Source organism: Nomascus leucogenys, chromosome 3 (genome assembly GCF_006542625.1).
Source record: "Nomascus leucogenys isolate Asia chromosome 3, Asia_NLE_v1, whole genome shotgun sequence".
Taxonomy (NCBI): Eukaryota; Metazoa; Chordata; class Mammalia; order Primates; family Hylobatidae; genus Nomascus; species Nomascus leucogenys.
This window is the reverse complement of record NC_044383.1, coordinates 66,574,312-66,718,490: the sequence shown is the minus strand read 5'-3', so window position 1 is coordinate 66,718,490 and position 144,179 is coordinate 66,574,312. Positions and strand designations below refer to the sequence as shown.

General features: G+C 37.9%; 1 protein-coding gene across 2 annotated transcripts; it reads right to left on the bottom strand.

The window, feature by feature from the left end:
* Positions 1-51,706: 51,706 nt before the first annotated feature.
* Positions 51,707-97,179, bottom strand: LGSN (lengsin, lens protein with glutamine synthetase domain). Of its 2 annotated transcripts, XM_012502831.2 has the most exons (5): positions 97,116-97,173; positions 71,054-71,201; positions 61,685-61,851; positions 57,086-57,284; positions 51,707-56,664 (listed from the first exon to the last, which is right to left on the bottom strand). In XM_012502831.2, exons 1-5 carry the CDS (start codon positions 97,143-97,145, stop codon positions 56,567-56,569), a joined length of 642 nt encoding a protein of 213 aa, XP_012358285.1. In that variant the 5' UTR covers positions 97,146-97,173; the 3' UTR covers positions 51,707-56,566. The 2 variants fall into 2 exon arrangements, with proteins under 2 accessions (XP_012358285.1, XP_003276038.1); XM_003275990.3 differs by having other exon boundaries at positions 51,707-57,284; positions 97,116-97,179.
* Positions 97,180-144,179: the final 47,000 nt, after the last annotated feature.

Genomic DNA, 144,179 nt, shown 5'->3' with positions numbered 1-144,179 from the left:
TTTCTTATCTACCCAGGGAAAGTACAAAAAGAACAAAACCTACATATGCTATAGAACAAGTAATCTTATTCCAGGCTAAGTGTGAGTTAACAAGGTGAGGATAAAAGTATAATTTCATGGAGAAAACGGGCAATCCCGCCACCTGTGAATTGGTATTACTGAGCGTGGTCTCACCATGAGGTAGCTTTACAGTGATGGGCATGTGTTCTTGGAAACTGATTACATGAGTTTGAATCCCAACTTCAACATTTGTGCCTCAACTTCCTCATCCATAAAATAGCATAATACCAAACATGAGGTTGTTTAGAGGATAAAAGGATTCACAATATAAAAATACCTAGAATAGTACCCAGAACCGAATAAGCACTATATAATACTATTATTGACAAAAGAGTTCTGAAATACCTGCCATACATATATTCAAATAATTTCAAAAGAACATTTAAAAACACACATTAGTGTGTTTAAATGATCTGGTATTCTCAATTATGAGTGCTGCTGCCCACCCCCTTTCTCATTCCCATTGGTACAGAAAATAATAGAGCTCACCAAATATAAAGACAACTGTTTATAACTCAACATCTACCATGTGGGTGAGTATTTTTGGGGTTGTATGATTAGTTTCACTGAGTTGACTGGTAAAATATTTCACAGATCCAGCCTCTGCGTATCTGCTAAGAACTTCTGGCTGAGTACAGAGTCAAACACCAAAACATCACAGCATATCCTGGTGCAAAATTTCCTGTGCTACAGCTGCTCCCAGGCTGAATTTTTAATTTTTTAGTTTTTAGGAACTGAGAATCTGATTGTGCTGGATTTAATCCCTAGTCTGCCGCTTAATTTCTGTATGGCCTTTCACATGTTACTTAACCTCTCTTCTTATAGGATGTTGATAATGGTCCACCCTCAAACCGAAGTAAAACAAAACTGCCTTGTGAAGAACCTGTCCTTTGATGGAGTCTTTAAAAGTGAGTTCCTGTATTCACTATTCCTTTTGTCACCATCACCTCTGCTTATCTTCATTCATGTTCCCAAGTCCTTTCAGGATCCTCCATTCTCTCTCAATCTAAAGAAATCAGCTTAAACTATCTGAAAGCATATGGGGATTAAATAAAACACTGGAAAAACAGAAGGCAAGAATTATCAACTAATTCTTCCAGTTTCATTTCTCTAGTGCTTTCTCACAGATTCTAAAAGTTACGTACAGTTTTTTTTTTTTAACTTGCTAATTAACTGGCCTTCTTTGTTGTAGCTTGTGTCAACTAAACAGAAGGGGGAAATGAGAGATTCTTTATGCAGCCTAGAGAAGAGTTTACGGTCAAGTCCCTTTCCGAAGGGTACAATGTGGCAGGAAGGTATAGGGGAAATACTAAAATAATTTCAAAAGGATGAAAATTTAATATTGGACTATTATAAGTGTCAAGAAAAAAAGTAAATTACTTCCATAAGGCAAAAAAAAATTATTGGATGTTCTTTCAGTAGAATGCTGAAGGTTGTCTTAATTTTATAAGGATCTGCATCTTTCATTGTCTTTGACTAGGATATTCTATAGCTCCGTAGAGATGGAAGTTAACCTACAGAAAAGTAATGGTGACACAGATATTCTTTGTCACAGTAATGCAACTGGCTCCTGTTTATGGTAATGCAAATGAATTTGTTGAGTAGACACATAAATCTCCATAAGTTAAATTCTCATTTGAAGTGGTTATAACATCTTACTAACTTACTCATTAATTGATGAGTTAAATAAAATATTTTATATTTTTATGAGACACATAATTTTATCATTTTGAAAATTATCTTTTAGTATAGATACAAAATTAAGAGAGATGATGAAATGACTAAATCTGCTGCAGTGAGAGAAAAGGTTAAGAAAGACTTCATGGAGAAAGCTAGCATGAAGAAAGTTAAAGAAAATAATTGAAAATTTCCTAGCAGACAAGTAGAATAGAATTCTAGGTAGGGGAAATCCAAGATAAAGACTCATAAACGTAGAATAGCAGTTTTTTACTCAACACTAAGAAATGAAGTGAAAGATAGTTAAAATACAGTTCTGAGTGTCGGGAACTTTATAGATGAGTGACAAACAATTAAACAAGGCAAGTGTTATTCAGCATAATAAGCTAAAAAATGACAAAGGTGCTGTGACCACACAGACAAAGGGCATCAAATTTCTAAAGAGAAGCTTAGACATATTTTGCAGGACTTACTGTTTGTGATGAATCATGACAAATAAATAGAAATTACCTAGATGAAGAAGGAAAGATGGAATTTGAAGCAGAGGAAAAAACGTGGAAACATAAAATTCTGACTTTACAAATGCTAGTTCTTCACAAGTTTTCAACTAGAAGAAAAACATTAAAAAATAAATGCTATGCTACTTAATTTATGCCCATAACATCCTAGACATGAATCATGTGCAATCCATTTCTCAGAAGTATACCTCAGTGTGAAACAAATACCATGTACTTATTCCAAATGGTTTATTTACCTACACCCAGACCCAAGATTCAGTCAACTTAGTGTCTGCCTCAGCATCCGTAAATTTCCCTCTTTCTGTATTCACTTTCCTCTGCACTTCTTGCTTTCTGAATTATCCTGTCCCTCAGGACTTTCTTGACCTTTTCTTCTTCTCTGCACTTCTCCCAGTTTTCCAGTTCCTCACTGAAGGCATTTTGTGAGGTCCCTAGTGTATGTCTCTGAGGGAAGTTAGGGTCTTCAAATTGAGGTTTCTATGAGACAAACAAAACTTTTTGGCTATATCAATTGCCTCTCCTAGAGTAGTTCAGGATATTATTATGTTAATAAATTATCTGTCTTTAAAAATGCCTTTCTTTTCTGTTGGGAATAAAATCAAGAAGGAAAGATGGGGATAAAAAGAAAAGAATTTTATCTTCTTCCACCACACTCTCTAGTGATTCATGAAAACTATATTTATTCAGCCTGCAGTACTGTACTGTTATTTGCTCTATATTAGCGAATTCATGTGTGTGTGTGTGTGTGTGTGTGTGCGTGTGTGTGTTAAAATACTCTTTCTTTTATGGAATACTGGTTGTAGTTACTAGCAACATATTTTAATGCCTTTTTGGCAAAAGCGAAAGTCACCAGCCTCCATTTTTTAATTTTAAATGAGAGTCAGCACTCTCATTTTTGTTTAATTCCCATAGTGAAATCCATAACTTAAAGAACTAGACTAGATAATGTTCAGATCTTCCAACAAGATCAAATGGTCAAATCATTCAGAGCCAAGACTATGATCCAAACTATTAGACTTTTGGTCCAGTGTTCTTTCTATGATTACATGCTAGAGGAATTCACAGAATCTACAATACATCATCTACAACTGAAAAGTCAGTAATGCAAACCATGTCAGTTCTAGCTGTGAGAAATAATGGTTTAAGATAAATTTTGGTATTGTATTAATTGGTGTTAAAATTTTTAAGTCTAACATTTATGTTGAACATAACTTTTTATTCTCTAGACTGGAAAAACTAAATAATTTAGGTGATTATGTAATTTTACTTCAAGAACCCAAAGATAATATGTATGAATTATTCATTTGCATTGAATCCTAATAAAATAGAGTAGATTACTTGTCGGGAAACTTTTACCTTCATTTAAAAAAAAAAAGCTTTCAAAACCTGAGCCACATATTTTTAAATTTTATTATTATTATACTTTAAGTTCTAGGGTACATGTGCACAACGTGCAGGTTTGTTACATATGTATACATGTGCCATGTTGGTGTTCTGCACTCATTAACTCATCATTTAGCATTAGGTGTATCTCCTAATGCTATCCCTCCCCCTCCCCCCACCCCACATTTTATGAGAGCAAAAACATTATACTCACCCTTCACGGGTGAAATACTATATATTTGTAATGACTCACAGAGCTACACTCAAGCAATTTGAAATGACAAAAGTATGAAGAAACCAGTGCATTTAAATGAAAAATGAAGATAAATCCAAATGGCATGAATTGTATAATTTTAAAGAAAACTTACGAACATACATATGTTGATATGTTGAAAATGAATATTTGATTTGAATAATTGAAACATCATCTTGGTACACATGGACTGGTTTTTTTTTTTTTTTTGGTTTTGGGTTTTCATTTTAAGCATTGTAACCTCCCAACAGAAGATGGTTAAAAAGTGCTATACCAAGCTCTGTCTAACCAGGAATCCGAGAGCCTCTCTTAAGCACTGTGAACTCAATGAATAAATTAAATGATGCCTCTGTTTTACCTGGAATGAAGGTCATTTCTTGCTGTCTCATAATGCTACTCTTAAAATTTTCATTGGCGATTAAATTTCACTTAGCACACTAACAAAAAAATAAGATATAAAATGTTTTTCAGAAGATACTGTGAAGTGAAAAAAGTACAAAACAGCGTATGCTATCTACCTTTTAAGAAGGAAAGGAAAATATAAAAATACAAATATATGTGCCCATCTCTACAAAAAGAAAACACTGAAAGGATAAATCAGAAAACTATAATGTTGTTTCCTACAAGGGGCAGGTGGGAAGCGGGCAGAAGGGTTATAGTTGAGACACATTTTTGTAAATGCCTTTCAGAGCCTTAACTTTTAGAAACATATTAATCATCTGTATGTTAAAAAAAAATAACAAGAGTAAGAAATGGGTGAGGGGACTAAAACTGAAAGCAAATAAAATGAAACTAAAACAAATAAATGAATCCAAGTGTATTTCAAATGAATAAAATCTCAGAGAAAGGTGGGTTTGGGTCAAGGGACTCTAATGCAATTATCAATAAGGGGCGAGCAAGAGATTTATATGATCTTAAAATGTCTGTCTGCACGTTGCTTATTAGTTACAAAAGAAAGAACTACATAATTGAGAAATCACACAAGGCACTGAGTAGATAATCAGAATGAATATCACAAATGAACATCACAAATGGACACAGTTGTGGTGCCTTAGGAAGCATACAACCTCACTTTTGCTATATTTCAAAACGGAATGCATAATCTGAGTCTATTCATGAGGAAACATTAGTCAAACCTAAATTGTGAGATATTTTATTTTAAAATAGAGTGGATATTTATTTTAAAATAAAAAGAGTGGATGGAGAGACCTATACTCTTAAAAAATATCATTGTTATAAAAGTCAAAAGGCTGAGAAAAATACTTCTTTTTTATTATTATACTTCAAGTTCTGGGATACACGTGCAGAACGTGCAGGTTTGTTACATAGGTATACACGTGCCATGGTGGTTTTCTTCATCCATCAACCTGTCACCTACATTAAACATTTCCCCTAATGCTATCCCTCTCCTAGCCCCCCACCCCCGACAGGCCTCAGTGTGTAATGTTCCCCTCCCTCTGTCCATGTGTTCTCATTGTTCAACTCCCACTTACGAGTGAGAACATGCAATGTTTGGTTTTCTGTTCCTGTTTGGGTTTGCTGAAAATGATGGTTTCCAGCTTCATCCATGTCCCTGCAACGGACATGAACTCATCCTTTTTATGGCTGCGTAGTATTCCATAGTGTATATGTGTCACATTTTCTTTATCCAGTCTATCATTGATGGGCATTTGGGTTGGTTCCAAGTCTTTGCTATTGTGAATAGTGTTGGAATAAACATACGTGTGCATGTGTCTTTATAGTAGAATGATTTATAATTCTTTGGGTATATACCCAGTAATGGGATGGCTGGGTCAAATGTTATTTCTGGTTCTAGATCCTTGAGGATTTGCCACACTGTCTTCCACAATGGTTGAACCAATCTACACTCCCACCAACAGTATAAAAGCATTCCTATTTCTCCACATCCTCTCCAGCATCTATTGTTTCCTGACTTTTTAATGATCACCATTCTAACTGGCATGAGATGGTATCTCTTTGTGGTTTTGATTTGCATTTCTCTAATGACCAGTGATGATGAGCTTTTTTTCATGTTTGTTGGCCACATAAATGTCTTCTTTTGAGAAGTGTCTGTTTATATCCTTTGCCCACTTTTTGATGGAGTTGTTTCTCTTTTTCTTGTAAATTTGTTTAAGTTCCTTGGAGATTCTGAATATTAGCCCTCTGTCAGATAGATAGATTGCAAAAATTTTCTCCCATTCTGTAGATTGCCTGTTCACTCTGATAGTTTCTTTTGCTGCACAGAAGCTCTTTAGTTTAATTAAGTCCCATTTGTCAATTTTGGCTTTTGTTGCCATTGCTTTTGGTGTTTTAGTCATGAAGTCTTTGCCCATGCCTATGTCCTGAATGGTAATGCCTAGGTTTTCTTCTAGGGTTTATATGGTTTTAGGTCTTATGTTTAAGTCTTTAATCCATCTTGAGTTAATTTTTATATAAGGTGTAAGGAAGGGGTCCAGTTTCAGTTTTCTGCATATGGCTAGCCAGTTTTCCCAACACCATTTATTAAATAGGGAATCCTTTCCCCATTGCTGGTTTTTGTCAGGTTTGTCAAAGATCAAATAGCTGTAGATGTGTGGCATTATTTCTGAGGCCTCTGTTCTGTTCCATTAGTCTATATATAACTGTTTTGGTACCAGTATCATGTTGTTTTAGTTACTGTAGCCCTGTAGTAAGGTTTGAAGTCAGGTAGCGTGTTCTTTGTGCTTAGGATTGTCTTAGGATTGTCTTGGCTATAGGGGCTCTTTTTTGGTTCCATATAAAATTTAAAGTAGTTTTTTCTAATTCTGTGAAGAAAGTAAATGGTAGATTGATGGGGATAGCATTGAATCTATAAATTACTTTAGGCAATATGGCCATTTTCACGGTATTGATTTTTCCTATCCATGAGTATGGAATGTTTTCCCATTTGTTTGTGTCCTCTCTGATTTCCTTGAATAGTGGTTTATAGTTCTCCTTGAAGAGGTTCTTCACATCCCTTGTAAGTTGTGTTCCTAGGTATTTTATTCTCTTTGTAGCAATTATGAATGGGAGTTCACTCATGATTTGGCTCTCTGTTTGTCTATTATTGGTGTGTAGGAAGGCTTGTGATTTTTTGCACATTGATTTTCTATCCTGAGACTTTGCTAAAGTTGCTTATCAGCTTAAGGAGATTTTGGGCTGAGATGATGGGGTTTTCTAAATATACAATCATGTGATCTGCAAACAGAGACAATTTGACTTCCTCTCCTCCTACTTGAATATCTATTTCTTTCTCTTGCCTGATTGCCCTGGCCGGAACTTCCAATACTATGTTGAATAAGAGTAGTGAGAGATGGCATCCCTGTCTTGTGCTGGTTTTCAAAGGCAATGCTTCCAGCTTTTGCCCATTCAATATGATATTGGCTGTGGGTTTGTCATAAACAGCTCTTATTATTTTGAGATACGTTCCATCAATACCTAGTTTATCGACAGTTTTTAGCATGAGGGGGTGTTGAATTTTATTGAAGGCCATTTCTGCATCTATTGAGATAATCATGTGGTTTTTGTCATTGGTTCTGTTTATGTAACAGATTATGTTTATTGATTTCTGTATGTTGAACCAGCCTTGCACCCCAGGGATAAAGCCAACTCGATCATGGTGAATAAGCTTTTTTATGTGCTGCTGGATTCAGTTTGCCAGTATTTTATTGATGATTTTTGCATCAATGTTCATTAGGGATATTGGCCTGAAATTTTCTTTTTTTGTTGTGTCTCTGTCGGGTTTTGGTATCAGGATGATCTTGGCCTCTAAAATGGATTAGAGAGGAGTCCCTCTTTTTCTATTGTTTGGAATAGTTTCAGAAGTAATAGTACCAGCTCCTCTTTGTACCTCTGGTAGAATTTGGCTGTGAATCCTCCTGGTCCTGGGCTTTTTTGGTTGGTAGGCTATTAATTACTGCCTCAATTTCAGAACTTGTTATTGGTCTAGTAAGGGATTTGACTTTTTCCCGGTTTACTCTTGGGAGGGTGTATGTGTCCAGGAATTTATCCATTTCTTCTAGATTTTCTAGTTTATTTGCGTAAAGGTGTTTATCGTATTCTCTGATGGTAGTTTGTATTTCTGTGGGATCAGTGGTGATATGCCCTTTATCATTTTTTATTGTGTCTATTGGATTCTTCTCTCTTTTCTTCTTTATTAGTCTGGCTAGTGGTTTATCTATTTTGTTAACCTTTTCAAAAAACCAGCTCCTGGATTCGTTGATTTTTTTGAAGGGTTTTTTATGTCTCTATCTCCTTCAGTTCTGCTCTGATCTTAGTTATTTCTTATCTTCCGCTTGCTTTTGAGTTTGTTCTTGCTTCTCTAGTTCTTTTAACTGTGATGTTAGGGTGTCAGTTAGATCTTTCCCACTTTCTCCTGTGGACATTTAGTGCTATAAATTTCCCTCTGAACACTGCTTTAGCTGTTTCTCAGAGATTCTGGTACATTGTGTCTTTGTTCTTATTGGTTTCAAAGAACTTATTTATTTCTGCCTTAATTTTGTTATTTACCCAGTAGTCATTCAGGAGCAGGTTGTTCAGTTTCTATGTGGTTGTGTGATTTTGAGTGAGTTTCTTAATCCTGAGTTCTAATTTGATTGCACTGTGGTCTGAAAGACTGTTTCTTATGATTCTTGTTCTCTCGCATTTGCTGAGGAGTGTTTTACTTCCAATTATGTGGTCAATTTTAGAATAATTGCGATGTGGTGCTGAGAAGAACGTATATTCTGTTGATTTGGGATGGGGGGTTCTATAGGTGACTATTACGTCCACTTGGTCCAGAGCTGATTTCAAGTCCTGAATATCCTTGTTAATTTTCTTTCTCATTGATCTAATATTGACAGTGGGATGTTAAAGTTTCCCACTATTACTGTGTGGGAGTCAAGTCCCTTTGTAGGTCTCTAAATCTAGGTGCTCCTGCATTGGGTGCATATATATTTAGGATAGTTAGCTCTTCTTCTTGCATTGATCCCTTTGCCATTATGTAATGCCCTTTTTGTCTTTTTTGATCTTTGTTCGTTTAAAGTCTTTTTATCAGAGACTATGATTGCAACCCTTAATTTTTTTTTTTTTTTTTTTTTTTTTTTGCTTTCCATTTGTTTGGTAAATATTCCTCTATCCCTTTTCTTTGAGCCTATGTGTGTCTTTGCACTTTAGATGAGTCTCCTAATTACAGTACAACGATGGGTCTTGACTCTTTATCCAATTTGCCAGTCTGTGTCTTTTAATTGGGGCATTTAGCCCATTTACATTTAAGGTTAATATTGTTATGTGTGAATTTGATCCTGTCATTATGATGCTAGCTGGCTATTTTGCTCATTAGTTGATGCAGTTTCTTCACAGCGTTGATGGTCTTTACAATTTGATATGTTTTTGCAGTGGCTAGTACTGGCTTTTCCCTTCCATGCTTAGTGGTTCCTTCAGGAGCTCTTGAAAGGCAGGCCTGGTGGTGACAAAAATCTCTCAGCATTTGCTTATCTGTAGAGGATTTTATTTCTCCTCTGCTTTTGAAAAACCCTTTTTTTTTTTTTTTTTTTTTTTTTTTAGACAGAATCTCGCTCTTTTGCCCAGGCCAGAGTGCAGTGGTGCTATCTCGGCTCACTGCAAGCTCCGCCTCCCGGGTTCATGCCAATTTCCTGCCTCAGCCTCTCCCAGTAGCTGGGACTTCTTAAAGGAGACTAAAGAGGCGTGGCAACTAACTTCAATATCTGATCTAAGTTAAAATCTTGCAGGGGAAAAGCACTATAAATGGCACTATTGTGTCAGTTGACTAAATTAGAATATGAATAATAGATAAGAAAATATATTGTATCAATGTTAAATTTATTGAAGATAATAACTGTAATTTGGTTATGGAAAAGAATATCCTTATTTTAGGGAATAAAAATTAGAGTATCTAGGAGAAAAAGGTCATGATGTACAGAACTTATTCTGAACGGATCCAGAAAAAATCAAATGTATGCGTATATATTTATGGGGTGGGTATGTATACTTATACACACACAGGAACAGAGGCTATTTACAGGTCCAACAGCATGTACTCCCTGTCACTAAGACTGCTGTAATTAATGCCACTGATGAAGGTCTGGCAGGCCAGCATCAGACATCATTGCTTAGCCTTAGTATGCCATTATCATCAAGAACGCCAGTCAACCACTTGATGGCAGGCTGATGTCAAAGCAAAAATCGTCCTTGACAATGTTAAACAGGTAAGGAAGAGTTTATTCAAGGCAATCACAGCAGGGGAGAGAGAACAGAAAACAGTCTGAACTCAACTTCCCTAAAACAAAGGGCAGGAGGGTTTTTAAGTGCTGGGGTGAGCTAGTGGAAAAGTACTGGAGGATGTCAGGAACAATGTTGGTTAGTGAGGTGTGTGGAGCATATTGAGTCACTTCTGAATTTATAAATGTTTTCTCTGTGATTAGGCCATCTGTATTTGCTGACTGGTGCCCATCAAAGTTACGTTCTTATTTTTCCATAGAGGCTGGGAAATAGGTGCTATCATTTATGACTAGCTCTCAAAGGGATGGCACCCAGGTCTTTGAGGACATTCCAGGTTGCAAAACTAACAGAAATCTTTTTAAAAGATTTACATCTCAAAGGGGCAGAGAAATTACAATTACCAATTCTCTAAGGTAAAGGCTCTAAGAATAGAGTTCAAAAACCAAGAGTCAGGGAGAAGCCTGTCTCAAGTTTACTCAAGCAGAGGGGAATGTTAAGACCTTTTGGTCACTAATTACATTAGACTCCTTCCTTCCTGGAGGACCCAGGCTTTTATGTCCTTTATGAAAATTGTACATATTACAGATGTGGGTTTATCTTTATCAGCACTGCTAAGCAAAGACTTAGAGAATGCTAAATCCATTGGCATGGGAAACTGCACAAAATTGCCTCAGACCTAGAGACCCATTTAAAGCAAAGAAAGTATGAAAAAATGGCACAAGATTATGAGATCCACTTGTCTTAACATACACTCCATCATCCAGAAGCAGTCAGTGAAATAAAACAGTGCTAGAGTGTATAAAAGGCTTAGTTACAGCTCTAGATTAGGGACAGCACCCTGCAGGATTGGGCACCCCTGCTGGGTGGTGTTCAGCCTATTGTTAATGTATAAGGCAGTGTTCCCAAATGCTAAATTGCATCAGTCTATGAAACAATGGGCAGAAAAAGAATTGACTCCTCTAAATATAATTCCTAATGACACAGTTGAAGAAGTTGTATTTCTCAACCTTTTGCTCTTAGGCTTTGCCAGATTAGAGGCCTTGATACCTGTTGGGGTTTCACGGAAAAGTGGGAAGGTAAGGGAGAGTGTCTTCATCCATTTTTTGCTGCTATAACAGAATAACTGAGACTAGTAATGTACAATGAACATAAATTTATTGATCCATTTTTCTGGAAGCTGGGAAGCCCAAGACTGAGGGAATTCCTAGCATCTGGCTTTGGCCTTCTTGCTGTGTCATCCCATGGCAAAAGGCAAAAAAGCATACAAGAGAGACAGTAGGAAGGGGGACAAATTTATCTTTTTACCAGGAACCCACTCCCAGGATAAGGGCAATAATTCATTACCTAATCACTTCTTAAAAGTCCCACCTCCCAACACTGTTGCACTGGGGATTAAGTTTCTAACATATGAACTTTGGGGTGCACATTCAAATATAGCAGAAAGAGAATAAGACTGTGGATTGGAGATGGAGGGAGAGAAACACTTCTCCCAGTTTACTCAAAAATATTTCCACTTGAAGCTACATGCAACTACCTTTCAGTAACCCTGATTCCTCATGCCAGTAGAACATCAGGCAACAAAAAGAGCACTCCACTGGTAGGAGTGATTAGCTCTAATTTCTATGAGATACTATGTAGGCTACAAAATGATGGAGTCAGGAAGAAGTAAATTTCAAACACTGTAAATTCACTGAATCATTCCTTGGTGCATCCACGCAGAACAATAATGATGGACAAATGCTGGTTATAATCACTACCCAAAAAGGCCAAAGGAAGTAAGGGCTCAGAACTCTCAGGAATAAGAACCCACTAGCTCAAAGAAAACTTTGAATACCAGAACATCTGTTTGGCGCTTAAGTGCTGGCCAAAAATGAGGAAAATCTGGCATGGGGAGAGAGAAAGGAAATAATGAATAGCAGTTATAGCCTTGGGACCAGCTGAAGCAGACTTGTATTTAGCCCTTGCAGTGATAGCAGCTGGCCACCACCTTGAAAGGGACTCTATAGTAGGGACTTAAATAGGAGGCATGGCAGAAATACATGAAACAAAACTGGATTGTCTTCAACAACTCTGATAGTGTCACTTCAAATCCTCCGGCTCTACCTCTTACTCCAGCTCTGCATACAGTTCCATGCAGGCTTCAAATGGCTTCTTGCAGATGCAACTGTACAATACTTGCCTTTGACTTCTTGTCCTAAGGTTTCTCTTTCTGATATAAACCCAGGGTGCAGGAGAGTTTAGACCTGTGGGACCACCCTTGACCACTAAGAGACAAGAACTGATAATTAAATGCTTTCCTCTTTCATCCCTTGGGAGAACCGTTTTGTGACACCCTTCATTAGGCTTTTTCAAAAGGTCCCAGTGAGATCCAGTCCAGTTACCCACAATCATGGCCAACATGATAGTACGTCTTATATTGCCTTTCTCTCTTTCCTGTTTTACCTCCTAACTTTCTTATTCCTCCTTCTTTGTTGTTATTGACAACACTTTCCAAACAAGCTACCCATTGGGATACTTTTGCCTATAATTTTACTAAATCCTCAGTAACCTAGATAAATTGTTTAACTTCTATGAGCCTCATTTTCATCATATTTACTAGTGGCATACTTATTACATTACTTATAATCAAAAATATTTGAGGATTAACAGAAGGAATATATGTGAAGCACGTACTACAAGATCTGGTCCAAGCAGTCATTCAACAAATGGCAGTCATTATTATTACTGTCTCATTTCTCCCATAGAGTCCTTTAAATTATCTTTCCTTTAAATTACTTAGAGTCTACTATATGTGATAACAGACACAAAGTCAGAAACAAAAGTGTCCATTTGGTGTTTATTGCTAAGTTACTTTGCCCTGGGTCATTCTGACATGACTCAAAATAGTACAAATAGTACAAACTTATAGCTTTGGCAACCATTCCTCTAAACAGGTAATATTTAATTCCAATAACCATTTGAAGAAAGATGTGAATCAAGAAGGTTGTTGATAATTGATGGAGCAAAGTTCATGTAGTGGTGGCAGAAGATAGAATCCACAGTTGTACGAAGGAATTTGCCTTAGATGTGAAGAACATCTACTTCTCTCAGAGAGAAAAGAAAGAAAGAAGGAAAGACGGGAGATAAGAAGACAGTTTACTTTGTAGTTGGAAGTTGAGTGGATTTAGTTGCTATCAGTTTAAGAAGAAAGCAGGGTCATCTGTTGGGGCAGGGAGTGAGAATTTGGTAAAGGAATTTAGGACAGAAAGGCTTGGAAAACCTTAATGTTAGAAAAAGAGATGATTTGTGTGAAATGGAAAAATGGTCAAGGAAGGCTGACAGCTAAGCTGAGATGTGGGTGGTCTATGCAGATATTAAGTAACCTAGGATAAAGGCAGGATTATGAGGGTATAACAAATTGGATCTGAATGAAATCCTCCATGACGGAACACTGAAAACTGAAAGTTACAAATTTACCCCTTAAGAATTAAGGTTTGGGGTGGAGAGTTCTGTAGATGTCTATTAGGTCCACTTTGTGCAGAGCTGAGTTCAATTCCTGGATATCCTTGTTAACTTTCTGTCTCGTTGATCTGTCTAATGTTGACAGTGGGGTGTTAAAATCTCCCCAAATCAACAGAATATACATTTTTTTCAGCACCACACCACACCTATTCCAAAATTGACCACATAGGTGGAAATAAAGCTCTCCTCAGCAAATGTAAAAGAACAGAAATTATAACAAACTGTCTCTCAGACCACAGGACAATCAAACTAGAACTCAGGATTAAGAAATTCACTCAAAACCTCTCAACTACATGTAAACTGAACAACCTGCTCCTGAATGACTATTGGGTACATAATGAAATGAAGGCAGAAATAAAGATGTTCTTTGAAACCAACAAGAACGAAGACACAACATACCAGAATCTCTGGGACACATTCAAAGCAGTGTGTAGAGGGAAATTTATAGCACTAAATGCCCACAAGAGAAAGCAGAAAAGATCTAAAATTGACATCACAATTAAAAGAACTAGAAAAGCAAGAGCAAACACATTCAAAAGCTAGCAGAAGGCTAGAAATAACTAAAATCAGGGCAGAACTGAAGGAAATAGAGACACAAAAAACCTTCAAAAAATCAATGAATCTAGGAGCTGGGTTTTTGAAAAGATCAACAAAATTGATAGACCGCTAGCAAGACTAATAAAGAAGAAAAGAGAGAAGAATCAAATAGATGCAATAAAAAATGAAAAAGGGGATATCACCACCAATCCCACAGAAATACTATCTATCATCAGAGAATACTACAAACACCTCTATGCAAATAAACTAGAAAATCTAGAAGAAATGGACAAATTCCTCGACAAATACACCCTCCCAAGACTAAACCAGGAAGAAGTTGAATCTCTGAATACACCAATAACAGGCTCTGAAATTGTGGCAATAATCAATAGCTTACCAACCAAAAAGAGTCCAGGACCTGATGGATTCACAGCCGAATTCTACCAGAGGTACAAGGAGGAACTGGTACCATTCCTTCTGAAACTATTCCAATTGATAGAAAAAGAGGGAATCCTCCCTAACACATTTTATGAGGCCAGAATCATACTGATACCAAAGCCTGGCAGAGACATAACCAAAAAAGAGAATTTCAGACCAATATCCTTGATGAACATTGATGCAAAAATCCTCAGTAAAATACTGGCATGCCAAATCCAGCAGTATATCAAAAAGCTTATCCACCATGATCAAGTGGGCTTCATCCCTGGGATGCAAGGCTGGTTCAACATACACAAATCAATAAATGTAATCCAGCATATAAACAGAACCAAAGACAAAAACCACATGATTATCTCAATAGATGCAGAAAAGGCCTTTGACAAAATTCAATAGCCCTTCATGCTAAAAACTCTCAATAAATTAGGTATTGATGGGACGTATCTCAAAATAATAAGAACTATCTATGACAAACCCACAGCCAATATCATACTGAATGGGCAAAAACTGGAAGCATTCCCTTTGAAAACTGGCACAAGACAGGGATGCCCTCTCTCACCACTCCTATTCAACATAGTGCTGGAAGTTCTGGCCAGGGCAATCAGGCAGGAGAAGGAAATAAAGGGTATTCAACTAGGAAAAGAGGAAGTCAAATTGTCCCTGTTTGCAGATGACATGATCATATATCTAGAAAACCCCATCCTCTCAGCCCAAAATCTCCTTAAGTTGATTAGCAACTTCAGCAAAGTCTCAGGATACAAAATCAATGTACAAAAATCACAAGCATTCTTGTATACCAATCACAGACAAACAGAGAGCCAAATCATGAGTGAGCTACCATTCACAATTGCTTCAAAGAGAATAAAATACCCAGGAATCCAACTTACAAGGGATGTGAAGGACCTCTTCAAGGAGAACTACAAACCACTGCTCAATGAAATAAAAGAGGATACAAACAAATGGAAGAACATTCCATGCTCATGGGTTGGAAGAATCAATATCGTGAAAATGGCCATACTGCCCAAGGTAATTTATAGATTCAATGCCATCCCCATCAAGCTACCAATGACTTTCTTCACAGAATTGGAAAAAACTACTTTAAAGTTCATATGGAACCAAAAAAGAGCCCACATCGCCAAGTCAATCCTAAGCCAAAAGAACAAAGCTGGACGCATCACGCTACCTGACTTCAAACTATACTACAAGGCTACAGTAACCGAAACAGCATGGTACTGGTACCACAACAGAGACACAGATCAATGGAACAGAACAAAGCCCTCAGAAATAATGCCGCATATCTACAACTATCTGATCTTTGACAAACCTGACAAAAACAAGAAATGGGGAAAGGATTCCCTATTTAATAAATGGTGCTGGGAAAACTGGCTAGCCATATGTAGAAAGCTCAAACTGGATCCCTTCCTTACACCTTATACAAAAATTAATTCAAGATGGATTAAAGACTTAAATGTTAGACCTAAAACCATAAAAACCCTAGAAGAAAACCTAGGCAATACCATTCAGGACATAGGTGTGGGCAAGGACTTCATGTCTAAAACATCAAAAGCAATGGCAACAAAAGCCAAAATTGACAAATGGGATCTAATTAAACTAAAGAGCTTCTGCACAGCAAAAGAAACCACCATCAGAGTGAACAGGCAACCTACAAAATGGGAGAAAATTTTCACAACCTACTCATCTGACAAAGGGATAATACCAAGAATCTACAATGAACTCAAACAAATTTACAAGAGAAAAACAAACAACCCCATCAAAAAGTGGGCGAAGGACATGAACAGACACTTCTCAAAAGAAGACATTTATGCAGCTAAAAAACACAAGAAAAAATGCTCATCATCACTGGCCATCAGAGAAATGCAAATCAAAACCACAGTGAGATACCATCTCACACCAGTTAGAATCGCCATCATTAAAAAATCAGGAAACAACAGGTGCTGGAGAGGATGTGGAGAAATAGGAACACTTTTACACTGTTGGTGGGACTGTAAACTAGTTCAACCATTGTGGAAGTCAGTGTGGCGATTCCTCAGGGATCTAGAACTAGAAATACCATTAGACCCAGCCATCCCATTACTGGGTATATACCCAAAGGACTATAAATCATGCTGCTATAAAGACACATGCACACGTATGTTTATTGTGGCACTATTCACAATAGCAAAGAGTTGGAACCAACCCACAGGTTCAACAACGATAGACTGGATTAAGAAAATGTGGCACATATACATCATGGAATACTATGCAGCCATAAAAAATGATGAGTTCATGTCCTTTGTAGGGACATGGATGAAACTGGAAAACTTCATGCTCAGTAAACTATCACAAGGACAAAAAACCAAACACCGCATGTTCTCACTCATAGGTGGGAATTGAATAATGAGAACTCATGGACACAGGAAGGGGAACATCACACTCTGGGGACTGTTGTGGGTTGGGGGGAGGGGGGAGGGACAGCATTAGGAGATATACCTAATGCTAAATGACGAGTTAATGGGTGCAGCAAAACAACATGGCACATGGATACATATGTAACAAACCTGCACATTGTGCACATGTACCCTAAAACCTAAAGTATAATAATAAAAAAAAAAAAGAATTAAGGTTTGAATTTACTTTGATGCAGAATTCTTAAATCTGGGGAAACTATATCAGTGGGCTTCAAGGAACAAAGCTCTTTCACAGAACTCTATAAAATGTGATTTAGAGAAAAGTTTCAGCTCTACAGATTGTTTCCTTTAGAAAAATACGTGTGTTTTGCTATGAATTTAGACTGCCTTTTTTGGTACTACTACATATTCTTAAATATTCTGAATTCACTGTTGTTTGTGCAGGTTCTCATTAGAAATTAGGAACACACACCTTCAAAAGCCCCTTATCTGTAGGCCTGGTCTTTACCAGGAGTCAAGCTAGAGGAAAGATTTGGAAAGATAACTGAATTGAGCTTTCGGCAGCCAATGAAGACAAGACTGGTTAAAGGTGTTCATTAAGGCTGAGTGTAAAAAATCTAGAATTTTTACTATTTTGATCATTATTTCCTAGTAAAATTTAATTTTATAAAATTTTTGTCCTGGGAATTTAAAAGCAAGGCCACTCCATTATGGCTAAAGGTGAATTTTTTCCGGCATGAATAAGTGGACTTTGTAAGCCATTTTAGTAAGAATAATTTTGAAGAAGACTTGATTGAGTTTAGAAAGAAGGCTTGATTTCTACTTTTAGCCAAGATGGAATAGCAAAACTGGATTTATTCTTCATCCTTAACCAAAAAAAAACAGACAAAATATGTGAAACAATTATTTTCAAGACAATGGATATCAGGCAACAAAGGACAGAGACCCCTGAGAGAGAAAAGAGAGAGAAGGGAAATTATTTGAGCTCTATGATTGCCCCCAGGTTACTGCTTAGGGACTTTCTAAGATTCATCGAAGAAAGAATTCAAGTGGAGGCTGGTGGTATCTCTAAATTTAGTTGGTCTGGGAGTATTGAGAGGTTAAGGCAGCTAGTGTTTTTCGGAGAGATTACCAGAGAGGTCATAGCTGCACAGAGGAGTTCTAAATACCTCTTTAAAGGGCCCTCCTGTAGTCTTCAGCTGAGTATTAATCAGAATATGCATACGAGCAAAGAACTCAAGGCCAGGAAGAGAACCATGCTAAAAATGTAGAGAAACCAACACCCATAACTCATACATGGCACAGAATAGTTGTTCTCAAGAACCATAGTGGAAAACTTCATAAATCATGGGACATTGGCTAGGATTTTCTAAAGCAATTTGGCCTCCGTGGGAAAACTTTAGCTCTAAACAGTGCTCTGATCTGATCTAACAAATATTAAAAGAATACCCAAAAGATATAATCTCTTACCAAGTAACTTGATGAAATGGAAGAACACATCTCAAGAATATTTTCAGAAATATAAAAATATGCAATAACCTACAAGGTAAAATTCACAATACTAGGTATCCAATAACAAAATTACCAAGCATTCAAAGAAGCTGGAAAATAAACCCCAAAATCAGGAGACAAATACATAACTGAAATTGATCCAGAATTGACATAGATGATAGAAATAGTAAACAACATTAAACAATTATTATAACTGTGTTTCATATGTTCAAAAACCTGTTGGAGAGATTGGCCACGTCAAGAAGAGCCATGGAGATATAAGAGACTCAAACTTCTAGATATGGAAGCTACTATGTCTCATAAGAAAAATATACTAATAGTATATATATAAGCAAATTAGACATAACCAAAGAAAAGAACCAGTGAACTTAAAGACCTAAAAATAGACCTGTCCAAAGTGAAACACAGAAAGAAAGAAGACTGAAAGAAAAAAAGAACAGATCATCAGTGAACTGTCAGACAACTTTAAGTGGCTAAAATACATGTAATTGGAGTTGCTGAAAAGGATAGCGGAAGGAATATCGTTGAAAAAATATGGCCAATTTTTTTTAATTTCTAGAAATTCCACAGATCCAAGAATCTCACTGATCCCCAAGCACAAGAAACATAAATAAAACTACATTAAGGGACATAATAATAAAATTGCTTAAAATCACTGAAAGTAGAATTTCTTAAAAGCAGCCAGAGAAGGCCGGGAGCAGTGGCTTACGCCTGTAATCCTAGCACTTTGGGAGGCCAAGGTGGGCGGATCACGAGGTCAGGAGTTCAAGGCCTGCCTGACCAACATGGTGAAACCCCATCATTACCAAAAATACAAAAATTAGCCGGGCATGGTGGTGTGCACCTGTAATCCCAGCTACTCAGAAGGCTAAGGCGGGAGAATCGCTTGAACCCAGGAGGCAGAGGTTGCAGTGAGCCGAGATCGCACCACTGCACTTTAGCCTGGGTGACAGAGTGAGATTCTGTCTCAAAAAAAAAAAAAAAAAAAAAAAAAGTAGCCCGGGAAAGAAACATATATTATGTAGAGAGACCACAGATAAGCAGTCTTAGCATGTCGAACCGTACAAGCCAAAAAGATAATGGAGCAAGATCTTTAACATAATGAATGAAGGAAAAAATCTGAAAACAGAATTGTATTCCAGTAAAAAATATTTTTCAAGAATAAAGATGAGTTAAAGATTTTTTCCCAACATACCAAAGCAGAAAGAATTCATCACCAATAGAGAGGACTTTACTACCTGATTTTCAGATTTATTTTAAAGCTATAGTAATCAAGAAAGTTTGGTATTAGCGTAAAAATAGACAAATAGATCAAGTATATAGAACAGAGTCCAGAGATAGATTAGAACATATATGGGCAATTCATTTTCAATAGATCACAAGCAATTCAGTGGAATTGCACCATGGGAATGTAGCTAAGCAGGTCATCCATCTTTTACAAGACCCTCAGAATGCTTATGTAAGTTGTACCTATTTTCTGTGTATACTACCCTTTCAACACTCTTAAACCTTTAATAAAGTCTTATTTGAAAGTTGCAGGTTGGTCATATGTCGTACTGCAGGAAAAATTAGTAGGAATGTCTGGTGCTTGGGCCTAATTCGCCATTGTCAGAGTATCAGGTACCCCCTCAGATGTGTGTCAGCAGCTATCTTTAGCAGAGGACATCTGTGTCCAAAGGAGAGGCAATCTCTCTAGAGCTAACAGTAGCAGCGGCATCCTAGTAGGCTGTCAGGCAAGCTAGAATGATGGGTTTTTATTTCCATCATTATTTCCAGTGGGAGATTATTTCCAGTATGGAAGTGAGAAAGCCTAGGAAACTCACAGTAATAGACAGTGGGACAACATGACAGGATAATTTTTCCCATCAGGCTGGTGCAGCCCCTTGCCACTATAATTTAGTGTATTTAAAAAAATACACCATTGTTTTGCAGTCACAACATGAAAAGCAAAGAAACATGGGTAAGCAATAGAAAAGGAATATCAACAAGGTGCTAAATTCCTAAGTTCACGGGGGCATGCTGAGTTCAAAAGATGACAGTGACGATTCATAGAGATACACACAGATGGCATGAGACTTGAAGGAGCCATCACAAATCTCCTGCCATATTTTCACTAAGGCAAAGTGGAAACAATTAAATAAGCAGAACACTTCCTTGTCCTGTCCAACCTGAAACATGCAGGATGAGTAGCTTCCATTCAAAGGAGCCACAAAGAATTAGTCTCTTCAAGAAAATGCCACTTTCCAGTTAAAGCAAATAAATGACAGATAAAAGAATATATGTTTTTAGTGGAACTGGAATCACATAAGGTAGATTCTCTATTTATTTCAACAATGAAAAAAATATGTATTGATAATTACTGTGCCTGGCTTGGTGGGAATTGTTGGAAGAGAAAACAGAAGTAAGTAAATGGCCGATGGTAGCCAAAGAACCAGTATTCTGAGAATAAGAGTGACACTATGAATTAAAGAAATATATGGATATATTCCTTATATTTTGTGTGATGTTTGAGAATTGAGAGGAAATGGTAAAACTAATCCATTGGGTGGCTCCCTGAAGGTACAGGCTGTGGCAACTAGTACTGTCAGAGACCTAAGATTATGGGACAGAGATTACTAGCTCTCCACCCAGATCTATTTTCTCCTTCTTCTTCTTTATTTATTTTTTTTTTTTGACGGAATCTCGCTATGTCGACAGGCTGGAGAAAATTAAAGTTATTTGGTTTTCTTATATGATTCTTTTTCTTAACTAGATATTCTGCATCACTATTAAAAAAGCAAAAAGTCATAAATGAAATTCAAGTCCTGTGTTGAATGAGCACGTGAAGGAGTAAGAGGGAATGTGATATTAATCACCTGAAGGGGAACAGAGCTTTTGCTGCTAATGGGGGCATTTGCAAGACAGATTTTGGTGAAACTTAAAGATTCTATTAAAAGAATTTTTCTTCTATTCTTTTATAGACACCTAAAAAGCCTCCAAAAGTTGAGTTTGCCAAATTTAAGAACATTTCAAGCTCACTTTATATCGTTTTGGCAAAAGCTAATACAATAGGAATCCAGCACAGTTTACCTGGGGACACTGAAGTTCTTGAAGAGCCCATTTCACAACGTATATTTATATTCAGTTAAACTTCTATGGCTGAGTGATCCTATAAAACTGCATCTCTCACTCTCCTAAAAGGATTGACAGATTTAGTGAATAGAAAGATGCTCAGCTATATTTGCATTTCCTATAAACAAGGAATAATTTTTTGTATAATTATATTCCCAATATCTGGAAACCATGCTCACTAAGTATGGGCAATATTCTGGCAGGGAGTCTGGAAGGTTGTCATAAATTAATATTTTTCCCAATGCTTGATATGTCATGCTTGTACACACTTTATAGTTATCATGAAAGATGTGGCTGAGCACTGTGGCTCACGCCTGTAATCCCAACACTTTGGGAGGCTGAGATGGGTGGATTGCTTGAGCCCAGGAATCGGCACCAGCCTGGACAACATGGCAAAACCCCATCTCAACAAAAAAATTTAAAAAAAAAATAGCCCAGCATGATGATGCGCACCTGTAGTCCCAGCTATTCAAGACACTGAGGTAGGAGGATGACTTGAGAACAAGGGGCGGAGGTTGCAGTGAGCAGAGATTGTGACACTGCACTCCATCTTCGGCAACAAAAGCAGACCTAGTCTAAAAAAAAAAAAAAAAAAAAAAAAACCCACATCCCCAGTTCCAATACCACCTGGGATAGAGACAAATAGGCAGTTGAGTTTGTCCCTTACACACTACTTAAAGGGAAAGACTGACCCTGCTGATTCGTGTCTAATTCCTCAGGAAAAAGGGAATGCATGAAGTTACTTGGAGATGGATTGTCACGCAAAAGTTCTCTCTGTATCCTTAAAAGGACAAAGTACTCTATTTGGGGATCAGGATGTTAGAGTAATGCTCACAGTATATGTGGTAGAGGCAGAAAAAAATGTTTTTTTTTCCTTCCATAGTGAGGCACTGCAACAATAATAGCATGGTTCATCTTTGGTAAAAACTGCAAGTAACAGCAAACATTGTATTGCTCTTACAATGAGCTTGGCACTGTCCTAAACATCAGCAGCACACATTAACTTAGTGAATCTTCACAATCCTCAAATGGGGGAAGTAGATGAGGAAACTAGTCATGGGGGTAAATATTGATCCAACTCACACACTATTTAGTGGCAAGTTCAGGTTTAGGACCTATACTGTCAGGTTCCTAACTATTGCATCATGCTACCTCTCATACTGAAATTCATTTTGGAAGTCATCCAGTATGGACAGAAACATTTGGGGCCAGAGGTGCAGTAGATGGCAACTTGGAGTATTTAGCTTTTCACTGGAATATTCTAGGAATCCAGAAATACTTGTGATTAAGTTCAGGAAATCTGGCAATCCTAAATACTTGCTGTTACTTATGATGTTAAGTATTAGATATACTTTATGTATTTTTTTCTCATTTAACTTATTTTATATACATAGATTATTTTATTTTATTTTAAGTTCCAGGATACACATGCAGGACACCTGCAGATTTGTTACATAAGTAAACATGTGCCATGGTGGTTTGCTGCACCTATCAACCCATCACCCAGCAGTATTAGCTATTTATCCTGATGCTCTCCCTCTGCCTACATCCCCCTTCAGGCCCCAGTGTGTATTGTTCCCCTCCCTGTGTCCATATGTTCTCATTGATCAGCTCCCACTTACAAGTCAGAACATGCAGTGTTTGGTTTTCTGTTCTTGTCTTGTTACTGTATGCATATAATTCTCATGACCCATCAGAATTTATTATTCATCCCTTCTTTAAAAAATAAAACTAATATTAAGTGGTCACAAACTAAGTAAAAGAACTAACAGTGGAACCCCCCAGACTCATATCCCACTGCCTCTAGGAAATTGCTCTAGAAATATGTTATAATTACATTTACTTGCACTTTGCTTTTAGAAGGCTTGGTGGTCAGAATGAGCTGTGGCTTTTTGAGAATTTATACTCAATGACTACCATGCTGTGAATCCCTAGTTTCAGAGGTTTTCTTTAAATAATTGAAAAGTCCTTTCCTTCTCCAATTAAAACAGGTGTACAATTTGAAAATGGAACTATTTCCTCTATCTGTCTTATCTTATTTTAGCCATACCTGACATTTTATTGGCATGTATAAAGCAGTTTAATTTAATGAGATGAGCACAATTTGAAGATAATATACATGGGTTATCCTTATTCCTCTAAACAGCAAATGTACTCTTTAAGCTTCTGTCTTCGCAGACTGATTTCCCTAAATTATGTTTGAAAAAAAAATTTTAATTGAATTCCAATCCACATACATATGCATGTACATACACACATACACAAAATTACATATGCAAAACCTGGAAGCTCCTTCTGCTCCAACACTAAAAATGTTTTCTTATGAAATCTCAACTTAATAAAAAATCCTGTCTAAAATCTTATAATTAAAAGAGCTACATCAATGTAGAGGAAAGGAGCTGAAGACTAGAAATTTCAGTCTTGCATTAAAAAGTTATTTTTTTCTACAAGAATTCAACAATATTGGGAAAATTTTTTCCAAAAGTAATACATGAACATATTACCTTAAACATTTCAAACAATATAGATAAAAACAAAAAATAGGCCAGGTTCGGTGGCTCACGCCTGTAATCCCAGAACTTTGGAAGGCCGAGGCAGGAAGATAATGAGGTCAGGAGATCGAGACCATCCTGGCTAACACGGTGAAACCCCATCTCTACTAAAAATACAAAAAATCAGCCGGGCGTGGTGGCGGGCGCCTGTAGTCCCAGCTACTCGGGAGGCTGAGGCAGGAGAATGGCCTTGAACCCGGGAGGCAGAGCTTGCAGTGAGCTGAGGTTGCGCCACTGCACTCCAGCCTGGGTGACAGAGCGAGACTCTGTCTCAACAACAACAAAAAGCATAGTCCAAGCCCCCTTTTTTCCTTTCCCTCCGCTTCTTGTTGCTAGCTATAGCTCCATAAACCATCTGATGTGTATCCTTCTAGATATTTTCTGTGCATGTACATGCACATACACATTTTTCTTATGATACAACCCTTCCACTCCTATTTATAAAAGAGAAATTATATCAGCACACATCTATACAAAGAATTAACTACAAATTTTCATAGCTGTTTTATAAGTAATAGCCAAAAACTTTATATAACCTAAATGTCCGTTAGTACGTGAATAAATAAATTGTAGGCTATCCAGACTACAAAACACTCCCCAGCAATAACAAGGAATCCACTATTGGTATACACAGCAATCTGTTAAATATCAAAATAATTATGCTGAATGAAAGAAGGCAAATAAAAAGAGTGCACACTGTATGATTCCATTAATATAAAATCCTAGAAAGTGTAAATTAACCTATAGCAACAGAAAGCAGATCAGTGATTGCTTAAGGAGAGGTACACGATGAGGAAGAGCAGGAAGGGAGGGAAATGAGATGAAAAAGAAAAGTTCCTGGGTGATGAAATTGTTCAACTTGATTGTGGTAGTTTCATGGTTCTACTCATATATGAAAACATCAAATTGTACTTTCAAAAATGTGTAATTTATTGTATGTCAATTTCACGTACACACACATACACACTTCCATTATGTGGTGAACAAGAGATCCCATATCAATTGGAATTACAAATATTTGATGCTGTCCTATCAACAAGAACAAAAACAGGAAAAAGTAATTGTCTCTAGGAATTCGGACAGGGGTTGGGAAGACTTTATGCTTTATATTAGAATCTTCTGCTTCATTTGATTTTGTTGGAGGAGGCGCCATGTGGAGGTATGTATCTTACTTCAAAAGTCATTTCTGAAGATAGTGCTAAATGCCTACACATTTTACAGAAATGAAATTTAACAAAAATATTTATAGTAAAAGTTTACCAGGTGTGAGGTATCATAAATGACTTTTTTCATTTTTCTACTTTTTAAAATTTTCTTAGAAACCTTAACCATTTTTTAAAACTTATTTTTAAATACAATTTTCAACCTTCTTAGTGGTGGCATTCCTTTCAAATAAAACTTTACATGATTTTCAGTTTCTAAAATGTATAAAAGTTACCTACCTCAGGCTCTCATTATTTTTGCTTTTTGTCTCAGGTCTCAGTATCTTGCAGCCCATCCTCGATCTTGATGTCACAATGATGTTTCTAAATTTATCCCCCTATGTACAAATGTGCCATTTTTAGTACAGTAGTATCCAGCCTTATCAGACTCAATGATATATTTTGTAAATATCTCATAACTCCCCTTTACCATTCCAAATGAAATTAATATATAACATGTTTGTATATATGCCATATATTTGTATATGTTACATATATGGCATATACATGTGTGTATATATATTGCATATATTTCATGTGTATATATATGTATACATCATACACATATGAAATATATATACACATATATAAGTAAATATAATTATGTCACCTAATATTTTGGTGAAACTATTAAAATATTGGCATCCAAAACAATGAGCAAGTTAAAATGGAAAATTTTTTTTCCTAAATGTACTCAGAGTAGGAGAACAGAAGGTCAAGCATGGCTTCAGACACATAACTTCATAATTTTTCTTAGCCTTTCAAACTTTTTTTCTTTTATGCATTTAAAGACTAAAGCATAATTTTTGGGCTAAAAAGCCTAATGTCTTGGATTCTAGAAAAATAAAGAGATTGGGGCCAGGCACGGTGGCTCACGCCTGTAATCCCAGCACTATGGGAGGCCGAGGTGGGCAGATCACGAGGTCAGGAGATCGTGACCATCCTGGCTAACGCGGTGAAACCCCGTTTCTATTAAAACTACAAAAAAATTAGCTGGGCGTGGTGGCGGGCGCCTGTAGTCCCAGCTACTTGGGAGACTGAGGCAGGAGAATGGCGTGAACCTGGGAGGCGGAGCTTGCAGTGAGCCGACATCGCGCCACTGCACTCCAGCCTGGGCGAAAGAGCAAGACTCTGTCTCAAAAAATAATAATAATAATATAATAAAATAATAAAGAGATTACTGAGGCCTGGAGGCAGCTTTCATGATCTAGGTAGAATTTTAACAGAGCCTTGAGAAAGGAATAGGGTTAGGATTTGAATAACAGAAAAGGCTTGTGGCTAGGTTAACTTTTATTTCACTTTCTGAATTAAAACCCAGTAAACTACTAGAATGAGGATGAAATGAGATTATTTTAGTTTTGCTATTTGCAAATTAATAGCTAAACTAATACTAAAAAGCCTACACAATCAGGCTCAGTCCCATTTTTCCAAGCTAACTTTGAAGCTATCATTGAAATGATCCGCAAAAACCGTACTCTCCAAATAGACTGACTGATTTCTACAAATGCCTTGCACGTGTTTTGGAAAGAGGATTAAAAATCTCAATATCATTCCAATAGTGGCACAATATAAATATAGTTCTTATCTGCATTAAACTATCCATAGTATAAAGCAATGCAAAATCTGATTGTTTTTCTGAGAAATTTTTAGGAGACATTTCATGAAGAGAGTAACAGTAAGATTAATATGACAGAAATATAGTAATGTAGGTGAGAAAAGAGGGCAGTGACCCTTGATGCTCAAAGTTAATCAGTGTACTGTTAGTCCAATCAATTGTTACACAATTTTTAGCTAAGAGTTTTACTATCTTTATTCCATGCACCATGAACGCTTTCCTGCAGTAGATTTTATTTGCTCACAATTATTTGCTCTCTTGCCAATTTAGCCATGCCTAGTTTAGTTCCCCAGCCTACAGTTTTGGGGCTTGTCATGCAACATCCTTTGGCCAGTAAGATGTGAGTGGACATAATATTTAACATATCTGCACAGAAGCTTCCCATGCTATTGCAGTATTTGGCTTGGTCTTTCTTTCATGTATGCCTTCTGGCAGGAAAAAGAACTGTCTCCAATGGAAGCTATTCCTTCCTTCTGAGTCATAAAATGAAAATATTTTGGAAGATACACAAACCTGACCTACAACCGAGACCCTATTCCAGCTCAGTACAACCCATAGTTAGCCCAAGCCCACATGTAATGTGAATAATAACAAAAAAAGTATTGTTTTAAGCCACAGGAGTATTGAAATTATGTTACTGCAGCAGAAACTGACAGTTAAAATTACATTTTGTATTGTTTTTTGTATTTTCTTATTGAAAAAAAAGAGAATGACCAGATATTTCTAAACATAGTAACAACAAAATAGTTATTTTCACCTTTTTTAATACTGAAAAAATATTCAAGTAGCATTTGTTTACACTTAATATTAAAAAGATGAGTTGAAATTTGCAGTTTCTTTCTATTGCTTTTATATCATAGCATAATTTCTGTCTTGGTGTTGAATGTACGTATATATTATACATACATTATATATATATAAAACTATATATATGCACTAGCATGGAAGACTGTGGTGTGTTATATTAATTTGTGGGGTTCTAAATATTTATTAATTTTTTTCGTCATCTGCAAATATCTGATGCATGATCTCCTAAATGAATTTTTTATGCTTTTGGTTCATTATCCAGAAAATGTTAGTTTAGCTCCCCTGATTAAGTATGACCTATTGCTTAGCCAAGCAATTTAAAGTGAGAATAAGTCTCAAAACTGTGAAACACTGATTTTTATTAATAAATTTTTTATAAATGCAATCAAATGAATCTCAAAATACTAACTCATTTTAAAGATCCAACTATTGGGGAAAAGTCCCTTATTTCTTTTAATACAACATTCACACTATTGTAGCATTAAAGATACAAACCATGTTACTATGGTTTGAATGTGTCCCCAAAAGTTCATGTGTTGGAAACTTGTCCTCAATGCAGTGTTGTTGAGAGGTGGGGCCTAATAAGAGATGTTTGTCATGGAGGCAATGCCCTCAGGAATGAATTAATGCAATGAATTCATCTCAAAAATGAGTTTATTATCAAGGGAGTAGGTTCCTTATAAAATAATGAGTTCTGCCCTTTCTTACTCTCTCATCCTCTTTTGCCCTTCCACCATGAGATGATACAGCAGAAAGGTCATCACCAGCTGCCAGCCCCTCAGTGTTGGACTTCCCAGCCTCCAGAACAATAAGCCAATAAATTAACCACTCTCAGGTATTCTGTTATAGCTGCATAAACCTGACCAAGACACATGCCTTGGATATTTTAAAATACATGTAGAAAATATAATAAAATGATCATATAGACCTGCTTAATGAGCAAGTATTTTATCAGCTGTTATTTAAAGTTAAATAGTTCACTTGTCAAGAATAGCAAAATGTCTAAGATTATTCGCTACTCGAAAACCAGTAAGTTAGTATGCCAGTTTCATGGATGTTTATGTTAGAGATAAAGAACTTTATTGCCCTCAGCTCTTCTGAGCCCAAGCATACTTGCATCAGTGTTTATTGCCGCCAGGTCCAAGAGTGGGGATGCAATGGGCCCAGATTGATATCTGCATATATGTGAGTTGCAGTACAAAAGAGGAACCCTAAGTTCAGGAAATCCAAATATTTTATAATGTTCAGTAAGCATGCCTGCCCTTTGCTCTGAAGGGAGACACTATGCCTATCTTCCAAGCCTGCTTGCTAGACCAATATCCTTGAAAAGAGCATGTGAAACAAAGAACAATTAGTGCCTTTCAACACAAATTGTGCCAAATCATGAAAGACCCATAGAGCATTATCTCCCAACACACTTCCAAATAAATCCTAAGAGGTCTAAGTGAGCTCAAATTAATATTAAATAAATCAGTAAAACCAGTAATTTAAACTCCAGATTTAAAATTCATAAGAAAATACAAATGAATCTAAAATCTAAAATATCATATTTAGACATTATTTTAAAATTTAAAATAATATCATATTAAATACAATAATCTATATATAAAATATAAATATCTTGAGGGAGGAACTTTCTAAGATTAAAAATAATAAAGGAAATTTCAACAGAAAAGATTGATGGATTAAATTGCATAAAATTTGAATACCAAAATAGCAAAGCCCATTAAAATAGAAATAAAAGACATATAAGAGACTGGGAAAACATTTAATATTATTTAAACAATAATTACAATAGATACATGATTAGCATTCTTACTATGTAAGATGATTTTAAATGACAAAAAAAAAAATATCCTGCTCTCTCCTAACACTAATAATGAACAGATAAGTCACAAAAGTTCAAATAAACTATTAAAATAATTAATTTTCAAAAGAAATCAAAGAAACACAATGTTATTAACAAAATTTCAACAAAAATTCTCATGACATAATGTTAAATGAAAAAAGATGAAAAATGTAAAGTGTAATTTTTTTAAAAACAAACCTGAAATAATGTCAGAAAGAAGTACCCAACAATATTACTAGTGATTGTTAATATGGCTTCATATTATAGTAATATTACACTTTATTGTATTTATACTTTCAAAATTTTTTACACTGACCAAAAATTATTATTGAAAAGTTTTAAAAATTCAAGATAAATCAGGTTGAAATTTCTGCACTACCAGAACATACCACCATATGTTGAAATTTGAGAACCCCCAACACGCCTTCTAGCCCTGCCTAGTTTCTCTTACATTTCATGATACTTAAAATCTCCCTGACGGTGGCCCGGCACGGTGGCTTACGCCTGTAATCCCAGCACTTTGGGAGGCCGAGGAGGGGGGATCACGAGGTCAGGAGATCGAGACCATCCTGGCTAACACGGTGAAACCCGCCTCTACTACAAATACAAAAAATTAGCCCAGAGTTGTGGTGGGCGCCTGTAGTCCCAGCTACTCCAGAGGCTGAGGCAGGAGAATGGCGTGAACCCGGGAGGGGGAGCTTACAGTGAGGCGAGATCGCACCACTGCACTCCAGCCTGGGCGACAGAGCGAAATTCCGTCTCAAAAAAACTTATGAGACACTCTTTGGCTTTAGTTTTGCATCTATATGAATTACATAAAAATAAAACTGAATCCTATTTCTTGCTCTGCATTTTTGTACCAACAAATATATTGACTACATAAACCTGTTTGTTATCAACTTTTTAAAATGTGGATTTGTTTTCAAAGCATAGACATGCTTTATTTGTTTTCTATTGCAGCTGTTAATTACCACAAATTTGGCAGCTTAAAACAAAATTTATTACTTTAGAGGTCTGGGGATGGGAAGTCCAAAATCAGTCTCCTTGAGCCAAAATCAAGGTGTCCTCAGGTTCCAACAAAATCCTCCTGGAGGCTCTTAGCGAGAACCTGCTTTGCCTCTTACAGAGTCTGGAGGCTGCCACCATTCCTTGTTGTGGCCATATCACTCCAGCCTCTGCTCTTGTCACATTAGCTTCTTTAACTTTGATCCTCTTTGGCCTACCCTGGGACCTTCTTTCTGTTATCTACTTATCTAGCCTTCTTAAAAGGACATTTATAATTATGATACATTACATCCACCCAGATAATTCAGCATGCTCTCACTATCTCAAGATCCCTAACCAAATTACATTTCAAAGTCCCTTTTGTCATGTAAGGAACATAGTCACAGGTTCCAGGGATTAGGACATGGGCATCCTTGGGAGACCATTATTCTGTGTCTACCTCAATGTACAGCAGTGTATTAAAAAAATCACTTACTAGTATTTTAAATCTTTGAAACAAATTATGGAGATATAATAAGATGATAGCTATATTGAAAACTAAGAAAAATGAAATATTTTTACTATATCAAATACATCATCAATATGTTTGAATGGCACATAATAAATTTCAGAAAGTATTGTCATTTTATGGACAAAAGATCTGTCAATAAACTGCATGAAATGATTTTAAAGGTAAAGGAATTCAAACATTTGTTTTATGAGCATTTGCCAAATTTGTGAGAATTTTTTTCCTTCTGAGATAATTTGAAGACTAAATGTGTGTGGATGTAGCAATTTATTGAGCAAAGAATGTCATTTAATTAAATTGTAACTAGTATAGTTGTTGTGACTGTGCCCTCAGGACCCTTTGAAAGTAAGAAAAGGATGTCTTAAATTGTTTCTTCTGATTAGAAGTAAGGAAATTTCTGGACGAAAGTAGTGGCAAATCAGAAAAGAAGAAAATTAGGCACTCTGTACAAGTTCTAAAGTTCTGGTAGTGCCAAGCAGCATGAGTAACAGAGAGATCTGGATAAGGGTCTGAGGAAAAGGGAAAAGCAGTGCAACTAACTAAACCCCAAATAGGACAATAACTAGACTGAAATCAGTGAAATCAGCTCAGTCACTAGAGGGTGAAGGTCTCGCTCAATACTTCTACCAGGCATAAGTCAGAAAAATCCCTCTTAGTAGAAAAGTGGTATAATGTTTAAGAAAACTGAATTACTTTAAATTCTCCCAAAATTTGTCAGAAGTTTCCAGAGCACTTAAGAAGAAAAGATAGGACATTTCATACTTACTGACTTTTTTATAAGTCGGCATTTGTTCACTTTCTAAGATCTAACTCTTTGGAAGATAAAAATTCAAATACATTATTAATAATCTTCAGTCAACCTAGACAACTGGCAATAGGCCGATGGAAATTTCCTTGTTTGTTTTATTTTGTCAACCATTTTAGCATGCTGTAGATGCTATTGTGATCAAAGAAAATCATGAGTAATCATCAAAAATATGAATTTTAATTCATAAGCATTGCCAGAGGTATACTGGGTATCCACTGTGTTCCACACACTAAACATGAGTAAAATAAAAGGCAGGTCATATCATTTTTGCTCAGCCCCTGCAACGGTACCCAGTTTGGCCCAAAGGAAAACCAAAAATATTGACAAGACCCTACCAGGCCCTAAATGTCTACCACTGCTTACTCCCATCCTTACTTCTCTGACTGTAATCTCCCGCTCCTTTCTCTGCCCACTCACCCACCTGTAGCCTCCCCTGAAATCCTCCAGACAAATCCTTCTACCCAATGATATTGGCCTACCCAAGAAGCCTTTTCTCCTTGATACCTACTTAATTAACTCCCTCACCTCTTTCAAACATTGCTTAAATCACCTTCACAGCCTGCTCTGAATATTCAGTTCAATACTGTAGTATGGCTCCTGGGTCACACCCTGTGATTTCCATCCTCTCTCCCTGATCTTTTTCTTCTTTCCAAGGCACTTGTGGCCTTCTAACATTCTATGCAATTGATTGATTGGTTGGCTGATTGATTGACTGATTTTTAAATTGTTTCTTCCTAACTATACCACAAGTTCTATGATAGCAAGAGTTTTTTTATCTATTCTGTTTACTGACATACCCCAAAATATCACAGAACTCTGCCTAGGACAGAGCAGGCATTCATTAACTGCATGTTGAATAAATGAATACAAACTGAGGATAGAAATTTTTAAGCATACTCATTAATCCTTGCAATAAAACTATAAATTTGATATCATTACTGATTTATTTTTACAGTTGGTTAAACTAAAAACTTGGGAAGTTAAATGATTTACTCTTATCATAAAGTTAGTACATGACCAAGCTGACACTCAAGCTCAAAACTGTAAACATTTTCACATAACACACAGTGATATCGGTTTTATTTCTTTAATTAAATAATTATTTCTCAAGTGCTTATGCTATACAAAGCATCATATTGAAGGAATCGTAAAGGGGAATAAAATATGGTACTTGTTCTCAAGGAGCTCACTTACTGTCTGTTTGATAGGTTTTTAAAGGAGAACGCTCAATGAGTGAACTAGGATCGGTCTGGTCATGCAGCTAAACATGCAGAGTTTGTGTTTGTTTGTTGGTTTGTTTGTTTGTTTGTTTGTTTTTGAGACAGAGTTTCTCTCTTGTTGCCCAGGCTGGAGTGCAATGGCGCAATCTCGGCTCACTGCAACCTCCGCCTCACAGGTTCAAGTGATTCTCTTGTCTCAGCCTCCCGAGTAGCTGGGATTACAGGCATGTGCCACCACGCTCGGCTAACTTTGTATTTTTAGCAGACAGGAGGTTTCTCCATGTTGGTCAGGCTGGTCCTTTGCCCTGACCAACATATCTCAGCTCCTTCTGTGGTTTCTAGTTCTAAGTTTTTAGCATAAATAACACCTTATTTAATATCTTACATTTTATTTTCTGAGATAATGAAAGACTATCTGCATCCTGTTTTGTTTTAAAATATTCTACAGCTTGTAATTAGGGTATAGTTCGGTAGTTAGAAATGCTTTCATTGCCCTTATCCTATTTGTTCTGCAGGTTTCTCGTTTTCCTTAGATTTATAGACTGGACATGATGAAAATAAAAAATTAGCAGAATACTTCAGGCAAAGAATTCAGGCATTCACCAAAGCCTTACCGTACTAGATCTTAGCAGGATCTTGTACTAGAAACTTAGCAAGTGCAAATATATTAAGACAAGACATTAAACAATAAGTGCACTAGATGAAATACCTGAAGAGAAATACCAAAACTTTCCTCTGACTGCATCTCCCTCTGTGTCTCTTAATAATGGACCTATCAAAACCAAGATTAGAAATTTTCTATTTCAGCATATGGCAAGGGGGCTGAACTAATAAGACTTTGAAGAAGACATTGTAACATTGACATGGAAATTGTCTATGTTAGATGTGAGAAAATGTTCACTGATTTGAGTCTGACTTAGGATGTTACATCGATTATTCACAAGATCCTGGTTGAGTTTGTGATATTCACAAAATCTCCTCCCAATGTGCCAGCTAGACCAAAGAAAACACACACACACACACACACACTTTAAATGGAATGTGTGGCATGAAGGGACTAAAGGATAGAATGGTGACGAAAACATTGTAGCTGGCTTTAGAAGGACAGAAGATCTGGACAGATGATAGAGATGTGGATAAAGGGCAGTTCAGGTGAAAGGAATACCAAGAGCAAAAGCAGGTACAGAGGTGAGAAATGCCAGTTGAAAACAGGATTTTAAATAGTTGCATTTTGCTGGGCTATGGTGTCTTCAAGGAAAATGCACACTGAATTAAATGTGAAGGAATATAAATATTGTGCTGTAGGCAGCTGTGAGTCACGGTTGTTTTTGTTTAGGATGTGACAGCATCTGAACTATACTTCAAAAAGATTAATCTGTATATAAGAAGGATTAGTATCCATATTATTTGTGGATATATCAACAGTGAGAAAAAATATGTGTACAAGATGTCACTGCACAAACACAAGAAAACTTATAAGGAGGCATGCACTTATTTTGGCATCCAAGATCCAAAATAGGAAACACAGGACAAGACTTGGGCATTTGTTACCTAAGTTACTTCCCTATCAAAAATGACCAGGTGTACACTGCCCTGGGAGGCCTCAACTGTTACTAGGCTCTTAGATTACTCATTATTCTGACTGAAAAAATCTTTGGAGAGCACATACACTGTAAAGACCTAAATCCTCCAGCCTGGAAGAATCCGTCCGTTTGTTAATGATGTGAGTCCAATCTCAGAGCTATATTCTTTTGCACAAATAATGGAAGGCATATTAATCTCCCACCCAACAAATGCTACTTGGCTATTGTGAAAACTGCCTAGCATTCTTAGCATATCCTAACACATAATTGCTCTGGTCCATTCCACCCTGGTTGTCATTCAGAAATACTGTGAGAGTCATTAGAGAATGAACCACACATTGAAGCTAATTAGTCTACAATGCTACTAAAATACAAACTACTTTTAATAAGCTATTCGCCATCAACATTGCATTAGGCCATTCTTGCAGTGCTGTAAAATACACCTTCCTGGCCAACATGGTGAAACCCCGTCTGTATTAAAAATATAAAAATTAGCTGGGCGTGGTGACAGGCACCTGTGGTCCCAGCTACTCAGGAGGCTGAGGCAGGAGAATCGCTTGAACCCGGGAGGCAGAGGTTGCAGTGAACTGAGATCACGCCATTGCACTCCAGCCTGGGCGACAGAGCAAGACGCCGTCTCAAAAAAAAAAAAAAAAAAAAACCTAAGACTGGGTAATTTATAAAGACAAGAGTTTTAATTGGCTCCTGGTTCTTCAGGCTTTACAGGAAGCGTGGTGCTAACATCTGCTTGGCTTCTGGTGAAGCCTCAGGGAGCCTTCAATCACGGCAGAAGGGGAAGGTGGAGCAGGCACATCACATGGCAAAAACAGGAGCAGATGAGAGAGAGTGTGGGAGGAGGTGCCATACACTTTAAGCCACCAGATCTCATGTGAACTCAGAGAGCTCACTTACTGCCAAGTGGTTTATCACTCACACCATTCACGAGAGATCTGCCCCTATGATTCAAACACCTCCTGCCAGGCCCCACCTCCAATACTGGAGATTATAATTCAACATGAGATCTGGCAGGAACTTACATTGAAACTATATCAAACATTATAATGTTACACAACACTATAAATGACCTTTATTATTGAAGTCAACTTGGAGTCTTCTTTTCTCCTCTTATCTTTAAAACCAGTTAATTTCTTATGTTTGTTTTGCAGTGTGGCTTAAAGCTTGAAGCTCTCATACCACAACCTTAAGTTATTTTATGAAATTCACTGCTTCTGTTCTTTATCCCCCTGGAGTTACTCATCTAGAGAACATACGCCTGTGGTTCTCACATCCCTGTTACCACTGAGGCGTTGGTCGTCTTCTTTCCCTTATGAGTTCTTCTGCTGTGCATTCCTTTTATTTATTTATTTATTTTTTCTTCCAAGGCGGAGTTTCGCTCTCGTTGCCCAGGCTGGAGTGCAATGGCATGATATCGGCTCACCACAACCTTTGCCTCCCGGGTTCAAGCAATTCGCCTGCTTCAGCCTCCAGAGTAGCTGAGATTACAGGCATGTGCCACCACGCCCTGCTAATTTTTTGTATTTTTAGTAGAGACAGGGTTTCTCCATGTTGGTCAGGCTGGTCTCGAACTCCCGACCTCAGGTACTCTGCTCACCTCAGCCTCCCAAAGTGCTGGGATTACAGGATTGAGCCACTGCGCCCGGCCTCTTGTGTGCATTTCTAGGCCTGTGGTGGTAACTAATGATGCTTTAAAAAATAGGTCACTAGTGTATATTTTGTAAAAAGGGATAGTTGTAGTATGACTTGCAAGTCTTGGAGGTATTGTGTGTTGGGGGTCGTACTAAGAAAGAAGGAAATTCTGTTATACAGTCGTGTGCCATACAAAGGCAATTTTGGCAATGGTCCCATAAGATTATAATATCTTATTTTTATTGTACTTTTTTTTGTTTAGATACACAAATACTTACCAGCACATTAAAATTGGCAACAGTATTCAGTACGGTAACAAAGTGCATGGCTCTGCCACATAGCTATATTGGTATATACACCCAACCATATATTCACAAGATCCTGGTTGAATACTAACTATATTGGTATACACCCCCTAGGTGTGTAGTAGGCTATATGACCTAGGTTTATGTAAATACTTACACAATGATAAAATCACCTAACAAATAATTTCTCCAACTGTATTCCCACCATTAAGTGATACATGACTGCAGTAGCATACCTTCCTTGTTTTTTCTCTATCCCTCTCTTTCTTCTATCTGAAACTAGGCAATGAAGATAGTAGATGAGATTATTTTCTATTGACACATCAGGAGATATTTTAAGTCTTTTTGCTGTTTATAATCATAGAAATACAGCCAGTCTGCTGTTCACATGGACTGTTCGGAGACCTAAATATATTAAAATTGATGTATCATGTCAAATAGATAACATAGTTAATACATATCAGAGTCAAATTTCACTTATTTTCCCATAATTTGAGAAATTTATAGGTTTTGGAAAACAGTAAAATACAGTATAATTAAGCCAAAATTGATCTTTTGGGCTATTTTTGCATATCTAAGATGGAAAAATAATAATTCTGTGGATGATTATAATACTGGTGATAATTGCAAAGGTTTTTAGACAATTAGATAGAAGATGCTAATGATTTTTTAAAGAAAATATTTCAAAATAAAATTGCATTTTTGAGACCAACTACAATTTTAAAACAATGTAATAACATTAAAAACAATCTTGAAATTTTTGTTTTTCTTTATTGGATGACAATTAAGGTTTATGATTGTTCCAGGGTTGGTATGCTTCTGCCTAATTTTTCTTCTCTCCTCATAATCCTCTCTATATGTATTATCAGTCAATGTATAATACACATATACACATTTACACATATATATTTTTATAATATGTATATTATGAAAATAATGGCTGCCTCTTACTATCAGCCACATGAAGACTGTACTAGGAACCTTCCATATGTTATCTCACAACAACCCCAGAGAAGAGGTGGTGCTATATCCATTTCATAGCTAGAAACACAGATCTCTCAAGTTTACATATTGGTAACTGGCATCTCTTGGATGCAAATCCAGCTCTTTCTGCAACATTAGAAAGTTACTTGATTGATTTCTACATAAGTCAAAAGATAGGTTTATTACTAAATAGTACTGAATTTACACAAAAATTTTCTCTTCCTTTTTTATATTCCCCCTATTCTTCTTCACTCTTGGAAGGTATTTTCCAGCATAACTTCCACTTCCCTGCACACTCTCCTCCCCGTCATCAGCTATGAGTAGTACTAACAACTGCAGTTCCTATGAGTGCAACGGACCTAAACCAGTAGAAATTAATTTAGTAATTGGCAGAGCAGACAAATAATTCTGTTGCTCAATGTCTGGCTGCTAAAATATCATTGAAAAGGTATTTTCTTAAATGCAAATTTTGGGGGCACCTCCTTCAAGTAATTCTGTTTAGGTGAGCTGGGAAGAAGCCTAGGAAATCTCTGTGAAACCTTCTAAGCTGATTCTCATTCACAGGCAGGTTTGAGAACCACTGGCTAAATCAAAAGCAGAACTGATAGGCAATACTTCATTAAGGCCAAGCTTAAGAATGACTCGGCTGCATATTAGAATCACCTTTTGACCTCTTTGAAATCCTGATGTTCAGGCCCTGGCCCGGATCAATCACATCAGGATGTCTGCAGGTGGGATATTTTTAAAGTATTTTTAAAGCTCCCCAGGTAACTACAATATGCAGCGAACATCGAGAATCTCTAAGGGTGGAAATAAGCAGTCCGAGTTTTGTTATCAGAAGCGAATCTGTACAGGTCTGCAGCAACCCAAGTTCTTGCCTCCTCAGAAGAATGAATTTGACTGAGGCGCGTAAGGCAGAAGGAGAGACTGAGGCAAGTTTTAGAGAAGGAGTGAAAGTTGATTAAACGACTTTAAACCAGGAATAAAAGGAAGTAAGGTACACTCGGAAGAGGGCCAAGCAGGCGACTTGAGAGAGTAAGTGTACAGTTTAACCGTTGACTTACGGTTTTATGTATCAGCATGATCCCAGGGTCTTGTGTTCTTTATCCCCGATTCTTCCTTTGCAGTGGGCTGTCCGCATGCGCAGTGGCCTGCTAGCGCATGTGCAGTGTGTTTGCTGGAATTGTATACATGCTCACTTGAGGCGTTTTCTCCTTACTAGTCCAGTGTTCCTAAAGGAAGGTCATCCGCTATTTTGCCTCTTAGTGCACATGCTTGCGTGCACTCACCCAACTCCTGAGATCTTCTCAGGAAGCTGCTGATCACCAGTTTCAGGTGTTTCTGTCTGTTGGAAGACTGCCTTTCCCTGGTGCTGCTGCAACCAATTATTATTTTAGAGAGCCCGGGTAACAACTGCCTGACCATCACCTGATGGTTGCCTGACATTCTTTGGGGGTAGGGGGCTCTCTCCTGCCCTGCTCCTGTGTGACTAGCTACCTACCATTACAGTCTATTTTGGTTGTTTGTCCTGCAGTTCTCCTCTCTCTTTTCAGTGTTCCACTCTCTGGGCTAGAGTTGTAGAGTTGTCACCCTGAATGTGATGACATGTGAACATCCCACTCCATCTTGACTATAGCTCCAACAGGGAGCAGGGAACTGGGTTTGCAGCTTCTAGGTGGCTTGTCTTCTACTGGATCAAAATATTTAAGTGTTCAAAACTGAAATGTGAAAGAACAATGTATCTTAATTTCATTTATTTATCCAACAGTTATTTAAGCTGAATGTAAACATTACCTCTCACTCACTAAAAGAAATGTAGGTTATACTCTATTTCTAACTTGCTTACACATATCCACGCACAAACGCTGACACAAACACACACACAGAGAGAGTTATATAATCTCTATTGAAAATTTTTGCTTAAAAGTTTGTCGCTTTGTGTATTTCAGAACTGTGATGGGAAGAAAGGCAGGCAGAATTGTTAGGCACTCTAGGCTCCTTATAACTGCCTGTTTTGTCTGTGTAAGACTGGACACAGAGAAGATAAAATTAAAATCTCAAAGATTATTGACGTTTAGCAGTAAAGGTGCCAAAAACAGATACAACATTTGTTACACAGCATTTCTCTGCTACTCCAATTCCCAAAGGGCGTTGTTGGTAAAAGCTTTAAGTTGAGCGGGGGATAATTCAGATTCCTCAGAGAAAACAGGAAGCCAGGGTGAGCATCCAGGGTCAGGCAATCAAAGCTAATGAGGTGACAAAGGGCTGGGAGGCTATGAGTCATCGACACCTGCTGGCATGTTTTTTCGGGAACACGTTTGAATATACTTTTTATCTAAAATCTACCTCCACTCCTTTTTTCCCCTAATGTGTTTGAATCTGGTCCAGCATGCTCTTAAATCACCTCAAGGGTTGGGATGCTTTCCTCAGTGTCTGTCATAAGAACGTGAAATAAAATAGCAACACTCTGACTGGCGATTGGGAAGTAGAGAAAATTTTAAAATGGCATCCAGTTTATATCTAAGTCAATTTAAATCAGGGGATGGGATGGGCCCAAACTCCAGCAGGACAAGCTCAGAATGTTATGAGTCAATTGTAAATGAGTTTGAAAACAAGTTTAAAACCTAAAATACAATTTGATTCAAAATTCCTCTAGGGAAAAAAAAAGACTTTAAAACACAGCGAAATGTGGCCAGGCACGGTGGCTCACGGCTGTAATCCCAGCTCTTTGGGAGGCCGAGGCGGGTGGATCACGAGGTCAGGAGATCGAGACCACGGTGAAACCCCGTCTCTACCAAAAAATACAAAAAATTAGCAGGGGGTTGTGGCGGGCGCCTGTAGTCCCAGCTACTCGAGAGGCTGAGGCAGGAGAATGGCGTGAACCCAGGAGGCGGAGCTTGCAGTGAGCCGAGATCGCGCCACTGCACTCCAGCCTGGGCAACAGAGAAAGGCTGCATCTCAAATAAATAAATAAATAAATATAATAAATAAATATAATAAACTAAAATAAAACACAGCAAAATGCACATAAAAGGGCAAATTCAAGGGTAAAAATATTTTACAAGTTCCAGTAACCACACATACACACACAAAAAATCCTATTTAAATATGGGATAGTGGGAAGCTGACATTGTACAGCAACAACAACAACAACAACAACAACAGAAGTACCAGGCTGATCCTGATATTGTTTTAACTCTGTCAGTAACTACGAGCCCTGAGGAAGTCATATACAATTTTCAAAACCTTAGGTTCTTCATACTTAAAAGAAAGGTAAGGCATAATTAGTATCTTCCACATCTCCAAAACGTTTAGTTCTGTATGTACTTGGAAACTTCAAACTTTGGATTGTCTAAAAGATCTACGTATGTTTTATAAAGAAAATTGCTTTAAAATTGACTTTGGTACTTACAATTCCCTCCCCTTTAAAAAACTAAAACCACCTGAATTCACCCTACTTCAATTTAGTCTGTAGAAAATTAACAATGCTCTACTAAAATGCAGGCATTTTAATGGAGAAAACATTTCAAGGTAAAACATCTTTATAGAAATTGTTTCCCCTTGAGATTGTGCCACTGCACTCCAGCCTAGCGATGGACTGACTGTTTTAATTAAAGAAGACCATGGGGCCAGGTGCGATGGCTCATGCCTATAATCCCAGCACTTTGGGAGGATGAGGTGGGCAGATCACTTGAGATCAGGAGTTCAAAACCAGCATGGCCGTCATGGTGGAACCCCATCTCTACTAAAAATACAAAAATTAGCTGGGTGTGGTGGCAGGCATCTGCAATCTCAGCTACTTGGGAGGCTAAGGCAGGAGAATTGCTTGAACTCAGGAGGCGGAGGCTGCAGTGAGCCAAGATTGCACCACTGCACTCCAGCCTAGGCAACAGAGCGAGACTCCATCTCAAAAAAAAAAAAAAAAGAAGAAGAAAAAAGAAGACCATGAAGTCAAGTAACTATCCCTGGAAAGAAAGAATAGATTTTACTATTCATGGATGGGATTTTTCAATGTTTGACCAACATAACATCCTCTTCCCTCTTGCAAGTTTCTTTTTCTTGCTGAATCCTTTCCACCATCATCTTACCTCCAAACAACAGAAATATTTCTCTTAGTTTTCAGTTTCTTCATGAGTTTGTGGTTCAGAAAATTGTCTTGTCATTTCCAGAAGATTTTACTTCTTCCATCCAAGTGATTCCAACATTTGACATAATAGAGGTAACCACCTTTTTTCTTGAGAAACTCATTAGCTATTTTGAGGCAAGTTTTGCTAATAGGACTTCATTATTATCAGAAATGGTCTGCCTTTAGCTTTATTGTCTAATGTGATGGCAACCATCCAGTTTTAAAATGAATAAAGACTTAAGATTTACCATGCAATTCATAGAAGCTAAAAGGTGAAACCTACTGTGAATCTACATTGATTTAAAGTACAGAGAAGCTTACCGTGTAATTCTGTTGTAAAACGCTATTGATTTTCTGTACGATATAGAAGCTCATACTGTAGCTTTATTGTGAGACTCCTATTCACTGTGCAGTAGCATGAAACCAACTGAGTCACTTTATGGTGAAACTCTGATTTAATATGGATCCCAAGGGATTTATTATGTCTCTTTATGTTAACAAAACTTGAAATTTTGTTAATTCATTGTGAATTTCTCAGTAGAAGCCCTTCCATAGCGAAATTATTAATAACAAAGTTCATAGTATAAATATGCCCAAATCTGAGAGGGGAAATAACAATGTGGTCATCTTTAGTGTTAATTCACTTTAAGATTAGCTATGTTTTATAAATGCTTTGAGATTGCTAGTGACTATATTCATTTGCCCACATTTTATTTCCTATTAAGAAAAGTCTATTCATCATTATTTGAACTATAAAACTAAATAAGATAGCATAAAATAGATTATTATTTGAGGAGTGATATTTTAAGTCTTCAGAAAAAAAGTATATGGTGGGAGGATTGTCAAATTTGAAAATTATATAAAAGAAGCCATAAAGTGTATAAAATTTTATGCTGTTTATTGGTCTAAATACCGTAACTAATGTATAATATTTTTACTAAATTTATAGATATTTTTCATTGGGAGTTATTGCTTAAAAGATTATAAATCTGTTACTCATTAGAATAGGCTTACTTTTCTTGAAATTTAATAAAATAAGCTCTTTTCAGAAGAAACTCAGTGTCAAACTTTTTTTATATATGTTGGGGTTTTGTCCTTTTTATAAATTATTCAAATCTGTCTTTTTCTTAACTCTGCATATTTCTTCTCTAACTTGTAAATGTGTGCTTAGTAGTAAGAAAATGAGTGAATAACCCTGTATTTCAGTCCTGTTTATTCAAAAAATACATTGTGATTTAGTGTGCTAGAAAGATTCTTTTGAACTTTATAGACAGATACAAATCTGTAAGATATCTTCCAGAAAGTTTCATTTTTGAATGTCCCCTTTTTCTTAAATGTATATAGAATTTAACTGTGAAGAATGATGTTTGAGGGACTGCTTGAATCTGATATATCATTATATTTTCTGTCAGTCAAAAACTAAATACCTCGGCAGTCTATTAAAAGTAATGAAGTAAATTATTTTTAAAAAATCACACACACTCAAAAAAAAAGTGCTCCTTTATCCTATCCAAAGCAATGAGAATTATTGAGAATGGAAAGAAGGAAACAAGCCAAGAGGCCAAAACATATTGAGATTGAAAGCCTGAAACTGGTCCCACATTTGCTTCCTCCTCTCCCCGCAGCACGCACAGCATGTCTGCCCCCAAGGGAACTCCTTTTTTAAGCTGTAGGCCCCAACTAAAGAGGTCTCAAACCGTATGGGAGCGGTAAAGAGAAATACATGTCTTCTCTCTTGTCACAAAAGATTAAAAATTCTGAAGGTCATTTGCAAATACTTAATTCCTGCTTCCTTCTCCAACTGGAATAGTTAAAAAAACAAACAAAAAAAAAATTTTAAAAATATTTAAATGCTTAACAAATATCAGGTACTATTTTAGTAGTTCTGCATGCATTAACTGATTTAATCCTCACATTGACTTTTGAAGTTTTATTGTGACCCTCATTTTACCAATGCAGAAGCTGAGCACAAAAGGTTTAAAAAAAAAAAAAAAAAACTACCCAAAGACTCAAGAGATAGTAAGTGGTAGAGCTGAGCCTCCAACAAAATGACCCAAAGACTCAAGAGATGATAAGTGGTAGAGCTGAGCCTCCAACTCAGATAGTCTAATTCCAGAGACTACACCATGTAAGACTCCACATTCGACTTCCCCAATAAGCCTAGTGACTATACTTTTTCAGGTTGTACAGTTGGTTGTGTTTCTTTGTAGAGATTTAGATCTATTACAGATAAATACATTATTTCCTTCTATCCCATTACTCTCTCTCTCTCTGTACGTGTGTGTGTGTGTGTGTGTGTGTGTGAATCTGATGTGAATAATGCATTTCAGAATTCTTTACAGTACTGTGGGCAAATGCAATGTGTAAAATGTCCTTTCCTGTTGTAAGTACATATCCTGAAATAGCTGTTTCTGTCCTATGAAAAACTGCGCTTATTATTAATGAGAATAAAGAGGTGCTGCATAACTCCAACTAGTATCAAACAAAAACCATGTAATCTCTTGACATTGCAAGAATTTTCCCTCCTGGGAATATCAGATAGCTCAAAAAGGTTAAACATGCTGCCAAAATTATATTCTTAAAAATATCTGAAACCATATAAGACAGAAGCCATTCAATCAGAAACCATTCTCTATAGAATCTCTCTCCTTCCTAAAAGAAGTAAGTGATGAAGTGAAATGTGATCATTCACATGTCTAGAAGGTATTAACTGTCTTAGCTGCAATCTTGATTAACAGTTATCACATTGGACCTAATAGCACAGCGGATAACATACTTTTTTAAGCATGTAAAAGCCTTCCTCGGATATTAAGAAGATATTCTAGGTATGAGAACAGCTGTTTGGCTTCTGTAGCAGTTTAGAATAGCAAACGTTAGCTCCAAGGACACACGAAACTATAAGCATGGAAATGGCATCTTGAAAGCAGCAAAAACCTCTGTGGATTTTTTCCCCCCTCAGATTCAGGGCTTATGGAAACCTCCATGAACTATTGGACAGGTCTTGATCCCGCAGGACAGTGCTTCTCAAACTTAAGCATTCAGAGAATATGCCTAGAGCCCTTGTGAAAATACATATTTCTGAGCCTGTTAGTTTGCATTTCTAAAAAGCTCAGAGCTAATGCTTCTGCTGCTACAAGGACCCCAGTTTAAGTCACTTTGAACAGTGCTATTTCAGGGCATCCTGTAACCACTGTGAATCCTGGAACTGCCTCACTTTTTTCACTATTCTTTTCTTTTCTCTCATACCAGTGAGACAGAGAAACAGCTCTGGCAACCATAAGGTCGCTGTGCAGCATAGGGCTTCTCTAACTGGGAACGTGAGCATGAATATCCAGTATTTCTGAAATGGGGGATCCATTCTATCCCACCTTCTCCATGAGATTCAACTGAGGCAGGTGGCCTTGCCAATTGAATTCCCGGTTGTTGTTTCATTCTATGAAGAGAAGCCATGAGGATCTATAGTACACGTAGGGTCCAATTCAAATGCTCTTTGCAGATTTCAGTCAAAACATTTCTTTATTGTCCACTTGGCTTTAGGCTTCTGTTAATCTAACCCATAGCATAGTTTTCAGTTGAAGTGTTGAGTAGTTAAATCATACAATCACTCACTTAGTGTCACATCTTAAGAGGGATGTCCAAAGAAGCTTAATATAATACATTTGTTAAGCTTCTTAGCAACAGGATCTGACTTTGTATGTAGTATTTTTATGTAAAAAAAAAAAAAAAGGAAAACAATTGGTGCAACAGATTTGTTGTTGTAGGTAAAAAGGACATGCTCATTTAATAGATGGGGGAATTGTGGCTCTAAAAATTAGATTACTTTTTGAAGAACATGTGTCAAGAACATTGAGACAGACAGCAGGCCTGCTGTGTGCCACAGTATGTGGAACGAGGTAAAGCTGTAGCTGAAGCAAGCTGCCCAGTGGGCCTCCTAGGTCCATCATTGGATAAAGGGCACAGCTGAGGCTAGAGCACCTATAGTGCCAGAAAGAATTGAAGTAACACTGAGATGGCAGAAGAGAGGGAACTCGAGGATGCCCTCACCGTGTGAAGAGAAGAGACTGCATGTCTCACCAGCCCTCCTGGCCTGAAACAATAGGCGGCAGCAGATGACTAATCACCAGGTGTGACAAGGGACTTCTTCTAGAGGGAGGCCAGTGAAGACTCTAAAAATAGTAAAGAACCAATATGTAGATTTTTAGGCCAACAGAGTGAGGAAGAGGTGATAAATTAAACACCGATGTGTTGACTTTGAAATACCTGTGGGACATTTGAGTGGATGTACACTTTGAGAAACTAACTTGACAATCATTTGATTGTAAGTAAAAATTGAAGGTATAGGCTTTACTATCAGCATCATTGGGTTTTTATGCCATCCCACCAGGACTTCCTTTGCCTGACCCATCCGTGTTATAATAGAGAGAAAAGCCATGTCCACACAATGTGACATCTCCCTTCCAGGCCACAGTTCACTGGATGAGGAGGCAGTACTTTGCCCACATTAAACTAATGAATTTAGAGTTTGGACTACAAGAGACTAGCTTCAAAGAGGTTGCTTGTTCAACATAAAAGATGTAAATTTGGGAGGTTGTTTCAGCAGCCATTTGCCATCATGTAGAGAAAGAAACAGAGAAAGCCAGTCTATAGCAGGAGTGAAAGGATGATGCTGGCATGAGGAGAAACACAACAGAGGTAAGAACAGATAGAAAAGATGTCCTGGGTTATCTACAGTGCTTCAGTTTCAGGTTAGATTCATTCCTAACACCTAGACGCATTGAAGGTCTTAGGGTCCATGAGGCACTCTTCTATCTCAACCAAAAAAATTCCTTATTTTGTTTAATCAAGTTCAATTTGATTTCCATTACTTTAAACCAAGAGTCTTTGCCAGGCACAGTGGCTCATGCCTGTAATCCCAGCACTTTGGGAGGCTGAAGCGGGTGGATCACTTGAGGCCAGGAGTTCAAGACCAGACTGGCCAACATGGTGAAAGCCCATCTCTACTAAAAATACAAAAATTAGCCAGGCATGGTGGTGCGTGCCTGCCATCCCAGCTACTTGGTAGGCTGAGGCAGGAGATTCATTTGAACCTGGGAGGCAGAGATTGCAGTGAGCCAAGATTGTGTCAGCCTGGGTGACAGAATGAGACTGTCTCAAAAATAAGTAAACAAATATATAAATAAATAAATGTCTTAATCCGTGGAAAATAATAGTAATAATAACTAAGATGTTGTGGAGACAATTTTTAGAGGGAAGAAAGGACCAAGAATGGAAGGATCTTGAATAATATTCAACATTGAATTTCAGGCAGAAAAGAGGAATTCACAAGACATTGAAAAGCTGAGAAGTGGTCAGAGAAAGAACATCTAGAACCTTTAGTTCCTTTCAAGTCAAGAGAAAACCATTTTGACAAAGAGGTAGAGGTCAGCAATTTCAAATTCTGTTTACTAGTCATAAAACATGAATGAGAAATGTCCCCTGTATTTAACAAGTGGGAGGTTATGATTAACCTTGGTGAGAACAGTTGAAGTGGATTGGTGGAGGTAGAAACGAAAATATTTGGGGGCAGTGATGGGAAGCTATGAGGAGTAAATAGTAAGAGGAAGTAGAAAGAGCAAGGACATGTAACCTAACCAATAAATTTGATTTTAAAGACAAGGACAGAAGTGAGAAGGGTACTTGGGATTAATAGATTTTTTTCTGTGTGTATGTGTGTGTGTGTGTGTGTGTGTGTCTGCGCACGCGTGTGCATTATGCACCTTGGAACCATGTCAGTGTGTTTAAATTCTGATGGGAAAGAAACACCAGGAGAGGAACATACTGGAGATACAGTAGAGAGAGGGTACTGGTATGAGAAGGCCAGAGTGGTGGGATCCTGACAACAGTGAGAGGCACCCCTGGCACTGAAAGTTAAGAGAAGGAAGAAAGGTGCTAAGTCTGAGATAAGATGCCTGTTCTTTGTCAGGGAATTAAGGAAGTGTGGCCACGGGACACAGCACTATTAGAGTTAGTTGTATCTGCCCTTTCCTAGCCACATTTCTTTTCCTTCTTCAAGTGCTGGGGACATGGGACCTTATAACCCTTGCCATCCAGTGAGAAAGGTGGTTGGAGCCAAAGAAATCTGTGATCCAGCCCAAGACTTCACATTGCTTGATCAATGTCATCCTCCTCTATGCCGTTTTGTTCTCTCCTCGTCACATAAATTCTATCCTCCATCCATAGACATTTAGAAACATTTATTCTCTCACTTAAAAGCTCTCTGTGGGAGAAAAACATGTATTGTCCAGTTTTGTATCTTCCCCTTCGTAACTTACATACATATGGCTCTCAAAAGCAATTATTTCAAAAATTGAATAAAAATGCTACCTAGTGTCTAACTTAAACAAAAATTCATTGTCTATCTAACAATCCTTTTTCACTTCAAACACTAAAGTATCATAATTTCTGTTTACCTCATAAAAAGTGAATTGATATATATGTTTTCTAGTGATCACAGAAAGAAGACAAGCACTTTGTAGCATTTATTTAATTTGTAGATGTTGTAGAAGCTTTTATAATGTGATTCATTTTAATGAACTTCCAAATAAGTAACAAATTACTGGATTTTCTTTTTTTCATAGTTTATTAAAGATTTCTTCTTTAGTGCTTTTCAGACCTATTTATTTCAAATCCATTGTAGAGTCATCCAAAATTTAAGACATTTAGATTAATTTTAGGAATCACAGAATGCAGCTAATGTTTCTTTGGTTTCATATTTTTACATCTCTTGAATATACCCTTAAATATTGGTAATATCATATCCTGTCAACACTCCTTCCCCCCCCGATATTATTGAGCCTGTATTTAATATCTATTAACCTAAAAATATTCAAATGCAAGTCATGTGATTGGGAATGCCTTTCTGCTGTTAGTATTTCTAATACATTTTTTTTTCAATTTTCATTTATTCAAAGTAACTAGATTGAAAATCGTTACTTTTATGTTTAATATTCAGCTTTGCACTGAATTCTGAGCCACCAACGCTGTTTAATGGTACGTTGCTGCCCTCTAGCTTATGCTTGAAAAGTTTTCTATAATGTAACAATTTATCCACTAGTCTCTTGGATATGCCCAATATATTGATATTCATTTGTATTTAATGAATCCTATATTAGCGATTTTATAAACATTAAATTTTTATAGTTATTAATTTTAAAGTGTTGTTTTTCTTTCCAGGTAAAACTGATTTTATTAATCTTAGGAAACATCTTAAAAAGAAAAGACAAGAAAAACTTTATGTCATTGTGCAGCAGGTTCTCAGCCAATTTCTTTTTCCCTTAATTTACACATTTCCCCTCCATGTAGGTTGGCTATTTTCAAAAATCAATGTGTTTTCTTGTCTTTTATTTCTTAAGCAGCCAGAGAGAAGTATAAAATCTTTTATGCTCTCAATGAATGCTGAGTTCTTGTCAAAGAATATTTCTAAAAATGAAACAAAATAAATTGATTGGCACTATTTCAAATTCTAAGGATGGTCAGAAATTTCAGCCAGGTGTTTTTTGTGTTCAAACAAATTAGGAAACTACTGAAGGCTTGAATTACTATTATCTGACCAAAGTTCTGAAATAATGTTATGGCATCATACTTCTTTGTGATAAGATCTTCTGGCCTGGATAGAGTTATCAAGCATGTATCTACTACCTACTTCTGTTCATTTTAATGCCTAGAAGCCTTAAAACTAAAATGTAATATTCAGCATAATTTTCAGTGTTGTACTCAGCTGAGACTGTGTAGTGAAGGGCATTTTGGTGTAGCACAGAGACCATGAGACTGAGAGTAGAAACCTGGATTTGATTCCTAGTTCTTTCAACACAACTTTTTAGGGTCTTAAATCTCTTGTCTTTAAAAATAATAAGTCTACCTTTCTCATAAAATTGTAGACAGCATGAAATAAGGAAATGAATGAGAAAGTGCCCACATGATGTATGTTATGTACTAGGAGCTTAATAAACCTTTGTTTAATCCGTATCTAGTGTAAACATTCAATTGTTCCTAGTCTTCTGATTAAGGGTAATTCTCTGCCTTTCTTTCTTCTTCCTTATCAAAGTTTTCTTGCTCTTTGCGTGTCTTTTTATATACTGTTTTTCAGTCAGGCTTCTTTTTAAAAATTCTAGCTACTTTAAGAAAAAAAGAAATTTATTTCAAAAATATTAGATATTTAACAATCTCGGAGGGCCAGAAAATCAGGTTCAGAAGCTACGCTTGACTGTTCCAGAGACCTGACAGCCACTGGCACTGGCAATAACACCACCAATGCCCCCCCACAATGCCACCCCAGGATGGCACCCATGGATGCCTGTCACTACTGCCTCCCTCAAGCTCAGCAGAGTGCAGTCCATGAGTGTTTTATGACTGCATCTGATTGGCAGAGTCCTTGTACCATGGTGTGTCTGGAATTGGTGGGGTCTTGGTCTCACTGACTTCAAGAACGAAGCTGCGGACCCTCGCAGTGAGTGTTACACTTCTTAAAGGTGGCATGTCCAGAGTTTGTTCCTTCTGATGTTTGGATGTGTTCGGAGTTGCTTCCTTCTAGTGGGTTCATGGTCTCGCTGGCTCAGGAGTGAAGCTGCAGACCTTCGCGGTGAGTGTTACAGCTCTGAAGGCGGTGCCTCTGGAGTTGTTCATTCTTCTCCGTGGGCTTATGGTCTCGCTGGCTTCAGGAGTGAAGCTGCAGACCTTCGCGGTGAGTATTACAGCTCATAAAGGCAATGTGGACCCAAAGAGTGAGCAGCAGCAAGATTTATTGCAAAGAGCGAAAGAACAAAGCTTCCACAGTGTGGAAGGGGACCCGAGCGGGTTGCCACTGCTGGCTGGGGCAGCCTGCTTTTAGTCTCTTATCTGGCCCCACCCACGCTGAGCGGTCTGTTTTGACAGGGCGCTGATTGGTGCGTTTACAGTCCCTGAGCTAGACACAAAGGTTCTCCAGGTCCCCACCAGATTAGCTAGATACAGAGTGTCCACTGGTGCATTCACAAACCCTGAGCTAGACACAGGGTGCTGATTGGTGTGTTTACAAACCTTGAGCTAGATACAGAGTGCCGATTGGTGTATTTACAATCCCTGAGCTAGACACAAATGTTCTCCACGTCCCCACCAGACTCGGGAGCCCAGCTGTCATCACCCAGTGGATCCCGCACCGGGGCTGCAGGTGGAGCTACCTGCCAGTCCTGTGCCGCATGCCCACACTCTTCAGCCCTTGGGTGGTCGATGGGACTGGGCGCTCTGGAGCAGGGGGTGGCGCTGTCTGGGTGGTTCGGGCAGCACAGGAGCCCATGGAGAGGCGGGGGAGGCTCAGGCATGCCAGGCTGCAGGTCCCAAGCCCTGCCCTGCAGGAAGGCAGCTAAGGCCAGGTGAGAAATTGAGCACAGCAGATGCTGGCCCAGGTGCTAAGCCCCTCACTGCCCAGGCCGGTGGGGCCGGCTGGCCGCTCCGAGTGCGGGGTCCGCGGAGCCCACGCCCACCCAGAACTTGCGCTGGCCCGCGAGCACTGCACACAGCCCCGGTTCCCGCCCGCGCCTCTCCCTCCACACCTCCCGGCAAGCCGAGGGAGCCAGCTCTGGCCTTGGCCAGCCCAAAAAGGGGCTCCCACAGTGCAGCAGTGGGCTGAAGGGCTCCTCAAGTGCCGCCAAAGTGGGAGCCCAGGCAGAGGAGGCGCCGAGAGCGAGGGAGGGCTGTGAGGACTGCCAGCATGCTGTCACCTCTCAATGGCAGCAAGAGAAACTGGGAAGGTGAGGTTCTGACTTCTACTTTCTGAGACAAGAGCCCAAAGAAGAGGGATTCCAGAAATCTAAGAGAGCTATTGAAAGGTTCCACATGGCTAAAAAGGGTGACAACTTCACCTTGTTCTTTTTTGTTTTTGTTTTTAATGTTGTGCTTTTGATCCCCATCAAGCTAATCAAATGGTGTTTACTCAGGAGTTTCTAGAAGCAGAAAACCTGAAGAAGTTCTAATGACAGAAATTGTAGGATCAATAAAAAAACACAAGCTGTTGGTCTTCTCCACTGTCTGTATTCCTCCCTCTCTCTGGGTATGTGAATTTGTGTGTTTTATACTGGACAAGCATAGTATTGTACTATGCTAATAACATATGCATTGATTGATTGATTAAACATTAATTGAATTCCAGAACATATGCAAGGAACAAGAAGCATTAATGCAAATGTAAGTAAGACCTGTACCTTTTATTCTGAGAATTCACATCCTAATTAGCAATTCGGAAGTATCATGTAAACCCCTAATTATAGGCAGCATGAGAAGAGCTTTAACAAGGAAGGTACTGTGCACATAGGTAATGTTTAAAGACACAAATTCTTACCCCTGTAATAGAAAACCCAAGGTTAAAGGTATTGTCCATTCATACCTGTATCATAAACATATTGCTAAGCGTATTTTGTCAAACAGGTGACTGGAGATATGTCAATAGACTGTTCTGTTTTACTGAGAAGCTCAGACTTCACTGTATGCTTTCGATTTTTATTCAGATTAAAGTTTTTTGATCTTTCATTGCCTTCAAATAATCATTTCAAGCGCTGTTGTTGTGCACACACTGTAAAATGAAATTTTAGATTATGGAATGTCCTTGAAAATAGAAACTTGCTACTACAATACTAATGTTTTAGTTTCTAGTCTTAAAATATTATTGCTTTTAATTTACATTTCTTATGTATACTCATTTAATAACCAACTTTAAATTCAGTAATCACATTTTTCCCCTAAGCTTTGATTAGAACAATTATAGTAAATGAAAATAAGAAAGTAATTTTTGTAAAGCTATTTATAAAGCACCCTTTTTGAGCCATAAAGAAGCTTTCCAAATAGTTTTTTTCAGCATTAGGCCTACAAAAAAATTATTTATGTTCTGCTTAAGATACACAGATCCAAAACTCTTTCATTGTCTGCTCATCTTTGTTTTGGTCTCCCCTAGTATGATGGCTCCCAGCAGAAGGCTTAGCACACAAATGGTGCTCAATAAGTGCTGCTGAATGAATGTCTGACCCTCTTAACCCAGACCAAGAAGGTAGAAGCATCCGCAGAAAGTCCCTTCAACAATAGAAAGCCTATGAACAGATGAAAGAAACAGAAAAATAGATAACTGATTTTTACATGTACCTACCCCAATTTGTCTTTGGCCCTGAACTCTGCTGGGTAATGCCTCTTTTTGGGTTGCCTTAAAGAACAAGAATATACATCAGCACACACCTAACTGAAATCTTGGTGGAGAGTGCCACACCAACTTACGTTATCAACTGATTTGTAATCTATGGCTGAATATTTTCTTTGACTCACTACTGTACACTTAATACGGAAGATAATATTCCTAGTTATATAATTCCTTCACGTGGCATCCTGAGTACTGTGTTTCTAAGTTATGCTAATAATGTGAAAGGGGAAAAAAGGGCTTCAAACACTGTGATTATCAGACTTTTTACAGCATCTTTACTCATTATGGTAAAATGAAGTCAATGCATTAGACATGTTTCATTAAGGCCCATGGACTATAAAGGGATATGCCACTTTATAGGGATGGGTTAGAGCCAATACCATTTTTTGCATGTGTGGATCCCTTGGATTAACTCAGATTATCCTCTCTAGAAGTGGGAATATTGAGGAAGTGGTCTTTCATTGGTTCTTTTACCTTTATTCTTTCATCCCCAAATCCCTCAAATTCCCCACTCATATGCACACATACACACACACAAACACACATACAACACACACATGCAAAAGAGAAAATAAATTTCATTGCAACTAACAAAGAATCAAAATCATTGTGGCTTAAAGAAGATAGAAGTTTGGTTCTCTCTCAGGTAAATATCTGCACGTAGGCAAGTCAAACTGCTCTACAAAGCAGGGGTTCCACCTTATTACTGCACCCTGTGTAGCAAATCTCCCTTCCCAAGGACATTATCCTAGCCACATTATCTGTAGGCCAGTCAGCAGGAAGGGTGAAGGCAGCAAGAGAGAGAAAGGGCAGAGTACACAGCATCAGTCATTTTAAAAAATGTCCTAAAGTGTGGTAGGGCATGGTGGCTCACGCCTGTAATCCTAGCACTTTTGGAGGCCAAGGCAGGCTGATCACTTGAGTTCAGGAGTTCAAGACCAGACTGGCCAACATGGTGAAATCCCATCTCTACTAAAAGGCCAGGCATGGTAGCAGGTACCTGTGATCTCAGCTACTTGGGAAGCTGAGGCAGGAGAATTGCTTAAACCCGGGGGGCAGAGGTTGCAGTGAGCCAAGACCCCGCCATTGCACTTCAGCCTGGGTAACAAAGCGAGACTCCATCTCAGAAAAAAAAAAAAAGTACAAGAAAAGAAAAGAAAATGTCCTAAGAACTTACATACAACACTTCTACTTTCACCTCTTTTCACTGAACCTAATAACATGACCACATCCAACCTTAATTAAGGTTCAGAAATATCATCTCATTTTTCATTGCTTTCAATGAACATATTGAGGTTTTATTACTGAGAACAGAGGGGAAAATGAACAGAGGGGAATTTTCTAGCAGACAGCTGGAAAATTGGCATGAGAGTCTTCCTTATCCCTCCCATGATGTAATGTGTGGGATTTCATTCTGGAGGTTTCAGATTCCCTTCCTTCCCCCACCTACCTTACACTATCTTTCTCTCTACCCCATATGCATCCACGAATTTTATTCTTTTCTTTTTTTTTAAGACAGTGTCTCACTCTGTCACCCAAGCTGGAGTGCAATGGTGTGATCATGGCTCACTGCAGCCTCAAACTCCCAGGCTCAAGCGATCCTCCCTTCTCAGCCTCCCACGTAGCTGGGACTACAGGCACGTGCCACCATGCCAGGCATTTTTTTTTTTTTTTGTAGAAACAGGGGTCTCACTATGTGGTCTAGGCTGGACTCAAACTCCTGGCCTCAAGCAATCCTCCTGCCTTGGCCTCCCAAAGTGCTGGGAACTTTCTTCTTATGTATCCAAACACACTTCTCCTGCTCAAAGGAGAAAGGAAAGGAGTAATTAGTGAAGGATAAACTGACTTTCACTGTTTAAGCTACTGAGTACTATGAATTTTAATAAGAGAATCTGAGCCAACTTCTAATCCTCTGCTTGTATGTTTGCTATCTAAATTGAGACCACAGTCAGTTTTAATTGAACATAAAATCTGCTGTTTGATCCTAAGCAGTGGAATAATGTTTCATTTGCTAGTAAGTGGATTTTGGACTTCTTCCCAAAAGAAGCTAAACTTTTGTGATAGTTACAATATTATCTCATTCAAACAAAGGCCTGGAACACATAATATTCTCTGGGGAGGTACCAACCTCTGTGAGCAGCAGATTCAGTAATTTGAATAACAAACTTAAACTCCAAACATGACCCTGGCTAGCCAGGCAGTTGTTCTCACACTCCACAGAGCACTACAGGTTTCAGAGGGACATCTAGTTTCAAAGAACGAAGCAGAGTAGACAGAGCCCACCTACCCTCACACACAAACTTCTTTCTATCTACACTTTGTGTATTGAACTTCTATATGAGGCATTGTTAAAAGAAAGGCTTTAACTACTTTTAAAATCTGACCTCGTTGTTCCCAACTCCAATTCTATTCCTTAGAGATTTGTTTCTTGAGGACATTATAACCTTGAAGTTCATAAACTTTTCAGGAGCTAGTGGAGAAGGGTGAAAAGAGAAGAGACTTAGGGGAAAACTGCCTACCTGTCATTATATTTTGGCAAAAGTTTATTTAACTTGTTTAAAAAGACCACAATGGTGCATACAACCTGGATTCACAATATTATTTGATTAGTGAGACTATATTAGTATATTTGTCTCGCTGGAAGTCATAAGCTATGTGTACCATTAAAATTTTTTCTCCTTTTTTTTTTTCTTTTTTAGTCATTTAAATTTTGCTTTCTAATGCTTAAGTCTTTTTTTTCTTAATGTGTGAATATATTTATTGCCCCCCAAAATTGGATATTCCTATCCAGGTCAACATACACATAGGAAATGACTCACTGACAAGATCTGGTAAGTTTGCATATTATAGCTTCACCACAACTTTGTTGTTTGTTTCTGTGATCAGAATCTTCTCAGCAGTCCTACTTCATCTGTCAAATATTCCATGGACAAAAAAAAAAGTCAAAAGCATTCATAGTCTTGTTATTGTTGCTGTTGTTAATTACAAAAGTTCAGTCTTTTTGTTTTGGTACATTAGCCTTAAGTAACAATTACATCTCTAAAGGAGCAGTTGTGAGTTCTATTCTAAATAAAATACTCTAAGAATTTATTTCTCTCAGCAGCTATTTTTTCATTCTCCAACTCATATTTCTTCATGGCAACAAAATATCGAATAAAGGTTTCTCCTAGAGCCTGTCTCAGGCATTGATCTTCTTCCAGTGCCACAAGGGCATCTTCTAGTTTTAAAGGGATCTCAGAAGGTTCCACTTGGTAAAAGTCTGGGCTCTCATCTGGACCAGCCAAGACCTCATTACCGCTATGAAGTCCATCTAAGCCTGCAGCAACAGTTGCAGCCAGCACCAAGTAAGGGTTTGCTGTTGCTGAGCCTAGTTTATTTTCTATCCGGGTGCCTTTCTCTCCATGACATTTGATATTAAATATACAGCTGTTGTCATTGTATCCCCATGTTGTAGGCACACTCTCCTTCAGGTCTTTCCTGTCCTTGGAATAACGCTTTCGGCAGCTAACAGAAGGCGCCATCAGGCAGCTGAGAGCAGCAGAGTGCTTCAAGAGTCCTGCCAACCATTTTTTCCCAGTGATCGTGAGCTGCTCAGTTTCAGAAGTGCTGCAGAACATGTTTTTCTTCCTATCAACATCCCAGAGACTATGAGACAAAATCCCTGAATTACAAAATCCAGTCTCAATGAAGAAGCTGGCAATGTAATTATATTTCCTTGCCACTTCTTTGACACCTGTTCTGAGGGTAAATGCATTATCAGCTGAGCTAATGCCAAATTCAGGCAGGAAACAGATTTCCATCTGACCAGGCCTAGTAGAGGAGGAAAAACTCTCGACATTGGCTCCAGTGTGATACAAGCCATCAACAAGTTCCTGCATGAAGGGCTGATCATGGTTATTTAAAAATGTTGAAGCAGGAAAAGATATAGTCTTTGAATTTAAAATTTCGGCCACACCAAAAATGCAAAAATCATAGATGAAAGCAGAAAGCAGGGAAAAGCCAGAAGCCTGCAGCTGGCTCAGCTGCCTCTTTGCAATGTACCTTGGGGAAGTCAAAAGAGGTTCACCAGTCACAGTGAAGGTATCACATATCACTCTTGCAGTTCTCTCAGCCCATGGCAAAACTCTAAAGGTTGATATCTCTGGCATTAGGACTATGTCACTATTAAAACATGTGGCTCTTATGTGATTCATTTCATTGTCCTTAGGACTTGGTATCACTTCAAGATAACCTCGGGGCATGCAAACACCATGGCTCACTTTCTCCTAAAGAAGGGAAAAAATGAAGAAATTAGGTTTTGAAAACAAACAAAAGGGTCGGGGGGGAAAAAAGCCTTGCTAACGAAAAAATATATATATATGTGTATATGTGTATATATATATATATATATATACATATATATATGTTTAACATTTGTTGGTTAACACTAACTTGATATCAAATAAATGTTAAATATTTTAAAATAAAACCCCCAAAGGCAACTTTATAAACAATGCATTGTTTCAAGCCTTGAAGGCCTTATATGCTCTTAGATCTGAAAATAGCAGTTATAAATAAAAGGTATAATGATAAAGAAAATCCGTTACAGCAAAAAACAAAGGTAAAGCCTTATGGAATTATTTGAAATTATCATCATCAAAAGTGCTTCCTGAAGCACTTTTTATTTTATAGTACAGTTGTTAATTCTTCAGATAAGGCTTTATTTTTGCTTATTTTATTGTAATCCTGAGTTAACTGACCCTCAAAAGTCTACAGTAAACAATTCTCAATCCTTCTCAAATTGCAGACTATGGCCAGTACTGTGGCACACAGCACATTTGTCCTAACACCAGGGGAGCCAGAACGCTGACAGCTGCATTCCTCTCTTTATTCACTTTTACAACCATTTAAGAATTAAAAACCTCACTGTCTCAGAGTCCCAGAACCCTTGTCCGTGAATGTGGACCTATAACTCCAAAGTTACAGCTTCCAAAATGTTGTAGCCTTCAAGTCAGCACGAACTGGATGTCAACAGATCTGCCTTCTCATCCTAGCTGTTTCGTTAATTGCTTCTGTGAATTTCGGCAAGTCATTGGATTATGTGCCTCAGCTTCCACATCGGTAAAACAAGTGTTAGACTAGATGACTGCTAAGGTACTTTCTAGCCATCTAACTCTAGGGTTCAGTGAATTTGGTCATTTATTTAACTTTTGCTCTGTGCCAGGCAACAGGGAAGCGATAAGGTTATTAAGTTGAACAGACACATAAAACAATTTCTGGAAATTATATATTAGAAATATCAACAAGGTTGAAGGTTACGTTAATAGATGGAGAAAAATCACTGAGTATAAAAGGTCGGTTCCCATGAAGTCAGTGAAGATCATGAGGTTAATAAAACACCCTAACAATCTGCAAGCCAGACGCTTTCCTTTTCTTTCTTTCTCTTTCTTTCTCTTTTTTCCCCCTTATAAACAACAGAAACTTATTCCTCTTTAGTTCTGGAGACTGAGAAGTGCAAGATAAAGGCAACAGCAGATTTGATGTCTGGTGAGGGCTGCTTTCTGGTTCGTATATGGCTTTTTCTTGTGTATCCTCACATGGTGGAAGGAAGCCAGACTATTTCTTATGTTATCTCCAGACCCCAAGAAGCATGGCTATCAAAGAGGGGCTGGTATTAGCCAAAGTAATTTACTGGTTCACTCTTCCGCATTTGCCCATGAACCACTGCCTCCACTTTCCACCATCTCTACACATATTTTCGAATGCTATTTGACTGAACTGATCCAAGTCTACTTTAACAAATAATAAAGTTGAGTGAGCCAAACACTATTTGGTGCCTGCCTAATTTTCCAACTCACTGATGGACCTGTACATGTAAACTTTATACACACACACACACACACACACACACACGCATACTGTGGGATATTAGAATATTATAGCATGGAATACTTTAATTCATATTTTCACTATAAGCAATAATGTCATTTCCCTGCTTGTCAGTTTTTTAGTTTGAAATTCCGTATATTAGTTCTTTACATATCTAAAATGAGAAATAACATATTTTATTCATGAGACTTCTATGAGTTCCTGCAATTTAAATCTGTGTTTGTATTCACTTGGCTGTGAGTAGTAGAGAACAGCTGGTTGCCATTTCACTCCAATAGTCCTATATGAACTCAAAACATAGTAAAAAGTCACACTTTATTCTTTAGATTATTTAATTCGTATTTTTTTGAACACTCTTTTCTGGCACTGTAATTTGCTTTATTCTTTTCTTGGACATAGAGAATGCAAACTACTCTCTATTCGTTAGGGGAAATATATGAATATATATTAATATATTCATGATAATATATTGTCTTAAGTAGTGTTTATAGATATAAAGCACTGGAACAACTTCATCTTCAATATAGATCACTATGGACTCAATAAAATTTTTGCAGAAGAACTTAAATCCTTATCACAAATGAAACTTGGACCATAGTAAAGGTCATCTTTTGAAATAAGCCAAGAATTAGTTATGAGTCCTGTAGCAATATATCATGGTTTGGCTAGATCAAATATACAAAAAGCCTACATTATTTGCATATAATTTAAATGAAAATCAACCCTCTTGATAGAACAGAGATAATATAAGTTGGTTGTAAGGTTTAAATCTTAAACACCACACACACATGCAATGTTTAGGTTACTTTGCACAAATGAATTTTTTTTTTTTTGAGATGGAATAAGGTACACACACACACACATACGATGTTTAAGTTACTTTGCACAGATGAATCTTTTTTTTATTTTTTATTTTTTGAGATGGACTTTCACTCTTTTTGCCCAGGCTGGAGTGCAATGGCACCATCTTGGCTCACTGCAACCTCCGTCTTCTGGGTTCAAGTGATTCTCCTGCCTCAGCCTCCCAAGTAGCTGGATTACAGGCCCCTGCCACCAGGCCCAGCTAATTTTTGTATTTTTAGTAAAGATGGGGTTTCTCCATGTTGGCCAGGCTGGTCTCGAACTCCTGACCTCAAATGATCCACCTGCCTTGGCCTCCCAAAGTGCTGGGATTACAGGCATGAGCCACTGCGCCCGGCCTGTTAAACCTATTTTTAATATCTATTCACAGCAAATTTTCCGAAATAAATTATTTTCTCTTAAATTACAAATATTCATTGTGCTAATACTCATTATTTATACGTTCACACGTTTCAAAAATAAATTTAAAGTGGCTTCTTAAAAAAATATAGATACTCTATGATCATTAAATGAGAACAAAATAATAATAACTAGGTAATGAAATAGGGAAGTTAGTTATTAGGAAACTGGGACTAAGAATAAATATAGCCATTGAGAAGGTGTATAATGAGTTACATTAAAATTCTCATGATAAAAGAACTTTTTCTCTAGCTAAACTCTAGGAAAAAGAGTGTTTTTTATATGTGGGATACTGAACAAAATAATGAAAAATATTTTCAGTAGCAGTTGGATAAAAAAAGTATGCAGAATTTTTCTCTTTATGTCAATTATATCAATCCTTAGCAAGTATAAGCAGCATACTGTTTTATTTTTGTAAAAGGATTCCACTGAGAAACTAGAGTAATGTCCTCTATATGGACTTTTAGGTGCCATTGGTAAAATAAATGATTAAAATTTGACAAAAACTGAATAGCAAACAGTTTTACATTGAGGTCTTTGGCAGGTACTTAAAGTGCCAGTTACTTTTCCTTATGATTGAAAGAGACTCATTTGAATTATATTCTGGGCCTGTCCACAAGAAAATCTGCATTTTTTATAAAAATTAAACAACATGTATTCTTGCCTGGATGACGAAGAAACAATATCTGCAAGCAGGTCCAAATAATTCCTTAAGAAACAAGTTTGAATCTGTTAGAATTATTTAAAAGCTGTTTTTGAAGATGTCCAGTTTTCCCCAACATGAAGCAAATTTAAAAATTAGAATCTGATATTAATGTAATAAAAGTATAATATTTGTAAATAGTTAAACCTAGAGGATGCTTAACTTTCACACTTTCTTAAATAGTACCGACCTGATGTTCCTTGCTAAGAAATTTGATATTTAATTAACACAACAACTCAGTCATCAAAATAAACACATGACAAAAACTGATACAAAAAATTAAGGAAGTCTCAAAACAACAAAAAACACAATATTTCTTGATATCATCATTTTCAGGAATTTAATAATATTCATTAAGTCATCCAACAACAATGGAATATATTCTTATCAGAATTTGGAGCTGAAAGGAATATGTTTTTTATCTAGCAAATATTGTCTATTTAATCATTTTTTCCTTTTTATGTTTGCTCTTGGGTCTTCTGTTGCAATTTTCTCATGTCAAATAAAATATAATCTTCATAATTGCAGTAAGGGAGAAAAAATAATTCTGTAGAGCAAAATTATTCAAGGCAGAAGGACTAACATTACCAGTCTTAATTAGTTTTATATTTCTATTGGGTAAAGAAATTGCTGTTTGAAAGCTGAGAGTACATGTTTAGCTCCTTGGGGAGCAATAATGCGTTTGGGAGGAACAAGGGAAAAAACAAAATAAGTTATTGATTTTCAGCTTGAATTGCTGTATAGATTACGAGAAAATAAGAAAGAGCAATAAGAACCATTTGCTTGCTAATGGTCATGAAATTACATTTAGTCACAACTGTGTGTAAAACTCACTTGAAAAAAGTGTGCAGGGATAGTCTTAGACCTGGATACGCCATGGAGGTCTGTTGCTTCAAATCGTACAAACTGAAGGCGATTTTTGGCCATGGCTTGTCTAATGTGTTTCATTCTAGAAGAGAGTGGAGGTGGGGCCAAAATTTGACTGCTGTCCTTCATGCAATCTGCAAAATAAAAAGATAGGTTCTAATTCACGAGATCATGATGGACTGAGAAGCAAAAGGAGACTGGAGACTAGTGAATTAGTCAATATTATTAAGAAAAACATTATATATTCATCATGTCACTGGCTTAGAGTTGGATATCTTACCTTTCTTATTCTGCCTTTACCATCTTCCCAAGAACATTGTGTCTAAACAACCTGAGGGATCATTTATCAGTTAAGACGAGGTCAAAATTGACATTATTTGCATAAGGATATAGCGATATCATATGTAGATACTTACTGAAAATCCCTTTGCTTATGGAAATTAGAACATATTTGCATAAGTTCACAGCAAAAAAGGGACCATAAAAGCCTGTCTGTAGGTGACTATTATTGAACACATTTGGGCTTCTTGAACTGTTAATTTCTAAATTTAAATTTCTATATGATTAAAAGTGAATTTGGTTTTGTTTATTTTCAGGGGTTTTGTCTCATTCTGGGAGTTTTTTGCCCAAAGGGCTTTATATCTTTTACATGGCATCTAACTCTAAGAAATGTACATATTTCTGTCAAATTTAAAACTTGCTTAAATAAGCAAACAAAAGTGTGTTTGTTTTTTGTTTAAGAATGAGAGTGTAGGAGATGAAAAATCTGGACTGCATACTCAATTTAAAATTAGAAACATAAAAAATGTTCTTTTCAAGACTTTTAAGATAGTTTGAAAATTCTAACTTTAGAGCTAGAAGAGAACTTTGGAGATAAAGTATCTAATCTAACCAACTCGTTAGCTTGAGTCCCAAAGTGGTACAATGAGTTACTCCAAACCACACTATCAGTCCACTGCAGAATTGAAACTAGAATGCAGACTTTTGATTCATGCTAGGTGGCTTATTACCACAAATTAAATTAATGGTCAGGCAAATAGTACTCATTTATTATAAACGTTAGTTGCTGTCAGAACTTTTAGGAGAGGCAGCAGAGTGTAGTTTGGGTTAGCAAAAAACACTGAAGCCCATCTACCTCCCTTCCAATCCTGCCTTTGCCCTAGCAACAATCTTAACCTCTTTATGCCTTGACTTTCTCATCAATAACATATGACCTACTTCATAGGCTTGTTATGAAGATTAACAAGTTATTAACAGTTACTGGCAGACAGTAATCACCATGTAAGTGCTACTTAAATGCATAAAGTGAGTACAATTACTCTAGCCCAAGTAAATGTTATCATGATCAAGTCTGCATCCAAACACCCATCAATCTGTCACATCATTGATGTTGAGCAGCTATAATTTTAAAGTGATACCCGAGTATTCTTTTGCAAGATATAATTAGGCTTTAAAACTAAGCATAAAGATTGACAGTTTAGAAACATAGATTAAGTAGATTTTAAGTACATGAAGCATGGGAAACACAAATTACTGGTTCCACATATGCAAATATATTAGTGATAATGTGCTATCACTGATACATTTGGCTACTCTGAAACTCCGGAGGCTTTATAACTACCTTCCATTTAAAACAAACAATTAAACTGTAGCAATTAAAGTATTTCATGCTAAATTAACACTTGCTGTATTCCCAACCTACTCTGAAATATTGGGTGTTCAGCCCAAGATGAATAATGGTCCTTAAAACAAAATGTATAGGCATTTTAAAATATGGAAATTTGGGTCAGGCGTGGTGGCTCACTCCTGTAATACCAGCAGGAGTGAGGTGGGCAGATCACTTGGGGCCAGGAGTTCAAGACCAGCCTGGGCCAGTTCAAGACCAGCCTGGGCAACATAGCAAAACCCCATCTCTACTAAAAATACAAAAATTTGCTGGGTGTGGTGTCATGCGCCCATAGTCCCAGCTACTAAGGAGGCTGAAACACAAGAATCGCTTGAGCCTAGAAGGTGGAGGTTGCAGTGAGCCAAGATCACGCCACTGCACTCCAGCCTGTGCGACAAAGAGAGTCTGTCTTAACAAATAATAATAATAATATGGAAATTTTTAGATAATGAGTATTCTAAACATAATAAGCAATTATACATAGGCTATAAAGAAGACATCTCCTATTAAAGGAGAAAGGGTAATTTTTTTGGTTCACTAGTAATAGGATAACAGGTAGTCTTACTAGTTTTTTGCTTTATCTATGTCTCCTAAACTTTCTACAATGAATACATATTATTTTAAAATAAGAATAATATTCAGCTGGGCGCAGTGGCTCAAGCCTGTAATCTCGGCACTTTGGGAGGCCGAAGCGGGTGGATCACGAGGTCAAGAGTTCAAGACCAGCCTGACCAACATGGTGAAACCCCGTCACTATAAAAATATTTTTTAAAAAAATTAGCCAGGCATGGTGGCATTCACCTGTAATCCCAGCTCCTCAGGAGGCTGAGGCAGGAGACTCTCTTGAGCCTGGGAGGTGGAAGTTGCAGTGAGCCAAGATGGTGCCATTGTACTCCAGCCTGGGCGACAGAGTGAGACTCCATCTCAAATAAATAAATAAATAAATAAATAAAAATAATAATATTCATTCACTCAACATAGATATTTTTCATCATCACATACTATTCATACTGAACGTGTGTCTAGGAATCAGCCAGAAAGAGCCCTACCCTCATAGAACTTTGTATTATAATGTGCGTCAAGTATAGATAATCAACATGCCATCAAATACAAGGGTGGGATAAGTTCGCACAGTGAAAGGGCTGGAAAAAAAAAAAAACATAATCACCTGAAATATTAATTGTATGAAACTTGATCACAACATGGACAGCTCTAACCCTGGATTCATTCTGAAGTCTCCAAGTTGCCCTGTGACTGGACAGTGAGCAGGGTACATGTACTAGTTTGCTGAAGCTACTATGACAAATGCCCCAGACAGGCAGCTTAAACAGAAATTTATTTTCTCATAGTTCTGAAGGCTAGAGGTCCGAGACCAAATGTGTCAGCAGGATGGTTTCTTCTAAGGTCTCCCTCCCCTCGGCTTCTAGACAGCCATCTTCTTCCAGCACCTTCACATGTTCTCTTCTCTGTGCATGTCTGTGACCTAAACTCTGCTTCTTATGAGGACATGAATCATACTGGATTAGGGGCCACCCTACTGACGTAAGTTAACCTTAATTATCTCTTTAAAGAATGATCTCCAAATTCAGCCACATTATCAGGTACTGAAGGTTAGGATTTCATTTTAACAATTTTGGAGAAACACCATTCAACACATAACACTGTATCATTCTGTTTCTATTTTCTTCAGTGTCCTTATTGGCACCTGCCACACTGTATACTCACATGTTCCTGTCATTCCCCATTGCCTATCAGCTCCTTGAGAGCCAAGGCTTAGTTTTACCTGCTGCTGTTTTCTTGGTACTTGTAGCAGTATAGGCATCTCATAGCCACTCGACAAATATTTTTTAAATAAGTGAGTGAGTGAATGAATGAATACATCCTGTGTGATTTGGCCTTGTCTAATTAATAAGTAAAAGTTGTCATCATATATTTTAGTACACATCCTAAGCACCAATTTTTCATTTAAAAGTTCAATTCTTTCACCAAATATGAGAACCCTATCCAATCCCATTTCATTTTCAAGGCATCAACTGATCTTGCTGCATCATTGTCTGAATTTCTTTTCTTCAATAAATCATACTTGTTATTTACAATTAAACCTTTTGGTCAGCCTTCCCCCCGTTGCACATGATGAATAGCAGGCAGATAATTGCCAGTTCAGGAGCTCATTTGTTTTTCCTACAGTGTGGTTCCTGGGAGATTTTCTTCTTTTCTATTCCCTCAGAGGATTAATAAATTAAATCAATGTGTTTTTACAGAAGATGTTTTAGTGCTGTGAATATTTAGGGAAAAAATAAGAAAACTTTAAAAAAAAAAAAAACTCAAAGCTCTATAGCAACTAGGAGGCCTTGGAGAAATTTTGTCTGTGTTTAGTGACAATGAGGACATATATCAGTTATATACAGAGAACAAGCCATGGTCACTTATAAAAGGGAGACTGAAGAGATGTTTGGGCTTTCAGAAATACCAATTCAAAGAAAGGGAAAAGTGCATTTGAGAGAAAACTCTGGAATACATTCAGTTTATTGCACACCTAGCATAATGTACCATGCTCTTTGAAGGTCCTGCCATCTTTCATCATTGTGGCTATGGCGAGAGCCACCCTGTTTGTGCTGCCTTCTGGCCACATCATATTGGCGCAGACATTGTTGGAAAGCCCAGGTGGCAGAATAACAGGTACAAAGCAAGGGAAAAAAGCAATACAATAAAAAGTGAGGGGGAAGGGGGCTTTTCTCTGAAAAAAAAAAGTATTATTTTTGGAAAAACTCAGAGAAGTTATTCCAAAGAAGAAATACCATATCAAAATTCCTTACACTTATTTTGGGAGTTTATTTTTAAATTATGTATATGTATTGGTTTGTGGTTTAAATTTTTAGTACTGAGGGCATATAGAGAACTTAATACACTCTGGGCCGAAAAGGGAGCTTCTGAGCTAAGGAAGTTGAGTTACTAACTGTACCCATGCTATAAGTCACAATTGACAGTGCAAAGAGAGCTCATGACACAAGATCTTTCCCCGGATTTCTAGCTCAAGACAAAGAAATGGTAAATCCACCTCTCTTTTGTAGCTAAAACTAGAATATATAAAAAAAAATGACCACAAACTGTGGAGGAGCTAATGTGGCCAGCAGATGTTATCTGATGAGTCTTCCCAGTGTTTAGAAACTTTTTTGAAATAGTGGACAGCACTTCACTATTAGAAAATTTTATGTAAAAATCTTGAGTTCAAATTTATTTTGAAACTAGATCTGGCAACACTGGGTAGGTATTTCTGCATAGCAACAACTGGTTGGAACTCTGAGGTAGTCTAGATGGGCAGGCAACCTCTACTTCATGGGGTGGCAAACATTTTCTGTAAAGGACCAGATAGTAAATATTTGCAACCGTGTAGGCCATATGGTATTTGTTGCAGCTACTCATTTAGCACAATGTCATTTTAGCACAAAAGCAGCTATAAACAATTTGTAAATATTACTTAGAAAAACTGAGCAGCAAGCTGAATTTAGCCTTTGGGCCATAGTCTGTTGCTCTCTTCTCCAGTTTCCTCATGACCAGAACCACTCCCTATGTTCTTACACCAGCCCATCTTTTGTATTAACTGTGGCCCCTGTGGGCATTTGTATCAACAGCCGCCTGATGTTCAGAGGTTGTTAGTGCTCATGCCCTTCACTTTGGAGAAATTCATAAAGCCAAAGTAGAGAGAAATCCAGTTATGAGAGACGGTGTGGTAGTGGGATGGGAGAGTTTGCTGACCTCCTCGCGAGCTTGCAACTGGGACATGACTCATTTACTTGGCCACTGCACTCAAACCACTTATGGGAGGGGGAACATGCAGGTGAGCCAAGGTGCGCGTTTTCTGGTTGCGGCCCTACAGCAGTGTTTAGGGGTGTTACCATGCTCTTTTAGTTTTGCCATCCACGGGCGGCTAAGTGTTAACCAGCTCAGTGGAGAGTCCCGGTAACACCTTTTACACCTTATTCTCTAGGTACCTGGCTCCTTGTCCGGAGTCCAGGAAGAATCAGGTCACATGGACTAGAAGGATGGTGAATGTGGGGATTTTATTGAGTGATGGAGGTGGCTCTCAGTGGGATGGTTGGGGAGCAGGAAATGGGATGGAGTGGGAAGATGATTTTCCCCTGGAGTTCGGCTGTCCCATGACGGATCTCCTCTCCGACCGTCCCCAGCTGAACTCCTCTCCACCTTCAGATGCTCCTTCCCTCCTTCTCTGCCATGCTGTTCTGCTGCTCTGTCACTGGAGCTTGGGGTTTATATGGGCATAGGATAGGGACATGGTGGGCCACAGTGGTCTTGGAAATGGCAACATTTTGGAACAAAAACAGAAATGTCCGTTCCTATTCAGAGCCATGGGTTTCCAGGCTTGAGGGTGGGGCCTTTGCCAGGGAACTGCCCTCTTCTATGCAGTATTTCGCTGCCTCCTATAGGTATCACTAGGCAGAATAACCCCTTGAAAATTTCTACCATACCTAATCTCTGGAATATGCGAATATGTTAAATTGCATGGCAAAAGGGACTTTGCAAATGTAATTAAGGTTATGGACCTTAAAATAGGGATATTATCTTGGATTATCCATCTAAGCCCTTGAAATTATCCATCTAGATGGATTATCCATCTAAGCCCTTCAGCTGGCTTTCTCCAGCTGAAGGCAGAAAAGGGATGTGGAAGAAGGGGAATTCAGAAAAGCTCTAAATAGGAGAAGGATTTGAGGCATTGCTATCTCTGAGATATAAAACCAGAGAGAGGATTCTGGGACATAAGGGCCACCCCAGCTGACGGCCAGCCAGGACACAAGAACCTCGCTTCTACAGTTACAAAGAACTGGATTCCTCAACAATCTGAATGAACTTGTAAATGTACTGTTGCCTGGAGTCTCTAGATAAGAAACCAGATGGCAATACCTTGACTTCAGCCTTGGAAAACCTGAAACAAGGAAACCAGATGAGCCAACCTAGACTTCTAACATACAAAACTGTGAGATAGTATGCTTGTATTTTTAAAAAGATAATAAGTTTGTGGTAATTGGTTATGGTGGCCATAGAAGACTAACACATATAGAATTCTGATAGTGTTTACTTTCCAGGCTCTAGCTCTTCCTTAGGCCCTGTGTGTACTAAAGGGTTTAACCTTGCCCAAAGAGAGCTCTGGTCTCTGCCCTTGGTCCCTGGGAGATAATCTCCAAGCATTTAGAATGTCTTGCCTGACAAGAGTGTCTTCGTTTACCAAGGGGTTCTAGGCCACGCCAGAAACTCTAACAATGTTATTTATAGTGGTGATTTCAAGTCATGCAACAACTGCTTGACCCCCAAAGGGGCTGGAGAGTGAGGTCAGCCAAATGCCCAGTTAACCTTGAAGCTCCAGTAAAGACTCTGGACACCAAGACTCAAGTGAGCTTCCTTGGTTGGCAATATTCCTCACGTTATTGCCAAAAGAATAGTGCTGTCTGTCCATGACTCCACTAAGAAAGGACAAGTGAACATTCTGTGCTTAGAACTTGCCTGGACTGCCCATGGCTGATTTTAATCTGTATCCTTTTAGTGTAATAAATAAACCATAACCTTGAATATAACAGCTTTCAGTGTGTTCAGTAAGTCCCTCCAGCAAATTATCTAAACTAAGGTTAACTTGGAGAATTCCAAAACTTGTAATTGGTGTCAGAAGTGAGGGTAATGTGGTAGACAATATCCCTCTAACATCCCACTCTGGTATATTCTCATCTTTCCAAATCTTGTATGTTTAACCCTGTCATTATAGATTTCCTTTTTTCAGAGGGGCGTAGGGGGGTAGGGTCTCTCTCTGTTACCCTGGCTGGAATGCAGTAGCACAATCACAACTCACTGTAGCCTCAACCTCCTGGGCTCAAGTGATCCTCCCACCTCATTCCCCTAAGTAGCTAGGACCACAGGCATCTGGCACCACACGCAGCTAAGTTTTTTATTGTGTAGAAACGGGGGTCGGCCTATGTTGCCCAGGCTGGTCTCGAATTCCAGGCCTCAAGTTATCTCCCCTCCTCAGCCTCCCAAAGTGCTGGGATTACAGGTGTAAGCCACTGTGCCTGGCTTTTAGATTTGCTTTTATAACTAATTTCCAGCATTTTCATTCAAGTGAGTTTTAACCAATACACTCATGCACCAAAATAGTTACATCACTATCAATAAGCCAGAAACTTAGAATAATAGGATTTTACTTTTAGAAAAGGCAAGACATCTTCCATTGCAACCCCTCTATTTTCCAGATGAACAGCCTAAAGGGTAAAGAAACTACAAAGTATTTTATAAAAGATAGGTATAAAACTCTTTGTAAGTGTTCTGACTCGCAGGCTAGTATTCCTCAACCAACATTACATTCTCTCTAATTCAAATACAAACTTAGGGTTAGTGGCTAGAACCACATACCAGTTTGTTCCAGAATCCTTACCAGTAAATCCTTACCAGAGTTTGGGTTAAATTCACCTCCAGGAACATTGATTGTTGTTCTGGGGGGCAAAGGTTCTATCACTGTTGTCTCATCCTGAGAGTCCTTGTCATCATGTGACAGATGAGACTCAGCAGAGCCAGGCCCCATGACAGGTTTGCTTGTATTCCCTAATTTGTGGCACAGCATTTGGTTTCTGATCCTCTCTGTAGTAATAAGGAAAAATGTTAAAATATGTTCCCATTGTTTTCAACTGTCTCTTAATATAATATGGAGAGGAATACTTGAGAAAATAGTATATTCCTAGCAGTGACATATTAAATGAGGAGTAATGGGAGTGGTCTACCCTAGTCGCTGGCCAAGAAAGTGCATTGTTTATAGAGAATTTAAAAACAGGCCAGGTGCGGTGGCTCATGTTTGTAGCCTGTAATCCCAGCACTTTGGGAGGCTGAGGCAGGTGGATCATTTGAGGTCAGGAGTTCGAGACCAGACTGGCCAACATGGTGAAACCCTATCTCTACTAAAAATACAAAAAATTAGCCTGGCATGGTGGCATTCCCTGTAAACCCAGCTACCCAGGAGGCTGAGGCAGGAGGATCACTTGAGCCCGGGAGGCAGAGATTGCAATGACCAAAGATCATGCCACTGCACTCCAGCCTGGGTGACAGAGTGAGCCTCTGTCTCAAAAATAAATAAATAAATAATAAAATCTACTAATATCTGACTGCTTTTTATTGTAACCATATGCTGGGAATTCCTACTGTCTTGCCTTAGGACACAATGATTCCTGGGATTGAGCCTGTTGCCCAAATTGACTTCTAGTTTTAGCAGTGTCTCAGATCTGTTGAAATCTAGTTGGAGTTCCAAAATGTGTTATGAAAACACCTTCCATACCTTTCTTATGGCCCGTCAAATCCTCTGTAACGATTTTTGTATTCATTTTCAGAGCAGAAAACTGTCTCTCTTCCTACTCATACATTCCTCTGTTCTTTTTTTTTTTCTACTACTATCATCCTAATTCTAACCCTCTTTACATTGTAAATATTTTGATTGGTTATTTTTATATATTTATGTTGTAAGCTTATATTTGCCACTTTTATGACACTTATGTAGGAATAAATTTTATTTGTCCTTTTGCTTCTCCCAAAAAAGAAATGAAGATGTTTTATGAAAAGAAAGACCAAATGGAGATTGCCATTGACCACACCATTTTTGAGGGCTCAGAGTAGTTAGATACCATTTGAATTGGACATATCCATTTCTCCCACTTCAGTTGAACAAACATGTGGTTTAGTGACTTTCTTCCTTGTCCTTCTTAATGTATTCATGCTGTTGGCTTCAGTCTCGTTGGCTTCAGTCTCACTGCCTTCATCTCTTGTTGAGTCCTGTTGATAATTAATAAACAAAAAGCCAAATAACAGATTATTCAAACAATGATATTTGGATGTCAAAAGAGTATATTTGAATAGCTCAATTTTTTAATGAGCATAGAAGACTTTTATAATGATGAAAATTTTGTCACTTCCACACTCACCTGAATAAACTCAAAATTTAAAAGCCCAACATCGTGCTGTTAGGCCAGATATTCTCTATCTCCTTTTATATGTGATACGGAAATATCATTAAGTAAATTAAAATCTTGTCTAATTACTCAAGATTTCTATGTTTATTTTTTACTTTGGGAATATATTATTTATTCCTAAATAATTTTGCAAAACCTATTTTAACTGAAAAGTTTACTTTTTATGATTTCTATTTTTTAGGATTTCTAACCTTTTTGTCTGAAGGCATAAGCATCTGAAGAATTGTATTCTCTGCTCACTTTTTCCTTATGAAAAAGGAAAAATTTAATAATGCAATTAATAATTGCATCAGTATTTACTTCACTTCAAAAAAGTACTTGAATTCATAAAGTGCTATTTTGTGACTGTATTTTATATGTGTAAAACAAACATCATATCCAAACCATTTTATGGCTTAAGAAAATTTAAGGAAATGCATTCAAAACAAAATAACCTAACTTTCACAATCTAGTTATAATCCTTGACATGACAGGATATGCCCAGCAGGCAGCTGGGCAGTGAGGCACAGGCTGGTGCTGGGGAGCTCAGGAATCTCAGCACTAACAGTGCACAGAGTCACCCCTGCAGTCCCAAGACACAAAAGCTGTCACTGAAAAAAAATATGAAAAATTTTGAAAAAGCTGACACTGGTAATTTTAAGGTTTTTTACAAACCCCTCATAGTGGTTTGAGGAGAGAGGAAAGTGACAGGGTCGGGGTCAAAAAGTATATTTTAAACACTTTGAGCTTAGTATCTTTTTGAAAAGCAGGCTCCTAGAGGTTTCACATCTGTGGGCAAGTTGTATAAATATATGTTGAGTAGTTGCTGGGGAGCAGCTGTATCACTTCCTCTATAAAACCAATTCATTCTCCCAAGGCTAAAATAGTAAAAGAAAGATTTTCATTTTTTGCTTGTTTATACGTAATTATGATGCATTGATATTATTGTTATATTAACAAAGTTATATTTCCTAGAACAAAGGCTTTTCTGTAATTTTAAAGTTTCACTTATTAGAAAATTGTGGTCTTTTTCACTCCAAATAACCTTATATTTGGATAATATGATGCTTAATATATGATATAATAATTAATTTTGTAAGTAGTTTAGGATTTAATTTCAATACTTGTGTAAATTTTCCCAACACACTTCTTTTTTTTTTTTGAGACGGAGTCTCGCTCTGTCACCCAGGCTGTAGTGCAGTGGCGTGATCTCGGCTCACTGCAAGCTCCACCTCCCGGGTTCACGCCATTCTCCTGCCTCAGCCTCTCCAAGTAGCTGGGACTACAGGCGCCCGCCACCACGCCCGGCTAATTTTTTTGTATTTTTAGTAGAGACAGGGTTTCACCGTGGTCTCAATCTCCTGACCTCATGATCCGCCTGCCTTGGCCTCCCAAAGTGCTGGGATTACAAGCGTGAGCCACCGCACCCGGCCTCCAACACACTTCTGATAGAATCTGGCAGAAATATAAAGCTTTATTGTACACGTTCACCATGTCTAAAATTGTTTTGCTAGAAATGCATAGTCTATAATTTTACTTTTGTTAAATGCAAAAGTATATATTTATTTTTATTTATTTATTTATTTATATAGTCTTTTAAAGAAGTATTGTTTAGAAAATGAAATACTTAGCCAGGTATATAATTATCAATGCAATATGAGCAGACTAAATTTGTCTTAGCTTGACCCTTTGCTCATATATAATATTTTCACATACAAATTGAAGGAATTGGGTGAGATAAACTTTCATATCTCTTTCAGTTTCAAACTCTAACCTGCAACTGAATTAACAATTAAATAACAATGTTTTAAAATTAAGCACATTGTCAAGCATGCTTTCTCATGGTACCCCTTAAGTTAATAAAATCTCACCATTTTACAAATAAGAAAAATGAGACTCAGAATAACTTGCCCCAGGCCACAAGAGTGAATGAAAGATGCAGTTTCTAAAAATACCTTGTTTTTCAACATGTCATTCTGCTTCCTAAAAGCCAGAGATCCAAGACAAAAGAAAGATCATTTTAAAAACATTCACCTGCCATCATATAAACCGGATCAAAAGAGAAAGTTTATTAAGAAAAAAAAAAAAAAAAACTATTTACCTAGTTACTAACTGAGAATTTCACCAATAAGAGCCCAAAAACTGGCCAGGCGCGGTGACTCAAGCCTGTAATCCCAGCACTTTGGGAGGCCAAGGCGGGCGGATCACGAGGTCAGAAGATCGAGACCAGCCTGGTCAACATGGTGAAACTCCATCTCTACTAAAAATACAAAAATTAGCCAGGCGTGGTTGCACGTGCCTGTAATCCCAGCTATTCAGGAGGCTGAGACAGGAGAATTGCTTGAACCCAAGAGGCGGAGGTTGCAGTGAGCCGAGATGGCGCCATTGCATTCTAGCCTGGGCAAGAAGAGTGAGAAAAGAGTGAGACTCGATATCAAAAAAAAAAAGCCCAAAAGGTAAAGCACAGTACATACCTTTTACTCCATAAAAATGCTCAAAAAAAGGGAGTAGGGGTTTCAAATGAAGAATACATTTCATTCAGTCCTTTGGTTTTCTTTTACATACTAGGGTGATCAGCATACAAACATAGCTATAATAAAACAAATTTAATGGATTCCTCATTTATCCCACCTCCATTCGAGTATTTTTATTCTCCTTAATCTTTGATCTTTTAATTACACTTAGGTGCAATGTGAATGATGCTTCAGTAAAAAACTTACTAGCCCAGATGACTGAGGTTTGGGTTGTAATTCTGACCTTTCCACAAAGTAGCAAGTCCTTCTAGGGCCTTGGCATTCTCATCTGTAAACACTAATATAAATAAAATCATATCGTCAAATTAAATTGAGCCTAGAGCTACCTCTTTATATATTTTAAGTTTGACTTAAAAATTTCTAAGCAGACTAGAAACTACTCTTCTACCAATCACAGTGTTTCAGTCAATCACAGGTGGCCAGTTGTTCAAAACATGTTCAAACACTGTTTCTATATCTCATTCCCATCTTCTGTACCAAGATGGAAATCTTCTGTACATCACTTTTCTTTTCCTGTCCATAAATTTCATCTGACCATGTGACAGCCTAAGAGTCGCTCTGAACATATTCTGGTTCTGAGGGCTGCCTGACTCTTGAATTGTTCTTTAACTGAGTTTAAAATTTAATTTTCCTAAAGATTTTCTTTTAAAAGATGGCCTCAGAAGTGGGATTTGAAGTAGAGCTTCCAGCAACCCCCAGGAGCACTGAGTGATTAAGCAAGGTACACTAGCTCCATTGTATCTGTTGCTCTCTCGAGTCAACTGGGGATCATGGGTAAGTTGTCTCTCAGATTATGGAGATCCATGCATTTGTGTTTTGATTATCTGAATTTGTACGGGCACATTTTTTGCCTTAACTGGGTTCAGAAGTCATGACAGACACTGGACTGGGTTAGACTCAATAACTAACCGGATTATATCCAGTTAGAATTCTTAATTGGCTGACTGGTTAGACAAACTGGCAGTAAATGGCAATACTGCAGAAGGTGTGAACTCTGGCTTTCAGAAATTCACCAGGATTTTGTGTTCTATCGCTTTTGTTTCTTTTTCTAATGCATTAGGTAGGGAAAAATCTTCGGCTTAGTTGATCACAATGTGAGAGCCAAAACCAATATTCAATATAAAAATGGAATCCTTAATTTCTGAAGAGCTGAGTGCTCCACTTTTGTCTACCCCATACCTCTACATGTATAATTATTAGGTCCCACAAGCTGCAAATACTTACAAAAATGGCAAAATCTTATAAAGATAACTTAAAATTATAGGGGAATGTTCCAAATAAACAACACCAACACCACACTTTAAGAAGTGCATTTAAAAATGAAGGCTCCCAAATTAGGCATATCCAGGGACACCTATTGATGTGCAGAACCTTCTAAAAAATGTTAATATTTCTATTGCCTCTTTTAAAAGCCTTTCAAAAGGCAAACAAAAAGCTTAAGCAACTAATTGATAAGAAAAATTGAATCTGCTAATCTTTTGGCTTAGTTACTATCCTGCCCCAGAGATAAAAAGAGAATTATATAAAGTGTTCATGAAAGGTAGGCCCTCAAGTAAAGTAGGCTTTTTTTTTTTTTTCAGAGCTATCCATGCTGAGTCCACACATAGAGAATTATTTCCTGGCCTTATTAATTAATGGGCTCCAACCTGAACTCAGTAATTTTAGCTAAAAAATAGTGGCTAACTTAAAAAGACTGCCTATTGAACTAAACTGGTCTCCAAATTCACCTTTCTGGCATTTAGCTGGCTATTTTGAAACATATTTGTAAAGGAAATTTACATGTATAAAGGAAACCTCCATTTTTAAGGGTGTCTGCCTCTGTGCAGTAGGAAGAGAGGAAAGACTAAGTTACTAGAGACTCTTATCATTCACTTACATTTATGTAACAAGTCTCACATCTAAAGTACCTTTTCCTATCCATCCTGTCTTAAGTGGGCATTTATCCACATCCTCCCTTCTTGATTTGGGCAAAAGATGGTACAATATTTAGGTCTAAATTCTCAGCTGTATGCATTTGAGAGATAACATTTCTACCTTGTTTTACCTAAAAGTCGTCCCTTTAGAAGTGAAATTTTAGGGTTTTCTAGCTAACAATTGCTTAGAACAATGAAACAGGTAATTGGAATATCGATAGTCTGAATTGGGGGAAAGAAAAACTATTTGGAAACTAGCAAATGAAAAATTTTTCTGAAAATTTTAACTTCTGCTCTTGTCTGTGTCTGTCTATATGTCTATAGGTGTTACGTGTATCAGATATTTCTTTCTGATCTTATATAATATTTGGCAAATGAAGCAAGTTTTTACATTGTTGGCAAAATAAAATAGGAATGTCTTCAGAATTGTCAATACTAAATATAATTCAGACTTTTTTTTCTGGGTCTACTGGTCAGAAAGGTTTATGCTGTTTTTGCTATATGTTTTAGGGTCATAAAATTGCTGCTTCTGTCAAATTGTGATATGTGCTTGATTGTCTGTAAGCTGACACTGAAAAGCCTGGCTACTGGGCTCCCCTGAAGCCTTTCACACATCTTACTGTGAGCTTATGTCTTTGATTTTGAGCCTTTGAATTCTGAGGCCTGGAGAGGTGGTCATGGTGAGGCCTGGAGACATGTATGTCCACTGTACCTGGGCCACCAGCAGCAGGGCACAGCCAAGCCCAATATGGCCCTGCCCTTCCTCCTCCAGCTTTGCCTGCTGGCCATGCTGAGAGGGGTTGGATCCTCCAGACATCCTTTTCATAGCTCTGTCCTCAGTCCTTGACTCTACACCTGGTGTGTAAATTAGGGACCCAGATGGGCCCTGGCCTTCCTAGCCATCCTAGGTGCCACTGAGGACATTAGGGAGAATACCTATGTTATTTTTTCAAAATTATTTTCAGAAACTTAAAACCTTAAAGCCGTGTTAAATTCAGAAATAGGGAAAGGAGCAATGGCTCATTCCTATAATCCAAGCACTTTGGGAGACTGAGGTGGGAGCATCATTTGAGCCCAGGAATTTGAGACCAGCCCAGGCAACATGGTGAGATGCAACTCTACAAAATATATAAAAATTAGCTAGGCATGGTGGTGTGTGCCTGTAGTCCTAGTTACTCGGGAGGCTGAGGTGGGAGAATGACTTGAGCATGGGAGTCAAAAATTGCAGTGAGCCAAGATCATGCCACTGCACTCCAATCTGAGTGACAAAGCAAGATCTACCTCAAAAAATAAAAATAAGAAATAAGAATAAATTCGGAAATAAATACTCATTAAATATGAGTCATTTCTAAGAAGTTAAAATATTGAAGTATTAATTATTAACATAAATTTATGCTTTAGCATCTTATTTTTATATGATATTGAAAATGTAAATATATTTAGATCTATTAAAAATAATTGAGGAAACATCTTTCTACACAATTATGAAATGGTTTTTATCTGCAGATACGGATATAAAATACTTCGAAATCATTTACTTCCTAGGTTTTACACTGGAAGTTAGAATTACTAAGAGTTAAAATTTAAGTTAATATGTGTAATTATAACTACTAAAGTAAATAATTTGGCTGGCCACAGTGTCTCATGCCTGTAATCCTAGCACTTTGGGAGGCCGAGCTGGGAGGATCACTTGAGGTCAGGAGTTGGAGACCAGCCTGGCCAACACAGTGAAACCCCGTCTCTACCAAAAATGCAAAAATTAGCCAGGCATGGTGACGCACACCTGTAATCACAGCTAGTAGGGAGACTGAGGCAGGAGAATGGCTTGAACCTGGGAGGTGGAGGTTGCAGTGAGCCAAGATTGTGCCACTGCACTTTAGCCTGGGTGACAGAATAAGACTCTGTCTTAAAAAAAATAAATAAATACAATAAAATAAATAATTCTATATGCAAAGTGTACAAGAAAAGCAAGATTGTTTTTGATGAGAAAATTAAAATGTGTGTTTGTTGAGAAAAAATAATTTTGTCTAGAGGTTATTTAAAGGTTCTTTCAAAATGAAAAAATGATATAAATAAAATTAAATGGACATTCAAGGTTGGGGGAAAATAGAAAAAAATGTAAGAGGCTATAAAAAGGATTATGGAAATCTTGTGTGTTCAAAAGCTGATTGAAGGTGAATGTATTTGTTTATAAGGTTTTCTTAAAATTAGCAGTAGTATTGATTGTATACAAACACAAAAGTAAAATTCATATTTCTCTGCAGAGTTCACAGGAGAAAAAAGTAAAATTCTGTTTTCTCCTTTGAAAGGAAAAATAATAAAGGAATCATCTTACCCAACTTAAAAATTTGTTTTTTCAAATTTAACATGTTTTAAAAGATACTGTTAAAAAATTAAATGATAAGCTATGGAATGAGAAAATATATATTCAAATCTCATGTCTGACTTAAAGACTTGTATCCAGAATATATAACAAAGTCTCAGAACTAAGTAACTAAATAGGAAGAAAACAAATGGCTCATTAGTAAATGGCCAAAAAACTTGAATAGATAATTCACCAGAAAGGGTTATGGCTGTCAAAAAAGCATGTTTAAAAGATGTTCAATTTGTTAGTCGTTAGAAACATGCAAATTAAAAACATGTCATACCACTGCACATCTATTAGAAAAGCCACGAAAAATACTGTGAGTATCAATTACACACAAGGATGTGGAGTAAGTCGAACTCTTGTATGTTATATATGGAGAGAACTGCTAAACATTCTTAAACGATAGCAGATCCCCCATCTATTGTCTAAATAGCTTTAAAACAAAACAAAATTTTAAAAAATTGTTAACGTAGAGAATCTTAAAATATTACCAGATCCTTTCAAATATTTACATGTCATTTCACTTAATTTCTCTATGTTATCTCTAACAAAATTGATGTGGTCTTCTGAATTTGTTTGCCTGTATGTGTTTGTTTTGCTTGTTATCTTGTCTTTGAGAAATGGAAATATAGAAACATCAATAATACATTAAAAGAGAGTAAAGAAAAATTTTAAAAAAGAATTTATTGTAGTATTAATAAGAGTGAAAGATTTTCATCCACCTTTTGAGTAAAATGCAAAGAAAAATAGAGGAGAGACAGATTTCGTTTTATACTGTCTTTATTACGTCTTTTGATTATTTGGAAAACTGAGTCTCCTCTTCATCAACGAATAAGGATTTTTGCTTTTGAAAACCTTTTAATTATCAGTTAGGCTAAGTTAATTACTATTATTTTGCCGTAATCTGCGATTCTATTTTGATAGTGTTTAAAACCTTTGGCATATTTGATAGGCTTCCTAAAATCAAATTTCAAATTCTAAAATTAAGTCTTTTTTCCTTCAAACTAACTTTAGGATGTTCCAAAAGGTCCCTGAAGCATCCAGGAAAGAGACAATAAATAGGCTTATTTGATATGTTAAATAAAATGGAAAGCATCATAAAATAAATGGTACTTAACATTCTCTGAGTTATATTTTACGAATATATTATGAATATGTGTTTCAAAATTATATGTGACTCCTAATATTCTGATATGTCTTAGTATATGTTATCAGTAATAATTATGTTTATTTATGTTAAATTATTATAGGATACAGAAACAGCCAAATTTCCTTGTCAATTGCATCTTTAACCATAACCATTTTAAGCCTTATTCGCAGTTTATTAATTCTGATGAACTTTCTGAAAGCTCATCACAATCGAGTAAAATCCTAAAATGTTGTGTCCTCAAGGAGGTTCATGGAAAGGTTTGAAAGAATGCTCACAAACACTCTTGAATACAGGTTTCTGATAACTCTAGAATGATACACATTTGGACGGGATAGGAATACTAAAAACTCTAATGAAGAAGCTGACCAGTTTATAAACTTGCCAACTTAAGTAGCACAAGAACTAATTGAATACCAAGGAAATACTTTGGCAGATTTCCATGCTAGATCAGCCAGTACTGATGTTGTTAAAATATGCAATTTGAATGAGATTTATGGTTCAAGTCAAATTGCCTACAATAACCCATTTAATAAGCAGTGCTATGCACCTAAATTGAAGAAACAGAATTTGTATTTAAGATAATATAAATTCAGTGTCGAGTGTGGACTCATGGAGAGTCTGGAGAGCTGTCTGGTCCTTCTCGAGTAATTAAAACTTCCATCATTGAAAGCTGTACACTCGGCCAGGCATGGTGGCTTTTGCCTGTAATCTCAGCACTTTGGGATGCCGAGGTATGGATCACTCGAAGTCAGGAGTTCGAGTCCAGCCTGGCCAATACAGTGAGACTCCCATCTCTACTAAAAATGCAAAAATTATTCAGGCATGGTGGTGCACACCTGTAATCCCAGCTACTCGGGAGGCTGAGGCAGGAGAATCACTTGAACCCAGGAGGCAGAGGTTGAAGTGAGCTGAGATTGCGTCCAAATTATATTTTTAAAAATATACTGGTGTCATGACTATTCTAAGTTGCCAAAGTGGTTTATTTTGTTTTGTCAAATCCATAATCCTAGGAAGACAAAAAAAACTTCAGGTACATTTTTGCTACTTGATGGGCCATTTGAACATTTACAGATGGCTTCTATTCAATTGTCATTTGTAACGCATATTTTCTAGTTATATACAAGCTTTCTCATGCAAGAATGCTAATGCAATAACAATAGCTAAAATAGCTTAACGGTTATCAAGAAATGTGTTTCTCTCATGGAACATTCCTAGAGAAATCTCCAAGAATAAAGGTACTTGTTTCACTGGACAAGTTGTAAAACATAAGGTGTTACAGCTATAATAGCATTAGGCAAATCTAACTGAATGGACTGAATTGTCTTGGTCAAAGGTACTGCAGACTGATGACAATCAGTTCCTCTTCCAATCAAAACACGAGTTGACCATTTATGAAATAGTCACTGTAAAGCCTCTAATAATAGAACCCTATGTATCTTCTGCACCTAAATTCTTATATGACTAAATGCTACAATGCAGGCTTTAATGCATTGTGCCAAAGTGTATTTTCATTAGGTAAAAAGAGCTTTTTATGATCCACTGACCAGGTACAGTCAAACCCTTCATGGTCTAAAACTTAGAGACTGGGCCTTCTGGAAACATCATCAGAGAAAGATTTCCCTTGCCACCCACACTGCAGTAAAATGCTGGGACCTTGAACCTTGAGTCTGTAATATTACAACTTAGAAGGCCCATGCAACCTCTTGAAACCAAACACTTGTTAGAGACCTGAAGGTAAAGCTAACCAGAGAAGTTTCCCCCTTGAAGCAGATGGCATCCTAGACATAGAAAGCTTTCCCAAGATCATGGAACAAGACTTCTCTCCCATCATAAGATTCTTAACCTTTCTTAACTTTTGCCTTGTTCATGCCTCTTTGAACAACACAGTAGGAAAAGGGGTCTGTGTGTAGAGTATATTTTTATTTGTGTTAGATTTCACAGACAATCTTAAACGTGAGCAACCTTATCTCTTGATGGATGCAAGATGAAGGGCCAGTGTAGGCTAGGAATTTTAATGACACCTTTGTTACTCCATAATGAGTTAGAAACAGAATATCAGTCCACTTCTCTTAACGTACATCCTAGGTTAAATAAAACATTGCCAGGAGGCCTTCACCTTTCTAGATGGGCATCATTTGTTAGTTCCCTTTTTCTATGGCTTGGAATAAATGAGGTAATGATTAGAAATGTATCCCTTACAGTAGTCTGTAGGGCAGATTTTACTGCAAAACCTGTGGCTGTGCAGCAGACTTCTTTAAATTCTCTTGCTAAAGTTGTGCTAGATAATAAAACTGCTCTAGATCACCTACAGGCTGAACAGGGAGAAATCTGTGCAGTGGCTTACACTTCTTATTGTACATGAATAAATACAATGGATTTTGTAAAGATTCAGTTACAAGAGATTAATGAACAGGCTGCTTAATTAAAACGTGGACTTTTCATCTGGCTTATTCTTTGATCTATTTAATTTTAGTTGATTAATAGGAACCCTGGCTAAGGAGCATACTCCAAATTCCTGGCATGCCCCTGCCAGTCACTATAGTAGTCATTATCATTATCATTCTGACAGTCACAATAGTATTCTCCCTGCTATGCTATGTTCTCTTCAAAGTTTTACATGTTTGCAGACAGCCATGTGTAGAATGTCAGATGGTCTCTTTGACTGGAATGACAAAATCTCAAAGAAATGCCTGATCGTGAAGACACTATAACCTATCAATAATGTGCTAAGACAGAAAACCCAAAATAATGGTAATAGGAAGTAGCACCAAAGCCCTAAGTTTTGCTCACTCTCATCTGGGTGAGAACCTGACCAAAAGAAGAGAGTTGTTAAACAAAATTATGGAAGACCATTGTTCTGGACTGAACTCTTGCATTAGGCCCCAACAGAACAGACCAAATCAAAACAAAATCATTCATGCTAATACAACATAATCACAGTGAAACTTTAAGGAAGAAGATAGATTCCAAAACAGAACAGTTTTTTTTTTCTTCTGAAAACAGGAGATACCAGCATAATAAAGAAATCCCCTCTGCTCTAACCCTTACAAAAAATTAACCTAAACAATCAGGTTATTTTTCTCTGATTCTGTTTCCATATTCCCACCTTACAAAATCCACTGTACTGCTATTTCCCAGTGGAGTTCGAGACCAAATAAGTCCATGTACAATGGTGGGAGAGTGACGTCAATTCCTCAGGTTTCAGTCAACCTCTCAATCTTAAGAGGTTGACCCAAAGGGAGGAATTGTTTACATAAAGCTACCTCCTTACATATCTTAAGTTTGGCCTAGAACTTTATAAACAGACTATAACCTACTCCTGCACCAATTAGAATTTCAGATGCCTGCCAATCACAGGCAGCCAACTGTTCAAACCATGTTCAAATAAGGGAAACTCCCAGCTGTAACTAATTCAGCTGTTTCTGTGACTCATTTCTGTCTTCTGTACCTCACTTTTCTTGTTCTGTCCATAAATGTTATCCAACAATGTGGCAGCTCCAGAGTCGCTCTGAACCTATTTTGGTTCTCAGGGAGGCCCAAGTCTCAAATCATTCTTTGCTCAATTAAACTCTGTTCAATTTAATTTGCCTAAAGCCTTTTAAATAATATCCAGCCAGGTGGGTGGCTCACTCCTGTAATCCCAGAACTTTGGGAGGCTGAGGTGGGTGGATCACTTGAGGCCAGGAGTTCAAGACCAGCCTGGGCAACATGGCAAAACTCCATCTCTACAAAAAATACAAAAAATTAGCCAGATTTGGTGGCACGTGTCTGTAGTCCCAGCTACTTGGGAGGCTGAGGCATAAGAATCACTTAAACCCAGGAGGTGGAGGTTACAGTGAGCCAAGATTGCACCACTGCACTCCAGCCTGGGCAACAGAGTGAGACTCTGTCTCAACAACAGAAAAATAAAGTCTTTAAAACAATACCTTTAAAAATAACATTTTAAAAGCATTGCCATATCCAGACAATATTTTATATTTCATCTAATACCCACAACATACCGGGAATATTTATTATTACCTACATTTTTTCCAAAGCAGAAATAGGCCCACAGGGTTAGGTAATTTGTTCAAGGTCATATCTGAGGAAGAATAGGAATTCAAATCTAAGTATTTTATTTGAGGTGCTTCCTACATCACCATAGCTTGATAATTGACTTAAATGGAATTCTGTTTTTATTATATAATGTGATCTGTGTAACTCATAAAACTTGTTCAACTTCTTCAATTATATATTCTTTTTCAATTGTATTTTTATAACTCTTTTCTGTATAAAAGCAAAACCCATCTTAAGTCACATCACCACCAGTTTAAACTTCATTAGTCCCAAGAGTGAGGATGTAACCTACTATGGATAAGGCAAAATCAAAGACATAAAAATAAACAAAACCTAAAACATGATTCACAAAGAATATTACAATCTAGTAGAGGCAATAAAGTGTTGTTGTGGCAGTTAAGGGCCTCCATGTTGTAAAGAAAGAGATATGCTTAGGTTAGCCTAGTTCAAGGAGAGCAAACTCAAATACCAGACAGATGGCAAAAAAACACAACGGGCAGGAGGGCGAACACAGTAGTTGATACCCCTTCCCAGGAAGGAGCCAACACAGGAGTCCAGAAAATTGTTGCCATATTAAAACATGTCCCTCATGTTGCCAGTTTTACAAATTTTCAAAAAATGCCAGAAATCTGGATTTTTATTTGAAATTTCATGATTCTTAAATACTGTCAATTGATTTAAAATATAAGGTAAGAAGTAAAGAAATAAACTTTCTCAACTACCACACAAATAGGTCTCAAGACTACCGGAATGCTGTTCAGAATATGCAGCAGCTCTAGAGATACGAGGCACAACTGTATCAGCAGTGACCACCTGTCTTTTCCCCAACAGTGGTATCTAGTGTGGTACTAAAGGGTGATGGTGAAAATACTTAGTCATGAGTACATCTAATAAAAGTAACCAACACTTATATTGTGCCTATTATGTGCTAGATCTCTTCTAAATGCTTTACATGTCTTTATTTATTTAGTCTGAAAAATATCCCATGTGATAAATACATTACCATCCTATTTCAGAGATGAGAAAAATTGAGTCAAAGAAAAAAAAAAAAAAAAAAAAAAAAAAAAAAAAAAAAAAAAAAAAAAAAAAAAAAAAAAAAAAAAAAAAAAAAAAAAAAAAAAAAAAAAAAAAAAAAATTGAGTCAAAGAAAGACTAATCAACTAACCTAAGCTCACAAGTCTCATAAGTGACAAAGCTCAGATTTGAACCCAGCCAGTTGGCTCCAGAGCACCAAGTACTTGGCACACTCTTAGTGAACACTGTCACCAGGATATCCTCCCAACCATTGCTGGGGTGCTAGGAAGCTGTAGCAAGGTCCAGGAGGGCCTGTAGGGCCAGGTACTAGTTCTTTAACTCCTTAATTGACGGGCTGTGGACAGGTCCAAGAGCCCCAGGGAAGTACTAAGACAGGTGGAAAAGTTTGGGTAGAATGGACCATTAAGAGGCTCTTGTTAGCCGCTGTTTACCAATCAGTTTAGAAATATTTGACCATTTATCAAGTACTCAGTGATGCAGCTCTCCCTGGTTGCACCATTATGTTGGAAAAGCAATGCCTGATGCATAGTAAGTACTAAACAGAGGTCAGCCACAATTATTACCCGGGCACCATGCATTACTGAGGATTTCTGGTGGAAAGATAACTCATTCTAGATTACCTCACAGGCCCTGGCCAGCCTAGAGGTGACTTTCATTGGGTCAGGCACTATTCCCTTATCTAAGAAGCTCCAGATTCTAAGCACAATAAAATAGGGGAACCTCTCAGAATCATGAAGGCATATCAAGCAGTCCGAGAATTCTCAGAGTGGGGCGGTGTGACCCAAATACCCTAGCTTGGACTCTACAGTAATGCTATTACTACACAGGCAGAGTATTTCAGTCTTCAGATAGGCCAATCTTAAACAGAAGAGGGCGCATTTCAGCTGAAGATAGGGAGCGAGGTAAACCAGGCTGGAAGAATCATGAGCGTAAGTACAGATATGCAGTTTCATTTTGATTGCATGGCATAAATATACACATTTAATTCATGCTTAATTTGGACAATCCCAAATTTCTACTACAACAGGTTGATTTTCATTCTTTTGATATTTTCACCAGAGCAGCTTTTCACAATTCCAAAATGTTTCCACTATCTTTTCGTCAGATGGCTTTTTGTCTCATACATGGGAATGGCCATAAAAAATGTTTCCTTCTTACATTCAAGTTCATTACAAGACATTTTCATAATTCATGTTTTTCTCACCATGGTGATTCTTTTGAAATGGTGTTTATATGGTTTAATATAAGTTTATCATTTTGCATTTCAAGTCAGTGACTTGATCAAATTAACTAAAAAACACTTAGCCTAAAGGAATACTGCCAAGCATTAAATGTAGACCCTAATTTGACCTAATAAATTTCTTTCCAATATAATAATGTGTTATTTAGGTTCTAAATATCACGGATTTTATTGATTTACTTTTAATTTTCTCTTACAGTTAACTTTTTAATGTCAATACAAAAAAAAAAAAAACAACTTTTTTTGACCCCTGTATAATAGTCTGAGGTGTAGCCATCAATGCATTTACCAAACATCTGATTTTGTTAATGACAGAGGTGCATGAAAACGCAAACAAGCAGAACGAAATTTCATCAAGTTTTAACCTCTGTTAGAAATAGTGGAAAAAGGGATCGATAATTATCAAACTAAAAAGAATATGTCAAAGAGGAAAGAATGTGCCTTCAGTTACCTTTAAGTGTGTTCTTCAAAGAAAAAAGAAAGAAAATGTGCTTAAAATATTTACAGAAGTGTTATTTCAAAGACTACATCATAAACTTGTATTAATTACTTTAAAAATATCTGTACCTATTAACCTTGTATTCCTACTCCTAGCAACTTGGTTTAAGAAAATAATCCAAGATATGTCATGTATGTTCAGTGCCGCCTTCATTATAATAGTAAAAATGTGAAAGTAGCATACGAGAAAGTAGAAAGAGTTAAATACACGGGGCAATTCTTTTCAAGTGATTTACCATTTAAAAATAAGCGCTTCTGGCCGGGCGTGGTGGCTCACGTCTGTAATCCCAGCACTTTGGAGGCTGAGGCAGGTAGCTCACCTGAGGTCAGGAGTTTGAGACCAGCCTGGCCAACATGGCGAAACCCCGCCTCTAGTAAAAATACAAAAATTAGCCGGGTGTGGTGGCGGGTGCCTGTAATCCCAGCTGCTCCAGAGGCTGAAGCAGGAGAATCACTTGAATTCGGGAGGCAGGGTCGCAGTGAGCAGAGATCGCGCCATTGCACTCCAGCCTGGGCAACAGAGCAAGACTCTGTCTCAAAAAGAAAAAAATAAAGTGCTTCCATTTTCCATCTTTTGTCACCTGGATTGACAAAATTTTTTTTAATATCTTCTTTTTTGAAGTGTCTTTTTAAAACTGCCCATTTTTATAGGATTGTCTGATGGGTTTTTTTTTGGCGTTTTCCTTTAATTTTTTAAACTGACAGATAAAATTGTATGTATGGTATACCACATAATGTTTTAAAGTATGTATACATTATGGAATAGTTACATCTAGCTAATTAAATATGCATTATCTCAAATAGTTATCATTTGGTGATGAGAACACTTAACATCTGCTTTCTTAGAATTTTCAAGAATATGTATTATTAGCTGTAGCCACAATGCTGTGTATTAGATGTCTTGAACTTATTCTTCCTATTTAACTGTAATTTTGTATTCTTTGACCAACAATCTCTAACCATTCTCTGTGCATCCAATGTTACCCTTCTTCTATTCATCCGTCATACTACTGCCATGTTATTTTTCTATAGCACAATTTTGGTTTTGTTATTTCTTTGCTGAAAATACCTCCACAATTCTCCCTTCACCTTCAGGGAAAACTCAAATTGGTATTCTCTAACGCTCTGCATAATCCAGCCTCTCAACAATCTCTCCAGCCTTCGCAGCTGGGAATGTTCACATACAAACCCTATCTCCATCTGTACAAAACTAGTTTTATCATTTCTTGGGGCCCCACTGTTTCCTTCTTTCCTAGGCTCCTGTTGATTATCTGGCCTGTCCTGATAAGACAGTTACCTACTTTTCTGGCCACAACCAAAAATTAACCTGCAGGGTGGTTTGATGTAGCCATCCATTACAAAATGATTAATGTTCTTATTTGGGGACAGAAGGGCTACAAAAGGTGATCCAGATCTCCTTTCCTTTTAAAATGTTTATTAATTTTAATTGACAAGTAAAAATTATATATATTTATGGTATACAATATAACCTTTTGATATATGTATACATTGTGGAATAGCTAAATCAAGCTATTAGGATACATATTATCTTCCATTTTTTGTGGTGAAAACTCTTAAAATCTATTCTCTCAGCAATTTTTATATATACAATATGAAGGTATGTCAAAAAGTTCATGGAAATGGAATTAAAAGATAAAAATATAAAATATAAACGATTTCTCAACATAAGCTCTATCAAGGTTAATACACTTTTGTAAGCAATCATAGCAGCCATTTAGTGCATCCCTTTAAAAATGAGGGTCCTGGAATGTAAACATATTAATGCAGTCTTTTTTACATTATTAACTAAAGAAAAATGAACCCCCTTTACAGATTTTTGTAAGATTAGGAAACAAAAGGAAGACAGAAGGAGCCAAATCAGTGCTGTAAACTGGATGCTTATGATCTCCCATCAAAATGCTCACAAAATTACCCTTGTTCGATGAAAGGCATGAGCAGGAGCATCATCGTGGCGAAGTAGAACTCTCTGGCGAAGGTTTTCTGGGCATTTTTCTGCTAAAGCATTGGCTAACTTTCTCAAAACACTTTCCTAATAAGTAGGTCTCATTCTTTGGCCCTCTAGAAAGTCAACAAGCAAAATGCCTTGAGCATCTCAAAAAACAATTGCCATGACTGTTGCTCTCGACTGGTCCACTTTTGCTTTGACTGGACCACTTCTACCTCTTGCCAGCCATTGCTGTAATTGTGCAGTATCTTCAGGATCATACTGTAAAAGCCATGTTTATCTCCTGTTACACTTCTTTGAAGAAATCCTTCAGAATCTTGATCATACTGGTTTAAAATTTCCACTGAAAGCTCTGCTCTTATCTCCAATTGATCTGGGTACAATGGTTTTGGCACACATCAAGTAGAAACTTTGCCGTACTTTAAGTTTTCAGTCAGAATTGTGTAAACTTAACTAATTGAGATGTCTATGGTGTTGGCTATTGTTTCAGCTGTTAATCGCCAGCCGTCTTCAATCAAAGCATGAACAACTAGGGCAAATCGATGTGGATGATCTGCCACTTCAGCCTCCATCTTCAACATTGTTTAATCTCTTCTCAAAAAGAGTCACCCATTTCAAACTGCTGATTCATTTGGAGCATTGTCCCCACAAACTTTTTATAAAGCATCAAGGATTTCACCATTCTTCCACCCCAGCTTCACCATAAATTTGATGTTCATTCTTGCTTTGATTTTAGCAGAATTCATGCTGCGCTGATAGATGCTCTATTCAAACTGATGTCCTATGCTTAGTGCCTCAAACTATATCCTGTTCAGACATGTCATAACAAGTTAGCATGAATTTACTTTGGTTCAAAACGATTTTAAAATCCACACACAGTTTTTATAATATGCATTTTCCACGAACTTTTTGAGACCCCTTGTATATTATTATTAACTGCAGTCACCATGTGGTACAGTAGATCTCTTGAAACTACTGCTCTTTCTAAATAAAGTTTTTTATTCTTTGACCAACATCCCCCTAATCCCTCCACCACCTACCCTCTGTTAACCACATTCTACTCTCTGCTTCTCTGAGTTCAACCTTTTTACACATCACATATAAGTGAGATCATGAAGTATTTGTCTTTCTGTGTCTGGCTTATTTCACTTAATATAATGTCCTCTAGGTTCATTCATGTTTTAACAAATGACAGAAAATTTTATTTGGCACTTAAGGGATCATAATGCCTGGGCTAAGCTCATTATTGCCTGTTTAAGGCTTCCTTCCTTTTAAAGGCTGAATACTATCCCATTGTGTATATATATCACTTTTTCTTTATCCATTCATCTATTGCCAGATGCTTAGGTCAATTCTATATCTTAGCTATTGTGAATAATGCTGTAATAAACATGGGAGTGTAGGTATCTCTTCAACATACTGATTCTGCACCCTTTGGATATATATCCAGTAGTGGATTGCTGAATCATATATGGTAGCTCTATCTTTAATTGATGATTGATGTTCTTAAGTCTCCAATCCTTATTAAACTTCCTGTCCTCTTCAAATAACTCATAGTTATGTTGTCTTCATTATAATTGGTAAATTATATAGTATCCCTTTGGAGATCTCACCTAATGCTTCATTAAAAAACTTTCAGTATCATTAAAGTAGAGCTTTCGTCCATGTATAAGTTTTTTTTCTCCAAACTAAAAGGCATTAATTACTTTAGTCCCAAGCATTATGATCCCTTAAGTGCCAAGTATACATTTAAGTATCCCTTGTAGAATTGAGAAACACTACAGCTAGGTCAGGATAGTATAAAACAAGGAACTATTTATATCTCTAATACCCACTTGGGTAATCTAGAGTAGAGATTACATTGATCTGAAGTAGGAGAATAGCTCTGGAGTAGGGGGTGAAATGAGCATAGTGCAGACATACTTGGGAAGTGGATTTCGCAGATTAGTAACTAGCTGGATATAGGAAGTGTCAGAGACAGAGGACTGAAAAATGACAACCACATTTCTGACTAGGAAACCCAAAAAGCAAAGACTTGAGAAGGGAAATTATAAGTTCTGTTTTGGGCATATGGAATCTAAGGTGATTGTGTCATCTAGAGGTGACCAGCAAGCATTGACCATAAGGGTCAAAATGTAAAAGACAAAATGGAAGGAAAAAATAGCCCTGACAGTGGTTGGAATTTTTAAGGGAAAGAACAGGGACTGAGAAAATAAGAGCTGTAAAAGAGAACTGAGACGTTCATTTAAATGGTGCACAGTAAAAATAAATAAATAAATAGAACTGAAAACCCACCATAGTTGACGAGTAAACATAAAAAGGAAGTACCAATGGACCATGCTGCTGAAATGATAAATAAGGTTGGAATTAATACTTGCTCGTTGTGTTTTGCAACCCAATTCACTGGAGGCCTTGGTAAGGACAGTCACGGTGGAAGCATGTGAGCAGCAGCTAGATCCAGTGAGTTGAAGAAGAATGTGAGTTGTTTAGCTCAGGATCTACACCCAGTAAGCACACAAGAAATATTATCAAATGAAAATATGAAATACAACTCAAAAGTATGAAGTAAAGAAGACAGAAAAGATGTCTACCAGGGGAGTATATAGAGGCTCAAGAAAAGTTTATGTTGCTTTTAGGTAGAGAAAACTTGCATATATTTAAATGCTAAGACAGCCAGGCACAGTGGCTTACACCTGTAATCTCAGCACTTTGGGAGGCCAAGGTGGGCAAATCAGTTGAGGCCAGGAGTTTGAGACCAGCCTGGCCAACATAACGAGACCCCCGTCTCTACTAAAAATATAAAAATTAGCCGGACATGGTGGTGCACACCTGTAATCCCAGCTACTCGGGAGACTGAAGCATAAGAATCACTTGAATCTGGGAGGTGGAGGTTGCAGTAAACCAAGATTGCACCACTGCACTCCAGCCTGGGCAACAGAGTGAGACCCTGTCTCAAAAATACATACATACATACATACATACATACATACATACATATATACATGTATAAATACTTGCTTAATGAAAGGAAACAAAAAAGGAGATGTAGGAGAGAGTAGAAAAAAAATAAAGGGAGGTCCCTGGAAGGACAGAAAAGATGGAATCTGGGATTGAAATAAAGGAATTAACTTTAATACATTTTCCTCTATCAGAGGAAGGAAAAGGGGTACATCATTAGAAGAAAGAGCAGAGTTAAGAACGGCATGTTTGTGTCCCCCACAATCCATATAGTAAACCCTATCACCTAATGCGATGATGTTAGGAGGTAGAGCTTTTGAGAGGTGATTAGGTCATGAGGCTACAGCCTCCATGGTACAATTAGTGCCCTTATGGGGAAAAAAAATAGAAGAGTGCTTACTTCCTCTTTCTCTGCTCTCCACCATATAGAATACAAGAATATGTACATCTACCAGCCAGAAAGTGAGCCCTCACTAGATACTAGATCTTCCAGAGGCTTTAACTTGGACTTACAGCCTCCAGAACTGTGAGAAATAAGTGTTTGTAATTTAAGCTAGCCAACGTATGGCAATTTGTTATAGCTGCCCAAACTGACTGAGACAAGGAAGGAAGAGAAAAAATGAGGAGGAGGAAGAGGACTGTCAGGAGGAGAAAGAGAGAAAGCAAAGAATTGTTAACGTTTCATGAGTGCCTTTCAGATGAGATAACTGAGCCTCAGAAAGATTTTCTCCCAATAAATGGCAGAATTTCAATCTAAAACTGATTTTAAACCTTAATCTATCTTATCCATTCTGAATAAGAAAAGGTGGAGAGTTGTGGTGCTTCCAATTCTCTTTAGGGTAAGAAGTGTTCAGACAGAGTAGGAATATGGAAGACTGAAGGCTTAAGGAGAATGGAAATTGTTTGACATAGTTATAGTGGAAACTGAGAAAGAGCCGACTCATTAAAGAAAAATATCAAGGGCCCAGAAAGAATTGGAGGTTTTAAAGTTTAAAGTGACACCAATCTGCACAGGTAATTATTTTCTCTAGCAAAGCTCAACTGAAAATGTGAAGACACCATGGTTTGAGGTTTCATGAGGTCACAAACTCAGGACAATGACAAAAATAAGTTGAGGATTTGGGCAAGGAAGATGCTAAAATAATGGGATATGGAATCCAAGACAGATGGGATAGGAAGTCAAGTCAGGAAAGGATGACAAAAAGAACATGTCAAAGACTGAAGATTCTTAGAAGGTGGCATTTAGATGTATCCTTGTGCCTAATATATGGCCTAGCATAAAGTAGTAATTGAGTAAATAATTTCTAATTAATTACAACCAAGACCTACCATGTTGAAGTATAAGGCCAGAAAGGACTTATACTGAGACTTCTCCTTTATAAAAGATTCTAAATGAGACTTATTTGGATGTCAACAAAACCTGATGGTAACCCAGTAGGATGATTCAGTCAAAACAGCTTTCCTAGATAAAATATGGCATGGACTTCTTCAAAGTTTTCTCTAGAAGGCTTAGACCTGTGCTTCTTTACTTAGATGGGCTTGTGCTGGTGAAGGGCTGCTCTACAATGTCTCTGTAGCTTTACTCTAGAAATTTTACCTTTTCGTTAGGGTTTTTTTCACAGTAGTTATCCTCAATATCAGGCCTTTTCCCCACGGTTATGATTACCCCACTTAAGATACTGAGAAAACATTATTTCTCATGCTTTTCTGAAGCACAGCTAAAATGTTCTCTCTCTCTCTCTCTTCTCTCTCTCTGTGTGTGTGTGTGTGTGTGTATGCACGCTCTCACTCTCTATATATCTATATAAATACACATATATATATCTGTTTCAGTGAGGCAACTGAGGATCTGATAAATGCAGCAACTTGCCTGGCTTCATACCTAGAACCTAGCAGAATTCAAATATGTGTGGTTTACAACTCTTACTTCATTTCTTCATGCTACTTACAAACTTTATATGTGACAAAATACTGAAAACTAAGGAAATCCAAGTCTTAAAAAAAAAAAACTCCACATTTCAAGTGAGAGTTCAATAGTATCTCTATCTTTTGAAGTCAAACAAAGCACAGAAGGAAAATCCAGATAAATTTCTTGGAATTTGCAAGGAATCAGAATTTTACTTAATATAATAGGCCCAAAATGGAATGGGTTATTTGTCAAAGTGTTGAGTTTCTCATCTTCAAGCACATTTGTGGGGAGATCAGCCAAATGTCAGGGTCAACCTGGTTAATTTCCACTTCTACGATCAAATTTTCACTTTCTAACTGTTTAATCCTCACCACTTTTACAAGAGAATAACCTAGACCTAAGTTGGCAGATTAGGTGGAACATTCCCATGTGACCAAGAATGATAGAGCAACGATCATTATTGAGAGCTCTGTGTGAAAGAAGTATCAGAATGTAAATGATATAGCTGCTCCCATATGAAAAGCTATGAGTCTCGTTTTTATTCCTAACAAATTGGCAAATAGTCAACAGTGGCATCAACCCATAAACAAATCTCACCTCTGTGGGCAAGTTATGCAAAATCTACAATAGAAGTTCTGCACAAGAAAAATATTCCTAACGAAACATTTTCAGAGAAGGAAAAACATAATTTTACAAAGGTCTAACACCATGTGATTTTGATAATATGAAGCTAAATAATAAAGAAAACTAAAATAATAAAGGAAGCAAAAAGTTTTGTTTTATTTAATATGTTCATAAGTAAATCAAAAAAGAATTCTCCGTATTTTTTAGAGAAATTAAGATCGTATGGCTAAAAATATATTTATCCATGTAGACAGGACAAAAATAATTTGTGAAGGCTTTGTGGGTGAGCAGAAAAGCAACAAAAATGTTTCAAAGGTAAAAAGACATGTCGAAAAAATTTAAATATTCATGTATATATAATATATATTTATGATAATGGGCTCTGTAATATAGTATGAAAAAAGATCCAAGAATATTATGGAACTGTTAGTGAAGATATCAGCTAATGGGCTGCTGCAGCATATAAAAATACTGCAAATATGAATATAAAAATACTTTAAATATGAGAGGGGAAGGTGTTCTATCCTTTAAAAAAATTATAATATGCCTGTAACTGATTGTTAAAAATAGTTCTAGTCATTGTGCCTTAGGAAAGCCTTAATAGGCTAGAAGTGGACGGATATATGTTTATGTAAAAAGATATATTATATATAATTGTTATCATTACTATCATAAGCAAATAAATTCTATCATGTAAAGGAAAACATGTAAAACTCTTTAAGCCTGTAAAAATGAAAACAGGAGAGCTAGTAGAGGTCAACATAATAAAGTATATGTAATGAATGACTCCTTTTTAATGAGTTCTCACTATATTGTAAGCACAGTTCTAAGCACTTTACATGTATTAACTCATTTAATCTCCACAAAATCCCTTCCTGTAGGCACTATTAATGTCCCAGTGAGGTACAGAGAAGTCCAATACTTTGCCCCATGTCACATAGCTAGTAAGTAGCAGAGCCAAGATTAGAATGCAGGCATTCTGGTTTCAGAAGTGCGAGCTTAACCCACTGCCCTTGAAACTCAAATCGAATTTTGGTCTTGTCTCTCCATGGAGATTTCTTAAACGGAGAGCTAGCTGATACACTGCAAGTAGGTAGGTTTGAGGTAAATAATTACAAAACGAACTATAAACCTTGAAATCTTCAGAAGACAAATCTTCTGAATTCTAAGAGACAAAACAAATGGAGAATACAAAACAAGAATCAGGCAGTCTCTAGAGTCACACAGACAATAGCATAAAGCAGGGAAAGCTGGGGTAGGTAAATCTCTAGCCTCTTGAAGCAAGCCTCTAGAAGGTCAGGTAGAGCCTCCCATGGGGCTGCACTTCATGCCTCCAACAGATACAGGCTGCAGAGCAGGATGAGTATCTGACTTCACCCCAGATGGCATTCATTCCTTCTGCGATATGGAAACGTCAGAACTGTGTCTACCTGTGTCAGTGTTCTCTGTATTGACTTATAAATATCTGCAGGGTGGAGAATAGATCTTCCTCACTTGACATATTACTCAGCTCAGCACCACACACGAGGTTCTTGATAAACAGATTTTAATTGTTATAATATGCTACTCTTTCACTCAGTTTCACAACTTCATACACCCATAGGATCTACTTTAAGAAGAATGTGTTTTCAATCTATTTTTTGTTTGCCACTGCTAAGAATGTGGCTGAATGCATGACTTTACAGCATTGTTTTAAATACAGAATCTCAGTAAAATATTCTTTAGGGAAGTACCAAATCTAAGATTAATAACTGTTCATTTTACTGAATATTCTGACAAAGAATTTGTTCAGGTTGGGGAAGTAAGTATTCTGAGGGATTTTCTCCATATACACAATCTGCCCTTCAGAATCCACTGAGCTTTTGTTCAGCTGCTGTGTTTTGTAGTTAACTTCATGCTGCTCTTGCCCACATTACCAGAGCATCTAGCATGGAACCCAATCTTGTCCTTTTCCAAATATTGGTTAGCTGGAAAAGGAATGTCACATGTCATCTTTCTCCGTCCTTCCATATTCTTTCACTTCCTGAGAATGTGACCCTATACAGGGGAGTATAAAAGAGCTTACTCATTGGAGTTGGGTCAAGTGGACAGCCAAGATTCACCTTTATAACATTAGTAAATACGATGCTCTATTCCAACTTTGAAGGAACTTTTCCTCAAAAGACAGAGAATGTCTCCTGCTGTGATAATTGTGCAGTTTAAAAATCATATTGTTCATTTTTCTGCTCTCCTAAGAGTAAACAATCAACATTTGGTCTAGACTGCTCTTGAGGAGGGCATGGCTTTTAAGGACTTTCTTGGGAGCTGTATCACCTGGAATCCTGGGCTAAAATTGTGGGAGCTGGAGAAGAAAGCAGAGTTCTGCCATGGGGTCAGAAGTAGTAAGTAAAACTAGTCCAAGAAGTTACATAGTTAGAAATCAAAATCCCAAAAAGCTAATGATGTATGTGCTAATTACCTTTACTTTCTTTCTATAAGCTTTCATTTGCAGCTATGAATTTACTTTTAGCTAAATTCATTATAATCACATAAACATGTCCACCATTTGAGGCCTACAACAGTGACATGACAGTACAGGATAAGCCACAGCTCCTCCTCAGGGAATCCCTTCTTCACATAGCCTTGCCCAGTTTCCTTATGGAAAGTGCATTTGTTCTTGACTCTATTTCAGAACAACTGCTTGTATTCACTATACAGATCAGTGAACCCATTCTTAGATGTTAGCTATCTTCTCCACGACATGCATAAGTGGGGACCAGGTTTGTTCTCTATATGCCACTATTTCATACATAATGCACTGGTCTTCCACTGCACTCTTCACATAGTAGGTATGCTTCTTGTATTACATTTTCTTAACCTACTAAACATAACTCACATCCTCCCAAATTTTACCACAGCTTGCCTCCAAGTCTGCACTTCAGTCTTTCAAAATGGTCGGTCAGAAATACAAGAGTGAAGGTTGGGTACACACACATTAAGAAGTGAGGAGAAATGTCATATGTTGACAACTGATTATTTTAATATATGCTAGACCCTATAAGTGGCTATCATTATTCATGTTGTGCATTTCAAATATAATTTGCAAACAGGTTTCCACCTTTAGTCATTTAATCTCAAAGCATATTTATTAGAATAAGGTCAAAGCTTTAAGAAAAACAAAGATTATTCTCTCAATAACAACCAAAATAGAAATAAAATGTTTATAGCATACTTATGCTTCTGAAACTCAGTGCCTATTGAACTTAAATGATTATTCAAACCAAATGAGCTTCCTAGATGAATATTTTGAATTGTTTAGTTTTTATTATCTTTATAAACTCACTGTGTAGTACAGAAGGGCAATTCTTCATAAACTTTTCCAAAGTGGACATATAACAAGTATAATTATGCTGCCCTTATTCTTACTGGCACTCGAATAATTGACATTTTTTAAAAAAGATTTACTGTCAATATTTTGGTTAAAACATTTTAATGATTAGCTTCATACCTCCTGCAGAAGGTCCTCTTCATTATTCATCTCAACACTTTTTAAGTTCAGCTTTAGAAACCACAATATCCTCAACAAATGCATTCAACATGTATTTATATGTGTACCTACAACAAAGACTGCAGATGATGAATTCCATGGAGGCTTTTCCAGAGGGGTCTGGCAGGTAATAAAAGATAAACATCAGACTCTGATGTGTCATGCCCAAGGCACAGTATGCTGGAAATGCACTAGAAGAATCGAATGACAAATGCTTGTTTATGCCTGACTCCCTGCAAACAAAAGGCATACAAAGCTTAAAATTGTGTTGGTTGACTTTTTTCTCCAACATACAGAATTTTTGTTACATAACAATTGTATTCTGGAATGATATCTATTGTCAGATTCAGATGATGAAACACGTATTAGACGACTATGCTATCAAAGCCCACAGACAAAAGCATAGATGGAAAAATACAGCTATAAGTGACCCAGATTTTTACCAATGGCAAAGATCCACTCATTTGTAATTCTCATTTTTTATTTTCTTTTCTAGGTCCCTCTGGCCTCCAAATTAATTCTGGATCTTCATTATAAAACTGAAATGTCTTTCTTTAGCCTTTCCAATTCTCCAATATCAGTCTGTGACAAATCCCAGACCATCCCCACTGTGCACAATGAACATGGAATCATCTACAGGCTGCCCCGTAGGGTCCCATAAACAATTCTAACTCAGTAGAGGAAATAGGGAATGCTTTCTCTTCATTAGTAAAGGGGGTTTGAAATCACACTTCTGCTGCCATCAACTCAACTTCAAGTATAGTTGATGAAGGAGGATATGGAGTTTCTTCTGAACCAAACCAAATTCTCTCTAAGCATTTTCCATGAGGAAGTGTATAGTCTCCATGGCTAATCACTTCTTCCTGGTCTTCCGGGCCTGAGGAAGGCCAAGCCAATACTTACAACCACTCATTCCTGCCTGACTTTCTTGGCCCATTTCAAAAGCCCCATGTCCTAAAGACAGTGATTAACTATTCCTATTTCCATTCCATTGGTACTTGTTCCATGACTGACTCTAAAGCTTCTGCTCTGTGTAGCCTGATCTACAGCCAGATCTTGAATTTGGACCTAGTTCTGAGGCTGATGCCCACCTGAAACTGCATCCTGAATATGGCTGTTTTGGACTCTTGAACCTCCCCAAGAAAAGGGATTCTATCTCCCATCCTAGTATTTGACTTGCTCTTGGTGCTTTCCTGCAGATCTCTAGTAGGGTGTTTAATTCCCACAATGTCTTGTACCAGAGCCTTACCAAGTTTTTCTAAATCCTCTTCTGAGACCACATTTGCTTCCACTTTTACAACTTTTTCTTGCATGTGCTTGTCTCCGTGCAAAACAGGTGCCATTGAGCTATGGAAAAAAACTGTTTTGTGAAAAATTTCGTTTTTGTTTCAGAAATGTTCTCTTTCCTATATCAAAGAAAAGAACTCCAAGCTGGTTTACATGTTCAGTTACATATTGGGACATGTTTAAAAAAAATCATTTCTTTATAGGACTACTTACCCAAATTTTCTCCTGGGAATTTTGTTGTTATTGAATATGCAATTTGATTAATTTCATCTTTTTTTCCTTACCTTATTTTGACAATCTCTTCTTCTCAAGGTGTATCCATGAGTTTTTTATAATATCCTTTCCTGAACCCTTGATTTGCCCATTTTTGTAAAAAGTGTTCTAAAGCTTGGTTGGACATATGGTATATAACCTAATTTATGATATTAGCATGATACATATTTTAAAAGTATTACCAGTATTTAGAATCAGTTTTTCCAAAGGAGAAACCAAATGTCCGTAAAGGGCTTAACAAATAGATTAGAAAAATAATAAATGGTCAATAAGTCCATATTAAACACTTTCATTCACAAGCATTTTTTCAATGTGTACTATATCCAGAAAGCTATCTTAGTCAAAATGAATGTAGCCATTGAGCCATGAATGTAAATGATACAAGCCTTTCTCTTACCACTCTTCTGAGACAACATATGGAAAGACTGTTCAACTCAAGTACTTCTCCTGCCAAAAAGTTGTAATCTAATTGAATGGATCCAGAGAAGAGTAACTAAAATGATTAAAGGAATTATGGGATTCATTTCGTGAGAACAGATTGCAGAAGCTAAAGCTTACTAAGTACCAACAAGGGGAAACAATATGTTGTTTACCACTAAGTTACTGCCTTCTGATGAATTATTGAACAAGATTGGAAGAGCAAAGGATGCAAATTAGGTAAAGGATTAAATCTATTCTTTCACTGTGGGAGAAAATGAAATCACAATGAATGTTTTTGTTTCATGTTTACATATATTATATGTTACAGTACAGTGTATAAAATACAAAGTTCTTGTCTTCCCAGCACTAACTGATAAGGAAATAGGGTGAAAACATGCCCAATGAGACCAAGGGAATAACTGACTTGTGAGAATAATAGACAAGTTCAGTGAAGTAAATACTCTTTCTTATGACCTTCATCAATCACAAAAATGTGGTTTCAGGTCAGCATAAGAACATAACAACCATGACAGAAGGATACTTCCACCCTATCTTTCTCCAGATTTGTTGTTGTTCTAGAAGCTGCATGGGTTTGTTCCTCCTTTATATGCATCTAATTATGACATACATAACTGGAAGACTACATTGACACCCTTTATTGAAGAGAACGTCATACAAAAATTATAAGGAGTAATATTTGAGCTTCCCTAGTGGTTCTAGAACTCCTGTTCACAAAGGCCCCCAAAAGTTCCTTACATGAATCCAGTCCCCCCTTCTTTTCAGTTCTTCCCAGAAATACCTCATTTTCTAAGAAAATGGTAGATCTGTTTACAGAATTAAGATTTAAAACCGAAGATTAAAAAAAATTGGAGTGAGGACAGGTAGAAAATCAGTGAATTCAGGGTGGAGAGGAAACACACGTTGGCAGGGAAACTGAAGAATATTTTTGTATGTCCTTTTCATTTGTTTTAGAAAGGGAATTTCTCCTCTCATCTGCCCCTTCGATAAACCTAAGTAAGCAACGAGTAGAAAACAGCGTAACTCCCTGAAAAAAATTTTTTTGTAAAGTTGATACAATTTAAAACTAGTTTAAAATCACTTTAATTTAGCATTTTCAATGGTTTTCACATATGCTTAAGCATTTATATATTTAGCACAAGATTCATAAAGTTAAATGAAGTCAGTTGTGAAAGTGGAAGCATGAAATTCTGAATTCCAAGGCACATAAGGAGCTTGCAATCACATATAATAAGTTAAAAATTATTCCAAAACAGCCCAAGCTATTTTTAGAAGAAGGAGAGTGCCACAGAATACATTTCTTTTTATTTGTAAGATTTATGGAGTCCAAGTGCAGTTTTGTTACATGAATATAGTGCATAGTGGTGAAGTCTCGGCTTTTAGTGTAGCCATCGCCAGAATAGGATACATTGTACCTGTTAAGTAATTTCTCATTACTCATCCCACTCCACCCTTTTGAGTCTCCACTGTTTATTCACAGAAGACATTTTTATAACACTATTAATTTTAAAAAATTGGTAGCTGGTGTTGCCCTTGTTTCCTTCTTTTAATGACATAATTCTATTTATTGTGATAGTCCTACAAATTCTTGAGAGCACAAAAACCTCATATATAGATACACACACACACACACACATACACAGGTTATGTTAATCAATTAGCATATTTAAAAATATAATAATAATGGGCATTGTACATATTAACATAAATAGCATTTTTTATAGAAAATTGATGTATTTCTTATTTTCACAAATTGCTCTAACATCTAGCTTAAGAGAAAAACCACTGGAATCTCATATATGTTTTTGCATTCTTTTTTTTTTTTTTTGAAACACAGTCTGCTGTGTTGCCCAGACTGGAGTGCAGTGGTGCAATCTGGGCTCACTGCAACCTCCGCCTCCCAAGTTCAAGCAATTCTCCTGCCTCAGCCTCCCAGATAGCTGGGATTACAGGCACCCGCCACCACACCCAGATAACTTTTAGCATTTTTAGTAAAAACAGGGTTTCGCCATGTTGGCCAGGCTGGTCTGGAACTCCTGACCTCAGGTGATCCACCTGCCTCGGCCTCCCAAAGTGCTGGATGACAGGTGTGAGCCACCGCTCCCAGCTTGCATTCACTCTTTTGATACAGCCCATGTCATGTAACCTCTGGGAAACTTCACTATACACTAATGCTAGAATGAGAGTGAAAAGGCAAATAGAGTCTTACTATTATTGTGAAAATAATTTTGACCTCACAGTCTCCTCAAAGGTTCTTAGAATCCCGAGGGGTCCCTGAACCATACTTTCAGAACTGCTGCTGTAGTGAAACAACCAGCAGATTAAAGACCTGAGTTCTATAGGAAACACTGTTTTTAAAGACATATCACATAGTTTTCTTGATAACAGTTTCCTTTTGTGCAAAATGTGGTTTAGGGCAAGATGATCTCTCAGGTTTCTCTTAACTCTGTTCTGTGATTGTGTAAAATATTAAATGAATTTTATAAAACAACTGCACAATACACATTGTCTTCATGAGCACATGGAATATTCTCCAGGATAGACTATATGTTAGGACACAAAACAAGTCTAAACAAACTTTTAAAAATTAAAATTATATCAAGAGTTTTCTCAGACTCCAATTAAATAAAACTAAAAATCAACATCAAGAGGAACTTTGGAAACTCTACAAATACATGCAAATTAAACAACATGCTCCTGTGTGGTCACTGGGTCAATGAAGAAATTAAGAAGAAAACAAAAAAAAATTTTTTTTGAAACAAATGAAAATAGAGAAATTACATACCAAAATGTGTGGGGTACAGCAAAAGCTCTGCTAAGAGGGAAGTTGATAGCAATAAACACCTACATAAAAAAAAAAAAAAAAAAAAGGAGGCTGGGCACGGTGGCTCATGCCTGTAATCCCAGCACTCTGGGAGGCCAAAGCGGTCAGATCACGAGTTCAGGAGATCGAGACTATCCTGGCCAACATGGTGAAACCCTGTCTTTACTAAAAACACAAAAATTAGCTGGGTGTGGTTGCGTGCCTGTAGTTCCAGCTACTCAGGGGGCTCAGGCAGGAGGATCACTTGAACCCGAGAGGCAGAGGTTGCAGTGAGCCGAGATCACGCCACTGCACTCCAGCCTGGACGACTGAGTGAAACTCTGTCTCAAAAAAAAAAAAGGAGAAAATTTTCAAATATATAATATAATGATGCACCTTAAGGAACTTGATTAAAAAACACAAAACAAACAAACAAACAAAAAGAACAAACCAAACCCAAAACTAGTGCAAGGAAAGAAATAATAAATATCAGAGCAGAACTCAATGAGATAGAAACTAACAAAATAATACCAAGGTTCAACCAAACACGTTGGTTCTTTGAAAAGATAAAGAACATTAATAAATCCCTAGCTAGACTAACCAGGAAGAGAGAAGATCCAAATAAGCAAAATTAGAAATGGAAAAGGAGACAATTATAACTGATATCACAGAAATACAAAAGATCATCAGAGACTGTTATAAACAATTATACACTAAGAAACTGGAAAATCTAGAGGAAAAGGAGAAATTCCTAGAAATATAGAATCTACTGAGATTGAATCAGGAATAAATAGAAAACCTGAACAAACCAATAATGAGTAGCAAGGTAGAATCAGTAATAAGAAGTCTCCCAACACAGAAAAAGCTGAGGACTGGATGGATTAACTGCTGAATTCTACCAAATGTATGCAGAAGAACTAATAACAAGTCTTACAAAAAGTGAAAGGAAGGAAATTTTCCCTAAGTTATTCTGCAATGCAAGCATTACCCTGGCACCAAAACCAGGCAAGAAAACAAGAAAAGAAAAGAAAAGAAAAGAAAAGAAAAGAAAAGAAAAGAAAAGAAAACAGGGGAGGGGAGGAGAGTGGAGGGGGAGAGAAGAAAGAAAGAAAGAATGAAAGAACAAAAGAACGAAAGAAAGGAAGGAAGGAGAGAGAGAGGAAGGAAGGAGAGAGAGGGAAGGAAGGAAGGAGGGAGGGAGGGAAAGGGAGGGAGGGAAGGGAGGGAGGGTAAAAAAGAAAAGAAAAAGGAAGGGGAAGGGGAAGGGAAGAGGAAGGGGAAGGGGGAAACTACAGGTCTATATGCCTGATGAACATAAACTCAAAAATCCTCAACAAAATACTGACAAACTCAATGCAACAGCAGATCAAAAAGATAAGACACTATAATCAAGTGGGACTTATACTGTGGGTGCAAGGATGGTTCAACATAGGCATGTCAATGAACATGAAACATCACATCAACAGAATGAACAAAAACCATATGATCATCTAACTAGATGCAGAAGAAGCATTTGATAAAATTCAAAGTGGCTTCATTATTAAAGCTCTCAAAAAACTGGGTGTAGAAAATATATCTCACAATCATAAAGGTCTTATATAACAAATGCCCAGCTGACATTTTACTAAATAGGAAAAAGTTGAATGCCTTTTCTCTAAGATCTGGAAGAAAATAAGGATGCCCATTTTAACCACTCATATTCAACATAGTACTAGATGTCCTAGCCAGAGCATCAGGCAAAAGAAAGAAGTAAAAGGCATCCAAATTGGAAAAGAGCAAGGCAAATTGTTCCTGTTTGCAGATGACATGATCTTACATTTAGAAAAGCTAAAAGACTACAAAAAAAATTCAAAAACGATAAATTCAGCAAAGTTGCAAGATACAAAATTAACATATTAAAACCAGCAGCGTTTCTATACACCAATCATGAAATATCTGAAAAAGAAACCAAGAAGACAATCTCATTTACAATAGCTACAAAAAAAAAAAACTAGAAATAAATTTAACCTATTAGATAGAAGATATCTACAAGGAAAACTACAAAACACTAATGAAAGTAATTGAAGAGGACACAAACAAATGGAAAGACTAATTCCATGCTCAAGAATTGGAAAAATTAACACAGTGAAAATGACCATACTGCCCAAAGCAATCTACATATTCAACGCAATCCCTATCAAAATATTAATGTCGCTTTTACAGAAACAGAAAAAACAATTCTAAAATTTCTATGAAACTGAAAATGAGCCCAAATAGCCAAAGTAATTCTTAGCAAAAAGGACGAAGCTGGAGGCATCACACTACCTGACTTCAAAATATATTACAAGTTTATAGTAACCAAAACAGCATGGTTCTAGTATAAAAATAGACACATAGACCAATGAAACAGAATAGAAACCCCAGAAATAAATCTGCATACTTAACGGTCAGCTGATCTTCAACAAAGCCATCAAGAAAATACACTGGGCTGGGCGCAGTGGCTCACGTCTGTAATCCAAGCACTTTGGGAGGCCGAGGCAGGTGGATCACAAGGTCAGGGATTGAAGACCAGCCTGACCAACGTGGTGAAACCCCATCTCTACTAAAAATACAAAAAAAAAAAAGAAACTAGCCAAGCATGGTGGCAGGAGCCTGTAATCCCAGCTATTCAGGAGAATCGCTTGAACTACTGGAGGAGGAGGTTTCAGTGAGCCGAGATTGCACCACTGCACTCCAGCCTGGTGACAGAATGAGACTCCATCTCAAAAAAAAAAAAAATACATTGAAGAAAGGACAGTCTCTTTGATAGCTGGTGCTGGGGAAACTGGATAACTATATGCAGAAGAATGAAACTAGACCCCTATCTCTCACCACACACAAAAATAAACTCAGAATAGGTAAAAGACTTACAAGTGAGACCTGAAACTATAAAACTACTTGAAGAAAACATAGGAAAAACTCTTCAAGACATTGGTCTACGCAAAGATTTTATGACTAAAACCTCAAAAGCCCAGGCAACAAAAACAATTCAGCAGTAAAAAATCCAAAGCACAGGCAACAAAAACAGCTCAACAATAAAAAATACAATAATGCCATTAAAAAGTGGGCAAACGACATGAATAGACATTTCTCAAAAAAGACATACAAATGGCCAACAGGTGTATGAAAAAATGCTCAGCATCTCTAATCATCAGGGAAATGTCAATCGAAACCACATCAAAATCACATGAGATGCCCTATTACCCCAGTTAGAATGGCTATTGTCAAAAAAACAATAAATAACATGTTGAAGAGAATGTGGAGAAAAAAGAACTCTTATACACTGTTAGTGGAAATGTAAATTAATATAGCCACTATGGAGAACAGAATGGAAGTTTATCAAAAAAACATCACAAAATAGAACTACCATACAATTCAGCAATCCCACTATCGGGTATTTATTGAAAGGAAAGATAATTCAATGTATCAAAAGGACAAATGTACTCCTATGTTTATTGCAGTACTATTCACAATAGAAGATATGAAGTCAACCTAAGTGTCCATCAACAGATGATTGGATAAAGAAAATGTGCTATACATACACAATGGAATACTATCTGGCCATAAAAAAAAGATGAATTCATGTCATTTGCAGCAATGTGGATGGAACTGGAGGTCATTCTGATAAGTGAACTAAGCCAGGCACAGAAAGACAAATATTGCATATTCTCACTCATATGTGGGAGCTAAACAAGTTGATCACATAGAGGTAAAGACAGATCTCACAGACTGGTAAGATTGAGTGGCGGAGGATTAAGAGAAGTGGGTTAATGGATACAAACATGCAGTTAAATAGAAGGAATAATTTCTAATGTTGATAGTAGAGTAAGGTGAGACTATACAACGCATCTTTTAAAAGTTAACAACAATGTTTTGTATTTTTTTAAAAAGCTAGAAGAGAGGACTTGAAATGTACTAAACGCACAGAAATTATAAATACTTGGATAATTGATACCTTAAATACCTTGATTTGATCATTACATATTCTATACATGTAACAAAGATTCACATGTAGCCTATAAATATGTACACATATAGAGTATAAAAATAAAAGAAAAACAGAGAGAGAGACCCATCTGCAGTCCCTGCACTTATTTATGCTTCAGATGGTATCACTAGTTTCACACATGCCTTCACTCCCATGCCGTAATTATAATACAATTTATAAGGTCATTTTCCTTATAGAATGTGTGTGTGCGTGTGTGTATGTGTGTGAATATTTATGTATAAAATTATAAAGTTTCTATGTATAGATTATATGGAATAATAAAATATAATGTTTTTTTTTTTTTGAAATGGACTCTCTTTCTGTCACCCAGGCTGGAGTGCAGTGGCGCGATCTCGGCTCACTGCAACCTCTGCCTCCCAAATTCAAGCGATTCTCCCACCTCAGGGTCCCACGTAGTAGCTGAGATTACAGGTGTGCGTTACCACGCCCGGCTAATTTTTGTATTTTTAGTAGGGACAGGGTTTCACCATGTTGGCCAGGCTGGTCTCGAATTCCCAACCTCAGGCAATAGTACCGCCTCAGCCTCCCAAAGTGCTGGGATTACAGGCATGAGCCACCAGGCCCGGCCCCAAAAATTATGACATTTCTTTCCTTTTTTTTTTTTTTTTTTTTTTGAGATGGAGTCTCGCCCTGTCACCCAGGCTGGAGTGTAATGGCATGATCTCGGCTCACTGCAACCTCCACCTCCTGGGTTCAAGGAATTCTCCTGCCTCAGCCTCCCGAGTAGCTGGGATTACAGGCACGCGCCACCATGCCTGGCTAATTTTTTGTATCTTTAGTAGAGACGGGGTTTCACCATGTTGGCCAGGCTGGTCTCAAACCCCTGACCTCTTGATCCACCCGCCTCAGTCTCCCAAAGTGCTGGGATTACAGGTGTGAGCCACTGCGCCTGGCCTGACATTTCTAAATATAATGTAGTTTCCTAAAATACAAAAAGCCAGCCTGGCCAACATGGCAAAACCCTGTCTCTACTGAAAACACAAAAATTAGCCAGGCATGGTGGCATACGGCTGTAATCCCGCTACTCATGTGACTGAGGCATGAGAATCACTTGAACCCAAGAGGCAGAGGTTGCGAGGTAGAGGTTACAGTGAGCCAAGATAGCACCACTGCACTCCAGCCTGGGAGACAAAAGTAAGACTCTGTCTCAATTTTAAAAAGAAATAAATAAATAAATACAAAAAAGACTTTGGACGAGGTGAGCTGGTTCTCACCTATAATCCAGCACTTTAGGAGGCTGAGGCAGGCAGATCACTTGAGCTCAGGAGTTCGAGACCAACCAGGGTAACATGGCCAAACTACATCTCTACACAAAATACAAAAAATTTAGCCAGGCATGGTGACACGTGCCTGTGGTCCTAGCTACTCAGGAGGCTCAGATGGGAGGATCACTTGAGCCCAGGAAGTTGAGCCTGCAGTGAGCCATGATTGCACCACTGCACTCCAGCCTGGATAACAGAGTGAGATACTGTCTCAAAAACAAACAACAAAAATATGTAACATAAGAGAAAGTTTGGCGATGATTATATAAGAATTCTGTACTATTTTATTTATCTATTTATTTATTTATTTCCCTTTTGAGATGGAGTCTTGCTCTGTTGCCCAGGCTGGAGTGCAGTGGTGCAATCTTGGCTCACTGCAACCTCCACCTCCCAGGTTCAAGTGATTCTCCTGCCTCAGCCTCCCAAGTAGCTGGGATTACAGGTAGGCACCACTATGCCTGGCTAATTTTTGTATTTTTAGTAGAGACAAGGTTTCACCATCTTGGCCAGGCTGCTCTCAAACTCCTGAGCTCAGGTGATCAACTTGCCTTGGTCTCCCAAAGTTCTGGGATTACAGGTGTGAGCCACCGTGCCCAGCCAGAACTCTGTAATATTTTGACAACTCTTCTTTAAGTTCAAAATTATCTCAAAAATGAATAAATAAATAAATAAGAAGCCATTATAGGCACTCTAACATCATCATGATTGAGATCATAGGAGTAGGGTTTGGGTTGGGGGTAGAGCTACATTTCAGATCCCTCCATAGCACTTGTCTGCTCTTCAGGCCCTCACTGAAGCTCTGAGCCTCAGGGATTTTTTATTTCTTCCTAGTTCAATCTTAGTAGGTTATATATGTTCAGGAATTCACCCATTTCTTAATAGGTTTTCCAGTTTTTTGGCATATGGTTGTTCATAACAGTCTCTGATGATCTTTTGTATTTCTGTAGTATCAGTTGTAATGGCTCCTTTTTCATTTCTAATTTTACTTATCTGGGTCTTTCTTGTTTTCTTGGCTAGTCTAGCTAACAGTTTATTGATTTTATTTTTTCAGGAAACAAACTTTTCATTTTATTGATCTTTTTTTAGTCTCTATTTTGTTTCATTCTGCTCTGATATTTATTATTTTTCTTTCTTTCTAATTTTGGGTTTGGTTTGTTCTTGCTTTTCTACATCCTTAGGTTGTTTATTTGAAATCTTTCTATTGTAATGTAAGCATTTATTGCTACAAATTTCCCTGTTAGAACTTATTTTGCTGTATTTCATAGGTTTTGTTGTGTTGTGTCTCCATTTTAATTTGTTTTGATCATTTTTTTATTTCCTTCTTAATTTCTTCATAGACCCAATTATCATTAAGAAGCATGCTGTTTAATTTCCATATGTTTGAAAACTGTACATTTTCAAAGTTCCTCTTGTTATTCATTTCTAGTTTTATTCTATTTTTATCTGAGTAGCCACTTGATATGATATTGACTTTGTTTTAATTTGCTGAGACTTCTTTTGTGGCCTAATATATAGTCTACCCTGGAGAATGTTCCATGTGCTGATGAGAAGAATGTGTATTCTGTAACTGTTAGATGAAATGTTCTGTAAATGCCTGTTAGGTCCATTTGGTCTATAATGCAGATTAAGTCTGATGTTTCTTTGTTGATTTTCTGTCTGGATGATTTCTCCAAAGTTGAGAATGGGATATTGAAGTTCCTAACTGTAATTGTATTGGAGTCTCATGTCTCTTTAGTGCTAATAATCTTTGCTTTACATATCCATGTGCTCCTATATTGAGCGCACATATATTTATAATTGATATATGCTCTTGCTGAATTGATCCTTTTATCATTATATAATGGTCTTTGTCTTTTCATTGTTGTTGTTTCTTACATAGAATCTAATTTGTCCAACATAAGTATAGCTACTCCTGCATGCTTTGTCTTCCATTTGCATGGAATATTCTTTTCCTTCCCTTCACTTTCAGTGTATGTGTGTCTTCACAGGTGAAGTGAGTTTCTTGTAGGTAGCATATAGTTCAGTCTTGGTTTTTGCCATCTATTCAGCCAGTCTGTATCTTTTAATTGGGGAATTTAAACCATTTATAGTCAAGATTGTTATCAATAGGTGAGGACTTGCTCCTGTCATTATGTTAATTGTTTTCTGATTATTTTGTATATCTTTTGTTCCTTTCTTCCTCTTTTATTGTTTACCTTTATGATTTGGTGGTTTTCTGTAGTGATAACTTGATTTGTTTCTCTCTCTCGTTTCTGTATCTGCTCTACCAGTAACTTTTATATTCTCATGTGTTTTCATGATGTTAGATAGCATTTATTTGCTTCCAGATGTAGGACTCCCTTAAGCTTTTTTTGTAGATCCCCTCTAACAGTGGTGAATTCCCTCAGTTTTGCTTTTCTTAGAAAGACTTTACTTCTCCTCATTTTCTGAAAAAAAGATAGCTGTACTGGTTATAGTAGTCTTCTTAACTAGCAGGGTGTTTTTTTTTTCTTTCAGCACTTTGAATATATCATCTCATTTCCTCCTGGCCTATAAGATATATACTGAGAAATATGCTGTTGGTCTGATGAGAATTCCCTTACATGTGACTTGACACTTTTCTCTTGCAGTCCTTAGAATTCTTCTTCGAGTTTTGATAGTTTGGCTATAATGTGCCTTGGAGAAGACCTTTTGGGATTAAATCTATTTGGGGATCTTTGAGCTTCCTGTATCTAGATGTCTATATCTCTCTGAAGATTTGGGAAGTTTTCAGTTATTATATTATTAAATAGATTTTCTACATGTTTCCCCATCTCCTCTCCTTCTGAAACTCCCAAAATTAAACATTTGTTTACCTTTTGATGTCCTATATGTAACATAGGCTTTCTTCATTCTTTTTTATTCTGTTGTTGTTGTTTTGTCTGACTGGGTTTCTTCAGACCTGTCTTCAAGTTCAGAAATTATTTTTTCTGCTTGATCTAGTCTATTATTGAAGCTCTCCCTTGTATTTTTTTCCTTTCATTGAATTCTTCATTTCCAGGATTTTTTTTGTTTGTTTTCTTTTAATGATATCTATCTCTTCGTTGAATTTCTCATTCATATCATGAATTGTTTTTCTGATTTCCTTGTATGGTTTATCTTTTATATCTCACTGAGTTTCCTTAAGATCATTATTTTGAATTTCTTAGGTATTTCATAGTTTTCCTTTACTTAGGATCTGTTATTACAGAACTATTATTTTCCTTTGGAAAGTCATATTCCCTTGCTTTTTTATGGTTTTGTGTGTGTGTGTGTGTGTGTGTCTTTACATTGTTATCTGCACACCTGGTATAACAGTCACTTATTCCAAATTTATGGATTGGTTTTTATAGCGAAAGACTTTTTTCCTGTAAAAGTATCTATAGTGTTGGTTGAGTAGTGTGCTTTGGCTTTGATTATAAGTGGATGCAGTAGTGTAGTCTCCATATGATTTCTTCAACTGTAGTCAACATCAGCAGTGTCTCTGAGTTCCTCAGTGGCTTAGGCTATACTTGTTAGTGTTGGCTTTAGTGAGGCTCTGCTGGAAACTGGAACACCAGGCAGTCCAGTCCTCAGGCTCCTGGGTACTGCATATAGGTACCAGCAGAAGCAAGCTGATCCTCAGGCCGCTAGATGGCACACAAGGATGCCAGCAGTAGCAGTGGCAGCAGGCAGGGCCGGCTGATCCTCAGGCTCCCACACAGCATGCATGAGCACCACTGGTTGTAGGTGTATGGACTGATCCTCAAGCCTGCAAACAACATGTGTAGGCACTGGCAGTGGTGGGCTAGGTAGGCCTGTCCTTACAGTCCCAAACAATGTATGTGAGTGGATCAGTCTTCAGGATCCCTGAAAGCATGCTCAGGTGCTTGTCCATCCTGTCTCTAGAGTGGATGGGGTTGCTGTCAGTAGCAGCAGCCCCAGGAAGGTAGCTCCCAGGCTCTGGGGATTATGCATTATGGCTCCTTTTGTCCTGGGGGAAGACTTCCTGGTGTGCTAGTCCACCTGTTCCCTGGGATATAGGACACTGCATTGGCTAGTGTGATGGAACCCCCTACAACAGCTGGCATTATGACACTGCAAACCCTAAATTGACATTTGAGAATGTCAGTGGGGGCTCAAGGGATATTTGCTTTGCCTTTTTTTTTCTGCCTAACATCTAAAACCCTTCCTATATTGGGGCAAAACCCTATCTTGACAGTCTTTGTGCAAGCTATATACTGATTATCACAACAGAAACAGAAAATATCAGATTCTCAAATGTCTAACAATGCAGCCAACCTGTGTACCTTATCTAAGCATAGATGTGTGTCCTCTGTTCAACCACTTAGAGCTACCAGGATTCTAAGTCAAAGGAGCAAGGATGCAAAGGAGCAGGGATGGTGAAGACTTCATTTTAGAGCTGGTAGCAGTGACTGAAAGTTCTAGTCTCCAGGGGTAAAAGTAGTGATGGTACAAGTCACAAGACATGGTGTCCCATGGGTGATATCAATGAGTCAAGCTACATCACCCAGTGTACAGTGGCAGAGTTATCTTTGTAAGGCCAGTTCTGTGTCATGCTTTTGGTTGTAGTTCAGTCTTTTACTCTTCGTTTCCAAGCTCCCTGATGACTCTGCAAGCTGTTCAATGTCTTTACAATTTCATTTTCTGTTTAAATCAACCAATTTGATTTCTGTCACTGAGAACCCCAATTGATACATATTATTGATGCAATTATAGAATTAGCTCAGTTCAAACGATTTAAGCAATAGTATTTTTTAACTTGAAATGTTATTATTTATGTATTGGCATGCAATAGATTATTTAAGGCTGTTAAAAATTATTTAAAATAGTTAAAAGAGGGGTGGAAATAGTCATGACACATGCTATGATTCAATAAACATAATGAACATAGCAAGTTGTACACATTAAATAGTTATACTTTATGTCTATAAAGAAAATATTAGAACCATATTTTTTAAATTCAGTCAACAAAAAGAACTTGAATGTCAGTGTCCAAGAACTACCAAATAGAAAATTGCTCAATAATTTCATTATAGTGTGATTCATAAGATCTCACTAAAAGCACTGAAGTGTATCCTATATAGGAAGGTTTGGTGATCAGCTTTTTAAATTTTACTCGTGAAATAATAGGAAGTAATACTGTCCCTTTTTACATCTATCAGAACCATGCATTGAAACTCAGATGTAACACCAGGTTTTCAAATTCTGGCTCTAGCTTATGTCAGCTTGATTGTGTCATTTAGCCTTAATCCTTTATTCACCAATCATGTTTCCTGCAGTGATGTCACACTGACCATTAACCATATGGGAGTCAATCTCCTCTCTCCTCTACATTCACTTATTCAGCCTGCTTTTGAGTTGAAAGTTTTTCCTCGTTGGATCAAAATATTGCTTCCCCTCAAACATATGAGACATTTTCAGATGCACTTCTTGGTTTTAATGACATTATAAAATTTGTTTAATATAAAAGGCTTCAAGTTCCTTATGCTTTAATTGCAATAATGACTTGCCTACTCATATAAGAGTTATAAATACAATAGTTTGAATAATGTTAATTATGATTTTGTACCAATAAAATAGTTGAAAGAAAACAGTCTGTAAGCTAACTCATTATGTAGGCTTGCATAATTTTTTAATTAAGTCCTATTCACGTTTTAACCCGAATCTCCATAAAAGATTAGGCATTCGATTACATATTTATTATTTCCTAGTTACTTTCATCAGTCTGAGATATGATCTGCCATTTAAGAGTTCCTATCACTTTGAATTGTACGTTTATAAAACAGAACAGTCAAAAAATGTAACTTAAATAAATGTGTGTGTTTAAAAAGGAATTACCCAGCTCACAATTTTTCAACTTATAAATAAGCAGTCCTGCTCTACCCTTAGTTGCTTCCCTGTCACTCTCCATGTGATCTATAGTGGAAACCTAGGCCTGGCAAATGCCAATGAGTAGGGTATGGGGAGCATTCCTACTCAAGCAGCAAGGAAGAGTATCAGAACTTCCCAGGAAAGGGAATGCTCTTTTGCAAGTGGTAGGCAGAATTCTAAAGAGAGATCCCCCAAGATTTCCTTCCTTTGGTTATTCAATCAAACTGCTCTAGGTACTGCTGTGAAGGGATTTTGCTAATGCGACTAAAATCCCAAATCACTGATTTTAAAATACAAAGATTATCTGGGTGGGCCTAATCATATCCCATGAGCCTTTTAAAAGCAGTTTTCTCTGGCTGGCAAAAGGGAAATTCAGAAAGGTAGGAAGCCATTAGGATTCAGTGAACCGTTGCTGGCTTGAAGACAGAGGAGGCCACATGACAAACAATGAGAGCAACCTCTAGAAGCTGAGGGCAGCCCCCAGAGAACCACCAGCAAGGAAACGGGGACCCGAGACCTACAGATGGAAGCCACATTTGGTCAAAAATCTGAAAGAGCTTGGAAGTACATTCTTCCCCATAACCTCCATATGAAAGCCCAGCCCAAGATCAAAACGTTGGTTTTGGCCTTGTAAGACCCTAAAAGAAGAAAACTCACCCTGACTTCGAAGTTATAGAACTATGAGATAATAAATAGGTGTTGTCCCTAAATTAGTGGTAAACTTGTTACACAGTAGTGGAAAATGAATAAAGTGATAAAGGGCTAGAAATAAGCATGGCTTGGACTTCTCAGTAGTGAAGCTGTAGTTTAGAAGAAAATGTAAGTTGCTTTTGAAATTCGGAGGAAAAGCAATTTCAAATCCAAAACTATCTATCCAGTCAAACTATCAAACAAACGTGAGGTTACACCAACATATTCTGAAGACACAGTATTGTCATTGTGAAGCCTTTCTGAGGAGGTTACTAGAAGATGTGCTCCACTACAAAGAAAGTAAACTAAAAAAGAAGAAATCATGCAGTTAAAGAAACAAAAGATCCTACTTACAGAAGAAGTGAAAAGAGTTCCCAGGATGATGGCTGTACACAAGGCCCACAGAGAAATCATTCCAGATGAAAGCAGTTCTGAAGGCCTGGGAGAGATTCTTCAGAATGATGGTGGGTCATTGTAAGAATGCCTGGTGGGTCTGAATGTATGAAGAGATTCAGACAACTGGCTGAGAGTTTAGGCCAAATTGATTATTAGTATCTAGAAAGACAAGTAAACAGAAAAAAACAAGAAAAAGAAAAAAACCTGTTATTAGCCCAAAGGAAAACAAAAAGTTGTAGTACAGAAAAAAATAATCATAGAATAATATTTGGTGAAGGAATAAATAGCATTTATAGTTAAGATACTATAAGCACACATAATGCTGTAAACTTACGATGTGATAATGTGATTGTGTTAGAAAAGCATACCACTATCAGTATTTTGGTTTAAAGTCTTATGTATTCATCAAAATCTACCATTGTCCTCTGTAGCACTGGCTCACAATCATTGTTTATGACTTAATTTCTAAAGGAAAATACATTCTATGACCTAAATAAGAGATTTACAATTACACTTTTGGAGCCAACACCATTATCCCACAAAAAAAATGGATATTCCTTTAAAAAATTATTAGCAATATTATTATGCTAATGCTAAAAACATTTGCAATAGAAGGATGAAACCTAGACTCAGAAATATATGTTTTGGGTTGGGGAATTCTTTGTTTCCTCTTTAACAGATTTTAATAAGGTGGTTTCTTTTTTATTTCTTCTCTTTTACTTTTCTGTAAATTTTAAATTTTAAATGCGTATTCAATAACCTCACATCTGTGTCAGCTAAGATTGGGTTCATTTAGGAATAACAGAAAATCTAAAATAATAGTAGCTTAAACTAACTAGAATTTTATTTTCCACCAAAAATAAAATTTAAAGACAGGCAATTCAAGATTTGTAGTGTATTCCAAAGACACAGTATCTTCATGATGAGACCTGTCTTGGGAGGCTACTAGAAGTGTCAGAGATCCCTTTTCTTTATATCTTATTACTCCACCAATCACAACCATTGCATTTTCCACATGAGCCAAGATAGCTATAGGTAGCAGATATCATATTCTCATTTCAGGCAGCAGGAAAGCCCTATCTAGGTGGCCATGACTAGACACTTTAAGATTACAACATTCTGCTTACATCCCACTGGTCTAGAATTACTCACATGGCCACCTTACTCCAAGAAAGATTGGGAAGAATTGTCTACTGTGGGCAGCCATTTGTCCAGCTAGAAATCATGGGTTCCATAACCACAGAAGCAGCAAAGAATGGGCCAACCAACACTCTTTGGTCCAATATCTTTTACTTAAAAATTTTCCCCCACTTACTGAAAGACCATCCTTTTCATAAACTAAATTTCCAAAACTAAATGATCTGTTTCTGGATTCTATATTCCATTCTGTTGATGCATTTGTTGAATTTACACTAATTCTGCATTGTTTTATTTACCACAAATTTAAAGTATACTTTTGTGATATTGTGACATTGGAAATATCTATTTGGTCTATGTCCCCGGTTCCTGGCACATAACTCCTAAAACTCTTCTAATTTCCTGAGCAATAGGGGTGCTAGGTGAATATTTTGTTCTAATAAGGTCATTGACACGGAACTCCCAATCCCTTGAAATTTCCTGGGTGATAGTAATTTCTCTTGTTTTAATGAGGCAACTCTTGGTGGGCATCTGCATGGAGGTTGGTAACCAGAAAGACTAAGCCATGATTTGAAGCCTGGAACTTTTGAGCCCACCCCACCATCCTCCTGGAAGAGGAGAAAAGCTGGACATTGAGTTAATGATTGATCACATCTTCTTGAAAAAGTTTCCATAAAAATCCCTGAACAATGGGTTTGGAGAGCAACTGGACTGCGGAACACATGGAGATGCCGAGCCCTGGAGAGGACATGGAAACTCTGTACCCCTTCCCCCATATCTTGCCTTATGCATCTGGCTGTTCATCTGTATCTTTTATAATATCCTTTATAATAAACTGGCAAAAAAAAGTTAAGTGCTTTCCTGAGTTCTGTGAGCCACTCTAGTAAATGATTAAATGATTTAACCTAAGGAGGGAGTCATGTGAATCCCAATTCATAGCCAGCCGGTCAGAAGTTCCCAGATTGCAGTTGGCCTCTGAAGTGGGGGCAATCCTGTGAGACTGAGCCCTTAACCTATAGGATGTGACTCTAACTCTAGGTAGATATTACCAGAACTGAATTGAATTATAGGCCTGGAACTTTCGAGCTCAGCCCACCATCCTTTTGAAAGAGGAGAGAAGCTGGAGATTGAGTTAATGATCGGTCATGCCTTCTTGAAAAAACCTCCATAAAAATCCCTAAACAATGAATTTGGAGACCTATGGACTGCTGAACACATGGAGAAGCTGAGAGAGGTAGCATCTCCTGGCGAAGTATGAAAGTTTCAGTCTTCAAATCATGGCTTAGTCTTTCTGGTTACCAGCCTCCATTCAGATGTCCACCAAAAGTTGCCTCATTAGAACAAGAGGCACTCCTATCACCCAGGAAATTTCTAGGGATTGGAAGCTCTGTGGCACCAGAGACACCCAGTTGATGTTTGCTGGAGAATTAATATGTGGGGAAAAATAAATCCTACCCATCTGGTGTCAGAAGTGAGGAACTGAGAATGAGTGGTGAGTAGGAGAGGAAAAAACAGTTCATGGGGCAAATCTTACTTTATTATTTCTTTTCAAAATTTCTTAGTTTTATGTATTTTTCCTTACTGATTAATTTTAAAACCAGTTTTTTTAAAACAAAACAAACAAAACAAACAAAACAAAACTCCAAAGTACTTTGAATTTGCATTAACTAAATATTTGGGGGAAATTGACATTTTTACAATTTGGAGGTTATAATAATATGGTTTACTATTGATTTAGGTCTTCTTTGTGCTCTTCAGTTAAGTTATAAGGTCTAATTTACTGTTCAGACATATAATTTCAAGGTCTATGACTTTCCTGCTTCAGTGTCTTTTCTAATCCATCATTATTCCATCAGTTCATTCACTCATTCATTCTTTCATTCATTCGTTTTCCAAGATGACTTTTTCCAGTATGCTTAAAAGGCTACAGAGATATCTAAGACAAGGTACTGCTTATCTTACAGTGACACATTTCATGAAATAAGATAACTGATGCCAAAGTCTTTTGAAAATTTGGAAAATTACCATGTAAATATCTGTTCCATTCTTATACTCAATTAGTCACTAAGTGAAAACGTGTAAGCTGAATCTCACAATGACTAATGTTTCTGCAGCCTGCTTAAATAAGCTGTAACTCATTTAAAAATCCAAAATGCTTGCTAAGTCATATATGACTCATACAGCAGAGTCCATTAGTCAGGAATGACTTATAGGGAAATATTCCTAATATTAGAAAAAGGTTAATTGTGTGAATAAGAAAATAAGATATAAGATCAAGACTGCTTCTAGCTCTTGAAAATTTTCTTAAAATTGGAGGAGAAACTCCTTTCTCCAGGTAAGAAAAAGCAAATAAAACCACTGATTTATAACAAAAGAAAGCATAAATAAGCTAGTCATTCAATATTAGCCAAGAGCTGAAGAATATAGTCTAACGTAAATACAGCAGCTCAGGAGACAACGACCTTGAAAACTAGCAGCCACAAAAGAAAGAACAGACTAATATAAAAGTATGGACTGAGAGGCAGAGATGGGCAGATCACCTGAGGTCAAGAGTTTGAGACCAGCCTGGTCAACATGGCAAAACACCGTCTTTACTAAAAATACAAAAATTAGCTGGGAGCTGTGGCGCATGTCTGTAATCCCAGCTACTCGGGAGGCTGAGGCAGGAGAATTGCTTGAATCCAGGAGGCAGAGGTTGCAGTGAGCCAAGATCACACCACTGCACTCCAGCCTGGGTGACAGAGTTAGACTCTGTCTCAAAAAAAAAAAAATACAGAAATGTAATTAAGCATTCACAATGCAGGTCTATGAGCTCTTGGTGTGCATGGCATTCTAGTTTCTATTTTGATTTTTTAGTTAATGGCTCAACAAATATTTTGGAACATATCATCTCTACAAGGCGCCAGTAGATGTTGAAGAAAGACAACATCTTATTTCACATCTGGCCTACAGGAATCTGCGTTTGGTAGGAGTAATGGAGCATTTATTTAGTATCTTAACCCAAAGTAGGATAATAACTACACTAGAAATGCAGATTTTTACTTTTTTTTTTTTTTTTGCTTTTTTAAAATAGAGGTGGGGTCTTGCTGTGTTGTCCGGGCTGGTCTCGAAATCTTGGCCTGAAGCAATCCTCCTGCCTCGCCTTCCTAAAGCACTGAGATCACAGGCATGAGCCACCACACCTGGCCAGAAGTATAGATTTTTAAAACAAGGTAGTAAAGGCTTTCAAAGGGGAACAAGTTAATGCAAAGTTCTTTGGAATAGTTAGCATTGGAATGCAGCCTTGAAGCAATTGAGACTTGTTCTTATAAAGTTGAAGATAAGGAAAAGGAGAAGTCAAAGCACTGAGCTTACTGTGCACAAAAAAACAAGGTGAATACTCAATTTAATGATGCATGAAGAAAGGAAGAGAAACAGGAGTCCTTTAGACCTTGATTTTCAAAGACCTGCTTACATGCCATAGGCTGCCCTCAAACTTTTGGTTGTTTTGTTGTTATTGACGTAAGTAAGATAATAAACTTAATCAGAACTGTGCTTTGGAATGATTCCTTAAGAAGCCACTCTGTAATGTAAATTGTGAGAGTAATAAGGCAGAGACTGGAGACTGGGGGCTAAATTAGGAAATGCTTGTAGCTGATGAGAAACATGGTTGGTAGAATTCTAAAAAGGCCCCTAAATTCCCAACCCTTGGTGTAAACCCTTGGTGTAAAAACACCTTCTCCTAGGTATTCAATCAAACAGTAATCTAGGTGTTGCTGTGAAAAGATTTGTGATGCGGTTATGGCCTCAAATCAGTTAAGGTTGAGAAACATTCTAAGAAAGTCTGACCTAATCACAAACCCTTTAATCTGAGTTTAGAGGTTAGCAATAGGGAAGATGGAGAGATTCAAACTATGATTGCAATTTGACCTTATTATAGGATTGCAAACTCTCCCTCATTATAAGGGAGAGTTTTTCCACCACTGGCTTTGAAGATGGAGAAGACCACATGGCAAAGAATGCAGATGGCCTCTGGAAGCTGAAAGTGCCCTTGGCCAACAGCCAGCAAGGAAACAGGAACCAGAGTCTTAAAATAAAAAGGGCTTAAAATAATACAAATTTATGATAGCACAGCTTCTGTAGACGAGATGTCCTAACGACGTGATTGAGTTCTGTGCTCAAGTTATCATAAGACTGAAATCAAGGTGTTGGGTAGGCTGAGGTCTTCTACAGAGACTGGGAACAACCCTCTTCTCAACGCATTCTGGTGGCATTTAGGGATAAGCTGGCTTATCCAGGCCAGCTTCATAGAATATGAATACAGTTCCATTTCAGTTATTAGAGACCTACCCAAAGATTTAGAAGAATGTTTGATTATTTGAAAGCATTTTAAAACTATTCATTCAACAAGGAAAAGTTGAAAATGAGTTCAGTACTTATCATGTAAATTATTAAGGTTGGTGCAGAAGTAATTAGCAAAAACCGCAAATACTTTTGCACCAAGCTAGTAATTAACTCATGAGGAGTGGTAAAAGTGAGTAAGCTTTTTAGTTAAGAGAACTGGATTTATAGAATTATTCTAGCTATGTACTTTTCAACTATTACCTTGATTTCTTTCATTCTTTCTTGGGTTATAATATGAAAGCAATTACTATATTAATTATTTCACAGGCTTGTTAGTAGGACCAAATTTATTAAAACATACAAAGGACTTCACAAACTGCAAAATATTTTACAGATTTTTAATTATAATTATTACTCGATCTAGTCATAGTTATTTGTCTGCAAACCATAAATTATCTCAGTGCATTCAAATTAACCCGGTTGTGAAGATTTAAAATTTTTTACTTTATTTCCAGTTTTAACAAACAGCGTACTCAAAATAGTGCCACAGGCACATCATAAAACTAACTACAAAGTAAACAGTTGAGGCCAGGGGTGGTGGCTCACGCCTGTAATCCCAGCACTTTGGGAGGCCAAGGTGGGTGGATCACCTGAGGTCAGAAGTTCCAGACCAGCCTGGCCAACATGGTGAAACCCTCTCTCTACTAAAAATACAAAAATTAGCTGGGCATGGTGGCGCATACCTGTAATCTCAGCTATTCAGGGGACTGAGGCAAGAGAATCACTTGAACCTGTGGGGCGGAGGTTACGGTGAGCTGAGATGGTGCCACTTCACTCCAGCCTGGGCCACAGAGCCATTTAAAAAAAAACAAAAACAAACAAAAAAACGAGTTCAGATGACCAATTGGTAAGTAAAATAATTGTTTTTTTACCCTAATAAATAAGAATTTGCCATTCAATCACTAACATCCAAAACTATTTACAGTGCTATATTCTGAATATTTGTGTCCCTCCCACCCAAATTCATATGTGGAAATGTTAACCCCCAAGGTTAATGTAAGAGGTGGGTCCTTTGAGAGGCGATTAGCTTATCAGAGTGGAACCCTCACAAATGGGATTAGTGTCTTTATAAAAGAGACCCCAGAAAGATCCCTTCCCACTTCTACCATGTGAGGTTACTGTGAGAAAACCCTGTCTGTGAGGAAGCAGACCCTCACCAGACACCAAAGCTGCCAGTGTCTTGATCTGGGACTTCTCAAACTTCAGAACTGTGAGAAATACATTTCTGATATTTATTTGCCACCCAGTTTATGGTACTTTCTAATAGCAGCCTGAAAAGATTAAGACAAGAGGAAGGAAAAAAAGCAGATATTTGCTTTATAAATGGCTGTGTGTGTGTGTGTGTGTGTGTGTGTGTGTGAGAGAGAGAGAGAGAGAGAGAGAAGGAGAGAGAGAGAGACAGAAACAGAGACAGAGTCTCACTCTGCCACCTAGGCTGGAGTGTAGTGGTGCAATTTCAGCTCACTGCCAACCTCTGCCTCCCAGGCTCGAGTGATTCTTGTGCCTCAGCTTCAGGCAGCTGGGAATACAGGTGCCCGCCACCATGCCAGGCTAATTTTTTGTATTTTTAGTAGAGACGGAGTCTTCCTGTGTTGGCCAAGCTGGTCTCGAATTTCTAGCCTCAAGTGAACCACCCACCTCGGCCTCCCAAAGTGCTAGGATTACAGATATGAGCCACCACACTCAGCCTAAATATCTTAAATATGAATGTCAAAATAAAACTAACAGCAATCTAATGATCTTGACCACTTTGATTTACATGGAGACTAATAATTTTTTAAATGAGGTTTCAATGACATATACTGTATAGTCTTTTTAAACCTGAGACTGATTTACTGTTTCAATATATCAGAGAACATTTAAAGAAAATTGTGTCATTGCCTAAGGATTTTCCAATGTATAAAGAAATAATTTCTTGTAATGACCTTGTAGATGTGGTACTTAAGAGTAACAAATAGACAAATAATTTTAAAACAAGAAATGGTTGAGACAGAAATGATCTTCCTGGAAAATAAATGCAATTAGAAAGAAGAGTATTGTTACATAAAGTGAATTATAAGAAGGATGTTTCTAGGCAAACAGTAGGTGGCAACATCTACACAGACTTGTTTTAGAAATGCTTGTATAACATCAAAACAAAACTTACAAGCTAATGATTCATGAAATTGGAGGTTTTCCAAAACTCACATATTAGTAGAGATATTTATGCACAAATCCATTGTTTTGTATTCTTTCTATTTTGGAATGTCATGCTTATGCCTTATCACAAGGACTCCACTAAGATCAATAATCTTAAAAATGTTTTATTTGGCCAGGTGCAGTGGCTCACGCCTAGAATCCCAGCACTTTGGGAGGCTGAGGCAGGATTGCTTGAACCCAGAAGTTCGGGACCAGCTCTGGCAATATAGAGAGTCTCCATCTCTACAAAAAATACAAAAATTCACCAGGTGTGGTGGTGCATGCCTGTGGTCCCAGCTACTTAAGAGGCTGAGGCAGGAAGATTGCTTGAACCTGGGACATCAAGGCTTCAGTGGGCCATGATCACACCACCGCACTCCAGCCTGGGCAATAGAAGCAAGACCCTGTCTCTCTCTCTCTCTCTTTCTTCCTCTCTCTCTCTCTCTCTCTCTCTCACACACACACACACACACACACACAGAAACACAGTTTGATTTGTGGGTTATGTTAGAGACTGTTCATCTGTCTCGCAAACAAAGGGATAGAATTTTGTTCCCCTCACATTGGTTGGCCAGATTAGGTGGTTGAATTAGATAAGAGTAAGGATTAAGGGAACCATGCAAACAGTTGGATTTTTTATTTTTAATGCCACAATATGACCTCGATTACTGGAGTTCACAGAAGTTGCAGAAGACACATCCGGTGGCCAAGAAAAGGGGAAGCTGCCTCAAGTTTCCTTCTCTCTTGTGAGGACAACAACCTCCATCTGTCTTTCTCTGTAACGTTGAAGACAGACACATGACCCTGGTTCTCACAGATGAACTTTCAAATCTAAAAAGCCATTTTAGGAAATAATTGGAAAAGTCTCTGTAGCCTTTGAGCTCCAGCATATTTTTGTTTTCCAGAATGATGAGATTGGTTATTGAATGTTTTAATGGCTGGAAACCAGAGAGTAGCTTTAGAGGCAAGCAGAGGTGCTGCTTTTTAACAGCAGAGGTCAGTAACACCAAAGCGGAAGGAAATTGAGCAGTCTGGCCAGAAATTGCAGATTTCTGCTGCAGACCCAACAGGCAAGAGGCAATAGGCAACATCCTGAGACACACAGGACAACCTGATCCTTAGTACCCAACAGGGTCTCTTGTGCAGAAAATGTTCCCATCCCTGGCAACAGTGCCTTCCTGGATATGCTCACAGATGTTTAAGACTCTCCCTACCAGAGAAATAGTTTCTATCGCAGAGTATTTTGTAGGGAACCATAACAGAACATAAAGTGAAGTTTTCTACTATACTCTTATAATTATTGAAATTTTTCCTACTTCATTAATACCTGGACTTAGATTTCTCTTTTAGAAAGAAGCAGTTTGTAGCAAAAAAAAAAAAGAAAAAGAAAAGAAAAAAGAACTTTTTTCACAGAAATAGGAAAAACAACCTCAAAATTTGCATGAAACCAAAAAAGAGCCTGAATAGCCAAAGCAATCCTCAGCAAAAATAACAAAGCTGCAGACATCACACCACCTGACTTCAAAATATATTACAAGGTTATAGTAACCAAAGCATCATTGCAGTGATACAAAAACTGACACATGGACCAATGAAATAGAATAGAGAACCTGGAAATAAGTCTACATGTTTAAAGGCAACGGATTTTTTTTATAAAGTTGTCAAGAATATACATTGGGAAAAGGGACACCGTCTTCAATAAATAGTGCTAAGAATACTGGATATTTATACACAGAAGAATGAAACTAGACCCCTATCTCTCACTACATATAAAAATCAACTCAAAATGGATTAGACTTAAACATAAGACCTCAAACTATAAAACTACTAGGAAAAAAACCTAGGGAAAACACTTTAGGGCATTGGTCAGGCAAAGACTTCATGGCTAAGACCTCAAAAGTACAGGCAACAAAAATAAAAATAGACAACGGTACCATATTAAACTAAAAAGCTTCTGCACAACAAAGAAAACCATCAATCGCATGAAAACACAGCCTGCTGAATGGGAGAAAATAATTGCAAACTGCTTGTCTGACAAGGGACTGATATCCAAAATACACAAGGAACTCAAACAGCAAAAAAATAAATAAATAATCCCTTTAAAAAGTGGGCAAGAGGTCTGAATAACATTTCTTGGAAGAAGACATACAAATGGCCAGCAAATATATGAAAAAATGTTCAACATCACTAATCATCAGGGAAATGTAAATTAAAACCAAAATGAGATACCATCTTACACCAGTTAGAATAGCTATTATCAAAAAGACAAAAACATAACAGATGCTGGTGAGGATGCAAAGAAAAGGTAACTCTTGTACATTGTTGATGGGGATGTAAATTAGTACAGCCACTATGGAAGCAGTATGGCGATTTCTCAAAAAACTAAAAATACAACTACCCTATGATCTATCACTACTGGGCAATTATCCAAAGGAAAGGAATCAGTATGTTGAAGAGACATCTGCACCCGCATATTTATTCCAGCACTGTTCACAATAGCAAAGACAGAGAATCAACCTGTGTTCATCAACAGATGATTAAAGAAAATATGATACATATACACAATGGAATACTATTTAGCCATAAAAAAGAATGAGATAATACCATTTGCAGCAACATTGATGGAAGTGGAGATCATTATGTTAAGTGAAATAATCCAGACCCAGAAAAACAAATATTGCATGTTCTCACTCATATCTGGGAGGAAAAAAAAACCTGACCTCTTGGATGTACAGAGTAAAATGACAATTACTAAAGACTAAGAAGGGTATGGGTGTGGGTGTGGGTGTAGGGGAGGAAAAAGAAAGAATAGTTTCTAATGTTCCATAGCAAAGAAGGGTGACTACAGTTAACAACAATGTATTGTATAGTTCAAAATAGCCACACAGAGGACTTGAAATGTTCCCAACACATAAAAATGATAAATGCAAAAGATGATGTGTATCCTAAATACCCTGACTTAATCGTTACACATTCTATGCATATAACAAAATATCACATGTACCCTACAAATACATACAAATATTATGTATCAATTTAAAAAAAGAATGAAAAATGAAATATTTATCCCTACATTCTTTTGGCAAATATGTATTGAGTGCTGGGCACTGTTCTAAGTACTTAAGGCACAAAAGTGAAGAAAATGTACTATGTCTCTTTCCTCATGGTAATTAGTCGAGTAGGGGCAGGCAGAAATTGAACAACGAAAATAGTACATCATATGCCAGGTGGTGTATTCATTTCTTAGGGCTGTCATAACCAAGTACTGTAAACTGGGTAACTTAAAACAACAGAAATTTATTGTGTCATTAATTCTTATGGCTGGAAGTTCAATCAAAGTGTCCACAGAGCCATGCTGTCTCTGAAACCCGGAGGAAAATCTTCCTGGCCTTTCTCTTGCTTCTAGTCATTTGCTGGCAATCTTTGGCATTCCTTGGCTTGTAGATGCATCACTCCAATACTCTGTCTTTTTGTTTTGTTTTGTTTTGTTTTGAGACGGAGTTTCACTCTTGTTGCCCAGGCTGTTGTGCAATGGTGCAATCTCGGCTCACCGCAAACTCTGCCTCCCAGGTACAAGCAATTCTCCTGTCTCAGCCTTCCAAGTAGCTTGGATTACAACATGTGCCACCATGCCTGGCTAATATTTTTTGTATTTAGTGGAGACGGGGTTTCACCATGTTAGTCATGCTGGTTGTGAACTCCTGACCGCAGGTGACCCACCCACCTTGACCTCCCAAAGTGCTGGTATTACAGGTGTGAGCCACTGCACCTCGCCAATACTCTGTCTTCACATGGTGTTATTCCTGTATCTGTTCACATATTCTTCCTTCTATGCACATATGTATATGTGTCCAAATTTCCCCTTTTTGTAAGGACACCAGTTATATTGGACTAGGGCCCACCCTAATAATCTCATCTTGACTACATCTGCAAACACTGTATTTACAAATAAGATCACATCCTGAGATCCTGAAGGTTAGGACTTTAAGTTATCGTTTTGGGGAAAAACAATTCAACTCACAATCCACATTTAAAAGAATAATAATAAAGCAGGCCAGGCGCAGTGGCTCATGCCTATAATCCCAGCACTTTGGGAGGCTAAGGCGGGAAGATCACCTGAAGTCAGGAGTTCGAGACCAGCCTGACCAACATGATGAAACCCCATCTCTACTAAAAAAAATGCAAAAATTAGCTGGGTTTGGTGGCTCGTGCCTGTGATCCCAGCTACTCAGGAGGCTGAGGTGGGAGAATCGCTTGAATCTGAGAGGCAGAGGTTGCAGTGAGCCGAGATCACACCACTACACCCGACCCTGGGCGACAAGAGCAAAACTCTGTCTCAAAAAATTAAAAAACAATAAAAATAAAAATAAAGCAGAGTAAAAGAAATAAAAGTAACAGTCAAGAGATGAGGCATGTTTAGATAAGGTAGTCAAAGACGTGACATTTGGATAGAGAAGGTAAGATTTGAACAGACACAGGAATTGTGCCATGCATATACCTAGGAGAAGAGATATCTTCTCCTGCAAATATGAGATGTTAAGTGCCAAAACTGCAACATGACCAATTGTCTTCCAATCTTTAAAATATCTTTATGGTTACAAAGAAAGGTAAGTTAAAATTACAACCCCAATTTTTTTTTATACTTTAAGTTTTAGGGTACATGTGCACAACGTGCAGGTTTGTTACATATATATACATGTGCCATATTGGTGTGCTGCACCCATTAACTTGTCATTTAACATTAGGTATGTCTCCTAATGCTATCCCTCCCCACTTTCCCGGTGTGTGATGTTCCCCTTCCTGTGTCCATGTGTTCTCATTGTTCAATTCCCACCTATGAGTGAGAACATGCAGTGTTTGGTTTTTTTGTCCTTGCGATAGTTTGCTGAGAATGATGGTTTCAAGCTTCATCCATATCCCTGCAAAGGACATGAACTCATCATTTTTTATGGCTGCGTAGTATTCCATGATGTATATGTGCCACATTTTCTTAATCCAGTCTATCACTGTTGGACCTTTGGGTTGGTTCCAAGTCTTTGCTATTGTAAATAGTTCTGCAGTAAACATACGTGTGCATGTGTCTTTATAGCAGCATGATCTATAATCCCTTGGGTATATACCCAGTAATGGGATGGTTGGGTCAAATGGTATTTCTAGTTCTAGATCCCTGAGGAATCGCCACACTGACTTCCACAATGTACGAACTAGTTTATAGTCCCACCAACAGTGTGAAAATGTTCCTATTTTTCCACATCCTCTCCAACACCTGTTGTTTCCTGACTTTTTAATGATGGCCATTCTAACTGGTGTTACATGGTATCTCATTGCAGTTTTTATTTGCATTTCTCTGATGGCCAGTTATGATGAGCATTTTTTGATCTTTTGGCTGCATAAATGTCTTCTTTTGAGAAGTGTCTATTCATATCCTTCGCCCACTTGTTGATGGGGCTGTTTGTTTTTTTCTGGTAAATTTGTTTGAGTTCATTGTAGATTCCGGATATTAGCCCTTTGTCAGATGAGTAGATTGCAAAAATTTTCTCCCATTCTGTAGGTTGCCTGTTCACTCTGATGGTAGTTTCTTTTGCTGTGCAGAAGCTCTTTAGTTTAATAAGATCCCATTTGCCAATTTTGGCTGTTGTTACCATTGCTTTTGGTGTTTTAGACATGAAGTCCTTGTCCATGCCTATGTCCTGAATGGTATTGCCTAGGTTTTCTTCTAGGGTTTTTATGGTTTTAGGTCTAACATTTAAGTCTTTAATCCATTTTGAATTAATTTTTATATAAGGTGTAAGGAAGGGATCCAGTTTCAGCTTTCTACATATGGCTAGCCAGTTCTCCCAGCACCATTTATTAAATAGGGAATCCTTTCCCCATTGCTTGTTTTTGTCAGGTTTGTCAAAGATCAGATAGTTGTAGATATGTGGCATTATTTCTGAGGGCTCTGTTCTGTTCCATTTGTCTATATCTCTGTTTTCCTGCCAGTACCATGCTGTTTTGGTTACTGTAGCCTTGTAGTATAGTTTGAAGTCAGGTAGCGTGATGCCTCCAGCTTTGTTCTTTTGGCTTAGGATTGACTTGGCAATGCGGGCTCTTTTTTGGTTCCATATGAACTTTAAAGTAGTTTTTTCCAATTCTGTGAAGAAAGTCATTGGTAGCTTGATGGGGATGGCATTGAATCTATAAATTACCTTGGGCAGTATGTCCATTTTCATGATATTGATTCTTCCTACCCATGAGCATGGAATGTTCTTCCATTTGTTTGTATCCTCTTTTATTTCATTGAGCAGTGGTTTGTAGTTCTCCTTGAAGAGGTCCTTCACATCCCTTGTAAGTTGGATTCCTAGGTATTTTATTCTCTTTGAAGCAGTTGTGAATGGGAGTTCACTCATGATTTGGCTCTCTGTTTGTCTGTTATTGGTGTATAGGAATGCTTGTGATTTTTGTACATTGATTTTGTATCCTGAGACTTTGCTGAAGTTGCTTGTCAGCTTAAGGAGATTTTGGGCTGAGACAATGGGGTTTTCTAGATATACAATCATGTCATCTGCAAACAGGGACAATTTGACTTCCTCTTTTCCTAATTGAATACCCTTTATTTTTTTCACTTGCCTGAGTGCCCTGGCCAGAACTTCCAACACTATGTTGAATAGGAGTGGTGAGAGAGGGCATCCCTGTCTTGTGCCAGTTTTCAAGGGAATGCTTCCAGTTTTTGCCCATTCAGTATGATATTGGCTGTGCATCTGTCATAAATAGCTCTTATTATTTTGAGATATGTCCCATCAATACTTAATTTATTGAGAGTTTTTAGCATGAAGGGCTGTTGAATTTTGTCAAAGGCCTTTTCTGCATCTATTGAGATAATCATGTGGTTTTTGTCTTTGGTTCTGTTTATATGCTGGATTACATTTATTGATTTGCTTATGTTGAACCAGCCTTGGATCCCAGGGATGAAGCCCACTTGATTATGGTGGATAAGCTTTTTGATGTGCTGCTGGATTCGGTTTGCTAGTATTTTATTGAGGATTTTTGCATTGATGTTCATCAGGGATATTGGTCTAAAATTCTCTTTTTCTGTTGTGTCTCTGCCAGGCTTTGGTATCAGGATGATGCTGGCCTCATAAAACGAGTTATGGAGGATTCCATCTTTTTCTATTGATTGGAATAGTTTCAGAGGAATGGTACCAGCTCCTCCTTGTACCTCTGGTAGAATTCAGATGTGGATCCATCTGGTTCTGGACTTTTTTTGGTTGGTAAGATATTAATTTTTGCCTCAATTTCAGAGCCTGTTATTGATCTATTCAGAGATTCAACTTCTTGCTGGTTTAGTCTTGAGAGAGTGTATGTGTCAAAGAATTTATCCCTTTCTTCCAGATTTTCTAGTGTATTTGCATAGAGGTTTTTATAGTATTCTCTGATGGTAGTTTGTATTTCTGTGGGATCGATGGTGATATCCCCTCTATCATTTTTTATTGTGTCTATTTGGTTCTTCTCTCTTTTCTTCTTTATTAGTCTTGCTAGCGGTCTATCAATTTTGTTGATCTTTTCAAAAACCCAGCTCCTGAATTCATTGATTTTTTGAAGGGTTTTTTGTGTCTCTATTTCCTTCAGTTCTGCTCTGATCTGGCCTGGTGGTGACAAAATCTCTCAGCATTTGCTTCTCTGTAAAGTATTTTATTTCTCCTTCACCTATGAAGCTTACTTTGGCTGGATATGAAATTCTGGGTTGAAAATTCTTTTCTTTAAGAATGTTGAATATTGGGCCCCACTCTCTTCTGCCTGTAGAGTTTCTGCCAAGAGATCAGCTGTTAGTCTGATGGGCTTCCCTTTGTGGGTAACCCGACCTTTCTCTCTGGCTGCCCTTAACATTTTTTCCTTCATTTCAACTTTGGTGAATCTGACAATTATGTGTCTTAGAGTTGCTCTTCTTGAGGAGTATCTTTGTGGCATTTTCTGCATTTCCTGAATTTGAATGTTGGCCTGCCTTGCTAGATTGGGACAGTTCTCCTGGATAATATCCTGCAGAGTGTTTTTCAACTTGGTTCCATTCTGCCCGTCACTTTCAGGTACACCAATCAGATGTAGGTTTGGTCTTTTCACATAGTCCCATATTTCTTGGAGGCTTTGTTTGTTTCCTTTTATCCTTTTTTCTCTAAACTTCTCTTCTCGCTTCATTTCATTCAGTTGATCTTCCATGCTGATACCCTTTCTTCCAGTTGATCGAATCAGCTACTGAGGCTTGTGCATTCATCACGTAGTTCTCATGTCGTGATTTTCAGCTCCATCAGGTCTTTTAAGGACTTCTCTGCATTGGTTATTCTAGTTAGCCATTTGTCTAATCTTTTTTCAAGGTTAACTTCTTTGCCATGGGTTCAAACTTCCTCCTTTAGCTCCGAGTAGTTTGATCATCTGAAGCCTTCTTCTCTCAACTCATCAAAGTCATTCTCCATCCAGCTTTGTTCTATTGCTGGTGAGGAGCTGTGTTCCTTTAGAGGAGGAGAGGGGCTCTGATTTTTAGAATTTTCAGTTGTTCTGCTCTGTTTTTTTCCCCATCTTTGTGGTTTTGTCTACCTTTGGTCGTTGATGATGGTGACGTACAGATGGGGTTTTGGTGTGGATGTTCTTTCTGTTTGTTAGTTTTCCTTCTAACAGTCAGGACCCTCAGCTGCAGGTCTGTTGGAGTTTGCCAGATTTCCACTCCAGACCCTGTTTGCCTGGGTATCAGCAGCAGAGGCTGCAGAACAGCGGATATTAGTGAACAGCAAATGTTGCTGCCTGATCGTTCCTCTGGAAGTTTTGTCTCAGAGGAGTACCCGGCCATGTGAGGTGTCACTCTGCCCCTACTGGGGGGTGCCTCCAAGTTAGGCTACTCGGGGGTCAGGGACCCACTTGAGAAGGCAGTCTGTCTGATCTCAGATTGATCTCAAGCTGCATGCTGGGAGAACCATTACTCTCTTCAAAGCTATCAGACAGGGACAAATAAATCTGCAGAGGTTTCTGCTGCCTTTTGTTTGGCTATGCCCTGCACCCAGAGGTGGAGTCTACAGATGTAGGCAGGCCTCCTTGAGCTGCGGTGGGCTCCACCCAGTACAAGCTTCCTGGCCACTTTGTTTACCTACTCAAGCCTCAGCAATGGTGGGCACCCCTCCCTCAGCCTCGCTGCCACCTTGCAGTTTGATCTCAGACTGCTGTGCTAGCAATGAGTGAGGCTCTGTGGGTGTAGGACCCTCCAAGCCAGGCATGGGATATAATCTCCTGGTGTGCCATTTGCTAAGACCATCAGAAAAGCGCAGTATTAGGGTGGAAGTGACCCGATATTCCAGGTGCCATCTATCACCCCTTTCCTTGGCTAGGAAAGGGAATTCCATGACCCCTTAAGCTTCCCGGGTGAGGCGATGCCTCGCCCTGCTTCAGCTCAGGCTTGGTGCACTGCACCTACTGTCCTGCACAAACTGTCTGACAATCCCCAGTGAGATGCACGTGGTACCTCAGTTGGAAATGCAGAAATCATTCGTCTCCTGCATCGCTCATGCTGGGAGCTGTAGACTGGAGCTGTTCCTATTCGACCATCTTGGAATGTGTCTTAAAATAAGAAGAGCTATTTATGACAAACCCACAGCCAATATCATACTGAATGGGCAAAAACTGGAAGCATTCCCTTTGAAAACTGGCACAAGACAGGGATGCCCTCTGTCACCACTCCTACTCAACATAGTGTTGGAAGTTCTGGCCAGGGCACTCAAGCAGGAGAAAGAAATAAAGGGTATTCAATTAGGAAAAGAGGAAGTCAAATTGTCCCTGTTTGCAGATGACATGATTGTATATTTAGAAAACCCCACCATCTCAGCCCAAAATCTCCTTAAGCTGATAAGCAACTTCAGCAAAGTCTCAGGATACAAAATCAATGCGTGAAAATCACAAGCATTCTTATACACCAATAACGGACAAACAGAAGCCAAATCATGAGTGAACTCCCATTCACAATTGCTTCAAAGAGAATAAAATACCTAGGAATCCAACTTACAAGGGATGTGAAGGACCTCTTCAAGGAGAACTACAAACCACTGCTCAACGAAATAAAAGAGGACAGCAACAAATGGAAGAACATTCCATGCTCATGGATACGAAGAATCAATATCTTGAAAATGGCCATACTGCCCAAGATAATTTATAGATTCAATGCCATCCCCATCAAGCTAACAATGACTTTCTTCACAGAATTGGAAAAAACTACTTTAAAGCTCATATAGAACCAAAAAAGGGCCCACATTGCCAAGACAATCCTAAGCCAAAAGAACAAAGCTGGAGGCATTATGCTACCTGACTTCAAACTATACTACAAGGCTACAGTAACCAAAACAGCATGGTACTGCTACCAAAACAGAGATATAGACCAATGGAACAGAATAGAGCCCTCGGAAATAATACCACACATCTACAACCACCTGATCTTTGACAAACCTGACAAAAACAAGAAATGGGGAAAGGATTCCCTATTTAATCAATGGTGCTGGGAGAACTGGCTAGCCATATGCAGAAAGCTGAAACTGGATCCCTTCCTTACACCTTATACAAAAATTAATTCAAAATGGATTAAAGACTTAAATGTTAGACCTAAAACCGTAAAAACCCTAGAAGAAAACCTAGGCAATACTATTCAGGACATAGGCATGGACAAGGACTTCATGTCTAAAACACCAAAAGCAATGTCAACAAGAGCCAAAATTGACAAATAGGATCTAATTAAACTAAAGAGCTTCTGCACAGCAAAAGAAACTACCATCAGAGTGAACAGGCAACCTACAGAATGGGAGAAAATTTTTACAATCTACCCATCTGACAAAGGGCTAATATCCAGAATCTACAAAGAACTTAAACAGATTTACAAGATAAAATCAAACAACCCCACGGTGGAGCCAAGATGGCCGAATAGGAACAGCTCCGGTCTCCAGCTCCCAGCCCCAGCGACACAGAAGACGGGTGATTTCTGCATTTCTGCTTGAGGTACCGGTTTCATCTCACTAGGGAGTGCCTAACAGTGGGTGCAGGACAGTTGGTGAAGCGCACTGTGCGCGAGCCGAAGCAGGGCGAGGCATTGCCTCACTCGGGAAGCACAAGGGTTCAGGGAGTTCCCTTTCCTAGTCAAAGAAAGGGGAAGCAGACGGCACCTGGAATATCGGGTCAGTCCCATCCTAATACTGCGCTTTTCCAACGGGCCTGGAAAACGGCACACTAGGAGATTGTGTCCCGCACCTGGCTCGGAGGGTCCTATGCCCACGGAGTCTCGCTAATTGCTAGCACAGCAGTCTGAGATCAAGCTGCGAGGCGGCAGCGAGGCTGGGGGAGGGGCGCCCGCCATTGCCCAGGCTTGCTTAGGTAAACAAAGCAGCCAGGAAGCTCGAACTGGGTGGAGCCCACCACAGCTCAAGGAGGCCTGCCTGCCTCTGTAGGCTCCACCTCTGGGGGCAGGGCACAGACAAACAAAAACTCTGCAAGAACTTCCACAGACTTAAATGTCCCTGTCTGACTGACAGCTTTGAAGAGAGTAGTGGTTCTCCCAGCACACAGCTGGAGATCTGAGAACGGTCAGACTGCCTCCTAAAGTGGGTCCCTCACCCCTGAGCAACCTAACTGGGAGGCACCCCCCCAGTAGGGACAGACTGACACCTCATTCAACCCGGTACTTCTCTGAGACAAAACTTTCAGAGGAACTATCAGAGAGCTGAATTTGTGGTCTCACGAAAATCCGCTGTTCTGAAGCCACTGCTGCTGACACCCAGCCAAACAGGGTCTGGAGTGCACCTCTAGTAAACTCCAACAGACCTGCAGCTGAGGGTCCTGTCTGGTAGAAGGAAAACTAACAAACAGAAAGGACATCCACACCAAAAACCCATCTGTACATCACCATCATCAAGACAAAAAGTAGATAAAACCACAAAGATGGGGAAAAAACAGACCAAAAAACTGGAAACTCTAAAAAACAGAGCACCTCTCCTCCTCCAAAGGAACGCAGTTCCTCACCAGCAATGGAACAAAGCTGGATGGAGGATGACTTTGATGAGTTGAGAGAAGAAGGCTTCAGACGATCAAACTACTCTGAGCTACGAGAGGAAATTCAAAACAACAGCAAAGAAGTTAAAAACTTTGAAAAAAAATTAGAAGAATGGATAACTAGAATAATCAATGGAGAGAAGGGCTTCAAGGAGCCGATGGAGCTGAAAGCCAAGTTTCGAGAACTACGCGAAGATTGCAGAAGCCTCAGTAGCAGATGCGATCAACTGGAAGAAAGGGTATCGCTGATGGAAGATGAAATGAATGAAATGAAGAGAGAAGGGAAGTTTAGAGAAAAAAAGGATAAAAAGAAATGAACAAAGCCTCCAAGAAATTTGGGACTATGTGAAAAGACCAAACCTACGTCTGATTGGTGTACCTGAAAATGATGGGGAGAATGGAACCAAGTTGGAAAACACTCTGCAAGATATTATCCAGGAGAACTTCCCCAATCTAGCAAGGCAGGCCAGCATTCAGATTCAGGAAATACAGAGAACGCCACAAAGATACTCCTCGAGAAGGGCAACTCCAAGACACATTATTGTCAGATTCACCAAAGTTGAAATGAAAGAAAAAATGTTAAGGGCAGCCAGAGAGAAAGGTCGGGTTACCCACAAAGGGAAGCCCATCAGACTAACAGCTGATCTCTCAGCAGAAACTCTACAAGCCAGAAGAGAGTGGGGGCCGATATTCAACATTCTTAAAGAAAAGAATTTTCAACCCAGAATCTCCTATCCTGCCAAACTAAGCTTCATAATTGAAGGAGAAATAAAACACTTTACAGACAAGCAAATGCTGAGTGATTTTGTCACCACCAGGCCTGCCCTAAAAGAGCTCCTGAAGGAAGCACTAAACATGGAAAGGAACAACCGGTACCAGCCACTGCAAAAACATGCCAAATTGTAAAGACCATCGAGACTAGGAAGAAACTATAGCAACTAACGAGCAAAATAACCAACTAACATCATAATGACAGGATCAGATTTACACATAACAATATTAACGTTAAATGTAAATGGGCTAAATGCTCCAATCAAAAGACACAGACTGGCAAACTGGATAAGGAGTCAGGACCCATCAGTGTGCTGTATTCAGGAAACCCATCTCACGTGCAGAGACACACATAGACTCAAAATAAAGGGATGGAGGAAGATCTATCAAGCAACTGGAAAACAAAAAAAGGCAGGGGTTGCAATCCTAGTCTCTGATAAAATAGACTTTAAACCAACAAAGATCAAAAGAGACAAAGAAGGCCATTACATAATGGTAAAGGGATCAATTCAACAAGAAGAGCTAACTATCCTAAATATATATGCACCCAACACAGGAGCACCCAGATTCATAAAGCAAGTCCTGAGTGACCTACAAAGGGACTTAAACTCCCACACAATAATAATGGGAGATTTTAACACCCCACTGTCAGCATTAGACACATCAACGAGACAGAAAGTTAACAAGGATATCCAGGAATTGAACTCAGCTCTACATAAAGTGGACCTAATAGACATCTACAGAACTCTCCACCCCAAGTCAACAGAATATACATTTTTTTCAGCACCACACCACACCTATTCCAAAATTGACCACATAGTTGGAAGTAAAGCTCTCCTCAGCAAATGTAAAAGAACAGAAATTATAACAAACTGTCTCTCACACCACAGTGCAATCAAACTAGAACTCAGGATTAAGAAACTCATTCAAAACCGCTCTACTACATGGAAACTGAACAACCTGCTCCTGAATGACTATTGGGTACATAATGAAATGAAGGCAGAAATAAAGATGTTCTTTGAAACCAATGAGAACAAAGACACAACATACCAGAATCTCTGGGACACATTCAAAGCCGTGTGTAGAGGGAAATTTATAGCACTAAATGCCCACAAGAGAAAGCAGGAAAGATCCAAAATTGACTCCCTAACATCACAATTAAAAGAACTAGAAAAGCAAGAGCAAACACATTCAAAAGCTAGCAGAAGGCTAGAAATAACTAAAATCAGAGCAGAACTGAAGGAAATAGAGACACAAAAAACCCTTCAAAAAATTAATGAATCCAGGAGCTGGTTTTTTGAAAAGATCAACAAAATTGATGGACCGCTAGCAAGACTAATAAAGAAGAAAAGAGAGAAGAATCAAATAGATGCAATAAAAAACGAAAAAGGGGATATCACCACCGATCCCACAGAAATACAATCTACCATCAGAGAATACTACAAACACCTCTATGCAAATAAACTAGAAAATCTAGAAGAAATGGATAAATTCCTCGACAAATACACCCTCCCAAGACTAAACCAGGAAGAAGTTGAATCTCTGAATACACCAATAACAGGTTCTGAAATTGTGGCAATAATCAATAGCTTACCAACCAAAAAGAGTCCAGGACCTGATGGATTCACAGCCGAATTCTACCAGAGGTACAAGGAGGAACTGGTACCATTCCTTCTGAAACTATTCCAATTGATAGAAAAAGAGGGAATCCTCCCTAACACATTTTATGAAGCCAGCATCGTCCTGATACCAAAACCTGGCAGAGACATAACCAAAAAAGAGAATTTCAGACCAATATCCTTGATGAACATTGATGCAAAAATCCTCAATAAAATACTGGCAAACCGAATCCAGCAGCACATCAAAAAGCTTATCCACCATGATCAAGTGGGCTTCATCCCTGGGATGCAAGGCTGGTTCAACATACACAAATCAATAAATGTAATCCAGCATATAAACAGAACCAAAGACAAAAACCACATGATTATCTCAATAGATGCAGAAAAGGCCTTTGACAAAATTCAACAACCCTTCATGCTAAAAACTCTCAATAAATTAGGTATTGATGGGACGTATCTCAAAATAATAAGAGCTATCTACGACAAACCCACAGCCAATATCATACTGAATGGGCAAAAACTGGAAGCATTCCCTCTGAAAACTGGCACAAGACAGGGATGCCCTCTCTCACCGCTCCTATTCAACATAGTGCTGGAAGTTCTGGCCAGAGCAATCAGGCAGGAGAAGGAAATAAAAGGTATTCAATTAGGAAAAGAGGAAGTCAAATTGTCCCTGTTTGCAGATGACATGATTGTATATCTAGAAAACCCCATTGTCTCAGCCCAAAATCTCCTTAAGCTGATTAGCAACTTCAGCGAAGTCTCAGGATACAAAATTAATGTACAAAAATCACAAGCATTCTTGTACACCAATAATAGACAAACAGAGAGCCAAATCATGAGTGAACTCCCATTCACAATTGCTTCAAAGAGAATAAAATACCTAGGAATCCAACTTACAAGGGATGTGAAGGACCTCTTCAAGGAGAACTACAAACCACTGCTCAATGAAATAAAAGAGGATACAAACAAATGGAAGAACATTCCATGCTCATGGGTTGGAAGAATCAATATCGTGAAAATGGCCATACTGCCCAAGGTAATTTATAGATTCAATGCCATCCCCATCAAGCTACCAATGACTTTCTTCACAGAATTGGAAAAAACTACTTTAAAGTTCACATGGAACCAAAAAAGAGCCCGCATCACCAAGTCAATCCTAAGCCAAAAGAACAAAGCTGGAGGCATCACGCTACCTGACTTTAAACTATACTACAAGGCTACAGTAACCAAAACAGCATGGTACTGGTACCATAACAGAGACATAGATCAATGGAACAGAACAGAGCCCTCAGAAATGATGCCGCATAGCTACAACTATCTGATCTTTGACAAACCTGACAAAAACAAGAAATGGGGAAAGGATTCCCTATTTAATAAATGGTGCTGGGAAAACTGGCTAGCCATATGTAGAAAGCTGCAACTGGATCCCTTCCTTACACCTTATACAAAAATTAATTCAAGATGGATTAAAGACTTATATGTTAGACCTAAAACCATTAAAATCCTACAAGAAAACCTAGGCAATACCATTCAGGACATAGGCGTGGGCAAGGACTTCATGTCTAAAACACCAAAAGCAATGGCAACAAAAACCAAAATCGACAAATGGGATCTCATTAAACTAAAGAGCTTCTGCACAGCAAAAGAAACTATCATCAGCATGAACAGGCAACCTACAGAATGGGAGAAAATTTTTGCAACCTACTCATCTGACAAAGGGCTAATATCCAGAATCTACAATGAACTCAAACAAATTTACAAGAAAAAAACAAACAACCCCATCAAAAAGTGGGCAGAGGACATGAACAGACACTTCTCAAAAGAAGACATTTATGCAGCCAGAAAACACATGAAGAAATGCTCATCATCACTGGCCATCAGAGAAATGCAAATCAAAACCACAGTGAGATACCATCTCACACCAGTTAGAATGGCCATCATTAAAAAATCAGGAAACAACAGGTGCTGGAGAGGATGTGGAGAAATAGGAACACTTTTACACTGTTGGTGGGACTGTAAACCTAGTTCAACCATTATGGAAGTCAGTGTGGCGATTCCTCAGGGATCTCGAACTAGAAATACCATTTGACCCAGCCATCCCATTACTGGGTATATACCCAAAGGACTATAAATCATGCTGCTATAAAGACACATGCACACGTATGTTTATTGCGGCACTATTCACAATAGCAAAGAGTTGGAACCAACCCAAATGTCCAACAACGATAGACTGGATTAAGAAAATGTGGCACATATACACCATGGAATACTATGCAGCCATAAAAAATGATGAGTTTGTGTCCTTTGTAGGGACATGGATGAAACTGGAAAACATCATTCTCAGTAAACTATCGTAAGGACAAAAAACCAAACACCGCATGTTCTCTCTCATAGGTGGGAATTGAACAATGAGAACTCATGGACACAGGAAGGGGAACATCACACTCCGGGGACTGTTGTGGGGTCGGGGGAGGGGGGAGGGACAGCATTAGGAGATACACCTAATGCTAAATGACGAGTTAATGGGTGCAGGAAATCAACATGGCACATGGATACATATGTAACAAACCTGCACATTGTGCACATGTACCCTAAAACCCTAAAGTATAAAAAAAAAAAAAAAAAAAAAACTCATCACATTATACTCCATAAATATAATACAAAAAAAAAAAAGACTCACAACAGGACTGTCTTGTAGGTAACCCTCGCCTCTACTATTTTAGAGACACCATAGACTTTCACCTGTGCTCAGGATGCAGGGTGTCCCACCATCAGACTTGCTAGGTTTGTGTATTTGTGATATAAGAAACAAAGAATGTTAACATTTCCCTGGTAGAAAAGAGAAGATAAGTGCCTTGTTTGAGGTCCTGTGTTGGTGAATAACAGAGTTTGGAGTGAAACTCTAATATATTTTTTTAAGTCCATTACTTTAGATGGACAACCAAGCTTGTTCCTCTTAAGGGAAGGATGTGAGCCAAATAGGAGATTCAAAGAGATGGAGTAAGGGATGATGCTCCATGAAGGAAAATATCCTGGTTTCAAAGGAAGAGCATGTCTTGACAGGGTAAGAGGCCAAGAATCCCTTTGAAGAAAAGGCACCATTTACTAAAAAATATCATAGTGACTATAGTTGAGAAATAAAGGAATTATCACAAATTGAGAAATGTAGGCAAGTAGGCTGTTGACTTCGGCAAACCCGACTATCTCAGGGTTTCCCAGACATCAGGCATCCCTGGACCATGCCCCCATTCCATTGGTACTATTGACTAATATTATCTGTTTTATTCACTCTTGCATTTATACAACATGGTCCTAAGCAATAATATGCATAACATTATGGACTAATGTGTTATTCACTCCCATTAAAAGAAATGCATAACAATGAAAAAAAAAAAAATCAAACAACCCCATCAAAAAGTGGGCAAAGGATATGAACAGACACTTTCCAAAAGAAGGCATTTATGCAGCCAACAGACACACGAAAAAATGCTCATCATCACTGGCCATCAGAGAAATGCAAATCAAAACCACAATGAGATACCATCTCACACCAGTAAGAATGGTGATTATTAAAAAGTCAGGAAACAACAGGTTCTGGAGAGGATGTGGAGAAATAGGAATGCTTTTACACTGTTGGTGGGACTGTAAACTAGTTCAACCATTGTGGAAGTCAGTGTGGCGATTCCTCAGGGATCTAGAACTAAAAATACCATTTGACCCAGCCATCCCATTACTGCGCATATACCCAAAGGATTATAAATCATGCTGTTATAAAGACACATGCACATGTATGTTTATTGTGGCACTATTCACAATAGCAAAGACTTGGAACCAACCCAAATGTCCATCAATGATAGACTGGATTAAGAAAATGCAGCACATATACACCATGGAATACTATGCAGCCATAAAAAAGGATGATTTCGTGTCCTTTGTAGGGACATGGATGAAGCTGGAAACCATCATTCTGAGCAAACTATAGCAAGAACAGAAAACCAAACACTGCATGTTCTCACTTGCAGGTGGGAAGTGAACAATGAGAGTACTTGGACACAGGGTGGGGAACATCACACACCGGGGCCTGTCGTGGGGTGGGGGAAGGGGGGGAGGGATAGCATTAGGAGATATACCTAATGTAAATGACGAGTTAAGAGGTGCAGCACACCAACATGGCACATGTATATATATGTAACAAACCTGCACATTGTGCACATGTACCCTAGAACTTAAAGTATAAAAAAACAAAATAAAAAAAGAAACCAGAAAAAAAGAAAAAAAAAACGGGGAGCAACTCTGAATTTGACTTTTCGTTGTTTTTTCCTGACTGGTTTTGAAGTTAAAGACTCCTGCTCAGAGACTAAAGTGCATCTTACAACAACCAGGAATCATGGCATTTCCTAGGGACCCTTAAAGGCTACCTGGTCCAAGTACTCCTCTGATGGTGAATCTCTTACAGCACCCTCCTTACAGCTTTATAAAATTCCCCTCAGCACCTTTAGCAGCAGAAACTCAAAATCCCTGACCTCACCATCAGTGGGAACTTTCTCACTATTGTCCCCTCCGTTCCAGAAATACAGTCCTGTTGGGATTCCCAGAGAATGCCAGGCTCTGACTCCTTCTCAGCTCACCACTTCCCCTCCTTCAAGCCTCTATTAAAATGTCACCTTTTCAGTAATTGTTTCCCGGTAACACCGTTTAAAATTAACGCTCCTCCCCCAACTCCACACACACAGCATGTTGCCACTGCAGTGTTCTTACTTCCCTCGTCTGCATTCTTTTTCTTCAAAGCATCTATCAACCTCTAATTTTTAAAATTCATTTATTTTATTTATTGTCTGTTTCCTCCTACCAGAATGTAAACTTAATTAAGACAAAGATTTTTATCTTGTTTTGTTTACTGTTAGGTCCTCTGGAGTAAGAAGGAAGCCTGGCACAGAGTCACTGCAAAATACATATTTGCATACAGAATGGATATTTAAACACATACCCTATCAGTATTCCTCTATTTCTGCTAAAGAGAAGTTGACCAAAAACCATCAACTTGTTCCAGGTGGGCCACATCTAACTATTAACACTATGATGACTACCTTCAATTACAGTTGCGGGAAATCCAGAGACTTTCCTTCACATTGGTGCTGCTCATATTTGTCTCTATCAAGGTCTAGGGTATGTCTTTAAATCTGAACAAGGAAGGGAACATCAGTTTAAATGTGCTGTTTTATGATGATTTAGCTTCACACAGATAAAAGTTAGAGCACCTGACCAGAGAATTCCTACAATAATACCACCAAACATCCATCCAGCATGATCTGTAGGCAGAGTCTTAAGTCATGTGACTTACAATATGTATACTTGCTACTTTTTGAAGAGTAAATAGATGTCCATTACGACTAATAAATATACCAGGAGAAATATTTCTACATTGGCTTGAACACATTCATATGCAGGTGTAATTGAAGGTATTGAATATTAGATGGCAACAATGCTAGGTCACTTGAAATTTATTCTGATACAGAAAGGCTCCTGTTGTAAAATAAAGTAGTTCATGTCAGGTTATTCGGTGTGACAGGCAAAGTGGTAGTTCGCCACTGTGTTTACAAATGAGAATCACCTGGGAAAATGTGGAAGCACTGATGCCCAGTCTTCACCCTAGAGGTTCTGCTTTGATTGTTGAACCATGGGGCCTATCAGTTTCTCAAGCTCCCCATGCAGGTAGGTGGAGAGTCAACGCAATAAGAAAATGAATATTCTCTAGGAAGTGACAGAGAGAACTGTTAGACTTATATATTGAGTTTACAGAATTCTTTCCAGAAGCACACTGTCTTAATAAGAATAGAGTACTCAAAGCATTTAAGAAAAATAAGGCCAGGTGAGGTGGCTCACGCCTATAATCCTAGCACTTTGGGAGGCCAAGGTGGGTGGATTGCCTGAGCTCAGGAGTTGAGACTAGCCTGGGCAACTTGGTGAAACCCCATCTCTACTAAAATACAAAAAAATTCGCTGGGTGTGGCACATGCCTGTTGCCTCCCAGCTACCCGGGAGGCTAAGGCATGAGAACTGCTTGAACTCAGGAGGCGGAGGTTGCAGTTAGCCAAGATCAGGCCACTGCACTCCAGCCTGGGTGACAGAGCGAGACTGTGTATCCGAAAAAGAAGAAGGAGAAGGAGAAGAAGAAGAAACAAAAGTCACATTTCTCTTCCAGGTATTTGCAACATGGAGATTTACAGACATTAGAATTTTGATAATAGAAATGCAATAATTTCAGCTTATTGTAAAGACTTTTGAACTATTCATGCCAGATAACATCCCCCTCAAGTAAGAAGTCACATTGCAAAGTCAGAGCCCTGAGGTAGATCCCAGAACAGAGTAACTGACAAGATATGCTGGCATGGTATCCCAGGTACAGGTATAGAAGCTAAATCAACCTAGGTAGAATTTCTTTTTTTTTTTTTTTTTTTTTTGAGACAGAGTCTCACTGTCGCCCAGGCTGGAGTGCAGTGGCGCAATCTCGGCTCACTGCAAGCTCCGCCTCCCGGGTTCAAGCCATTCTCCTGCCTCAAACTCCCAAGTAGCTGGGACTACAGGCACCCGCCACCACGCCCAGCTAATTTTTTGTATTTTTAGTAGAGACGGGGTTTCACCGTGGTCTCGATCTCCCGACCTCGCGATCCACCCGTCTCGGCCTCCCAAAGTGCTGCGATTACAGGCGTGAGCCACTGCGCCCAGCCAACCTAGGTAGAATTTCTAATTCTGTGACTTAGTAGGTGTGAACACTCATAGTTTAACTTCTTTATCTATAAAATAAGAATCCCAAAACCTACTCAGAAGGACTTATAAGCAGAGCTGTACAACCAGGGCAGTTACACGGTCATGCAGATTCCCACACTCACGTAAGCCTATGTTTAGGGTTTAATGCCCAGAGGCCACTACCTTGAAATTGTTAATTTTCTTTGACTTTGAATTTTAAGTGAAGTCCTGTGGGACATGGAGCAGGCTCTGGAGGCTTGGAGCCTTGGCTCACATGGGTCCTGCCTACGTGTCTATCCAGGATGAGATCTCAAAGATGCTCTCCTCACCCAGCAATCACTGGTGCCCTCCACTCCCCAGCTGAGGACTGGGCAGGGGCACAGAAAGGGGCAGGGCCGATGTAAGCACTCTGCTTACCAAGTATCAGGGCAGGGCTCTGGGTTCCTGTGAGGGTTTGCACTCAACCTGCAAGTAGCCCCATGCCAAGAAAGCACAATATTAAATAACAAAATTTTGTAAATACCATGACTGGTAGAGAAAAACACTTTAGAAATAGGAAAAAGCATTTTTCCTGCTTTTTGAACAAGAGGCACCAGGCCCTGAAAATTACATAGCTGGCCCTGCTTGTGAAACGTAGATTTTTATCATGCGCAATTTTTGCGTATACATCAAAAAGGAAACATAAGACAAACAGATTGGTTCTGTCAGAGTGGAAAGTCTAGCATCTAGCATATATTAATTTCTCAAAATGTTAGTTAGCTTTCATCTCTATCATTATGTCTTTCCCTTTCAGCAAAGCAAGTTGTAAAACTACTAATGAGCATTTACTGAAAACTAAACTGTTTCTATTCAGACGAATCTAAGTAGTTAAAAAACATCCTAGAACGTATCCTGGGTGCTCTTCTAATGCTTTCTGTTTTCTAGAATCTTTGGATCAGGACCAAGGTCAGTCCCTGCCATAGCACTTCAAGTCACAAGGCCCTGTCATATAAGAACCAACTTCTATCAACACTTTTATAAACAACCGAACCAAGAGATTTGCTCTGTAAACCACTGAAAACGGCATTTCCCTCTAGGGAGACATATTCAGAA

Coding starts and splice junctions, on each gene's coding strand:
- LGSN (XM_003275990.3), bottom strand. CDS start 97,145: ATGAATAATGAAGAGGACCTTCTGCAGGAG. Junction 71,202..97,115: donor AAGAGGACCTTCTGCAGGAG/GTATGAAGCTAA, acceptor AATTATCAACAG/GACTCAACAAGAGATGAAGG. Junction 57,285..61,684: donor TCCCTGCACACTTTTTTCAA/GTGAGTTTTACA, acceptor TCCCTTCTTTAG/GAGAAAGTGAGCCATGGTGT.